The sequence below is a fragment of the Mobula hypostoma genome, chromosome 9 (assembly GCF_963921235.1).
Source record: "Mobula hypostoma chromosome 9, sMobHyp1.1, whole genome shotgun sequence".
NCBI lineage: Eukaryota > Metazoa > Chordata > Chondrichthyes > Myliobatiformes > Myliobatidae > Mobula > Mobula hypostoma.
In genome coordinates, this window is record NC_086105.1 from 17,209,322 (window position 1) to 17,353,500 (window position 144,179).

A 144,179-nucleotide genomic window follows, 5' to 3' on the forward strand; every position below is an offset into this window, starting at 1 on the left:
ACTAGGAATTTCCTCTTTGGAGTGAATGAGGAAGAAAGTGACTTGATAACAGTGCATAAGATGATAAGAGGCATGGACTGAGTGGATAGCCACCATCTTTTCCCCATAGTGGGAATGCTTTATACTTTATTGTCGCCAAACAATTGATACTAGAACGTACAATCATCACAGCGATATTTGATTCTGCGTTTCCCGCTCCCTGGATTACAAATCAATAGTAAATATTAAAAATTTAAATTATAAATCATAAATAGAAAATAGAAAAATGGAAAGTAAGGTAGTGCAAAAAAACCGAGAGGCAGGTCCAGATATTTGGAGGGTATGGCCCAGATCCAGGTCAGGATCCATTCAGCAGTGTTATCACAGTTGGAAAGAAGCTGTTCCCAAATCTGGCCGTACGAGTCTTCAAGCTCCTGAGCCTTCTCCCAGAGGGAAGAGGGACGAAAAGTGCGTTGGCTGGGTGGGTCATGTCCTTGATTATCCTGGCAGCACTGCTCCGACAGCGTGCGGTGTAAAGTGAGTCCAAGGATGGAAGATTGGTTTGTGTGATGGAATGGCTAATTATAATGGCATTCTTTTGAGGTGAGTGGAGGAAGGTGTAGGAGAGATGCCATAGGTTGTTTCTTTTTTACACTGAGAGCGGGTAAGTGTCTGGAATGTGCTGCAGGGGATAGTGGTAAAGGCTGATACATTAGGGACGTATAAGAAACTTTTAGATGGACGCATGGATGGGATAACCCCATGGGGCTCTGTTGGAAAGAATGGCTAGATTGATTGTAGAGTAGGTCAAAAGGTTGGCACAACGTTGTGGGCAGATGGGCTCATACTGTGCTGTACTGTTCTATGCTTTAAAAGGCGAGAAAAACCCTGGATGCTCTTGACCACAAAATCCAGACCAACATCACTTATTTAATGTTAAAAGACAATGAAATTACTCCAGTTTATATCCTCATCCAATTATATTCTAATCCAATAGATCACAAACAAGAGAAAAATCTGCAGAAGCTGGAAAACCGAGCAACACACACAAAATGCTGGAGGAACTCAACAGGCCAGGCAGCAACTATGGAAAAAAGTACAATCAACGTTTCGGCCAGAAATGTCCACTATACTTTTTTCCATAGATGCTGCCTGGCCTGCAGAGTTTCTCCAGTATTTTGTGTTGGGAGAGATTGATAGATTTTAGATATTAAGAGAATTGAGGAATATGGGGTTAGTATGGAAGGTAGTGTGGAGGTAACAGATCGGCCATGATTTTATTGAATGGTGGAGCAAACACTAGGGGGCCAAATAGCCTATTTCTGCTTCAGTTTCTTAGGTTTTTAATTTATCTAGTAAGAATCAGCACTAAGTAGAATCTCATAAATAAATATCACAGAAACATTGACCCATCCAATATATCCAGTGGTAACCAGGTTACTTTGTCCTGCCTAAAAATGATACAGTACCTTTGCAGAGATAGGAAAGCGGACAACTGCATGGGCCAATGAGTTTTAAAGCAATCTGGGAAAATGGTTTCTGAAAATAGACTGCACAAGACTGCACTTTATATGAACTTAAACACTCATGCCTGAATGAAATGTAGACAATGATTATTAGGCAGGATGAATAGCTTAAGCTTGCCTCTCCCCAGTAACCCTGTGTATTCCCCATTTCTGACTGAATCAGAAACTATAAATTTTGTTAAGACACCAATCCTGTTGAATGTTATACATTTTTTTGTGAAACCATATAGTCTCACTCTCAGACTAAAGCATACCTGACTGGGAGCATTTGGTGAACAGAGTTACATTACATGAGCCATCTAAGTGCTAGGTAAAGAACCAATGTTTCCTCTAATTTGTAATGACCAGTGTGCACTAAAATCTAGTGCTATGCAATTTTTTGCCCACTGACAACATGTGCACACTGAATAATTTCTTCAATAAAAGATAAATAAGCCAGCTCCAAAATCTGCAGACAAATCATCGCAAACTCCACATTATCAACACTGTCCGCATCAGTAACCGGAAAAGGAAATGTGAATGTGTACAATCATGAAATATACTTAACATGCCAATGAGGTAGTGGGTGACAACCTTTTTTGTGCCATTTAATAGACAATAGACAATAGGTGCAGGAGTAGGCTATTCGGCCCTTCGAGCCAGCACTGCCATTCACTGTGATCATGGCTGATCATCCACAATCAGTACCCCTTTCCTGCCTTCTCCCCATATCCCTTGACTCCACTATCATTAAGAGCTCTATCTAACTCTTTCTTGAAAGCACCCAGAGAATTGGCCTCCACTGCCTTCTGAGGCAGAGCATTCCACAGATCCACAACTCTCTGGGTGAAAAAGTTTTTCCTCAACTCCGTTCTAAACGGCCTACCCCTTATTCTCAAATTGTGGCCATTGGTTCTGGACTCCCCCAACACTGGAAACATGTTTCCTGCCTCTAGCATGTCCAATCCCTTAATAATCTTATATGTTTCAATCAGATCAGTTTAAATTCCTTTGTGCACTGGTCACAAAAGATGTGTGCCCATGCACTGGGGCACACCTTACAGGGAACATTGAAAACAACTACATTTCATTATCACGCTTTTCCCTTTACATAACTTGAGATGGAGATCCCTAGCCTTTCTTGCTCTGTAAATAGATCAACTTTATCCTTGCTGCATTCAAAATCATAGTGAAAAATATATTTATAATATTTATAAATATGTTAGGTTTAGACTTTGTCTTGTTGGTATAGATTTTAGACCAAGACATAGCCTCTCAGGATGGATAACTAAATATCTGAAATTAAAAAGTTTAGTTGATGATGCTTAATTATTATTTTGGTTGGAGAAATCTATGAAGGGAGCACATCAAAGGAATTCGATAGACCAATATGCAAATATTGCTTTTGATGTTTTTATACTTAGATTTTATACTTTGTAAAGCTAAATCAAAAACACTTCAACACCTTATATAAATGTACAGCTTACATTATTTTTTCTATGATGGGCGTGGTAGCATAGTGTTTAGCCAACGCTTTAAAGTATCAGCGACCTGGGTTCAATTCCTGCTGCTGCCTGCAGGGAGTTTATACATTCGCCCTGTCACTGTGTGAGTTTTCTCCAGGTGCTCCAGTTTCCTCCCACAGTCCAAAGTCCTACCAGTTGGTAGAATAATTGGTCATTTGTAAATTGTCCAGTGATTAGACCAGTATTAAAGTGTGGGCACATGGCCAAGTGGTTAAGGCATTGGACTAGTGACCAGAAGGTCGTGAGTTCGAACCCCAGCCGAGGGAACGTGTTGTGTCCTTGAGCAAGGCACTTAATCACACATTGCTCTGCGACGACACTGGTGCCAAGCTGTATGGGTCCTAATGCCCTTCCCTAGGACAACATTGGTGTCATGGAGAGGGGAGACTTGCAGCATGGGCAACTGCTGGTCTTCCATACAACCTTGCCCAGGCCTGCGCCCTGGAGAGTGAAGACTTTCCAGGCGCAGATCCATGGTCTCGCAAGATGCCTTTATTATTAAATTGGGGGGATTACTAGGTGGCATGGCTTGAAGGGCTGGAAGGACTTATTCTGCACTGTATCTCAATAAATAAAATAAATATATTACTGCTCTCTCAATTGACACATAAACATTTTAGTTACTTTTGTATTTGGATCCCTTTTAGACATCTCCTTGACACATGCCTGAAGGATGTTCATTAATTTGACCAATTCTATACATTTCCAAACTATTACACTGTACAAATTAAAAATGAAGAAATTAGATGTATGATTTTGGAAATGGATTCGGTAATGTTATTACAGATTGAGTACCCCTTATCCAAAATTTTTTGCATGCTGACACAATGTCACAAATGGAAAATTCCACAAGGCGCTGGGAAAGTTTCCAGGCGATGCACAGGTCTCAGTGCATCACAAACATTTCTGGGAAGTGACGTCACATATGTAATGAACAGTAGTTAATGAAAAATGGAAAAACACTGCATAAAGCAAAATATGAAGATCTTGATCATGTATTGAAAGAATGAATTTGTCAGCGTCAGAGTGAACAGATGCTGCTTAATGGTGTACTGATCATGAAACAAGCAAAGATCTATCAAGATGAAGTGAAAATTGAAAGTAATTGTGAATATTCAGCAGGATGGTTGCAGAAATTTAAGAAAGGGCACAGCATTAACATTTTAAAGATTTCAAAAGTTTTAAAGATAAAGCATCTGCTAATCACGAAGCAGCAGATAAATTCATTGCGAGCATCACCGCTGATGAAAATCTAACACCAGAACAAGTCTACAATGCTGATTGTTTTTATACCTTAAGACAAAGATTGCTTGCTGGTAGCACATAAATTCAGAGTCAGAAATGATGGAGATCCCAAACAATCTCATTATATATTCCAAACTTTGAAAAAATCCAAAATAAGAAAAACTTCTGGCCCCAAGCATTTCGGGTAAGGGCCACTCAACCTGTAGTACTACTTGATGGACTGCTTTGTTGATGAGGCTTTAAATAGCAAGGAGAATTGCTCTATAATGGAAAATCTATAGTCAAATTAATTTATTTGTAACTACCATCCTTCTTATCTCCCGATTTGAGTTTACTAACTCTGCAGGATGATTTTTTAACTATTCCACTGCATATTCATTATCCTCAAGGGCTTCAGATGAAATATAATAATTATTATGATGTTAAAACTCACTGCCTTTTTGAAAGTGTTCTTATGTTGCTTTCCAGTTTAATTAAGTAAATGATAATAATCATAGTCAACTAGGTGTCTATGGTTTTCTAACACTGTTATATAGCCTTATTTAAGGCTGATATAGAGCTGATATTGGATACCATCATTGAAAGCAAACAAAGCCTGCTGAGACATTGACAGATATTTCACAAATACCTTGATGAATGCAGGAACCAATTCAAGATTGTTTAATATCATTTCCTGCACCGCAAGTGTAAAGGAGAATGAAATATTGTAACTCCAGATCAGAGACACAATAAATGTAATTACATAGATAGCCTATATACAAAGATTAATTGTATGTCCATAAATTGACGCTGGGCTGTACATCAGGAGACTGGTGGGAGATAATAGAGTTGTTGATCAGCCTTACTGTTCAGGGAAAGCAACTGTTTTGAGCCTGGTGGTCCTGGCATGGATGTTATGTAGCCTCCTCCCTGATGGGAGTGGGGCAAACAGTCCATGAACTGTTTGGGATCCTTTATTATGTTACTGGCCCTTTTCCAGCACTTTCTGTATGTATGTCCTTGATGGTGGGTAGACTGGTGCCAGTGATGCGTTGGGCATTTTCGACTACCAGTCGTAGAGCTTTCCTGCCTGCCGCAGCGCAGTTTCTGCACCAAGCAGTGACGCAGCTTGTCGGGATACTCTCTACCGCACATCTGTAGAATGACGCGAGTATGGATGTGCAAAGATCAGCTCCCTTCAGCTTCCTCAGAAAGGAGAGGCATTGGTGAACTTTCTTGACTGAGTAGAATGTGTGTGACCATGAGAGGTTGTGTGTGATATGCACTCCCAGAAGTTTGAAACTACTATGCTGCCTATGTAAGGTTGGGGTGGGGGGGGGGTGGTGAGTGATGCGAGGTCTCCTGAAGCTGATAACCTTCTCCTTTGTCTGTTCACATTCGGCGAACTTGACTGTGTGATTACTTGGATGTTTGGCGGTGCAAGCATGCGTGAGCAGAGTATACAACAATGGACGCAGCACACAGCCCTGGGCGAGGGACACACCCGTGTTGAGGATGATGGTGAGGAGGAGGAGTAGTTGTATATCCTGACTACCTGAGGTCTGTTCATTAGGAAGTCCAACACTCAGCTGCACAGCGGTGTATTTACACAGAGGAGTCGGAGTTTGTTCATCAAGGTCACCAATAAACAGGCACTAATAGATATTATATTGCAGTACCAATAAGTCATGTGCCTTCATATCGCTGTTAACATTTATGGTCAACAAATAATAAATTATCCCAACAGGAATATTCCACGATCTAAAACACATAGCAAATAGACATTAAGAAATCACACATTTTCAGCTGGGAGCATCAGTCACAAAAAACCACTTTCCACAACGCACAGAACACACATTTGGAAAGGTCTAAAATCTCCCAGTTAAAGAAACGCAGAGAAATCAAATGTTATAACACCAGGCAAAATTCCAAGCTGATTGCTTGTAGAATGAAGAGCAATTGCATCCTCCTAAACCTCATATTGCACGCTTACCTCATTATTCAATTAAATTGATTGACTAAAACCAATGAATTGCAATTAAACGCTGAAATGGAAAACAAGACCCAGATTACTGCAGCAGGCTGTAGCTAAAACAATAATAATGGGCATATTATTGAAGTCTCCAGGAGAAATATATCCAGGCATCTATAGCAACATATTAGAGATTTTATAAATGGGGTACTTTTCATTCTCGTGATCTTACTTCCCGAAAGACTAAGTCTCAAAATTTATAGTAGGAACTGCCAAAATAAAATAGCAAAAATAAAATTCTTGTCAGTTTGTAATCTTAACAGAAATATATAGAGGAACCAGGTGAATAGTTAATTCTCAGCCTATAGTTTAATTTCAATTTGTAGGTGTATGGATGAATCATGCTTGAGTAGGCTCAGTGAGTCATCTCAATTAACCAGTATGAAATGAAATGAAATTAATTTATTATTTCTCCGTTAAGTCACCCCACAGATGCTAAGTGAAAAAAAATACTCTTGTCAAGTCATCAAGAAAGAAGCCAGTGCACACATCATGTACAAAACGTTTTTACTTGTTACAAATCACAAACATTGCTTGCAGGAGCACTTAAGAGATATACATAAACGTAATCAGTGTTACCAAGCATTTGAGTTGCAAATCAATAATGTTTAGTTACTTAACAAAATGAGTAGCAAAGTTAAGACTACCAAGCCAGTAAATCACTGCAAATCAGCACTAACAGCTGCAGGTTATTAACTAGAGCAGTGACTGGAGCCCGATATTATAAACTGGAGAGATTATGTTGACAAATACCTCAGAGACCTAACAAATTAACAGCTTTGAGTGGCTTCAATCAAATAGCTATCTTTACGTATGATTTACAGTGGTTACATGACCTAATCCTTTTGAGTGGTCTGCTTGTACTTTATTTCCTTTCTGTGCCAGCATGTAGCCAAAATGCTGTACTGTTAAGGCAGTGGATTGGGTAGAAAGGTCAAGTCAAGTCAAGCTTTTGTCATTTAACTATATGTAGGTATACCATCAAACAAGTCAACGTTTTTCCAGACCAGGTGTAAAGCACAGTAGTACACATAACACACAATAACTTAGGAAAGAAAGAATTAAATCTAGAAATGATTTACACATAAATAAAATGCATAAATTCAATCTTGTAGGGTGATATTGGGAATAGCTATATTCTTACTTTTCTCCGACTTAGTCTACTCACAATTAAATTTACTCAATTCTGCTTACAAGAGGTCTATGTTTCTACAGTTTTGTTATTAGCCTTTGACATTCTACCCTTAAGAAGGTACATTTTACAGTGGTTGAAGATTATATTTTAGCGCAAACAGCTCCCATTTATGACTGACAATCAGAAGTTTGAAAATAAAAAAAGGATATCAGCAGTGAGAAATGATAAAAAATTACAAATAAAATTTATGACAATGCACAGCAACCACAGATCAGACATAAGACTGATTTGTACCCCAAAGTAAGATCCAAGATAACTTTTGTTCCCCACACCTAATTTCACCAGTCTACTTGTCAAGCCTAACAGCTAGAGAGAAAAATTGCAATGCAAAAAGACCCACTGAAGGGACAAATCTTTGAAATCTGAAAGGACTGCAGTTCTGTAATCCTGAAATTCAATGAGATGGTTTACTTCTGAAATCAGACTTATAAATAAGACCTAGCACAACTAGTAAACAAGAAATCCTCATTTACCCACCTATCAAACCCACTGAACTAGAAGCATAGACTAAAAATTTGTTACACTATCATCATGCAGCTTCCAATTAGCCTGTTTTTCAAGATTTAAGAGATTGTTTAGAAAGGCCTTCAATACATCTAAGAGTATTCCCGAGCACCAGGCTTACCACAACAACTGAAAACAAGTATTAACTATTCACTTGAACCGACGAGCAATCAAGTAACCTTTCACCACACTTTTTAAAAACTAAATGTAACCATTAAATTGAAAACAATACCTTTTTTAACATCCCAATACTTTTGCTTTTATTGGCACAAGCAGCTATGTCCCTGATGCTGTTGGCAAGTAAATATGAAAAGGAAAGATTACGAAGGAAGTGATAAGATGCAGTATAATGGGATTCAAAGAAATAGATTTGGTTCCTGTTGTCCACAAAAAGCTTAGGACCTGCTTACCAATTCCCAGAGAGTTTCATTATTGTCATTCATCTCCAAAGCTTATTACAGCCATTGGCTTTGCAGTGGTTGAAGGAGGTCGTTCATTAGTTCATTACCAATGGTAGCTTGAGACTGCCATAAATGCTGGTAGCAATCCAAAGAAAAAAAGATATGAAGGATGTGATGTGTGTAGGTACCATAACAGTGAGACAAAGTTGAAGACTTTGGGATGACAATGGTGTTAATAGTTAGAAAGTTTAGACATGAGTATGTGATAAATTTGGAGTCAGTGAGATTGAAGGAGATAGATGTAGGTTCAGTGACCGAGATGGAGACAGACAGAGGTGGATTCAATGAGATAGGGATAAAGTATAGTGAGAGAGGGAGATGGGAGGATTCTGTGAAAGACAGGGAGGGATACATTCAGTGAGATGGAGAGAGATAGGAATGGAGTCAGTGAGATGGAGAGATATGGATGGATTCAGTGAGGTGGAAAAACAATTAGATAAAGAGAGATGGGGTGGATTTAGTAAAATGAAGATACAATTACAGAGATAGAGGTGGATGAAGTGAGATGGAGATACGGTGAGATAGAGAGAAATAGGGGTGGAGATGCAGTAAGGTAGGGATGGAGATACGACGATGGATTCTGCGAGATGGGAAAAGGGAGGAATATTTTCGTATTTCTGAATCCAGAGGTCAGCGGGATGGAGCCAGGAATCGGGAGCGCGCCGCGTGGTGACGTCAGGCGGTGACTGCGGCCGGTGGCGGCGCTGACGACAGAAGCTCAAGTGGAGGCGGCCTGAGTGCGACTCGAGTGGCCGCCCCGCACTTCACATCGCGCCGAGCGGCTGCTGGCTCCCCTCCTTCCCATCGGAACCGCCGGTGAGTGACTGACCAGGATGCCGAGCACAGAGAGGGCCAAGCCCCGACCGATGAGCCGGCCGAGCCCGGTGTGCGGGTGGCCGGAGTGGAGTGACCAGGGCGGGGGCGGTGATGATAGGGAGGAGGGAAGCCGGTGACTGCCGCTTCGGGTGTGCGGAGCTGTCGGCGGGTAATGCCCGTAAGATGGCGGAGCGGGGTCCTGGAAGGAGCGGGGGCACCCACCGTGTCCTCGGTCCCGCAGGAGTCAGAGATGCTGGCTATCAGAGCCCATCCCTTCCTCTGGCTGCCCACTGGGCTGCGACTGAGACGGGCGGGGCCAGGATCTGGTTGAAGGTGGGTCTGGCCCGTGGGGGAATATAGGGTGGTCCCGCCGGGCCCCGTGTGTTGGGCCGCGACCTCAGCTCTGGCTACGGCGGGTTGAAGTTAGCGAGACAGAAATTTAAACTTGTACTTTCCATCCGAAAGATGTCTGGACAGCTCCGGAATAGTAGAAATTGAGCGAAAATCGTACATTGCTATTTGTAGTCTTTTTCCCCCCTCGGTACTTTATGTATTCAGCAGTAATTTATATTCTTGCCAGTGACAGGCTTGATGTGAGTGAGGCAAGAACCCCGCCTCAGTATCCCCGGAGGCCGCTCTACAGTCAGGGCGGATGCTGTATTCGGATGCCTGCTTTATGTCGTCTAAAACCTCCTGTTAATCCAGAGTCGATTTGAGCCGAAATAGGGTACCGATAAATGTGATTTCAGCACGTCTCCTTACTTTTACTTTTAGAATTGATTGCATTCATAATATGGCGAATGTGCCACAAGTTTGAATTTCAGTTGGGGAAGTACTTTACTGAAAATCGTATTGTTGTATGCTTTTTTGTGTGCAGTTTGCTTAATGTTGAAGGGTTGCCTGTTTAACATGATTTCATGTACCTACTTGTGTTTTTTTTATCTCGGAGAGTCTGTCACTGAAATTTGTTAGATTCAGTATTGTGGATTGAAGCCTTGATTGTTATCCTGTGGGGGAATGTGGGAACATCAGGGCGAATTCCTGTGCTTCATTAAGTCAAAATGACAGGAAGTGATTTTGGTAATCCTCTCGAGTTTTGGTTTAAATATCATCTGGTGTGTTTTCTTGTGTGAAGAATGTGAAAGCAAGAAGCTGTCTTTTAGATTTATTATTGTAGATTAAACTTTTAAATTAGTATGGTAATCTTGAAAATGAAGCATGTTCAGTAAAATTTAATGTTTTAGCAAGTTGTCCTAAAAAGCACCCCATGATAGAATGTAATATATATATTAATAGATTAGATTGTTGCTTTGGTTATGGTAGAAATTCTCCAGAATGCTCACTTCAGCCCAGAAGAAAAGAGCTAAATTTCAATGCCGCCATTAAGGTAACATCTAACTTGGGGATGATACCAGGGTGCCCCTCCCAAATAAAACTAAAATAAGTGGGAATCAAGAGAAATATACTTCCCTGCTGCAGTTCTATTTTGTACAAAAACGGTTGTGAATTTTGGAGGTTAATTATCTTGCCCAGGCATATCACTTTGTACAATTTCTTCAGAGTAATGTTCTAGCCTAACAATTGTTAATTGTTTTAATAGCTTTCACTGAGTGAGGTCAGAAATGAGGGTGTTTGCTGATTGGACAATATTCAGTTCATTTGCATTTCCATAGAAAATGAAGTCAGCATATCCAGGTCTTGCTGCATGCAGCATGCATGATGAATGGCAAATTCATGCTGTGTACCAAGAAGCGATAATTACCATTATGAGATTAAAGCCATGCATCTCTGTTCAACCACATTGCCATCACAGATATCCCTTCTTCGACACCAGGGGGAGATGGGAATTGGGGTTTAAACTCAAAAACAATAAACCCAGAAATTTAACTGGTCATGCCACAAATCCTGTAAGTTTAAGAGGAAGTCAGAGGCTGGGTATCCTGCTGTACGTGACTCACTTCCTGATTCTGCAAGGTCCCTTTCCACCATCTGCAAGTTGCAAATCGGAAGTGTAATGGAATAACCTTCACTTGCCTGGATGAGTGCAGTTCCTATACTCAAAAGCCACACCATCTGGAAACAAAGTGGCATGCTTGATTGGCACCTCATCCTTCACCCTAAATATTTTCACGTTCCTTAAATGGTTCTCAGTGGTAATTTTTGTCCTAATTTTAGCTGATGGAAGGATATATTTGCATTAAGGTAGAATATTGACAGGCTCTGATTGACTAGTTTGAAGTCAATTTTGACTGGTCATGTGCTAAAGACACCTGCCAGTAGTGTAAAATTGTATGCCTGAGCCACTACTTTCAACAATCCCTGGTTTGCCCTAAAATTAAGCAAATCTAGTCCATGATTTTAGATTGGGTTCTGTAAACTTGCTGGACAAATTGAAACAGTGCAGTTTGTCTTGGTTCAAACTTAAGTAGAAATCTAGTTGGGTCAGTGGTGCAGCTTGTCGAGCTCCTGCTATGCAACTCCACCAATTGAAATTCAGTTGTAATCTGAGCTGTGTGTGGAGTTTGCATATTCTACATTCTCTCCATGATTGCACAGGTTTCCTCCGGGTTTTGCAGCTTTCTCCCCAAAAATTGGGCTGATGGATAGGCTAATTGGTCACTGTAAATTGTTCTTAGTGTATAGGTGAGGGAGAAAACCTGGGGAGAGATTATTAGAATAGTATAAATTGGTGCTTGATCATGAACTGTTTCCATATGAGATTCTGCAGTGAATCCTTAGAAAATTAATAGATGATTATTACTTAGTTTTGACAATATCTTCAACAATTAACTTCAATTTTCAGTCATAGTTTTAAATTGCATTGATTCAAGGTAGTTGGAAATCAGTTTAATAGAAAGGTCATCTTTTTAAAAATATCAAAATATATTTAGATGGTGGGGTAGAAGCACTACCGTTTTATCTCTAGGCATTTAGTTTTAATACATCTGACAGAAATCTTTGGATTAGGGGTATAAGTACACCAGTGTAGAACTGGGTGTTGGACTTCATAACCAGTGGACCTCAGTTAGACAGGATATAAAAGCACTCCTCACTCCCCATCATTGTCAACACAGGTGCCCCCCGCCCCTTCCCATTGCTGTACACTCTACTCACACATGACTGCGTGGCCAAACACCTGACTAATCACATCGTCACATTTGCTGATGACTAAACAGTGTTGGAACTCATCACCAACAATGTTGATATGGCCTATAGAGAAGAGGTGAAAAAGCTTGAGGTGTGGTGCCAGGCGAATAACATCTTCCTCGATGTTAGCAAGACAAAGGAGATGGTTGTCGATTTCAGGAGAACTCTCACCACTCACATCCCATGAGACATAGGAACAGAATTAGGCCATTCAACCCATCAAGTCTGCTCCACCATTCCATTAACTGATCCCAGGTCCCACTGAAACCCATGCACCTCACTCAAACCCATGCACCTGCCTTCTTGCCATATCTTTTGATGCCCTGACCGATCAGGAAACTTTCAACTTCTGCCTTGGCCTCTACCGCAGTCTGTGGCAGAGCATTCCACAGATTTACTACTCTGGCTAAAAAAAATTCCTCCTTACCTCTGTTTTAAAGGGTTGCCCCTCAATTTTGATCTGTGCCCTCTGGTTCTAGATACCACCACCATAGGAGACATCCTCTCCACATCCACCCTATCTAGTCCTTTCAACATTCAGTATGTTTCAATCAGATTCCCCCCCCCCCACATTCTTATAAATTACAGTGAGTCCAGGCCCAAAGCTGAAACGCTCCTCATATGTTAACCTCTTCATTCCCAGAATCATCTTCATGAACAACCTCTGGACTCTGTCCAGTGACAACACATCCTTTCTGAGAGTGGGGCTCAAAACTGTTGACAATTCTCCAAGTGCAGCCTGACTAGTGTCTTATAAAGGCTCAGCATTATCTCCTCATTTTTATATTCTACTGCCCTTGAAATAAATGCCAACATTGCATTTGCCTTCTTTACCACAGACTCAACCTGTAAACTAACCTCTGGGAATCTTACACGAGGACTCCTAAGTCCATCTACACTTCTGATGTTTAAACTTTCTCACCATTTACATAGTCCACACCATTGTTCCTTTTACCAAAATGCATTATCATACATTTCCCAACACTGTATTCCATCTTGCACACGCTTCCAATTTGTCATAAGTCCTGCAATTGAATTTCTTCCTCAGCGCTACCTACCCCTCCACCTATCTTCGTATCATCCGCAAACTTTGCCACAAAGCCATTAATTCCATTGTCTAAATCATTGACAAACAATGTGAAAAATAGCGGTCCCAATACTGACCCTTGCGGAACATCACTAGTCACTGGCAGCCAAACAGAAAAGGCTACTCACAGTTTCCTGCCTGTCAGCCATTCTGCTATCTATGCCAGTATCTTTCCTGTAACTGCATAGGATTTTATCTTGTTAAGCAGCCTTGTGTGGCACCTTATCAAATGCCTTCTGAAAATCCAAGTAAATGATATCCACTGGCTCTTCTTTGTCCACCCTGCTTGTTACTTCCTCGAAGAACTCTAACAGACTTGTCAGGGAAGATTTCCCTTTACAGAAACCATGCTGATTTTGACTTATCGCTAGTCTCCAAGTACCTGGAAACTTCATCCTTAATAATAGACTACAACACTTACCCAACCACTGAGGTTAGGCTAATTGGCCTATAATTTCCTTTCTTTTGCTTTCCTTCCTTAAGAGTGGCGTGACATTTGCAATCTTCCAGTCTTCTGGAACTATGCCAGAATCCATGATCCTTGAAAGATCATGATCAATGCATCCGTTACCTCTTCAGCCACCTCTCTCGGGACTCTGGGATGTAGTCCATCTGACCCAGGTGACTTACCCACCTTAAGACCTTTGAGTTTGCCTCGCACCTTTTCCTTTGTAATAGCAATGGTACTTACTCCTGCTCTCAGACCTCTGATCAAATCTCTCCTCCCTATTACTCTTCATATAACTGAAAGAACTTTTGGTATCCTGCTTTATATTATTGGCTAGTCTGCCCTCATTTAATCTTTTCCCTTTTCGCTTTTTTAGTTACCTTTAAAAGCTTCCCAATGGTCCAATTTCCCACTCACTTTTGCTATCTTGTATGCCCTTTCCTTGGCTTTTTTGTAGTCTGTAACTTCCTTTGTTAGCCTCGGTTGCCTACCCCTGCCATTTGAGAACTTCTTCCTCAGTGGGATGTATCTATCCTGCGCCTTGTGAACTATTCCCAGAAACTAAAGCCATCTCTGCTCTGCCAGTATTCTCCTTCAATCCACCTGGGTAAGCTCCTCTCTCATGCCTTTATTCCACTGTGATACTGATGCATGTGACTTGTGCTTCTCTCCCTTTTCACCAGTGGCACACAGACTCCTGCGAGCGCACATCTTGCACAGCCTCTGGTCCCAGAATACATCCTACACAATCAGGAAAGCTCACCAATGCCTGTACTTTCTGATGAATGAAAGTTGGAGTATGCACATTTATACTCTCATCATTCTACAGATGCACAGTAGAGAGCATCCTAACAAACTGCATCGCTGCATGGTATGGAAACCTCAAAGTGATGGACAGGAAAGCTCTACGAGTAGTTAAAATGACCCAATACTTCATCAACACCAGCCTACCCTCCATTGAGGACATATATACAGCAAGTTGCCAGAAAAGAGCCAGTAATAGAAGGATTGTAGTCACCCTGCTCATGGGTTGTTCCTCCCACTCCCATAGGGAGGAAACTACATAGAATCCCCGCCAAGACCACCAGACTCAAAAACAGTTATTTTTTTCCCTAAGCAATAAGGCTGATCAACATCTCCACCCTCTAACCCACCCCTCGACACCCCCAATCACCACTACTTTATCATTTCTTGTCAGTCACCTTATGTATAGGCACTCCTGTGCCTATCATCTCTTTATGGACATACAATCAATTCATGTATATAAGCTATCTTAGGTATTATGTTTTAAAAGTATTATTGTGGTCTTTATTTTTTTTGCTGTACCAGATCTGGCATAACAACTATGTTGTTCTCTTTTACACTTATTTACTGAAAATGACATTAAACAATTTTGAATCTTGAATCTATCTAAAACTTGTGTTTCAGTTCATTGCCTAAAAGATATAATCTAACTCGTAACTCCCTCCATAGTAGGTGTCAAATATCCTTCAGCGAAACATCATAACAGTTGAAATAGAAAACGTGACTTTTATGTGCAAAGGAGTGTTTTAATGTTACAATCAAATTTTCTTATTTGGCATGTTATTGAAATTTGAAATTCCTTCGGCTCCAATGCTGCTATGATAACACAACATTTGGTATTCAATTTTATTTATATAGCATGAATGACATTGTTATCAGCTGAGTCAATGTGGTTTTGAGAACTTTACATAATGTTTCTATATTTATACAGTGGAAAGGTTTAGTTTGTGAATCATTACATAATGTGCTGGAATTCTTTGAAACCAAACACTAGAACACGAGAATGCTTTGATTAGTGTAAATTATGTGCATTAAGGCACTGTTAATGTTTATCCCAAAACAGACATTCATTGCTACTCCCATTGAAGTAAACATGGCAGCTGCTCATTGAAGAAATCGGAAAATGCATGGTGACATCAATCACAAAAGTTGGTTGCTGTTCACTTGCAGCAGGAGTAATCTCACACCAGTTTTATTTTGCTTTAACTATGATGGCTGGAAACATTAAACAAAATAAATTATATTGTGTAGTGTGATGTGATAGAATTTTTGTAGCCCATCATTTTAGTTTGTTCCTATTATCTTTAGATTAGTTTTAACAAGGAATTATTTTTGAAATTTTCCAATTGGTATTTACTCTGTTACTATGTATTAATGAGTGCAAATCAAAACTAATGTATGCTCAAGCAGAATTTAGTACATGAAACTAGTCAAAATCAACTCAAAGTAAGTAATGGAATGCAACTGTCAAAATGCATTCTACCATGAGAATTTAGAGAAAGTTTCTGTGTTGTCATTGAGTGTGAACAAAAAATCTTCCAAGGTTAAACAGTGTAATGGATCCAAACTGTTTTGTGACTGGAACAGATCATTCTCAGCATAACAGTGGAGTCGACATAATCAGTTGAATAATGGTGTTATCGTCCAGCTTGTTACAATTGACTACTTTGATCTGTCCATGGCCCAAATGACCTGTGACCACTGAAATTGTACATAGAAAAGTAAAGCACGTAAACAGGCCCTTTGGCTCATCTAGTCCATGCTGAAACCACCTAAACTGCCTACTCCCATCGATGTGCACCAGAAACATAGGCCTCCATGCCTGTTATCCATGTACCTATCCAATCTTTTCAATGTTGAAATCAAGCTTGTATGCACCACTTGCACTGGCAGCTTGTTCCACACTGTCATGACCCTCTGAGTGAAGAACTTTCCCCTAGTGCTCCCCTTAAACATTTCACCTTTCACCCTTAACCCATGACCTCTAGTTGTCCCACCCAATCTCAGTGGGAAAAGTCTGCTTGCATTTACCCTATCTGTACCCCTCATAATTTTGTGTACCTCTATCAAATCTCCTCTCAATCTTCTATATTCTAAGGAATAAAGTCCTGACCTATTCAATCTTTCCTTATAACTCAGGTCCTCCAGACTCACAACATCCTTGTAAATTTTCTCTGTACTCTTTCAACCTTATTTATATGTTTTCTGGTCATCCACTCGTAACCAAAGCTGCACACAGTACTCTAAATTAAGCCTCACCAACATTTTATACAACTTAAACATAACATCCCATTTCCTTTGCTTAATACTTTGATTTATGGAGGCCAATGTGCCAAAAGCTTTTCCTTATGACCCCATCTACCTGTGACGCCACTTTCAATGAAGTACGGAACTATACTGTATTCCCAGATCCCATTGTTCTACCACATTCCTCTGTGCCTTAAGAATTCCTACTGTGCTGTTATTAATAAGCTCTCAGGCCAGTTTTTAATTGCAGTAGTTTTAATGACATGGCATCTCAGTGTGAATGCAATTGAGACCAGCATATGAGTGCCAGTGCCAAGGCTGAAGCATTTCCAATCATATTCAGCCAGAAGGTTTGAATGGATGATCCATCTCTGCACATTCGTGAGGATCCCTACCATCACAGAAGACAATCTTTTTATTTGTATGATATCAAAAAATGGTTGATTGTACTTGAGGCTAATGGACCAGGCTGTCCCAGCTGTGGTACTGAATGCCTCTAGTCAAGCTTTTCTAATACAATTGGAGAAATTCACTGGCTGGATTCTTGAGAGCAGCAACTGTAGAACATACTCCAACTCAAAGATTAGTATGTGGAGTGGTACCACCATTGAAAATATGCTTTTTCATATTTAACTGCATTTTTTTCTTCCATTTAAGAGCACAGGAGTTTGTCCTGATTTATTAGGATAATAGCCAGGCCTTCACTGAGTTCATTGCCGTCATACTCACATAATGATTTAATATTCTAAAGGTGTGCCATCTGAAGATTTTGACAGATGTAGCCTTGGAAGTTGGGACTTATTCAAAGGGTATTGCTACAATGTGTCATGTTACTGTTAAAGAGCTGAAAACATATCCTTGTATACTGTGAGGTAACAGCTTAAGGGTTTGTGAACTAGTACAAGTGGGCAGAAAGCATCCAGTAGTCAGAATCGGAATCAGTATCACTGGTTTTTTATCACTGTCATAAGTAATGAAATTTGTTTTGTTGCAGCAGCACAGTGCAAGACATTAAAAAAAATTATTAAAAGTTAAAACAGGAAATAAATAAATAATGCAAAAGAGGAATAGTGTGGAGGTGTTCATGGGTTAATGGACCATTCAGAAATTTGTTGGCAGAGGGAAGAAACAATCTCTAAAACATTTGAGTGTGTATCTTCAGACTCCTGTACCACCTCCCTGATGCAGTAATGGGAAGAAGGCACGTCCCACCATGTGCTGCCTACGTTTGGCCTATATCATTCTATACCTTTCCTATTCATGTAATGTCCAAGCATCAAAAATTTAAGTACGATTAACGTTAGAGTCTATTAAGGATGAGGTTTTGGGTTACTTAGAGGCACATGATAAAATAGAAAAAATGTCAGAATGGTTTTCTTGAGAGAAATTCTTCTCTGACAAATCTGTTGGAATTCTTTAAGGAAATTACAGGCAGGATAGACAAAGGATAGTCCATGAGTCTGCTTAACAAGATAAGAGCTCTTGGTATTACAGGGAAGCTACTAGTATGGATAGTGATTGTCTGGCAGGAGGCAAAGACTGGTAATAAATGGGGCCTTCTCTGGTTGGCTGCCAGTGACTAGTGGTGTACCATAGGGTTTGCATTGGGACTGCTTTTCACGTTATATATGATTTGGGTGAAGGAATTGGTGGCTTTTGTGGCCATGTTTGCGGACGATACGAAGATAGGTGGAGGGCAGTTGATGTAGAGGAAGCAGGAAGTCTGCAGGACTTAGACATATTGGGTGAATGGGCAAAGAAGTGACAGATGGAATATAATGTAGGGACGTGCCTGGTTATGCACTTTGTAGAAGGAATAAAGGCGTAGACTATTTTCTAAATGGGGAGAAAATTTAAAAATCAGAGTTGAAAAGGGACTTTGGGAGGTTCCCTGACGTCATAGCCTCAAAATTGAGGGACAACCATTTGCAACAGAAATGATGAGGAATTTCTTTAGCCATAGGGTGGTGAATCTGTGGAGTTCATTGCCACAAACAGCTGTTCAGGCCAGTTCATTGGGTATATTTAAGGCAGAGGTAAATAGATTCTTGATTAATCAGGGCATCAAAGGTTACAGGGAAAAGGCTGGAAAATGGGTTGAGAGGAATAATAAATCAGCTGTAGTGGAATTTAGAGCAGACTTAATGGGCCAGCTGGCCTAATCCTGCTCCTATATCTTATATATTTTGAGTATAATCCATATTTTGTGTTAACTGCACCTCTGCTGTTGGAATCTAGATTCTCACCGTACCCTCACCTATATACATACTAGCAACTCAACTTGATAATAATGAAGATTTAAGTGCTTGTGGCTGCCTTTTTGGATTTCACTATGTGCACTCAAAAACCTGTACAATGTGATCGTTATAAAGTTAGTTAGATCTTTATTGTATATTGTAACTCACTGTGCACATGACAATAAACAGGAATCAGCTCTCTACGTGACTCCCTTGTCCATTCGTCCCCTCCCATCCCTTCCCACCAATCTCCCTCCCGTTACTTATCCTTGTAAGCGGAACAAGTGCTACACATGCCCTTTCACTTCCTCCCTCACCACCATTCAGGGCCCCAGACAGTCCTTCCAGGTGAGGCAACACTTCACCTGTGAGTCGGCTGGGGGGACTTACTGCGTCCGGTGCTCCCAATGCAGCCTTCTATATATAGGCGAGACCCGACGCAGACTGGGAGACTGTGAACACCTATGCTCTGTCCGCCAGAGAAAGCAGGATCTCCCAGTGGCCACACATTTTAACTCCACATCCCATTCCCATTCTGATATGTCTATCCATGACCTGTTCTACTGTCAAGATGAAGCCACACTCAGGTTGGAGGAACAACACCTTGTATTCCATCTGGGTAGCCTCCAACCTGATGGCATGAACATTGACTTCTCTCACTTCCCTTAATGCCCCACCTCCCCTTTGTACCCCATCCTTTATTTATTTATTATTATTATTATTTTTTTCTTTTTTTTTCCCTCCCTCTGTCCCTCTCACTATAACTCCTTGCCCATCCTCTGGGCTTGCCTCCCCTTTCTTTCTCCCTAGGCCTCCCGTCCCATGATCCTCTCCCTTCTCCAGCCTTGTATCCCTTTTGCCAATCAACTTTCCAGCTCTTAGCTCCCCCTCCAGTCTTCTCCTATCATTTTGGATCTCCCCCTCCCACTTTCAAATCTCTTTCTATCTCTTCTTTCAGTTAGTCCTGACGAAGGATCTCGGCTTGAAACGTTGACTGTACCTCTTCCTATAGATGCTGCCTGGCCTGCTGCGTTCACCAGCATTTTTTATGTGTGTTGCTTGAATTTCCAGCATCTGCAGATTTCCTCATGTTAGAGGAATTAGCTCAACTTGATGTAGTGCTGGGTGGCTATGGGCTCCAGTTGAGGATCACAGACCCTAGTAACTTTCCAGCAGAAATCTATCTGACGAATCTGTTCCAATTTAGGCCTGTCACAGGTTCAGTGACTCTATTCATTAACACGGAGAGGGATCTGTGTGGCATGTCAGTTTGGTAAGTTTGTGGTATGCTCATATTTTGTGTAGTGGAGAGTACATTGACTGGCTGCATCACGACTCTGTATTGAATGGAAAATCCTACAAAAGTTAGTGGATTCAGCCCAGTACATCATGGGTAAAGCCCTCCCAACCATTGAGCACATTTACATGAAACACTGTTGAATGAAAGCAGCATTGATCATTAGAGATCTTTGCCACCCAGGCCATGCTCTTTTTTTCGCCGCTGTCATCAGGGAGAAAGTACAAGAACCTCAGGACTCGCACCACCAGATTCAAGAGCAGTTACTACCAATCTCAACCATCAGGCTCTTAAACAAAAGGGTAACTAGACTCACTTGCCCCTTACATTAAAATGTTCCTACAACGAATGAACTCACTTTAAGGATGCTTTATCTTGTTATCTCATGTTCTTGTTGTTTATTGCTATTTATTTGTATTTGCACAGTTTGTTGTCTTCTGCACTTTACTTGATCTTTCATTGATTGTGTTATAGTTACTATTCTGTAGGTATGTTGAGTATGCCTCAGAAAATGATTCTCAGGAATGTATATGGTGGCATATATGAACTTTGATTAGAATTTACTTTGAACTTGCTTTTTTTTGATTTGAGAAACATTAAACCAATTTTAAATGTTTTCCTGTGACTTACTGTGCTAACTTTTAAAATATTTTTTAAAAATAGTTTAATCTTTAAGAGCTGTGGAATGACAGATTAAAGTCAACAGCTTTGGCTAGTTCAGCATAGGGTTGTGGCTTCAGTGGCTGAGAAAACAATCTGCTGGTTTGGTTGGAAGAGTTGGCTGCTATGACTCTAAAACATGGAGCAAGCATGCGCACTGTCAGTTTGTATGTACTGTGTGTGTTTTCCACACTGATTTCAACCTATTTGTTTGCAAAAAGTTTTCTTTATTCACAGTCTTTTCCTGAAAGTATATTTGAGTAGCAAATCAAAAATAAGTGAACATGGTAGATAGGTACATTAAAATAGTACCTACGTTTTAAAAGTACCTTGTCTGTATAGTCTTAGAAGCACAAGGTCTTGAAAAACACTTTATAGACAGATCTCAATTTAAGTAGTAAAAAAACAATACTATATAGTACGTTTGGTCAGATTGGACCCCATGGTTTACTCACGTTGAGCAAATGCAGAATCATTGGGGGGAGGGGACGAACTGGAAACATAAGGATGGAGATAAAGGGAAAGTGAGAATAAGAAAAGTTAAGAAAGACAACAGAATCAACGGAGCAGAAAGCTCAAGGGATCGTACATAATGGCCAGATGAAATAGGAATTGATATGGGAGGTGAGGGGAGTAACGAATTAAAAGTATTATATGTGAATGCACGGAATATAAGAAATAAAGTGGATGAGCTTGAGGCACAGTTGGAAATTGGTAAGTATGATGTTGTGGGAATAACAGAGACATGGCTCCATGTGGACGGGGCCTGGGAAGTGAATATTCAAGGATATACGTCCTATCGAAAGGACAGACTGATGGGCAGAGGGGGTAGGGTGGCTCTGTTGGTGAGGAATGATATTCAGTCCCTTGTGGGGGGAGGGGGGACATAGAATCAGGAGACGTAGAGTCAGTATGGATAGAACTGAGATAGTCTAAGGGTAGAAAGACCCTAATGGGAGTTATCTACAGGCCCCCAAACAGTAGTCTGGATGTTGGGTGTAAGTTGAATCAAGAGTTAAAATTGGCATGTAGCAAAGGTAATGCTACAGTTGTTATGGGGGATTTCAACATGCAGGTAGACTGGAAGAATCAGGTTGGTACTGGACCCCAAGAAAAGGAGTTTGTGGAGTCCCTCCGAGATGGATTCTTAGAACAGCTTGTACTGGAGCCTACCAGAGAGAAGGCAATTGTAGATTTAGTGTTGTGCAATAAACCGGATTTGATCAGGGACCTCGAGGTAAAGGAGCCATTGGAAGGTAGTGACCATAATATGATAAGTTTTAATCTACAAATTGAGAGGGAGAAGGGAAAATCGGAAGTGTCTGTATTACATTTGATCAAAGGGAACTATGAAGCTATGAGGGAGGAGCTGGCCAAAGTTCAATGGAATGATACCCCAGCAGGGATGTCAGTGGAACAACAATGGCAGGTATTTCTGGGAATAATGCAGAAGGTTCATTAATGCAGAAGATCAGTTCATTCCAAAGAGGAAGAAAGATCCTAAGGGGAGGCCATGGCTGACAAGGGGAGTACAGTAAGAACAATATAAAAATAAAAGAGAAGTATAACATAGCAAAGATGAGTGGGAAGCCGGAGGATTGGGAAACTTTTAAAGAGCAACAGAAGATAACTAAAAAGGCAATACATGGAGAAAAAATGAGGTACGAAGGTAAACTAGCCAAGAATATAAAGGAGGATAGTAAAAGCTGCTTTAGGTATGTGAAAAGGAAAAAAATAGTTAAGACCAAAATTGAGCCCTTGAAGACAGAAACGGGTGAATTTATTATGGAGAACAAGGAAATGGCAGACGAGTTGAACAGGTACTTTGGATCTGTCTTCACTAGGGAAGACACAATCAATCTCCCAGATATAATCGTGGCCAAAGGACCTAGGGTAATGGATGAACTGAAGAAAATTTATATTAGGCAGGAAATGTTGTTGGATAGACTGTTGGGTCTGAAGGCTGATAAGTCCCCGGGACCTGATGGTCTGCATCCCAGGGTACTTAAGGAGGTGGCTTTAGAAATCGTAGACGCAGTGATAATCATTTTCCAATGTTCTATAGATTCAGGATCAGTTTCCTGTGGATTGGAGGGTGGCTAATGTTGTCCCACTTTTCAAGAAAGGAGGGAGAGAGAAAACAGGGAATTATAGACCAGTTAGCCTGACAGCAATGGTGGGAAAGATGCTGGAGTCAATTATAAAAGATGAAATTACAACACATTTAGATGGCAGTAACAGGATAGGTCCAAGTCAGCATGGATTTACGAAGGGGAAATCGTGCTTGACTAATCTTCTGGAATTTTTTCATGATGTAACTATGAAAATGGGCAAGGGAGAGCCAGTGGATGTAGTGTACCTGAACTTTCCGAAAGCCTTTCATAAAGTCCCACATAGGAGATTAGTGGGCAAAATTAGGGCACATGATATTGGAGGCAGAGTACTGACATGGATTGAAAACTGGCTGGCTGACAGGAAACAAAGAGTAGTAATTAACGGGTCCCTTTCGGAATGGCAGGTGGTAACCAGTGGGGTACCGCAACGTTCAGTGCTGGGACCGCAGCTGTTTACAATATACATCAATAATTTAGATGAAGGGATTAAAAGTAACATTAACAAATTTGCAGATGACACAAAGCTGGGTGGCAGTGTGAAATGTGAGGAGGATGTTATGAGAATGCAGGGTGACTTGGACAGGCTGAGTGAGTGGGCAGATGCATGGCAGATGCAGTTTAATGTGGATAAATGTGAGGTTATCCACTTTGGTAAGAACAGGAAGGCAGATTATTATCTAAATGGAGTCAAGTTAGGAAAAGGGGAAGTACAACGAGATCTAGATGTTCTTGTACATCAGTCAACTGAAAGCAAGCATGCAGGTACAGCAGGCAGTGAAGAAAGCTAAATGGCATGCTGGTCTTCATAACAAGGGGAATTGAGTATAAGAGCAAAGAGGTCCTTCTGCAGCTGTACAGGACCCTGATGAGACCACACCTGGAGTATTGTGTGCAGATTTGGTTTCCAAATTTGAGGAAGGACATTCTTGCTATTGAGGGAGTGCAGCATAGGTTCACAAGGTTAATTCTTGGGATGGCTGGGCTTGTATACACTGGAATTTAGAAGGATGAGAGGGGATCTGATTGAAACATATAAGCTTATTAAGGGATTGGACATGCTGGAGGCAGGAAGCATGTTCCCGCTGATGGGTGAGTCCAGAACCAGAGGCCACAGTTTAAGAATAAGGGGTAGGCTATTTAGAACGGAGTTGAGGAAAAACTTTTTCACCCAGAGAGTGGTGGATATGTGGAATGCTCTGCCCCAGAAGGCGGTGGAGGCCAAGTCTTTGGGTGCTTTCAAGAAAGAAATGGATTGTGCTCTTAAAGATAGTGGAATCAAAGGTTATGGGGATAAGGCAGGAACTGGATACTGATTGTGGATGATCAGCCATGATCACAGTGAATGGTGATGCTGGCTCGAAGGGCTGAATGGCCTGCTGCACATATTGTCTTTGGGTTGCGAAGAAAGTGCTTTTCTTGGCAGCTTGTGAAGAATTGAAGAATGGGATGATTTGAAAACATTACACAGGTTACCATTCAGCACATTATCAGTTTTGATGGGAGAAGAATGTAATCCCACTCAACCAATAAGCTCTAATCGTGCAGATTGTGCCTTTTCAAGTAGACATCCAAGTATCTTTTAAATGTAATAATGGTTTCTGCCTCTGCTACCCTGTTAGCCTTGAGTTCCAGAAACATGCCACCCTCTTGAGTGGAAGAATGTTTTTTTTTTAAATCATCTTTCTAATCATTTTATCAATTAGTTTCCATCTATGTTTCCTAATTTTTGAGAGAAATAGAACCCTGTCTCTTCAGTAACTTTACATGGTTTGATTTAATTTACTCTTTTCTAATGGATGGAGACGTACTTTGTTTAGTCTTGTCAAAATATTGAGTTTCTGGAAGCATTCACATAAATCCATTATGTGGTCTCTCAGAGCAGTCACATTTTTCCAATATTCTCACTGGAGCTGTACTTAATACTTGACCTATGTAGCATAGTATACATTAATAGCATAACATCCCTCCTCCTCCTCTTTTAGCTGAAGCATAGAGTGTAAGGAATCTCATGCATCTTTTTAACCACTTTATTGACCTATTCTGCTTTTCGGGATCTGATGTACACGCCAAGGTTTCTGTATCTCTGAAGGTCACTGGAGTTTATAGAATGAATGCAAAGGTAATTTAGTATCTTTTGTCTGACTAGGAAAGGAATGTCACTGTATGTCACAGAGTTTAATGGATGGACTACGTTGTTGTGAGGCAGGCAGGATGAAGCATTGTCATGGGTGATGTCAGAAGGGAAAATAGTCTGTTGTGCAAATTTAGAGCATTGCAGCTGTAAGGGTGTGTCCCTGATACTGTCACCCGCATATCACACCAGCAATATATACACTGCATGATATGTTTTGTAAAGAGAAACTGTAGCATTTTTGTATTTTGGGCATCTGGAATCTGGTTTATTTCAACTTTAGTAAGATGGTTGGTTGGGCTCTGATATTGTAGAAGGAAGAAGTGATCAGGCCAAAAGCAAAAATTGAAATTCTATAATCATGTAATGTATGACTGCTTTGATAACTTTTTTCTTTCAGTGAGAAGGAGCAGGATAAGTTTGAGAGATAAAATATGCATGTATTTCAAATGCATATTGGGTGAATTCTTTGTTGAGAGCCAGAACTTTTCAGAAGGCATGAAATAGTTTCTCAATGCAAAGTCACCGTCACCGCCACTGCCAGTTGGATCTTTCAGCAAGTTGCCAATCTTGATCCTCGCAGCAAGTTGAGTATAAACACACCTTGTACTCAATTGAACTGAAATTTATTTGCCTTGGCAGAAAATATTCCCCTTTTTTTTATATGAAGCTATGCACAATTCTTGTATTATATTAACCTTTAGGACTAAAGAAGTCACTTTTGTGAATGTGGTCATATTGCCATATAGCACCTAGATATTCCTAAATTACATTATTTTGTCAAATATTTTTATAAATGTAATGAAATAGCCCACAAAAGTTAATTTTACTGAGACTATCAAACATGTTGCAGAAATAGGTTATTAGGTCCTGCAAGTGGTAGTTGAGGAAATGTGTACCAAAACACAGTATTCTGACCTTGTAAGCCTTTATCACAATCCAGCCAGTTTACGCTTGATCTGCCTTTACAATTGACAAAAGGCATATTTGAAGAAAATCTCATGTCTAATATTTGAGGTTAGGGTCCAAAGGTGACTTGATATGAATATTTTAAAGGGAAGAATAGAGTTTAAGGATGAAAGGTGAAATATTTAAGGGGAACATGAGTGGGAACTCTCACACCCAGAGTATGGTGAGACTGGAATGAGCTGACAGTGCAAGTGGTGGATTTTGAAATTTAAGAGAAATCTGGATAAGGACACAACTGAGAGGGGTATGGAGAGCTATATTCCATGTGTGGGTTAATGGGACTAGGCAGGATAACAGTTCGGCATGGCGCGTTTCTGTGCTGTGCTGCTCCATGACTTTAAAATCTCTGTCCTCTTTCTCAGTTATGATTTACTTAGTCAAATTGTTTGATGTGTCTTTTAAACATCTATATCATTTTTTCCAAAGGTCAAAGTAAATTTATTGTCAAAGTACATGTGTCACCTCATACAACCTGAGATTCATTTTCTGGTGGGCATTCAGTAAATGCAAGAAACACTATAGAATCAATGAAAGACAGCACCCAATAGGACGTATAATTAATGTGCAAAAGACAACAAACTGCAAATACAAAAGAAAAAAAAAATAATAAGCAATAAATATCGAGAGCATGAGATGGGTTGGGGGAACAGTTAAGTGAAGTCATTCCTTCTGGTTCAAAAGCCTAATGGTTGACAAGGGGTAACAACTCCCTGAACCTGGTGGTTCCCAGTAATTGAAATTTCAAGAGTAGAAATAGTTGTAAGTAAATCCGTATTTTAAAGATACATTTTACAAAATTTACCAAGCAAGTGTTCCCTTTTGTCTTAAAACGTCATTCACTTTTTTTGCTTCCAATCCTTTTACCTGAATAAATGTAACATCCTATAATATGAGAGTTTAGAGCTGCAAGAACATTGAAGTTGAGAATAGGATCATGCAATTTTTCATCCTAATTTGAGATTATTTACTCTAAAAAGACTGAAAGAACAAGGAGAAAAAACACCAGTGTCTGCAGAGATGTTATTCAGTCACCATGTGATATGCCATTCCACATTTTGGATATGGGCTGTTGCTGAGAATTTGCATTATCTCAATTGCTAATCAATTGACCTTGCTCAGTGTTAGGTGTTTTGTTCATACACAACACTCTTGAAGAGTTCAGTCCAAGTTAGTTTTGAGGCAGGGGTTTAGAGTAGATTGGCAAGAGGAGAGTTGATGAGCAGGAGCATGAGTTTGTGGACAGATGAAGTGATGACCAGGATAGAGTTAGCAGAAAGATAAATTGGTGATGTGTGGGTTTGATTTGTTGGGGCGGGTTGAAGTGGCTATTATCCCAAGGAAACTTGTAAATAAACAACTTAAAAGATCTGCCTGAGTTGTGTCCCATCTCAAGGGAGGCTTCCTTTTATATTGCACATCTGCATTACATAAACTAGGTTGTTTTGTGAATAACCAAAAGCACAGGCATTTTGGAGCTATTGAATGTAAGTTCACCAGGTTTTGTTGCAAACAAGGATTAAAGTTGTAATAATGAAGACATGAGGCAGCAGATACTGGAATCTGGAGCAACAAACAAGAAGCTGGAGGAGCTCAGTGGGTCAGGTAGCATTGTAGAGGGAAGTGGCAGCCAATATTTTGTGATGCAAGTTTCCTTTCCAATTAAATGGCTTTTATGCAGAGTATTGACTGTAGAAGGACCACTGTTGGATGTGTTGGTTATTACCCCAAATAACATATTTCATTGTTTTGATGTATGTGATAAATGTGAATCTGGAATCAACATGTACTAATTTGATGCAGTTCTAAGATTCAATCTGAGAGTTAATAATGGCACGTTGCATCAAAATTTTATGAAATTTTATCTTTGTTTCTGAAATAATGCAGTGTATGTTGGAAAAATATACCAAATGTACAGTTTATTGCACAAGTGTCAAGTTCTAATCAATGTCCTTTGTATTGGTACTTAATGAAGCTTGTGAGACTGAAGAATTTGGTTTAATTTTTGCTTTTTGTTCAAACATGCATTGTATTTATTTTATTTGTATTACTACATATTGGAAAAGATTTTTTTATTGTGCCTACCTTATGGAAAAGTGTATATATTGTTAGGTGTGGAAAATAATGACCTTAATTTATCACTGATTTAAATTTATAACTAAACTTTAAGGTTCATTCATTCTACGACTTTGCTAATTTTTTCTTTTGCAGGTGGAAGCTATTGAAAGTATAATCCTACTACTAAAAGGAGCAGTGTACTGAAAAACTGTAAGTAATCAAGATTTGTGATAAATACTGTGATTAACCATTTTTATATTCAAACTTCTGATATTCTCAAAATTTTAATTACACCATGTTTTAGAATTTGTTGACACAATTTGTATATGGAAATGTGCAGCAGTTTGAGCCTTGTAGTTAAAATATTACTGATGATGGAGAATGAGAATTTGGGGATTTAAATAATTCTATCACATAGTTTTGAGCAGTGAGCCAAATAGAACAATTTCTGGTCCTTCACGAGCTGCTAGTGGGAGCAATTGACGGTTCCAGTATTGGTAAGATTGAGGGGGAGGAGAAGTTGGAGTGGGAGTAGAGGCAAGAAGTTTGCTGGGGGTTCATGTTTTCTCAATTTAATGAACGCTGTTGAAAGTGTATTTGAATGTAGTTACATCACCCTGAGGAATCTACAAGTCTGTACCAAAGTAGCAGCGTGGTACTTTGACACCATTTAACTAATCCATGCGAAAGATTCTTTAGGCAGTCTGCACATGTTATGATACTAAAAAATGTTACCAACATGGATTGCTATTAGATTATGAAAGAAAATTGTGAAGCACAGTTAACCTATGGGTCCAGTTATCTTTGTTTGGTAGTGCTGTATATAAAATAAATTATCTAAAATATAAAATTACCAGGTTTATGGTTCAACTTGTTTGTTGTACCTATCCTTGTCAATTTCATCCTGCAGCAGAAAATCTAATTTTGTAAATCTCCTTTTTTAAAGAAAGGGGCTTCTTTTCCTCCACCATCAACTCTGCTCTCAAACACATCTCCCCCATTTCACGCACATCTGCTCTCACTCCATCCTCCCGCCACCCCAATAGGAATAGGGTTCCCCTTGTCCTCACCTACCACCCCACCAGCCTCCGGGTCCAACATATAATTCTCCGTAACTTCTGCCACCTCTAATGGGATCCCACCACTAAGCACATCTTCTCCCCCCCCCCCCCGCTTTCTGCAGGGATACTCCCTACGCGACTCCCTTGTCCATTCGTCCCCCCCCCCCCATCCCTCCCCACCGATCTCCCTCCTGGCACTTATCCTTGTAAGCGGAACAAGTGCTACACATGCCCTTACACTTCCTCCCTCACTACCATTCAGGGCCCCAGACAGTCCTTCCAGGTGAGGTGATGCTTCACCTGTGAGTTGGCTGGGGTGATATACTGCTTCCAGTGCTCCCGATGCGGACTTCTATATATTGGCGAGACCAGACGCAGACTGGGAGATTGTTTCGCTGAACACCTTCGCTCTGTCCGCCACAGAAAGCAGGATCTCCCAGTGGCCACACATTTTAATTCCATGTCCCATTCCCATTCTGGTATGTTATCCACGGCCTCCACTACTGTAAAGATGAGCCACAATCAGGTTGGAGGAACAACACCTTATATTCCATCTGGGTAGCCTCCAACCTGATGGCATAAACATTGACTTCTCTGACTTCCGCTAATGCCCCACCTCCCCCTCGTACCCCATCCGTTATTTATTTTTATACACACATTCTTTCTCTCACTCTCCTTTTTCTCCCTCTGTCCCTCTCACTATACCCCTTGCCCATCCTCTGGGTTTTTTTTTTTAACCCCCCTCCCCCTTTTCTTTCTCCCTGGGCCTCCTGTCCCATAATCCTCTCATATCCCCTTTGCCAATCATCTGTCCAGCTCTTGGCTCCATCCCTCCCCCTCCTGTCTTCTCCTGTCATTTCGGATCTCCCCCTCCCACTTTCAAATCTCTTACTAGCTCTTCCTTCAGTTAGTCCTGACGAATGGTCTCGGCCTGAAACGTGGACTGTACCTCTTCCCAGAGATGCTGCCTGGCCTGCTGCGTTCACCAGCAACCTTTATGTGTGTTGCTAATCTGATTTTGTACTTGGTTTTTTATTATGATAAAACAACATACCCTTCACCTCCATTCAGGGCCTCAAACAGTCCTTCTAGGTGAGGTAACCCATTACCTGCAAATCTGCTGAGATTGTTTATTATGTCTGGTGCTCCTAATGGTGCCTTCTCTACATAGGTGAGACCTGTCATAAATTGGGTGACCACTTCATCGAGTACCTCCTGTCCATCTGCCAAAAGTGGAACTTCCTGGTGGCCAAGCATTTTAATTCCAATACCCATTTTCATTCTGACACATCGGCTATGGCCGCCTCCTGTGTCATGTTGAGGCCACCCTCGGTGGAGGAGCAACACCTTATTCCATCTGGGTAACTTCCAGGCTGATTGCATGAATATTGATTTCTCCTTCCGGTTTTAAAAAAATCCCTCACCCTTCCTTCTTCCATTCCCCACTCTGGCCTCTTCTCACCAGTCTTTCACCTCCCCCTGGGTCCCTTCCTCCTTCCCTCTCCTCTCCTATCAGATTCCTTCTTCTCCAGCCCTTGACTGTTCTGACCCACCTGTCTTCACCTATCACCTTTTGTCCTCCTTCCAATCCCTCCTTCTTTTATTCTGGCATCTTTTCCCCTTCCTTTCCAATCCTGAAGAAGGGTCTCAGCTCAAAACATCTGTTTATTCATTTCCATAGATGCTTCCTGACCTGCTGAGTTCCTCTGGCATTGTGTGTGAGTGTGTGTGTGTGTGTGTGTTGCGTGTTGCTTTGGATTTGCAGCATTGCAGAGTTTCTGGTGTTTATAACATACATGTATATTTATCCTGCTTTGGTGAGCTGGCCTTGCACCACATGAGTTCTCAGAAAATTCACAAGCTTGTTCCAATCAATTTAAACTGGTTTTAAAGAAAATAGCTTTATTTGTCATGTGTACATCGAAAGATACAGTGAAGTGTGTAATTCTGCATCAACGACCATCAGTCTGAGGATTGTATTAGGGGAAACCCACAAGAGTTGCCATGCTTCGAACACCAACTTGGCAAGCCCACAACTCACTATTCTTAACCCAAGTCTTAAAATGTGGAGTACCCAGAAGAACCCTATGCACTCACGGGAAGAACCTGCAAACTCCTTACATACAGCAGCGGGAAGCAAGCCCCAGTCAGTAATGCTGTGCTGTAAAGCAGCCATGCTAACTGCTGAGCTACTGTGTCGCCTAGGTTCTCGTTATCTATGGCTGATCACTAGAAGCAGTGTGAGATTTTTATACAGTCAATTTAGTTCCCCTTCAGTTTATTTCCCATTTGTGGTACAATGAGTGTTATGGGATTGATATTGGAGTAGGTTAGCACACATTGTGGGGGGAAGGGCCTGTATTGTGCTGTACTATTCTATGTTCTATGCTGGAAATCTAAAGTAAAAACTGAAAATGTTGCAAATATTCAACTCATCAGTGCAACTTTTGTAGAAAGTGAACCGAAGTTATCATTTCAAGTCAGACAACAACACTGACCTCGCCCTCCCTGCAATTTAGTTAATTTTAGCATCGTTGACCTGAAACAGGAAGTTTCTCTAATCTTGAGCTTTAACAGCATTTCGCCTACATTTAGAGTTAAACATTTCAATTCCAGTCCCCATCCCCATTCTGGCTTGTTGGTCCATGGTCGCCTCTTCTGCCAAGATGAGGCCACTGTCAGGTTGGAGGAGCAACACCTCATATTCTGTCTTCCAATCTTCCAACCAGATTTCTCCAACTTCTGGTAATTTCCCCCCATTTATCTTCCTCCTTGAATTCCCCATTCTGGCTCCCTTCTTGCCTCTTTTCCTCACTTGTCTGTCAACTATTTCTTGCCCTTTTCCGATGGTCCACCCTCCTCTCCTTTTCCTTTTCCACCTATTCCCTCCCCCTTCCCCCAGGTTCCTACTGCATCCCTGTACTCCTACCCACCCAGCTTCCCCTGTCACCATCTATCTTTGTACTCATTTCCCTCCCCCCCACTTTATTCTCATCCCCCTTCCTTGCAGTGCTGATGAAGGGTCTCAGTCCAAAATCTCAGTGTTTATTCATTTCCATAGATGCCTAACCTGCTGAGTTCCTCCAACATTTTGTGTGTGTTGATTAGTACAGTTATAGTTTATTTATTAGTAAGCAAGTTTCTCATTACTGGTGAAATCATTCCAGACCAACATTAGATTGATCTAGCATTTCGACATGACCCATGGATTAGCTTCCCTCGTTGAACTGATCACATTCATCTAAGCACGAGAATTATTCATCATAAATATTACTAACTTAGTATTCAACTGTTATATTGTAACAGTAAATTGTTAAAAATACCTGGTGTTAATGGGAAGAGCATTATGTAAAGTTATGTCTTTTGACCACTAAAATCAAGATTAAATAATTCGTCATCCAGAATGTCTGTCAAAACAGGAAAGCACTGTCCTGCAGAGCAGCCAATACTGGGGCACTGAAAATAATCATATTGACAAATTACTCTACCAAAATAAAGTTTACAAAAACGTATACAGACTTGTGTAATCAAAAAAACAAAAACTGCAATACTAGACTGAAATAAAATAAAAGTGCTGAAAATACTGGGAAGATCAGGCAACGTATGGAGAGGGAAACCATTGTCATTGCAATGACATTTTTCTGCCTCTATATTCCATTTATAGCATTACTATAATTGGGGAGGTTGTTACCAGTGCTCAGTGCAATGGAGCTTGAAATGCTGCCGCAAACTCGTAGAAAGCATTCAGCCTATCAGGAAGGGAAGTGTTGCTGTCATTGACATGCAGGGTGGACTTGTAATCAGGTATGGTGTATATACCTTGCTGCATGTCCCTGCTGTCACGAAGATTCTGTGGATTTTCTGTGCATACTTGGGCTTTGCTACCTTGATGACATATGAGAGCTCAGCTCTTGCTGTCCTTTGAGTTGTCCTGTCCCCAGATCTAAAGGCAGCCTCCTGATCCCTGAACATTGCACAAGCTTCTGCAGTCAGCCATTGTTCTGATGTGCCCTGGCAGTGTAGTGTTTAATTATCTTAATGTCCTCAATGCACTTTCCTATGTAGCCAGTCACTGATCTCGCATAGTCATCAATATTGATGTGATGATCGTAGCTAGCCATCTCGAAGCAGTCCTGCAGAACTGAGGTGGCACCTTCTGGCCGGGTCCTGATCTTCCTGTGAACTGGTTTGACTTGTTTAACCAGTTGTCTGTATGCAGGAGTTAGCAAAATGGATATGTTATCTGAGTACCCAAGATGCGGACAGTGTTGTAGGTTCCACGAATGTTGATATAAACCAGGTCCAATATATTCTCTCCTGGTTGTGAACTTAACATGCTGGTAGAACTTTGGCAAGACTGTTATTAAGTTGGCATGATTGAAGTCATCAGCCACAATGAAGAAATCATCAGGATGAGTGGCTTCGAGGCTGCAGATTGCACCATAGAGCTCCTGCAGCGATCCCCAAAACAAGTACAAGGAGATGTAAACAGCAATAATTAGAACGGCAGTGAACCATTGGTACAGGCCAAATGGCTGCCTCCTGCTTTTACTTCTCATAGTTATATAACAGCTAATAACTTAAGTACAGCAGTTTGATAGTACTGAATAAATGTTCTTTTTATACCATTTAGTGATTAAAACTTGTTACAAAAAATGTTCTTCCACATTATATAATTGAAAAAAAAATGACAGGCTATTATGGATACATGTTTTGAGGAAAGAGATTAGGAAGAGTCATAAAAAAGCATGAATGCTTGGAAGTCAAATGTAGAATCAAGATGAAAAAGATAAAGAAATTAAACTGTGATGCTGGAGAGTAGTAATGGGGGACAAAGAAATGTTGGATGAACTGTATAAGTACTTTGTGTCAGTCTTCACTGTGGAAGACCCTAGTGAATGCCAGAAATGTGAGGGTGTCAGGAGGCAGAAATGAGTGTCATTGATATTACTAAGCAGAAGGTGCCTGACAAGCTAAAAAGTCTGAAGGTAAGTATAGACCAGGTGGACTATACCCAAGGGTTTTGCAAGAGGTAGGAAAGAGATTGTGGAGGCATTCGTAATGATCTTTCAAGAATCACTGGATTCTGGAGTGCTTCCAGAGGACTGGAAAACTGCAAATGTCCACTATTTAAGGAGGGAGGCAAAAGAAAGGAAGTTATGGGTCAGTTAGCTTGAATTCAGTAGTTGGAAAGATGTTGGAGTCTATTATTAAGGATGAGGTTTCGGGGTCCTTGGAGGTACATGACAAAATAGGCCAAAGTCAGGATGATTTTCTAAAGGGATATTCTTGCCTGGCAAATACGTTGGAATTTGTTGAGGAAATAACAGGCAGGATAGACAAGGGAGAGTCAGTGGGTGTTGTATACTTGGATTTTCAGAAAGCTTTGACGAGGTGCCAAACATGAGGCTACTTAATGAGCCCATGGTATTACAGGAAAGATACTAGCATGGACAGAAGATTGGCTGACTGACAGGAGGCAAAGAGTGGGATAAAGGAGGCCTTTTATGGTTGGCTGCTGGTGAATTGTGGTGTGCCGCAGGTGTCGGTGATAGGATCACTTCTTTTCATGTTGTATGTCAGTGATTTGAATGATGGAACTTGTAGCTTTGTGGCCGAGTTTATCAATGAAAAGAAAATAGGTGGAGTGGCAGGTAGTGTTGAGGAAGCAGGGTGTCTGCAGAAGGACTGAGACAGATTAGAGAATGGGCAAAGAAGTGGCAGGTAGAATATAGTGTAGAGAAATGCATGGTTATATACTTTGGTAGAAGGAATAAAGGTGTGGACTATTTTCTAAATGGAGAGAAAATTCAGAATTCTGAGGTGCAAAGGGATTTGGGAGTCCTTATGCAGGATTCCCTAAAAGTTAACTTGCAGGTTGAGTCAGTGGTAAGGAAGGTAAATGCAATGTTAGCATTCATTTTGAAAGGACTAGAATACAAAAGTAAGAATGTAATACTGAGACTTCATAAGGCATTGGTCAGAGCGCACTTAAGTATTGTCATTGTGTTATGCTCCTTATCCAAGAAAAGATGTCCTGGCATTGGAGAGGGTCCAGAGAAAGTTCATGAGAATGATTCTGGGAATGAAAGGGTTAACGTATGAGGAGTGTTTGAATCTGGATCTGTACTCACTCGAGTTTAGAAGGGGGAAATCTCATTGAAACCAATCGAATATTCAAAGGCCTAGAAGTTGGGATATGGAGAGGATGTTTCTTAAAGTGGTCAAAGGCCTAGAAGATGGGATATGGAGAGGATGTTTCTTAAAGTGGGGGAAGTCTAGGACCAGAGGATCAGAAGTCTAGGATCAGAATTGAGGGCAGTCCATTTAGAACAAAGATTAGGAGGAATTTCTTTTGCCAGAATCTGTGGAACTCATTGCCACAGATGGCTTTATAGGCCAAGTCATTGGGTATCTTCAAGATAGAGGTTGATAGGTTTTGAATAATCAGGGTGTCAAAAGTTACAGGAAGAAGGCAGGAGAATAGGGTTGAGAAGAACAATAAATCAGCCAATTTGGAATGGGCCAAATGGCCTAATTCTGCTCATATGTCTTGTGGTCCTGTATGCCTGTTTATCCAAATATAGCTTGGCTTGGGAATTTGCCAAGATTATGCCCTCTTGCTTGGCTAGCTAGTTTAAGACTTCCACTTCCACTTCCACTTCCACATTAACGATTGGAAACATCTGCAATTCACTGCTAAGTTGACAGATTTTCCCTGGTATTTCTGACTTGGACTGTATTTCTGTCTCCACAGATGGTGCCTGAGCTCCAAAGAATTTCTGGGGGTTTCAGTTCAACTGTAATCGGGGCATCTTTCATGGTTTATTTTTAATGTCCCATGCTTAATTCTGAAATCCCACAAAGTTCTGTCCTTGGCACCGTGCATAATGCACTGTTGCAAAACTATTTGTAGACTTCAGAGACTAGTGTCAGCCACTTCCAACGTGCTTTGTTGCCTTGTTTTGCAAGGTTATCTAGTAATGGAAAAATCTCCAGTTAATTATTATGAAAACTGAGACCACCATCTTTACTCCTATCAGGAATGGTCTCACTGCTCATGATTCTATCTCCTTAATGTCATTATCTTAAACTAAACCAGAATTTTCACAGCTGGGTGCTCTGTTGCTCCTGATCTGAACCACAGTCACAAAAATCATCTATGTTCTCTAACATTATCTGCTCCTGTCTTTGCTTTAGCATATTTCAGAACAATCAAAGTTGTGATCAAGTGGAATAGGCCCTTTGGCCTATCATGTCTGTTGTCGCAATCCCATCTGCCTGCAAGTGATCTACATCCCTCTGTTCAATGCCTGTTAATGTCAGTCTAGATGCCGCTTAAACAAAACATTCAAATCTCCTTTAAACTTGCCCTCTACCATCTTAAACCTATGCCCTCTAGTTGTTTTTGACATTTTAGAAAAATGATTGACACTCTCTACCCTGTTTATGCCTCTTATAGTTTTATGTACTTCTATCAAGTCACACCACAGCCTTCAATCCTCCAGATAAAATATTTCTAAGTTTGTTCAACCTGAAGTTTGTTCTACTTGAATTTAATGCACTCCAGTCAAAGTCTCATCCTTGTGAACCTCTTCTGCGTTGTTCCTTTCCGTGTCTTGTGGCGCATTGGATGGCAACTTTGCCTTTTCTTTAGCATTTTTGTCTGTTTTTTAAAATGGCCAAGTTGCTTGCTCAATGCTCAACCCAGCACAGCTGGAAAACGTGCAAGGAGCTGGCCAGATTCAGTCCGGGGACCACATGCCTCGAAGTCCAGTGCAGGTGTCTTTGACACTCTATCCACTTGTGCTACTGCTTTCAAGGAGCTATTGACTCGCACTCCAAGATCCCTCTTCCATTTACTGTATACTTTTTGCAGTTGACCTCATACTTGTCTGGATTAAACTCCATATGCCATTTCTCCTTCCAAGCCTCCAACTGCTTTATCCTTTGTCAAACTTTCTTTTTATTTACAACTCCACCAATTCTCACGGTATCTGCAAGCTTACTAATCAGACCATCAACATTTTCATCTAAATCATTAATATGACTTCTTGGAACAACAATTATTACAATGAGGTCTGATAAATGCATTTTCAAGATTCAGTGCCTTGAAAATGTATTCAGCCCCCACAGCTATATTTGCATTTTACTGTCTCATTTTCTAAATTGACAGGATTTTTGAGCTAATCTACAAAACATTATGTATCATGTGAAATCAAAAGAAAAATTCCAAAACCTGCCAACAATTTAAGAAAAATTAAAAACCAAAATTGTGAGGCTGAATAAGTATTCATCTCTTTTATGATTACTATGCTAAATTTCCTCAGGTGTAATACTTACCAACTCATCCAATTTGTTGATGTAGAAAATTGGAGGATCACCTGTTTTCACTTAATTCATAAGAGTAAATAATCACTCACTCTGTAAGGTCCAACAGTATGGTAGACTTTTAACAAACCAAACCAAAATTAAGACAAAAGAGCAACCAAGACAAGTCAGAGAAATGATAACAGAGAAGCACAAATCTGGGGAAGGGTACAAGTCCATCTCAAAGGTACTGAACCTACCCCAGAGCTCTGGAAAAAGTGGGGGGAAAAAGATACGAAACCATAACCACACTGCCTAGGTCAGGTCACCCTTCAAAACCCAGTTGGAAGAGACTAATGATGCTTGTAAGAGGCTACTGTGATGCTAACAGTCACTCTAAGTGAGCTGCAGAAGTCAGTGGCTGCATCTGGAGATGATGTTCATGGCTCCACAATCTCTAAGGCCTTGTTCAAAAAGGATATTTATGAAAGTGGCAGAGAAGAAGCCCTGTCTTTTTTTTTTATTTTAAAACAAGCATATCTTTGCCCACAGTAGCTTCTCTTAAGAGCACCATTATTCTCTTCCAGCTAAGTTTAGAAGGATGGCCTGACCTAGGCAATGTGGCTGTGGTTTCATTTTTTTTTCCACTTTTTCAAAGTGTCATTTAGAAGATACAGTAAAGATGTGGAAGAAGGTCTTGTGGTCAGATGAGACGAGTGGAACTTTTTGCCCTCAGTATTAAACAGTGCCTGTGGTATAAATCTAATATTCGGCATCAGCCAGTTAACACCATCCCTGTAAAGTATGGTGAAGCTAAAATTATGCTCTGGGTATGCTTTTCAGCAGCCGGGACTAGAAATCTAGTCAGGATTGATAGGAAGGTGAATGCTGCTAAATACAGACAAATGCTGGATAAGAACCTACTAGCCTCTGCCAGAGGCTGAAACAGGGGAGGAAGTTTGTTTTTCAGCTGGACGACAACCCAAAGCATACTGCCAGAGCCACCACAGAGTAGCTTCAAATCAAAAAAATTGATGTCCTTGAGTGGCCCAGTCAGAGTGCTGACCTTAACCCCATTGAATGTCTCTAGCAAGACCTCAAGATTGCTGTCCGCTGTGCTCCCCAACCAAACTGACACAGCCTGAACACTTTTGCAAGGAGTAATGGGCCAACCTTGCTCCATCACGTTGTGCAAAACTAATACTTAACCAAAAATACTTATGGTTATAAATGGCTGTGACAGGTAGTTGAACTAAGTACTGAGCCAAGGGAGATGAATTTCTTTTGAACTGCTGATTTTTCAATTTTTGTTTTTCATGCTTTACAATTTTCCCAGTTTTGGGGCTTTACTATGGGGGAGGGGAGGGAGCATGTGGTTCACAGATAAAAATTCTCAGTGAAATTGATCAAAATCCCTGGTTGTAATACTTATACTCATTTATATGATCAAAGCATTGGGGGCTGAATACATTTTCAAGGCACTGTATAAAGATTACAGCCCAAAGAGTGAGCAAAACATCCCATTGGTAGAGGGATCAAGAACATAGAATTAATGGTTGTCACTTTTGGTATATGTGCCATGAGAGAAAGCTAGCTTTAAACAGTGAGTGGTTCAGATCTAGATAGAATACACTGCTAGTATTTGTTGTGGAGGCTCATTCAATTTTGTAGCATGCAAAATGGAACTGTATCATTATCTAAATGGAAAGAATTTGCAAGGATGTGGCATAAAATTGCCGTGGACTTGACATCTGAATGGTCTCATTCTATGCTATAGCCATTCTTTTATATTTTAGATTAAATGAAAGATTATATGCAACCCCCTTCTGCATGTTGAATTAATTTCTTTGCTTCAGCCTGGATCAGATCGTACAAGAAAAGAACAGAAATTAAATCTACTGGGTTAATATTTATTTATATACACTATCTGATATTATTGCGAATCTGTATGAACATCTTGAAAGATTTCAAAGTTTACAGCTTGGTGTCTGGAAAGTAATGTATGACCAACATTAAATTTTTCTTGGAGCTTATAAATCAATGGATTAAGATGGCCTTTAAATATTAATTTTTTGAGATCTACCAAAAGCTAATTTTTTTAAAAAGGGGCATAAATGGTATCTTCAGATTCTTGGAGTTTACTGACATAGCTTGATTGAAGAATACATTCTTTTAGGCTGGTATTGTTCAATAAAAATTGCTGTGTTGACACACAGCTGTGCAACTAGTTCATCTGCTGTCTTACCGTTCTAGTAATCCATGTTTAATTCTGACTTCCTGTGCAAAGTTTTTATTTTCACTTTGTGACTACGTGGGTCTTTCCCAGGTGCCTCATTTGAAAGATGAGCAGATTTGTCAATTAATTCCTCCTGTGTATGTGTGTAGTCAAATCTGGAGGTAAATGCGAATATGAGAATAAAATGGAATTAGTATAAATCGTTTCTTGATGTAAGTATGAACTCAGACCTGTAGGACCGGTTTCCAAGCTGTGTAATCCTTTGTAGATTTGGCAACACCATTTTTGCTTTGTGTGTAATTTAATAAGCTTGCTGTGCAGAATTCTTCATGCAGATAGCACCCTACACTGGCTAATTAGGTTTTGCTTTGGTTGATGATCCTCTGAATTGCTGCTCATTTAAAGTGTCAGTTTAATTTAACAATTGCATTCCTTTTAGAGTGTGTATATATATTTACCATTTATATCAACTTTAATCAGTTTGGCTCATTGCTATTTGATGCAGTTTTTGCAAAGCCTACTGATGAAATATAAATTTGTTTATCGAAATAGACATGCCATTTATCTATGTATGAGTACCCAGTGTCAGAAAAGAATTAACACTTTGCCATTCTGCATTTGCTGGATACAGCAGTTTTACAAGATAACAAAGAAAATTGATGGTGGCAAGTATTATCAAGCTTCAAGACCAGAGCCTCTACCTGCGTCTGCAACTGAATGCTCAACTTTTTCATCAGCAGACCTCAATCAATGAGGATTGGTAACAATATCTTCTCTCTGCTGATCATTAACACCCGTGCACCTCAAGACTACAGGCTTAACCCCCTGTTCTGCTCTTCATACACCCATGACTGTGTGGATACGTACAGCACCAATGCCATCTTCAAATGCACCAACAATAATACTGTTGTTGAACGAATCACGGGTGGCAAAAAGTGAGCTTACAAGAGTGAAATAGGGCAGTGGGTTGAGTGGTGTGGCAAGAAAACCTGTAGCTCAACAGCAGCAAAATTAAACATCAGCTCAACTTCAGCTGTTTGATGACTTCAGGAAGGGAAAGGAAGGCGAACTTGCACCAGTCTGTGATGAGGGAGAATCAGTGGTGGAAAAAATCAGCAGCTTTGAATTCTTGGTGTTAACATATGGGATGAACTGTCCTGAGTCCAGCACATAAAGTAGATACGTTTATAAAGGAGATGTGCCAGCATCTTGGGATGAGGAGTGGGTTTGGTTTGTCACCAAACACTCAAACAGACTTCTACAGATGTACTGTTGAAAGTATCCTAACTGGTTGCATCATGCTGTGTTGCAGAAGACATGAAGACATGGCCAGGAACATGAGAAGTTGCAAAGTATAGTTTGTATCTATAGGAGGCACTGCCTCAATAGAACAACATCCATCATTAAAGATCTCTAACATCCAGGACATGCCATATTTGCAGCTACTATTGGGCAGGAGGCTGAAGTCCCAAATCGCCAGGTTCAAAAACAACTAATTCCCTTCAGCCATTCAGTTCTTAAACTGCAAAACCCTAATCACATTGGAGTTTATAAATGCTATGACCATTCTGATCATTTTGCAATCAAATGGATTTTGATTTTGTTTTGTTAAATGTGTGTATTATTTGTTTTTTTAATATGACGCTCTGTACCTGCGATGCTGCTACAAATGTGCTTTATTGCACCTGTGCATACATTTACTTGTGCATATGAAAAATTCAATTTTGAGTTTCATTGGGATACATGAGATCTGGCACACGTTAGCAGACTGGATCAAAATTGGCTCGGCAACAGGAAGCCGTGGGTACTGGTGGATGACTGTTTTTCTGACTGGAGTTCGAGTCTCCATGTTATTAAAAGGATGGGAAGCTATTCCCATCAGAAAACTCGTATCTCTTTGACATGAGAGTAAAATAATAGAAGCTTTCAAGATTAAGAAAGGAATTCATATCCACTTATAAAAGAAACCAAATATGAATCATAAATAAAACCATTAAGGAATTCAGGAAGAAAGGTTTCAGTACAAAGATTATTTTGACCATAGTATTTGTTCTCTCAAACAAGAGTTGAAGATATTATGGATGCACTTAGAAGGAGAGTGAGTGTGTGTGTGCGCGCGTGCACACTCATGCACACAAGGCTGAAATGGGTAATGCTGATTTAGTTAAATTAAACTGATTGTGGACTCTTGTGTGGTATAATTCTGGAATAGGCTTCATGGATGAATAGCGTGTTTTTAAGCTTCTGAATTCTAAGGAATTTTAGTAATTTTGTGAAACCACATTTAATTTTGGAGTAATTTTGCAACTTTTTTTTGGTGCAGCAAGAAGCACTGCTCACTGAATACATTACACAATGCGTGAGTATAAGCTGGTGGTTCTCGGTTCAGGCGGTGTTGGAAAATCAGCTTTGGTGAGTCCTGTTGAATTTGTTCATAACTTCATCTTCCTAGAGTTAACCACACTTATATGGCAGCCTTCATATCTACCTGCAAGTGCAAGTACTTAATGTTAATTCCGTTAATGATGGATGAACATCCCACTGTTCCCTTCTATTTTGAATCTAATTTGGGTATGTGTATACATGTATGTGTTATGAACCCAATTTTTATTTTGTCTGTCTTCCTCTCACTCAGTCTGAAACTAATTGCCACTGAATTACTGCACAACTAGGTATGATTGAAGAACTCCATATGAAGTTGATAGAAAAACAATTCTGGATTTGGGTGCCACAGTACATGGTCTTGTAGTCATAATGACATGGCATTGAACCCAGCCCTTTGGCCCACCACACCCAAGCCTGACATCATGCTTCCTATACTAATCTCATGTGCCTGCTATACCAATCTCATTAATCCCATATTCCTTTATGCCCTGTTCTTCAAGTACCTATCTAAAAGCCACTTAAGTGGTGTTACTATTTGTGTTGTCCTCCTCCTCCCCCTCAGGCAGCTCATTCCAAATACTAACTTCCTCCTTCTCACCTTCAACAAAAAGAAAGGCAGAGCTGGGACCCATGCGGGTGCTTATGGCTACACTTAATGTTTGAAGAAAGAGGGAGGAGCCGAATGAGAAATTGTTGTGTGCGAGGACCAGTTTTGCAAGATAGAGGGTGGTGGTGGAAGGGAACTGGTCAGGTCTGCTGTCTCAAAAGAAGGAGAGAGCTTTAAGGCCTTCTTGAAGTGGATGGAAGTGAAGAGGGACTGGACATTCATGGTGAAAATAAGGCAATCAGGGCCAGGGAAATATCTCAGATGTAGGTGGGAAGGTACTGAATCAAGGAAGATAAAATGGAGTTGAGGAATAACTGACAAGGCTGGAATGTTCAGAGATGTGAAGGGTCTGGTGTGGTTAGGTCAGCCACCTGATCCTCCAGTGAGGACTGGCTCATGGACTTCTGGCTTCCCCCTGAAGTCAATAATTAGCTGCTTGATCTTGCTGACATTGAGTGAGAGGTTGTTGTCATTGTGGCACTGTTCAGCCAGATTTTCAATCACCCTCTTGCATACTGATTCATCGCCACCTTTGATTCAGCCTACGACACTGCTATTGTCTTCAACTTGAATATGGTATTGGAACTATGTTTAGCCATACAGTTGTAATTGCAAAGTGAGTAGAGCATGGGGCTAAGCACACACCCTAGATCATTGAGGAGGTGTTGTTGCCAAACTGAACTGACTGATTTTTAAGTTCCTTCTATTGATCCATGCATTTCACTTTGCTGACCATTTGTTCTGATGTAATATATAAAAAAGTGCTAACTCCACCACCCCCCCCCACCACCCCACCACAATGCTGTAATGGGAGAGCTGTGTCCATATTCTTTTTCTGTAATGCAATTCTGTGGCAGCATATTTTATTCCTTATTTCAAATTTCTGGGTAATGATTTCTGAACTCGATCGACATGAATATCCATAATCTGAATGGCTGTAATGCAGATGTCACTTATATTCAGAGTAGATGTACAAAATTTTTATGTCTCAAATGCTGGTTTTGGATGGGGTTGTTACTGAACACTTTAAAGTTCAACTTGTACAGTGTACTAATTTATTTCCATAACAACAAGTTGTACTGTGTTGCAGACGGTGCAGTTCGTTCAGGGAATATTTGTTGAAAAATATGATCCAACAATAGAGGATTCTTACAGAAAGGTGAGTTTACAATGAAGTCAATCTTGAATGTAACTAAGCTGGGATGTGGCAATACCCTTTGGGGACCAAAGCTGCAAGTCTCGTCTTGATCACTATATAGTAGACAACTGTGTTATTTCTCATGTTCTTACAGGCTTGTTTAGCAATAATGGATATTTTTTGTTCAGGGGTATGAATATTGGATTTCAGCTAGAAATGTCTTGTTAGTAGTGCAAATCTGTTTTACACAGTTCTTTTCATAACGTGATTCACTTTCATAAAGATTGCAATATTCAGTAAAATGTCTGTTTTCTCTTAATATTTGCTGCATTTAGCACTGTAGTATTATCATTACTGTAAAAGTACTTTGAAGTTGATAATTCAGACCTATTTGTGTTAATTCCAGCATTTTTCCTTTCTTACAGCAAGTTGAAGTAGATGGACAACAATGTATGCTTGAAATCTTGGATACAGCTGGAACGGTAAAATACTAGTCAGAGCATTTCATCAAAGAGACAACAATTTCAGCCTAATTAGTCTCTGCTTGTGTTTATATTTCATGTTTGTCTCTGATTCCATTTGCCTTTTAAAATTAGAAATGTGATATTCTAATTTCATTGATTTTTTTTTTGCTGGTTTTGATTTGCCCAGGCTGACGATTCATTTGGATAATCTATCTCAGGGGTCCCCAACCTTTTTTGCACCACGGACCGGTTTAATATTGACAATATTCTTGCGGATTGGAGGGGGGTGTGTTCAAGTAGGGTGAAGCTCACCTCAACATGTCTTTTACAGTTAGGGTTGCCAACTTTCTCACTCCCAAATAAGGGACAAAAGTAGCAGTCAAATCCTGGGACACTTGTGTTTACCCCGAGAAAGACTACAGTGACCATGAAGCCTTGCGCGGGCACCCGTGTCCGCATGCGTGACGTGTGTGTATGTGCCGATTTTTTTTTTTCCCCGCAAATCAGTTTTGGCTTAATCTTCCCAACTATACTGTACGTACATTATTTCTACTTTATATAGGCTGTGTATTTATCGTATCATTCCTGCTTTTACTATATATCAGTGTTATTTTTGATTTTATGTGTTATTTGGTATGATTTGGTAGGTTATTTTTTGGGTCTGGGAATGTTCAAAAATTTTTCCCATATAAGTTAATGGTAATTGCTTCTTCGCTTTACGCCATTTCAGCTCGAAAGGTTTCATAGGAACGCTCTACCTTAGTGGGGGAAATATGGGACAAGGACAGTCCCGTATGGGAAAAACCAATTTAGCCCAATATACGGGATGTCCCGGCAAATACGGGACAGTTGGCAACCCTGTGTTCCATTTCAACAGTGCGTGACAGGGAATGAGGAAAGGTGCAACTTACTCATATCATTTCCTCGGGGCCTGGTAGCACATGCTTTGCGGCCTAGTACTGGTCCGCGGCCCGGTGGTTGGGGGCCGCTGATCTATCTGACCAAGGGCTTTCTGAAACTGTTGGAGAATAGTTGCAGCATTGCAGTTTATTTTATTCCTCTTCCCTAATTTGGTTTCCTTTTGGAAATGTTTTCCTTAACCACAATTTGTGATAAAGTTTTACATTATTACCAATTGTTTGTTAAGTAAGCTGTGGATAGGATGTAGAGAATCTGCAAAGGAATATTGACGGTAAAAAGTGGATATGATGGTGATAGGTGGTATACAGTATAATTTGGGAATATTATGCACTGCTTGAGAGAAGGGATAGAGAAAAGTTTTCAGAGAAAAATGTTGGTGTTTAGAGCGATTTGGATATGTGGTTCACAAGATACAAAAAGTAAATGAGCAAGTATAGCCAGTGTTAGGAAGGTATGTGAATTGGTTTTATTATAAAGGACTTAATCTGCAAAATTAAACAAATTTTTCTGAAATTATGTTAGGCTTTGAGGTTGGACATAATGTGTGCTGATTTGGTCATCTTACCTGCAAAGAGCATATACTTGGACTCAGTGGGGAGTTAATTTGCCACATTGATTCCAGGGTGAGGGGGCTGGGCTAAGGAGATTGGATGAGGACGGCCTATGCTTGCTATAGATCAGAAGAAAGGGCTTGGGATTGACAGACAGGTGCCAAGATAGTTCCAATTGTAAAGTTGGAACAAAGGTGCATTGAAATGTGTTGATATTTTAGAATGGGGGGGGATTGTTTATGGAGGGTTTGTAAATTTTTGGCATTTTTTGTGGGTGCTGCTCATTTGTGAATATGCTGAATGCTGGGGTAAACAGATTCTTAGCAACCAGAGGAATCAAAGGTTATGGCAATCAGACGGAAAAGTAGAACTAAGCGATTGGATCTGCTTCCTCTTACTGAATAGCGAAACAGGCTTGTGGAAGCTTTGTGCCCTGCTCTTCCTAATCTTTATGAATCAAAGTTCTTTTGAATACTTTCACCTCTTTATGCTGTTAGATTTATTTCTAGCTTCACGTCTTTGTGTTGGATTTATTTCTAGCTTCACCTCTTAATGTTTGATTTATTTCTAGCCACCAGTTTTGGATTCTAACAGAAATATTCATATAAATCAGGCTTCAAATCAAATGAACAGGCAATGACATTTTTTTTTAAGTGATCTTGTGCAATCTAGTTATATTTTATGATGATAAGCACTAGGTCTTGTAAGCTGTTCTTCAGGAGACTTCAAAACTTAATGTCACACAAGAAGGTATAAATAAACCACTTAGCTCCTCAAACCTGCCCTGCAATTCAATGTGCTCTATTCCAAGCCTCAATTCTTCATCTGTGTCAGATGCCTATAGCTCTCAATCCCCTAATCTTTCTGTCAAAAATGTATTTACCTCCACTTTAAATACCTATGATGATCTAGTCCATGACTTTCTGGGATTGAAAAAAAACTCTGGATACTCACTACAATCTGCAAAAAATAACTTGTTACATGCCTCAATTTCGTATGTTTGCCTCCGTACCTTGAAATTGTGTCCCCTTGAGACTCTCCCACCAGTGAAAATAACTCAACATTTACCCTGTCATGCCCCATCAAGGTCTTGGATATTTCAATTAAGATCTCCTAAACTCAAAATCACAGACCCAAACTGTTTAAAGTCTCTTAATAAGACAATCCACTCATCCCAATTTCTAAATATATTTTACATTTCTTTGCCAGTTCAAGATTCTTTAATGTTATTTCCAGTACACAAGTATAAAAGGGAATGAAATAATTGTTACTCAGATCTGATGCCGAACAACAAAAGACAGTAAGATATAGAGAACACAATAATAATAATATAAATATGTAAGATTGCTTATATACACAGATTTATTATATATCCATAAAGCGACACGAGCACGGGAGTGTCTGTACGTAATGTGACTGACAGGAAATGATAGAAGTAGGGGGTGGTTGGGGTGTGGAAGGGTGGGTTAGTGGGTGGAGAGGTGTTGATCAGCCTTGCTGTTTGGAAAAAGTAACTGTTTTGGGGTCTGGTGGTCTTGGCTTGGGCGCATTGTTTAATTTTTTTCAGCTTTGTTGGAGATGTGCTCAATGCTTGTTCACTGAGCCCTGCTAAGACTCATTCTGTGTGCATTTTCAATAGCAATCTGCCCAAGTCCTTCTGCACAACCCTGCTTCTTTAACACCATCTGCCCAAGCACCTATCTCTGTATCACCTGCAAACCTGGCCACAAAGCTACCAATTCTTTCATCTAGCTCATTGACATACAACATAAAAAGAAGTGGTTTCAACACAAACCCCCACAGAACACTGATGGCCAACTAGAAGAGGTCCCCTTTATTCCCACTCTTGGCCTCACCTTGTCAAAGGCCTTCTGAAAATCTGAGTAAATAACATTCTCTGACTTTCCTTTGTCTATCTTGGCTGTTGTTTGCTCAAAAAGGATTTCCCCTTTGGAGAACAATGCTAACTTTGGCCTAGTGTGTGCCTCCCAATACCCCAAAACCTCATCATCAGCAATGGACTCCCACATCATCCCAACCACTGAAATCAGGCTAACTGACCTATAATTCCCTTTCTTCTGCCTTCCTCCCCTCTTGAAGAATGGAGTGACATTTGTAACTTTCCAGTCTTCTGGAACCATTCTGGAATCTAGTGATTCTTGAACAATCATTACTAATGCCTCCACAAACTCTTCAGCTACCTTTTTCAGAATGTAATCCATCTGGTTCAGGTGACTTATCTACCTTCAGACTTTTCAGCTGCCCAAGCACCTTCTCCTTAGCAATAGCAACTACACTCATTTCGTACCCTTGTCACTCTCGATTTTCCGACACACTGCTGGTATCTTTATATATCTGAGAAAACTTTTAGTGTCCTCTTGTATATGTTATTGGCTAGATTATCTTGATATTTCATTTTTTTTTATCCTTATTGCTTTTTTTATTTGCCTTCTGGTTTTTAAAAACTTCCTAATCCTTGAATTTCCCACTAATATTTGCTGTATTGTATGCTCTGTCTTGCTTTTATACTCTCTTTGACTTCCCTTGTCACCCACGGTTGTCTCATCCTCCCTTTACAATATTTCTTTCTCGTTGGGACGTTTCTATCCTGCACTTTTCAGATTGCTCCCAGAAACTCCAGCCTTTGCTGTTCTGCTGTCATCCCTGCTAGTGTTTCCTTCCAATCAACATTGGCCAGCTCCCCCCATGCCTCTAATTCCCTATACTACACTGTAATACTGACCATCTGATTTTTAGCTTCTCAAACTACTGGACGAATTCTTGTCATGATCACTGTTCTTTGCCTTAAGCTCCCACATCACCTCTGGTTCATTACACAACACTCAATCCAGAATTCTTTCCCATAGTGGGCTCAACCACAAGCTGCTCTAAAAAACCAATTTGTTGGCATTCTAGAAGTTCCCTCTGGTTCCAGCACCAACCTGATTTTTACTCTACCTGCATATTGAAATCCCCCATGACAATCGTAATATTGCCTTTTCTATCTCCCATTGTAATTTGTACCCCACATCCGGGCTACTGTTCAGGAGCCTGTATATAACTTGCATCAGGATCTTGTTACTCTTATAGTTTCTTAACCCTACCCATAATAATTCTATGTCTTCCGATCCCATATCACCTCTTTGTAAGGATTTGATTTCATTTTTTACCAACAGAACCATCCCATCCCCTCTGCCTTTCGATACAATATGTATCCTTGGATGTTAAGATCTGCCTACAATGTCATACCTGCCAATCTCTAACTACCCTACAAGGTCATCCTGGTTATTTGGTATGCTGTGTGTATTCCAACAGAGCACCTTCAGTCCTATACTCATCATCCATTTCAATTTTGCCCCCATGTTATATTTCAACTCATCCCATTGACTGCAATTTTGCCCTATCATCTGCCTATTCTTCCTCAGTCTTATCACTCCAAATTCCATTCCACTGCCAAATTGGTTTAAGCCCTCCAGTTGGTTTAAATAGCTGTAACACATCTGCCTGCTATGGTATTAGTCTCCTTCGAGTTCAGGTGTAACCTGTCCTTTTTGTGCAGGTTATGCATTCCTCTGAAGAGATCCCATCTATCAAGGAATCTGAAACCCTATCTCCTGCACCAATTCCTCAGCCACACATTTATTTGCCCAATCATCCTACTCTTACCTTCACTGGCATGTGGCACAGGCAGCATTCAAGAGGTTGCTACCTTTGAGGTCCTGTATTTCAGCCTTCTACCTAATTCCCTGTATTCTCTCTTTAGGAGACTTTTTTTTCCTACCTATGTTGTTGGTACAAATATGTACCACAACTTCTGGTAGTTCACCCCCCCCCCCCCCTTTAGAATGCTGTGGACCCAATCCGAGACACCTCTGATGCTGGCATCTGAAAGGCAACATACTATCTAGCCCACAGAATCTGCTGTCTCCTTCTCTAACTATGGAATCCCCTATAGCTAGGTGACTTTAACATTCCACGTATTGACTGGGAATCCAATAATGTAAAAGGACAAAATGAGATGGAGTTTGTAAAATGTGTTCAGGAAAGCTTCCTTCATCAGTACATAGAAGTCCTAATGAGAGAGTGTGTGATACTGGATCTGCTATTAGGGAATGAGACAGGGTAGGTGACAGAAGTTTGTGTAGGAGTACACTTTGCATCCAGTGACCACAATGCCATTGGTTTCAAAGAAAGTATGCAAAGAGAGAGGTCTGGTCTGTGGGTTCTGTTTCTAAATTGGAGAAAGGCCAATTTTGATGATATCAGAAATGATCTGGAAAGTGTGGATTGGGACAGGCTGCCTACTGGCAAAGGAGTACTTAGAAAGTGGTGCACTTCAGAAACAAAATTTGAGAGTATAATGCTCACATGTGCCTCTCAGAATAAAAGGTAAGATAAAAAAATGTAGGGAACCTTGGGTTTCAAGTGATATTCAGGCCCTGGTTAAGGGAAGAAAAAAAAAGGAGGTACATAGCAGTTATTGGCAAGTAGGAACAAATTAGATGCTTATGGAGTACAAGAAATGCAAGAGAACACAAGAAATAAATCAGCAAGGCTAAAAGAAAGCATGAGGTTGCCCTAGCAGACAAGATGAAGGAGAATCCTATGGATTCTACAGGTACTGTATGTTATGAATGAAATAATTGCTAGGGACAAAATTGGTCCTCTGGAAGATCAGAATGGTAATCCATGTGTGGAGTCAAAAGAGGTGGGGTAAATCTTAAATGCATTCTTTGCATCTGCATTTCCTGGAGGGACAGATACAGAATCTATAGAAGTGAGGTGAAGTGTCATCACTTTCATGGACCCTGTACAGATCACAGAGGAGGAGATGTTTATTACCCTGAGGCAAATCAGGGTGGATAAATAACCAGCGCCTGACCAAGTGTTCCCTTGTACCCTACGAGAGGCAAATGTAGAGATTGCCAGGGTCCTAGTTGTGAAATTCAGAACATTCTTAGCGGCAAGAGAGGCACTAGTGGATTATAGAATTGCCATTGTTGTTCCACTGTTTTTTTTTTAAAAAATGCTCTAAACAGAAACCAGGAAATTATAGGCAGGTGAGTTTGACATCGGTTGTGGGAAAGTTATTGGAAGGTATTCTAAGGGACCGGATGTACAAGTACTTGGATAACCATGGACTGATTAAGGAAAGTCAGGATGCCTTTGTGAGTGGTAGGTCATGTCTCACCAATCCTATAGAGTTTTTTGAGGAAGTTACCAGGAATCTGGATGAAGGAAAGGCAGTGGATGTTGTCTACATGGACTTCAGCAAGGCATTTGGCAAGGCCCCACATGGGAGGTTGGTCAAGAAGGTTTAGTTGCTCAACGCTCAGGATGTGACTGTTGGTGTGCTGCAGGTGTTGGGTCCTTCGTTTATTATCTATATCAATTATATGAATGATAATGTGGTTAACTGGATCAGCAGCTTTCTGGATGACACCAAGATTGGGGGTGTAGTGGACAATGAAGAAGGCTGTCATGCCTTGCAGAGGGATGTGCGTCAGCTGGAAAAATGGCAGATGGAACTTGATGTAGACAAGTGTGAGGTTTTGCCCTTTGGTAGGACCAACCAGGGTAGGTCTTGCACAGTGAATGGTAAGGCACTGAAGAGTGTGGTAGAGCAAAGGGATCTGGGAATACAGGTACAAAATTCGTCGAAAGTGGCGTCACAAGTAGGTAGGGTCATAAAGAGGGCTTTTGGCACATTGGCCTTCATAAATCAATATATAGAGTACAGAAGATTGGATGTTATGCATCTTATTCCTCAGAAGATGTTAGTGAGGCCTAATTTGGAGTATTGTGTGCAGTTCTGGACACTTACCTACAGGAAAGATGTAAACAGAATGCAGAGAAAATTTACAAAGATGTTGCCAGATCTGGAGGACCTGAGTTTCAAGGAAGGGTTGAATAGGTTAAGACTGCATTCTTTAGAATGTAGAAGATTGAGAGAAGATTTGATAGAGGGATACAAAATTATAAGGGGTATAGATAGAGTAAATGCAAGCAGGCTTTTTCGCCTGAGGTTGGATGGGACTGCAACTAGAGATCATGGGTTAAGAGTGAAACATGATAAGTTTAAGGGGAACATGAGGGTAAACATCTTCACTCAGAGGGTCATGGGAGTGTGGAATGAACTGCCAGCACAAGTGGTGCATTCGAGCTCGATTTCAATATTTAAGAGAAGTTTGGATAGATACATGGATAATAGGGATATGGAAGGCTGTGGTCTTGCTGCAGGTCAAGGGGACTAGGCAATTTAATTAGTTTTGGCATGGACTAGATGGGCTGAAGGGCCTGTTTCTGTTCTGTACTTCTGCCCTCTTCTGAGCCGCAGACCCAGACTCAGTGCCAAAGACCTGGTCCCGCTAGGTTCAGTATATCATGGACATTCAGGAATGTTACTGTGCTTTCCTTTTTTTATTTTAATTTATCCTATAAATTATAAAACTGACAGGGTCATAAACTGGTGTGTGTTTGTAATCATGCAGTCACTATTACTGTTCATGTGCGAATTGGGTAATATTTTGAACATTAAGCTGGTTCCAAAACCAGTTAATCCAGCATGATTTCATCATTGGGCTGATGTGTGTTACTGTTTTTTTTAAACTAGTGAGATGGACAAAACAGTCCAATCTAAAACTTACTGAAAAGTGTGATTTTTGTTTTCCTCATAAAATGCAGTTTTATATGCAGTCATTTAACTAGTATAAAATTTTACTTTAATACTTGCTAATTTAAGTGATATTTGTTAATTATTTAAAGATACTGAAAACTATAGAATGATAGTCATATTTCATTTACAGGAGCAATTTACTGCAATGAGAGATCTATACATGAAAAATGGACAAGGTTTTGCCTTAGTGTATTCTATAACAGCACAATCGACTTTCAATGACTTGCAAGATCTTAGAGAGCAAATTCTTAGAGTGAAAGATACTGATGATGTAAGTATGTACAACCAGCTTTTTGTTTTGGGAAACCTAATTTAGAATTTTTCAAATTTTTTTTAATCGAGCTTATAATTAAAATGTTTGCTTCAATCGTGGGACAAATTATAAAATGACCATAGGAAAAAGAAGAGATTAATGGCGCAGAGCTTTTAAAATTATACTGAAAGAGTTTAATTTATTCTTGAAACAGCTGAGCTTATGCAGTGTTCTGTAAAACTAATGTACAGCACTACACAATATTCACAATTTACCATCCTGTGATTTTGACAGAATCAAAGTATGTAATCTATTTTAATTTTTTTAAGTTTCTATTTTTGCCCTCAATCAAAATATTGTGTTTGTTTTGATGGGTTCTAAATTGCCCCCAGTCCTAAGCCACTTTTTTTTAGAACAACTTTATTTGACTTTGATGTCTTTTTTAAGCTTCTTTTGTTAGCTGTTGTTCAATAATCTTTTTATTTTGTTTTTGTATCAGAATTAATTGTGCAACTTTGCATGCCTTTCATTGAAGCTCCTTGGTGATCTGTCATAGCTATGTTGCTTCTCGTACATTCATAGTTTCCTTCTGTTTAAATTTAGGTCACTGATTTTTGGGTTGAACTACTTAACTTGCCTTTTCAATTCTATCATGTTATGCCTAAGGTATTCTCACAACAGGATTATTGATTAACCCCTTTCATTGTGTATTACTTGTTCCCTAATTGGCCTCTCAGTGTATATGGCCCTCCTCTGGTCAAGTTCGACCATGAATGTTGCTTCCTAGCTGTCAAGCCAAGACAGTACAATATAGAGGGGGAAGCTGTTGCCTGTGCAGCAGGCTGCGCCTCTCCAGGGAGCTGATGAATCTAAAGAAACAGCAGAGATAGATACAGTTTGGCAGTAGCAGTATGGCAGGAGTGGCCATTCAGCGTAAACAGCCTTAAGGGACTCTAACCCCAAATTTTTTCTCCGGGTTTACTCCCGAAGGTTTCCCCATGAGTGGGTACAGCCACAAGGTAGTGTAAGTTTGAAATCAGAGTTTTCCTTCTCCTAGATAAGCTGCCAACCATGACTGACAAACCCTATCTGCCCAGTTTTTAAGTTACTAGTAACCCGCTTTTGCCACTTCTGTCCGTAGAAAAACTTCCAGGCTTAGTAGCTAAGTCACACGTTGAAGACCAGACCCCTCCATGTATTGATTGAAAAATATCATCCCAAACACTCTCTCAGGAACTTATCCTCTCTGGTTGCAAGAGCCTTAAAATCTAATAAATAAGTGCAGGAACTGGGGCTCCTCTAATACTACCTCCTGATCCCCATCACAAACTTACTCACAGACACATTTTCTGTACAGGGACTAAGCTCTATATACTTGACTGGCTTGTATTGTATCCTACTTTCCTAAGAATTCATCATTTCCAAGGTATTTAATTGAAAACATTCACTCCCTCAAAAGAGAAACCTTTTTCCTCCCTGTATCTCTGACTTAACTCCTCATCTCCTATCAAAGCTAGAATTCCTCAAACTACTGTCATTTATAGAACATGGAATAGTACAGCACAGTACAGGCCCTTCGGCCCACAATGTTGTGCCGACCCTCAAACCCTGCCTCCCATATAAGCCCCCCCCCTTAAATTCCTCCATATACCTGTCTAGTAGTCTCTTAAACTTCACTAGTGTATCTGCCTCCACCACTGACTCAGGCAGTGCATTCCACGCACCAACCACTCTCTGAGTGGAAAAACCTTCCTCTAATATACCCCTTGAACTTCCCACCCCTTACCTTAAAGCCATGTCCTCTTGTATTGAGCAGTGGTGCCCTGTGGAAGAGGCGCTGATCTATTCCTCTTATTATCTTGTACACCTCTATCATGTCTCCTCTCATCCAAAGCAATTATTACAATATAGCTGATTTGGGTAAACATGTCCACAATCTCTGAGATATTTCAGTAATAATGTTTTCTGTCCTTGTACCTGTTTATTTAGTATGAATCATGTTTACCTCTGTTTACTATATTTAATTAAATGCTATAGGTTAATTTATACTTCAAGTTAAATTGTCATTCAGTGATACATGAATACCAATTTGCTTCACGTGTGGCTTGGAGACTAGGCCTGGCGGGGCTGTTTCTACTGACAAGAGAAGGGGCAAAGATGGACCACTGGCGCTTCATAACCAGTTGCTCCGGGCAGCTGGGGCCCATCAGCCTTGGACGGCAGCCTGCGTAGAAGGAAAACTGATTTTAAACCTCTGCTCCTTTGTGGCCATACCCACTCATGGGAGAGGCTTCAGGAGTAGACCTTGAGGAAGAAATCTGGAGTGGGCTCCCTAAGGCAGTTTGATGTTGTTTACAACTTCACTCTGGCAACTTCTGCAACGACACTGGTGCCAAGATGTATCGGCGCTTGCCCTTCAGGACTACATCAGTGACGTGGAGAGGGGGAGCCCGCTGAATGGGCAACAACCGGCTCTTCAAATCTTCCCACCCAGGATTGCACCCTGGAGAGGACTCTTCACTCAGTGTTGACACAACATGGAAGCAGCAGTTACCGGTGATAAGCCACTGCGCTCGATTGGCGGAGAGGTGAGGCGCCAGAGGCTGCTTCTAATGGTGGGAGAGGTCCGAGGACCTCAATAGGTAGCTCCTGCCCGCCTTAAGCTGGGTAGTCCCCAGTCAAAAAGTGCTGCCTTGTCACGGTCCACGTGCTCCACTGGATGTGTGGGGCACAGGGAACCCCCGACAGGTGGATCGATAACCTTACACCCGGCAAAAAAAAAGCAAACGTCAAAAGTATTTCGCCCTCAAGATAGGTACTTGGAACATATGGACCATGACACCAGGCCTTACAGCAGACCTGCAAGATTTGAGCAACGCCTGCAAGACCACAGTGATCAACAGCGGACTGAGCAGACTGCAGATGGACATGATTGCTCTTCAAGAAACGAGGCTCTCTTCCTCTGTAGGCTTATGCGCCTACATTAACATCTGCCGGACGATGCTGAGGATGTTCTGCGAGTCTGTGGTGGCCAGTCCTATCATGTTTGCTGTTGTATGCTGGGGCAGCAGGCTGAGGGTAGCAGACACCAACAGAATCAACAAACTCATTCATAAGGCCAGTGATGTTGTGGGGATGGAACTGGACTCTCTCACGGTGGTGTCTGAAAAGAGGATGCTGTCCAAGTTGCATGCCATCGTGATCAATGTCTCCCATCCACGACATAATGTACTGGGTGGGCACAGGAGTGCATTCAGCCAGAGACTGATTCCACCGAGATGCAACACGGAGCGTCATAGGAAGTCATTCCTGCCTGTGGCCATCAAACTTTACAACTCCTTCCTTGGAGGGTCAGACACCCTGAGCCAATAGGCTGGTCCTGGACTTATTTCATAATTTACTGGTATAATTTACATATTTCTATTTAACTATTTATGGTTCTATTACTATTTATTATTTATGGTGCAACTGTAACGAAAACCAATTTCCCCCAGGATCAATAAAGTATGACTATGACTATTAACCTCTACCCAGGAAGCTAAAGACAAGTTCTATGATGAACTCAGTGCTGCCACCATTCATTCACAGTGACTTTAATGCAGGAGTTGGCAGTGACCGCCACGGCTTGCCCTCCCTGTTTGGGACTGTTCAGAACTGGAAAGATGAAGGAAAACGGCCAGTGCCTCCCTGAACTCTGCTGCCTACATGACCTCTGTATCACTAACACCTTCTTCAGCAGCGAGCCTCAGCACAATGTGTCATGGAGACATCCAAGGTCCAAACATTGGCACCAACCTGATCTCATCTTCGCAAGACACAGCAGTCTTCAGATTGTCAAGGTGACATGCAGTTACCAGAGTGCAGATTGTGACACTGACCACTCCCTTGTGTGCAGCAAGGTAAAATTTCAGAAGGGATGGGAGGCCACACGTTGTCACCAGCAATACTGGTGACTCTGTAAAGATAGCAGAGTTTCTGCAAGCCTTGCAGGAAGCTCTGCCTGGCTGTCCTGACACCAATGTCAGCAAGAGACAGGAAACCCTGCGGGACACCATCTACAGCACTGGTGGGGGAAGACAGTTAAGTTTGCTGTCTGGTTTGAGGCCCACTCTGAAGTGCTGTTGCCTCTGATTGAGGAGAAAGAGAAAAGCACTGACCACATACAAGTCCTCTGCTAGCGAGAAGAACCTACAAGTACTCGGTCTACCTGGAACAAAGTTCAACAGGCGGTGTGCTAATGATTACTGGCTCCAGCTCTGCTCCAACATCCAGGAGGCTGCTGACACTGGCAACATCAGAGGAATGTACAATGGAATCAAGCTAGCCATTGGTCCATTACAGAGCAAGACTGCCCCACTAAAGTCATCAACGGGAGAGGTCATCAAGGACAGAACACAATAGATGGAACGCTGAGTTGAACATTACTCGGAGCTGTATGCCAGAGAGACTATCATTTTAAAAAAAAAAGCTCTGAACACCATTGAACCTCTGCTCACCATGATCAAACTTGATGAAGACCCCACATGGAGGAACTCAGCGAGGCACTAGAAGCACTTCCTTCTGGGAAAGCACCAGGAAAAATTGACATCCCTCCTAAGGTTCTCAAATGTGCCAAGGACACCCTCATCCCAGAGCTGCACCAAATCCTCTGCCAGTGTTGGAGAGAAGGCAGTGTACCCCAAGACATGAGGGATGCAAACATCATCACTCTCTACAAGAACAAGGGCGACAGGAGCAACTATAACAACTATCATGGCATCTCTCTTAGAGTTGTGGGGAAGCTTTTTGCTCAAGTTGCCCTGAAGTGTCTCCAACTGCTTGAAGAAAGGGTCTGTCTTGAGTCTCAGTGTGGGTTCAGGGCTGAGCAGTCCACCATCGACATGATCTTCTCCCTCATGTAACTGCTAGAGAAGTGCAGAAAACAGCAGAAACCACTCTACGTTGCCTTCATCAATCTTACTAAGGCAGTCGACCTTGTGCGCAGAAAGTGCCTCTTTGAGATCCTTGCCAAGATTGGCTGCCTCCCAATCCTACTCATCGGGTCGTTTCATGACAACATGAAGGGGACCATAGTGTTTGCCGGCTCTACATCAGAGTCCTTTAACATCCTCAGTGGGGTAAAATGGGTGTGTCCTTGCTCCAATGCCGTCCGGCATCTTCTTTGCTGTCCTGCTCAAGTCCGCCTTTGGGGAGGCCACTGAGGGCACTTAAACTCCATTCAAGATCAGACAGAAACTTCTTCAGGCTGTCAAGACTCAGAGCGAGGACCAAAATGTAGATAAGGCTCCTCAGAGACTTCCTGTTTGCTGATGACGCAGCTGTCGCAACTCACTTACAGCAGGAGCTACAAGATCTCATGACTCGCCTTGCGGAAACCTGCCAGGAGTTCGGCCTGAAGAGGACACAGGAGAGGGACAAGACATTGACGACAAGCCATCCATTAACATTGTCAACTATGAGCTGGAAGTCGTCCACAAATTCACATATCTGGGCTCCACGATGTTGGATAACCAGTCACTCAAAAGCAATATCAGCAAGCGCATCGGAAAAGTAGCCGCAGCTTTTTCAAGGTTGACTAAGGGAGTCTGGGCCAACGACAGACTCGCCATGAACACCAAAGTCCAGGTGTACACAACCTGTGTGCTGAGCACTTTGCTCTACGCTGGCAAAACTTGGACCCTGTGCACAAAACAAGAGCAGCGACTCAACGCTCTCCATATGCGCTGCCTCAGACGCGTACGTGGTATCACCTGGGAAGACAAGGTTACCAACAAGAGTGCTCAAAAGAACAGGTGCCACCTCCTTGTTCACCTTCCTCAAACGGGCGTATGTGCTGGCTAGGCCCATCTTGCCCATGGCAAATGGGCGTATACCAAAGGACATTCTCTTTGGGGAGCTGGACTCTGGAAAGAGACCAACAGGAAGACCCAGCTGCACTACAAGGGCACCTGCAAGCGTGACCTCAAGGCCCTTGGTATTAGCGCCAACCCGTGACAGTCACTTAATGCTTTATAGACATTAAGAAAGAGGATGTGCTGGAGCTTTTGGAAAGCATCAAGTTGGGTAAGTCACTGGGACCGGACGAGATATATACTTCAGGCTACTGTGGGAGGTGAGGGAGGAGATTGCTGATCCTCTAGCAATAATCTTTGCATCATCAATGGGGATGGGAGAGGTTCCGGAAGATTGGCGGGTTGCAGGTGTTGTTCCCTTATTCAAGAAAGGGAGTAGAGCTAGCCCAGGAAATTATAGACCAGTGAGTCTTACTTCAGTGGTTGGTTAGTTGATGGAAAAGATCCTGAGAGGCAGGATTTATGAACATTTGGAGAGGCATAATATGATCAAGAATAGTCAGCATGGCTTTGTCAAAGGCAGGTTGTGCCTTACAAGCCTGATTGAATTTTTTTGGGGATGTGATTAAACACATTGATGAAGGTAGAGTAGTAGATGTAGTGTATATGGATTTCAGCATTTGATAAGGTACCCCATGCAAGGCTTATTGAGAAAGTAAGGAGGCATAGGATCCACATATGGCTTGCCCAAAGAGTGGTTGTGGACAGGTCATATTCGGCATGGATGTTGGTGGCCAGTGGTGTGCCTCAAGGATCTGTTCTGGGGCCCCTCCTCTTCGTGATTTTTATAAATGACCTGGATGAGGAAGTTGGAGGGAAGGGTTAGTAAATTTGCTGATGACACAAAGGTTGGGGGCGTTGTGGATAATGTGGAGGGCTGTCAGAGGTTACAGCGGGACATCGATAGGATGCAAAATTGGGTTGAGAAGTAGCAGATGGAGTTCAACCCAGATAAGTGTGAGGTAGTTCATTTTGGTAGGTCAAATATAGTGGCAGAATATTGTATTAATGGTAAGACTCTTGGCATCGTGGAGGATCAGAGGGATCTTGGGGTCCGCGTCTATAGGACACTCAAAGCTGCTGCACAGGTTGACTCTGTGGTTAAGAAGACATGCGTTGTATTGGCCTTCATCAACCATGGGATTGAGTTTAAGAGCCAAGAGGTAATGGTACAGCTATATAGGACCCTGGTCAGACACCACATGGAGTACTGTGCTCAGTTCTGGTCACCTCATTACAAGAAGGATGTGGAAACTATAGAAAGGGTGCAGAGGAGATTTACAAGGACATTGCCTGGATTGGGGAGCATGCCTTATAAGAATAGGTTGAGTGAACTTGCCCTTTTCTCCTTGGAGCGATGGAGGACGAGAGGTGACCTGATACAGGTGTATAAGATGATGAGAGGCATTGATCGTGTGGATAGTCAGAGGCTTTTCCCCAGGGCTGAAATGGCTAACACGAGAGGGCACAGTTTTAAGGTGCTTGGAAGTAGGTACAGAGGAGATGTCGGGGGCAGGTTTTTTACGCAGAGGGTTGTGAGGGCGTGGAATGGGCTGCCGGCGATGGTGGTGGAGGTGGAAACGATAGGGTCTTTTAAGAGACTCCTGGATAGGTACATGGAGCTTAGAGAAATAGAGGGCTATGGGTAACCCTAGGTAATTACTAAAATAAGTACATGTTCGGCACGGCATTGTGGGCTGAAGGGCCTGTATTGTGCTGTAGGTTTTCTGTGTTCTATGTACTGATATCCAATAGGGTCTTCTGATCACAAGAAAAGCAACTAAGACAATCACTTGCTGTTAGACTGCACACAGTCTTTGCATACCTTTGCACACCTCTAATTAGCAGGCAACAACACAGTCGGCACCAAGTCCAACTCCTTCAATTTCTCCACCAACAAGCAACAATGCTAATGGGGTAGAACTGCAGTATTTCGAGTTCTTAATGTCCAGCAGGGTCTTGCGATAGTAAAAAAAAAATTAAAGACAATAACATATTTATTATTATTACCGTAGAACCCACTGTGTATGAGCATGCCACCATCTTAACCAGTTAGTTCATAGCTATCGATGAGTTATCTGCCGTTTCCACTTGAGCAGGCTCCTTACTCTATGCTTTAACTACCATCAACTCGTTCAGGATTAGATTCCCTTTTTATCCAAGTCTTTGACAAAACCTTGGTAATTTTTATTGGAGGATATGCTGATAATGCTCTGTGGATACCTTGAGCAAGTGAATGTTCATATTTAAGTTCTAGAGTTTATCTTCAGTTTTTAAGTCTTATCAATCATTTGTTCTTTAATAGTACTTAATAGAAACCAAGCCCCAGGGTAATTTGGTGCAAAACACTAAAGCTATGCTTATGATCTAACAATTACAATTTTTAAAAAGCCGGTGGTCTTGAGGACTACTGGGATAATTCGGCAAGTTTCCATCAAAAAGGGCCTCTGTTGTGCATTATCATTAAAAAAAACTTCTCCATGTTGACCAGTAGTAAAACGCCGAAGGCTGAATTGACTATCAACCTTTTGTTTTCAACTGCAAGATCAGTACTTGAAGCAATAAGTAGCTGATCTGCTAACAGATGCTGTGGAAGATTTCTATTTAGAATATCAATTTTCAGGCCATTTGCAGCTAATCAACTGGCAACAGCATGGAGAGCGAGTACAACATTGAAATGCTACCTGATATTTTCATCTTTTTGTGATAGTATTGTACATTAGATTTCAGACTCAAAATAAAAACCTGTATTTAAAACATGTCTTAATTTACTTCCCACCTTGTATGTCCATTGCTCATTTAATTTTTGGATTTTTGTATGGGAGAAGGTTGTTTTGTGCTTTTTCTGGAAAGGATTGGCCTTGTGTTAATTTCTTGTGCTTTTTGTCATTCTGTCAATATTAAATGGAAACTGGTTGTTGTGGCTTTATTTGTTAGAACATTTAAACTTCCATCCTGCTTCATCTATGTGGGAGAATATAACTTATATTGGCAACACTTCACTGTTTAATTCTATCATGTCATGGATGTTCTTGCCAAGTAGTATAGCTCTTGTATTATTTCTACATGGGAAATAGATTAGGTTATGAGGGCACTCGGTCCCCGTTTATTGTCATTTAGTAATGCATGCATTAAGAAATGATACAATGCTCCTCCAGTAGGATATCACAGAAACACGTCAGACCAAGACGAAACTGACGAAAACCACATAATTATAACATATAGTTACAACAGTGCAAAGCAATACCGTAATTTGATAAAGAGCAGACCATGGGCACGGTTAAAAAAAAGTCTCAAAGTCCCTATAGCCTCATCATCTCACGTAGACAGTAGAAGGAAGAAACTCTCTCTGCCATGAACCTCCAGCGCAGCAAACTTTCCGATGTGGCACCCTGGAAGCACCCAACCACAGCCGACTGAGTCCGTCCGAAAGCTTCGAGCCTCCGACACCGAGCACCATCTCTGCCGAGCGCTTCGACCCCTGCCCCGACTGCCAAGCAACAGGCAAAGCCGAGGATTCGGGGCCTTCTCCTCCGGAGATTCTGGATCGCACAGTAGCAGCGGCAGCGAAATAGGCATTTCAGAAGTTTCACCAGATGTTCCTCTGTGCTTCTCATGTCTGTCTCCATCAAATCAGGATTGTGCACGGCATCCTACTTGACAGATTACAGATATTCATTCCGGAGTGGCCGCTGCGTGCTGTGTCGCGCCGCCATCTTCTCTTCGAAAGATCCTTCGATTAGTAATTACGCTGCTTTGGTTATTTTTTCTGGAGTAAGAGGCCGAGGGGAGTTCTGATGGTTTATAAGATTATTAGAGGATTTGGTAGAGTGGACAGTTGGTATCGTTTTCCCATGCTTGAACTGCCTAAAACCATAGGGCATACATTTAAGGTCAGCGGGGGAGTTGAGTTTAAAGGAGGTTTCATCATTTTCTGGTGAACCTCCAGCTTCTGCACCCTCTTCAAAGCTTCCATAACCATCCTATAGTGTGATGACCAGAACTGCACACAATACTCCAAATATGATCGAACTAAAGTTTCGTACAGTTGTAGCATGACTTTCTACTTCTCATACTCGGCCCCCGGCTCATGAAGGCAAGTGTGCCATAAGCTACCTAACCACCGCGTTGCTAGTTTCAGACAGCTATATACTTGCATCCCTAGATTCCTTTGTCCATGAGTATTTCTAAGGGTCCATATATTTACAATATACTTCTCTTGCATTTAACTTTCCAAATACCTAATTGAGCTATATCCTGCTGTATCCTTTCGCAACCTTTCTTAGTACCGGTATCTACAATGAGATTTTCGGAATTGAAGTAAGTTATGGTGACTGGCATATGGTCTGTGAAAGTTCGCCATGAGCCCAGGAATAAAACAGAGGAGACAGTCTTGGATTCATGTTTCATTGTTTGTTTTTTTTTTCTTGTTGTTAGGGTAGAATAGCAACTAAGGCTTGAATTTGCTTTGTACTGGTATTTAAAGTATCCTATCTAGTTACCCAGTTGAAGGCTGCCAAGTCTTGTTGGGAGAGTACACTTCATGTTTTGGTTGCAAGGGTTATTGATGAGGCAACATGGTGATCCTGTTACAATTGTTTTGTAAAATAACTTTTGGATGCAGATTTTTTTTTTGTTATCAAATATTAATTCCTGCCTACTGGATGTTTTCTCAGCAGATTCACATTGTAACATTGTCACCACTGCACTTTTAGATTTTAAGCCTAGATTGTCTGTCAATGCTTTCTTGAACAGAACATTTCAAGCGGTAAATTACTAATAAAATATTAGTTATTGCAGGTAAATGTTTGGGATCCATTCCAAGATATTAAGTCAGATGGACATTGTATGCTGCTCATGTTTACAGCTGCCATCCACTTCAAGGTTCAACATGTGCATTTAGAGATTCTCTTCTGCACACTACTGTTATAACATGCGGTTATTTGAGTTACCGTTGCCTTCCTGTCAGCTTGAACTAGTCTGGCTATTCTCTTCTGACCTCGCTCATTAACAAGAGATTTTCGCCCACAGAATTGCCACTCACTGGATTATTTTGTTGTTGTTTTTCCACACCTTTCTCTGTAAACTCCAGAGACCTGTGCATGAAAATCACAGGAGATCAGCTGTTTCTGAGATATTCAAACTACCCCATCTGACCAACAATCATTCCACAGTCAAAGTCACCTAGATCACATTGCTTCCCTCACAACACGCTGGAGGAACTCAGCAGGTCGGGCAGCATCCATGGAAAAGATTGGTCGACGTTTCGGGCCGGAACCCTTCATCAGGACTCACGTCAGGACAGTCCTGACGAAGGGTTCCAGTCCAAAACGTCGACCGATCTTTTCCATGGATGCTGCCCGACCTGCTGAGTTCCTCCAGCGTGTTGTGAGTGTTGCTTTGACCCCAGCATCTGCAGATTATTTTGTGTTCACATTGCTTCCCCATTCTGATGTTTGTTCTGAACAACAACTGAACCTCTTGACCATACCTGCATGCTTTTATGTATTGAGATGCTGCTGCATGATTGGCTGATCGGATATAGTGAGCAGGTATACTTAATAAAGCGGCCACTGATTGTATATTAAATATACCCAGTGGCAATGGCATCGTTTTCTTTGGTCACAACCATAAATATAATTTATATATTACTATTTGGTACATTTTAATAAAATAAAAGAAGAAAGTAAAGCATGTGTTTTTCTAATTGTATAAATGTTTTGTATTCATTAACAACTGAAATTTTTACTTGTAGGTGCCAATGATTTTGGTTGGTAATAAGTGTGATTTGGAGGAAGAGCGAGTGGTTGGAAAGGAACAAGGACAGAATCTAGCAAGACAGTGGTGTAACTGTGCCTTTCTTGAATCCTCTGCAAAGTCAAAGATTAATGTTAATGAGGTGAGCTTCGTTCTTTTCTGCAAATTAACTTTCAGAACAATCTTCAGTCTTGTGTTGTATTAAACAGATTTACCTGCTGGGAAAATCTCCACTCATTTGTTGATTAAACTTCAAACAAATTGCACAAGTCTGATCCTTTCTTCAATGGCATTCAGGTCGCAGGCCTTCAATGAAAAACTAAACATGTGTGGAATGTGTTGAAATTAAGTTTGAGATGCATTATTGAATGCAGATAAATCTTATCCATGCTTGAGAATGGCTTAACTGAGCATATGATATTATATTTATTGATCTACACTGAGAGCGTGTTAATGGACCACTTCCTCGAATGTTCATGTTCTTGTGATGTGATGTATGGCAGAATGATGTGCAGTTTGTAGGCATTGGTATTACCTCCTCTTGTCCTTATGGCCAGTACATATAGGTAATGTAACATCCTGGTTCACATTTTTATTGATATGTTGTAAGTATTTCATTTAGCATTTCTGTAAGAGCAGTCTGCTCTGCTTTCAGTCTGTTTGGGTTATTGTTGAAGATGAGGAATGTGTGCCATCCAATTAGGATGGTGGAACTGGGAGGTTTTTGGTGAGGGGCACTAAGGTTGGTCTTGGGGCTTTGTTCGGTGGGAGATGAAGAAAGAAGGCATTGGGGAGAAATGGTTGTAGGATTTGACCCAGTGCGGACTGTGGTTTGGTGGATCCACGTGCTGAGAACAACTGAGGATCAGTAAATATCGATGAAGTGCTGAGCTCCAACTTGTGCACATTTGACTGTTTAATTAAAATGGGCCCTTATATATTTGTTTTTCTTTACTAACCCTTTAGTTATAATTCCTTTAATCATATGCAGTGTACTGTCTGTTATGACGTGGCACTAATTTGTAACAGGGTTGCCGATTACACAGCATCCACACAAACCGGGGTTTGGGGTGGGAGAGCCATCTCAATTTCACGGGTTTGGTGGGACTGGAGTGCGTCTTTCCTACACTTGCACAGCCAAGGAAACCAGGGGGTTTCAGTACCAAAAAACAATCCAAAAGTTATCAAATTCCAACTCCTTCCTGCTGGACAATTTCTCAGCAGGTTCACATTGGCACTTCGGTAGGTTAAGTTGCATCACTGCAATTTTAGATGTTAAACCTAGATTGTCTGTCAATGTACAAATGAAATTTAGTTATTGCAGTTAAATGTTTGGGATTCATTCTAAGATATTGGGTTTAAAGGACATTGTATATTACCTGTGTGTTACTACTGCCTTGATATTGTAAAAGTCTTCTGGTATGTTAATAGATCAGCCAAATTACTATAGAACCAGCTTTGATCCCTGACTTTAAGTGTCCCAAGTAACAGTCACTGAATGAGACTGTTTTGTAGTCCTTTCGTTTCCAGCTTCAAATACCATGAAGCAATTAAACACAAAAAGCATGAGGTGGCTTCAAGAACAGTCCCTGTTTCTCGATCATAGAGCCCAGCAAGTGAATAACCAGATGAAGCTGAAGCTAGGAATACTGAGCAGATGAGTTCCCTCAACTGCTTCGTAAAATCAGGCATCGCAGAAGCTGGTCAATGACCATTTGATTCATTCCATGTGTTATCTAAAACTGGCAAAGAGTACTTATTACAGCAGAAAATGTGGGAGCAGAGGAATTTTATTCAGGATCTACCTACTCCTTGGTCAGGTTACTCTATTGCATTTGCAGCACTGGTATCTACCACATTAGCATTAACAACTTCATAGACACATACTGTTCTCAAAATGATGGAAGGTGTCATTGCAATTGCCGTCAAGTGACACTTTATTTCCACTAATATCCACCATCTTTTCCAGGTGGAATAAAGTGGTTCAAGGAGATGGTTCTCTGTATTACTTTTGAGAGCTGTTACTAATGGTGGCATTAGAAAACAAAGGAGATGAAAATTTCTTGTTTCTTTTTGGAAGTAGATTATAGAACATTGGGTATTCTGAAGAATATTCAGTGTTTGTTTTTACTGTCAATATCTCATTGTTTTTACATTCAATGTAATTGGATTTGTTTAATGCACTTAAAATCAAACAGCATAGGAGGCACCCATACACCCTACTGCTGTATGGTGAGGGACACTAAGGTTGGCCTTGGGCCTTTTTGATCGGCGGGAGATAAAAGAGAGTGATCTAATTCCTTCAGTTTTAATTTCTCTTTCCCTGCAAAGTTCTTTCATGGATGTATCCTAATTAGAAGTTGATATCAAATTCATTTTCCGATTTCTGCCAACTTTACGAACATAACAGCACGGTACAGGCCCTTTGTCCCACAATGTTGTGCTGACCTTTTAACCTACTAAGGTCAATCTAACTCTTCCCTCCTAATTTTGACTATCCTTACTAAATACCTTTTTCAATATTTTCTCTATTGAGAATTAATCTAGCTTTTCTAGTCTCTGCCATGTGGTGATGAAATGAGGTGGCATCAACCTGAATCTTTGACTTTGTTTCTGTCTGCAAAATGCTGCCTGACCCACATTAATTCCAGCATTTTCTGTTTTTGCATCTGATGTCAAACCTAAGCGGTATTTCTCCTTTTTTGCGCAGAGATTAACTCTGCATCTTCTATAGGACCTTAAGAAATTTGCTAAGGTGCTGTGCTAGAATTGACAGTTTTCTAGTTAAAAGCTGGTTTTACACTAAGCTTCTTATTTACAAAGACAATGATATTTAAATATCCTTGATAGTTTATCCCACTGCTTCAATTCAGTTTGAGCCACCTAATTGTGAGCAACATTGCAGGCAGAAAAGATTAAATGTGGATGTAAAATGCTACCAGTGGCAAAGATGATTATGCAAGGCTTGGATTGATAGCATTCGAGTGAATTTCATTATACTTGTTGCTAAAGTATTTAATTTAAAATATCACGTATTGCAATAACATCTTTTATTTAGATATTATGAAATATTTTAGTTGATTTTCTAAAAAAAAAAGAGAAATTTAATTGAGCAATATATACCATAAATTCAGTTGTTTGTGTGAAAGAATTTTGGGGTTGGGTGATGTAACCAGTGCCACTTATTCAAATGCACCAATGCAAAAAAATAGTCCGGCTTCTTACCTCTTCTCACCTGTCTATCGCCTCCCCCTTTGCCCCCTCCTCCATCCCTTTCTCCTGTGGTGTACTCTCCTCCCCTATCAATTTCCCTCCTCTCAAAATATGAAATTTTTATTTATTCCCATAGATGCTGTCTGACCTGCTGAATTCCTCCAGCATTTTTTTGAAAATCTTGTTTCTGAACAGTCTGAAAGTATTTTTAAGGACGTTGTGAAAATTAGGTATTTGCTTAAATTTTACTGTTGAAATATTTTTGTTCACAGATTTTTTATGATCTGGTCCGACAAATCAACAGAAAATCACCGGTTTATGGAAGGCCTCCAAAGCCAGCAAAATGCCAGCTGCTTTAATAATCCTATTTTAACTTTGAGCCAGGTAAAAACAAAGTTGCATTCAACCTCATGTTGATAACTATATGCAAAGGATGGCTGGGTGGGGATTCTATGAAGAATGGTAGTGCTATATGTATTTTAAGCAAATGCCCCTTTTTATCAGCAAACATTTCTCTTGGAAATTGTGCATGCATCCCTTTGTGACGAGAGTCAATTTGTCAGTATTCTAAAGTCTTCTATTATATTTACAAAACCTGGTGGCTGCAGGATAAGCCTGCAGAGTCAGTTCAGGCCAAAGTGCCTGGTAAATAGTAAAAGCACGTAAACATGGATCATGAACTGCAGGGTACCCAAAAGTCAGTCCCTTGGCGCGGTGCGTGTTCATCACTGAGGCGAGTGAAGCCCATACAGTAGCCTGATGGCTGCAGGGCAACAACTGCTCCTGAATCTGGTGGCAAGGGAACAAAGACTCCTACACCTTCCACCAGCAGCAGCAAGGAGGAGACTGGTGAAATGCAGACAGACAGCGCTGAGCACCTCTTTATTTTCCCCTCTCATCCTCAACTCTGGTTTATTTCTCTTACTTCCCTTTGTTTTTTCCCCTTTCTTTCCACCCCATTTTGTAGCATTCTCCGCATAACCTTTGATACCCTTACTATTAAAGAATCAATCTATCAACCTTCACTTTAAATATACCCAATGACTTGGCCTCCACATCTCTCTGTAGCAATAAATTCTACAGATTCATCACTGTCTGGCGAAAGAAATTCCTCCTCATCTCAGTTATAAAGGAACATCCTTCTATTTTGAGGCTGTGCCTTCTGGTCCTAGACTCTCCCACTGTTGGAAACATTCTCTCCATGCCCAGTCTGTTTAGGCCTTTCAATTTACTTCTTCTCCCCTTCCTCTCCCCCCCCCCCAATGCTAGCAGATTCTTTATTAGATAAGATGCCCAAGAATGTAGTCTGACCAGTGCCTTAAAGCCCCAGCATTGCATCCTTGCTTTTCTGTTGTCATCCTCTCAAAGTGAATGCTAATATTGCATTTGCCTTCCTATAGCACAAAGTAAGGATCCAATATGGCACTTTCGATTTCTTGCTCAATACCACATCAGCATTTGTTCTCTAAACAAATGGAAGTTTAATACTGTATTTTGAGCAGTGTTTTTGAAAACAAATTGAAGAGTCTGATCCAGCCTATCAGACTTATTCAATAGAAAACAAAAGAATGTTTTTAAAAATCAGGTGTTAATATAAATGCTGGTTATAATAGTAAAGTAGATGTTAATTTGTTAATTATTATATTGTTTTAGTAGAACTTGAACTTTTTAGAAATGCTACAGATATATATTGGTAATATTGAAAAGTACTGCTATGTGCATGTGATGCTACTGCAAGTAAGCTTGAGACAAGTTTTAAGTAGGTTTGTATTGATGTAAACCTAAGGAACATATTCACATAGGATATAATTTGTACTGAAGATTTAAAATGTGGAATAAGTAGTCAGGAAGCAATAATGAAAATTGATTTGGATAAGCCTATGTTGAGAAGTTTGATGGGTTTTGGGTCAGACAACAATTGGATTGGCTTTTGTCTGTCAATGACAAGCTGTATAGTACAGTGGATTCTGGTTAATTGGCCCAAATCGGAACCAGTATATTTTGGTCAAATTACGCGGCTGCCCCCAATTAACTGAAGTTTCATGGAAATAGTTTTCTTAGTATGAAAAATACAGACTGCCATTTAATTGAGTTACAAATTATGTATTTAAATGAAATGCAGAAATTAGAAACTACCAGTACTACTGCTGACTGTCCATTATGTCTGACGATGACTGGAAACTTGTGCAAGAGAGTTTCTAAAGTGGAAAAGCCATTGCACTGGGGCAGTTACATTCTCAACCTCAGAAGTCTGGGTCAATGATATGAATATTGTCACAACTGGTGTCTTCCTTGGCTTGCTGAACTCTATGACTTATGTGCCTCGTCATGTTCTTCGCTCTCCACGGAGCTTTGCAGAACCACCTTCCTAGCTGTTGGATCTCACTGTAGATCTCATCTGCCCGGTGTGCCAGAGTAGGCTTCGCATGCTAGGATAGGTATGTCCCCATCTCACTCAAGGTATGACACCCGCTGGGTAACCTCACCTGGTTTAGCCCACCTGTCAAAGTGGCATGCTGAGGTGTGGTCACTGTCACATGCAAACAGCTACTTGGAGCCACAGTTGAGAGCTGAGTGTCCAGTGGGGATCAAAGGTAACATTCAAGATGATTATTAATACCTTCAAATTCTTTGGAGTTCCTAACATGTTTAAGTGGTGAAATAATTTCATTTTCACTCCTAGCTGTTTCTGGCATTTACAAGCCTGAATGCTTAAAACCGCAATGAGCAAAACAGTTCTGAATTGGCTTTCTGCTTATTTCTCGCTGACTATCAGTGACAAAAATCACTGCATTTTGAACACAAACACACACAACTAACATTATTTAAAATCTGTTCGCTCTGAGTAAGGTGTATTGTCTAAAGGCCACACAAGCACACATGACTGATACTAGTTAGAAACTATACGGCAACAGTCTTCTGTCCCAATTAAGCAGCATAGAGTCCCAAATAAATGAAGTGAATACTGGCTATTTTTTAAAATTAATTTTGTTCTTCAAGAGTTGTACCAAATGTGCCGCTGTCCTGATTAATCGATTGTCCAATCAACTGTATTTGATTAGATTGTTCATTTTAAATTCAAGCTGTATTAACTTACTAAAGTTTAACTTTTTTTTATATACTTCTAGATATGATGAACTATTTCTCATTTTGACAGTGCCAGCATTCCACTTTACTGAACTCATTGACAATTGAAAAATGGACTTTCCTGTGGTGGTATCTTTCAACAAGCAGATGAAAGCTCCCAAGTCATTTTGCACAAAAAAAACAAAGCTATTTTTTAACTTCAGAAACATTCTATTAGTAGGTAACTGTTAATCCGCATCCTACTTTCAGTGTTATTGTTGATCATATTGGAGGAAGTATTCCTTTTACCAGTGTTGTATTGAACTTATAATGAGTAGTAAGTCCGGTTTTGTCAAATAAAAGCTGTAATTTACTGGAAGCACCACTATTTTAGCATCATTTAGATGGAAGTCCAAAGATATCTTTAGATGATTTCTCACAGCTGACTCTGCTTCTTTGATATTTGTAGCTTCTTTAAAATGGAGATGCAAGATAATAGTTCCAGTGATTAACTGTGCTCTGATAATTGCAACAGCTATTAAAATAATTTTTTTAAATTTTAGAACAACCTGTGGAAATTATGATTATTATGTACAGAAAATGTATGTTTCTGTCTCATTTATATTTTGTCTTTGGTCTATAATGCTTTTAAATAGCTGTTAACATTTTCAGAAAAATGTCTTTCCTTGTGAGTTTCTTCTGTTTACATGAGGAATAATGTTTATATGAATTGTACAGTGCGGGTCTACATCCGGAAGTATATATTTTAACATATTTTAAGATTTTGCAAGTTTGCTTGGAGGTCTAAATGCTCCTGCAGCTGTAGGTTCTCACTGTAATTCTGCTTGCTTATGCATATTTGTAATTATGAGTACCAAATATACATTAAATTAGACATTGCCTGTTAGTGGTTACGTTATGCGTGTGCTGTTTTGTTGAAATGTTTCTTGGTGGAAGAGTATTGTGGGTATTGATGGTGAATGTGAGAAATAATTATCTGAGTGTACTTGGTTACATGGCCTAAATTCTGCTAATTTTATTTAACAATGCCTTTATGCTTTGTATGCATTAACTTTTGGATAGAAGTTTATCTGAGGAATTGAGGCACAGTAATTTGAAATTGAAAATTAATGCTACATGTGCTTTAAGGTGGCCAAATGCAAACTTAAAAAGCCTTAATTTTCATAGTGGTGCAATTTTTTTTTTTGCATAACCTATTCAGTTCCATAAATTTAGATTGCCGTGCAAGGGCTTGCATTATGATTATCTACCACTTGAATGTTTTGTCATGTTTTAATTGCAAGTAAATAAAGTATCTGTTTAACTTTTGTAAATGTAACATTTGAATGATGTGTGTGAAGTTGGTGGTTTCATTTTTGAAGTTTTATTAGCAATTCAAAAACATCATCTTGGAGTAGGCTACGTATTTTTTGCTTAGTATTATTGGGAGTAGCTATGTATATCTATTCATTTTTTTAGTCTGCTATTGTATTGGTAAAGTTCAAAGTAAATTTATTATCGAAGTACATACGTCACTAGAACAACTATTTTCTTGCAGGTGTACTCAATAAATCCATAATAGAATCAATAATAACCATAACAGAATCAATGTAAGTCTGCGCCAACATGGGCATTCAACCAGTGTGCAAAAACAACAAACTCTGCAAATGCAAAAAGAAGTAGTAATAATAAAAAAAAATATCGAACATGAGATGGTGTTCTTGAAAGTGAGTCCATTGATTTTGGAAACATTTCATTGATGGGGCAAGTGAAGTTGGGTGAAGGTATCCCCTTTGGTTCAAAAGCCTGATGGTTGAGGGGTAGTAACTGTTCCTAAACCTGGTGGTAATCACTGCACCAAAGTAATTGATTAATATAGAAATGTGCTAAGGAAACTAATTTCTTAGTGACTGGAAATACTCTTCTGCATCAGTAAATCCTTTAATTATAAGCCAACATTTGATTTATAACATTCGAAAATACCTTTTAGCCCATTTCGTAATTTAGAAAATAAGTTTTTACTCATGTTTTCTACTTGCAGGGTTAACATTCGTGTTTTTATCTCTACAACTTAAAAACTAGTATCTGTAAATTCCCTCAATAAGCAAGTGATTACTTGTGAAACCCATGCAGTGCTCTACCATTAGTGTCAGTTCAGAAATTCACTGGCCACTAAAATTGAATCTCAGTTCTTGAGTGGAATGTCAAGAAAGAAAGACAGTGCACTTTGTTCAAATTGTATTAAGTTGATTATATTATAATATTCTGTTAGTTTCATTAAATGCCTGAGGATGCTAATCAGAAAGGTTATGTCTCTTTTTGCATCTGTCCAGCATAGGTATTCTCGCTAAGTCTGCCCTCATTTACAACAGGTGAGAATTGAGTTACAACTCTGTATAATAGTCCAAACTTGAAATTTAATAAATGATGAGAAAGCAGAATTTCTTAGATTTATTTTTAACCAATGGGGTTACAATAACTATGTCCAATACCTTTTCATTATGAGCTTAACCCCATTTGCTGTGAGCCATTCTAATGGCCCAAAAGTGCGCACAATACTCCAAATGCTGACTGAACAATGCCTTATAAAGCCTCAGCATTATATCCTTGTTTTTATATTCTAGTCATCTTGAAATAAATGCTAACATTGTATTTGCCTTCCTTACTACTAACTTAAACTGCGAGTTAACCTTTAGAGAATTGTGCACTCGGGCTCGAGTCCTATTGCACCTCCAATTTCTGAATTTGCTCTCTATTTAGAAAATAGTCTACATCTTTACTCCTACCAACGTTCATGACCAACACTTCCCTACATTGTATTCTACCTCTGACTTCTTTGCCCATTCTCCTAATCTGTCCAAATCCTCCTGCAGACTCCCTGCTTCCTCAGTAATGCTTGACCCTTCACCTATGTTTGTAGTGTCCACAAATCTGGCGACAAAGCCATCAATTTTATCAAACAGATCATTAACATATAACTTGAAAAGCAGCGAACCTAAAGCCAACCCCTGCAGAACACCACTAATCTCCAGCAGCCAATCAAAAAAGGCCCCCCCTTTTTTTTGTTTTAACCCACTCTTTGCTCCTTGCCAGTCAACTGGTTTTCTGACCAGGCTAGTATCCTTCCTGTAAAGCTGTGGGCTCTTATCTTGTTTAACAGTGGCAGCTTGTCAAAGGCCTTCTGAAAATCCAAGTAAACAATATCCACAGGCCTCCTTTATCTATCCCGCCTGTAACTTCCTCAAAGGATTCCAAGAATTCATCAAGCAAGATTTCCCCTTAAGGAAACCATGCTGACTTTGGCCTATCCTTATCATGTGCCTCCAAGTACCCTGAAACCTCGTGCTTAATAATGGACTCCAACATCATCTCAACCACTGAAGTCTGGCTAGGTGACCCATAATTTTCTTTCTTTTGCCTCCTTCCCTTCATAAAGAGTGGTATTTGCAATTTTCCACCTCTGGAACCATTTCAGAATCTGGTGATTCTTGAAAGATCATTACTAATGCCTCTTCAATCTCTTCAACTACCACTTTCAGAACCTGGTCCATCTGATCCAGGTGAGTTATCTACCTTCAGACCTTTCATCTTCCCAAGCACTACCTCCTTAATAACGGCAACCACACTCACTTCATTGGAATTTCTGGTATGCTGCTGGTACCTTCCACAGTGAAGACTGACACAAATACTTATTCCCCCATCAATGTATCAATTCCCTTCAGGTTCTATCATTCGCCTACACCCTATGGGGAAGTTTGCTGTTGCCAATTAACCTGCATATGTTTGGGTTATGGAATGAAAATTAGAGCACCTAGAGGAAGTCCATGAGGTCACAAAGAAAGTCAAGTCCAGACATATAGCACTAGGGTCACTGCATCTGAGTTGTGGGAATTGGAGGAAGTGTTAGGCTTCAAATTGTTGTGATACCTCTGCAGTGAAAGCTCATAATGTATAGATGTTCGAGTTTCCAATTGATCTTAAAAGCTGCATCACTAACCATAGCAAACAATGAGGAAATGCCCTCATTCTGAAAGTTAGGTTGGTTCATTTTGGCAAGGACGTTATGTGTCTGACACATGAGATAGTGAGGATAGGGTACGTAGATTTCACTCATTTTTCTTTTTAACTTGACAAAAACAGGAACTGTTCTCCAAACTTGACAAGTGATTTCATTGAAGTTTTTCAAAGTTCAAGGTAAATTTATTATCAAAGTACATGTACATTATTTACAACTGTGATTCACTTTCTTACAGATATACTCAGTAAATGCAAGAAACATTTTAGAATAAATGTAAGACTGCACCCAACAGGAGGGACAAACAGCCAATGAGTGCAAAAAAGCACCAAACTCTGCAAATACAAGAGAAAGAAATGATAAATAAATAAGCAATAAATGTCTAAATCATCTAGCCCCATTAACCTACTTCCACCACATCAAGTGCTTCACTATATTTCACGTATACTCAGCAAGGAAGAGCACTAATATATCATTGAAGGGAGGATGGGATGTTTCATGGGATTTTTTTTTTATAATATATCTAAAGTCAGTGTTGAATATTTCCATGACCACACCAATGGGCAGCTCTATCCTGGTCCAATAAGCAATATTTTCCATGGAAAGTACATGACAATATGTAGAAATGTAGTTAATATGATTACAACCAAGGCATTACAACTTGTTTGGAATGGCTTTCTCTATCCTTGGGATATATCAGAGGGAGGACTAAAGAATGGTGGAATTTTTGATTGATCTGATGTATATTATAAACTAAATTTCCTTTGATATTTCTATTATGTTGAGGTAGATACATTTAAGAGAAATGACCAGGATTAATGTTGATGCAGACATTCTAAAAGCATACCACATAAATTTTCAGTTTATTGATGAGTTGAAATCAGGAGTTATCAACTGTACTATCTCGTCTATGAACTAGTGATGTTAAATTTGTCCTGGCACATTAATTTGGCACCAGTTTTTTTTTTGAGGTTATTCCAGTAGGTCACTTGAAGAACACGGTTGTTATGGGTTCTGAGTAAGTGAATGGAAACATGGGGAATTGTAGGTGCAGAAACTTGGAGGAAAACACAAACTGCTGGGAAAAGGGGGGACACTTAGTATCTGTGGAGGCAAAAGGGATGTGTTGATAGTTCAGATCTGATGCAAGGTCTTTTTTTTTCTTTGCTGAGTGAATTAATTGTTAGAAAAGTTGAAATTTTTTATCATCTTTAGAATCATACTATGTATTACTTAGATATCCAATATGCAAATAATTACTAGCAAATATGCAAATAATTACTAGCTTTGAATGAAATAAGTTTACAAATAGTGACAATTTATTTTAAATTCCAATTGAAGTCTGTATGTAAGGTTATTTTAAATACACACCAGACTAAGATTTGTCCTCTCTCAGACTCAAAAAGTAAATATGAAATGGCCTGTATGCTGCAACAATTAAAATATGTCTCTTAGCAATATTCAGGAACTTGTTTGACCTATTTTCTTTAGTAACCTCCCTGTGGTGCTGGCCTTCTAAAATTAGCCATTTGCAGAAGTGTTACTTAATTCTGTGACTTGCATTATCTGCTGTTTACTGTGTTTTCTTAGGCTGTCTGGTGATGTAGTGGCAACTGCATCAGACTTTGAGTCGAGTGGCCCCGGATTCGAATCTGGCCAGCTCCTTGCACACTTTCCATCTGTGCTGGGTTGAGCATCCAGCTTGCAACTCGGCCTCATATAAAAAAAAAAGCAGACAAAATGCTAAAGAAATGGCAAAGGTTGCTGCCCGATGTGCCACAAGCTTCTACATCACCTGACACAACAAGTAAATGAAATCAAGATAAAAATCAGCTGTGATCTGATAAAATTGGCTTAAGGGGTGAATGACCTACGGCTCTTGTTTCAATAAAATTAAAGTGAACTGCTGATTTAAGTGATTACTTTTTTCCCAGTATTCAATTTAAATCCGAAGGAATGAAAATTAAACAATATTTGTAAATTCTTCCCTTCGAATAGCTACAGTTCTTAAATTTCTTGATGCAACGAAATGTGACTGCTGGAAATCTGATCTGGCAATAGAAGACATCAGAATATTCATTTCTGTAGGAGAGAAACTCAACATTTCAGGTCATTGACTTGACGCAGAGCTTAATGGAAATGACTATTGACTTTAAAAAGTACCATAGAGCGTGACCCATTTCAATGATAGCTGGTAAGCTGAAGTACATGACATGAGATTGCCTTTGAAAAGTATGGTTAAGTAATGTTCAATATTTTATAATGTTAATGACACATAAAACTAGATTACATTCAACTGTCAAAGCTTAAAGATTTGAAATTGTCTAGAAATGTAATCTTCAAACTTTCACCAGGCTTTTTTGGAGTGAGAATTATTCTTCCTAGCAGAATTTGTGTAGGCAGGTGGATAAACTATAAATAGAGCCTCTGCCATTTTCTTAATTATAGATGAGCTTTGATTTTCTGCATTGATTCCATTTACTTAAATCTAATATCTGTGCCACATGTTGCTCTGGTATTGTTAGATTCTGTTCTCATATAGTCTACTGTGGGAATAATAGTCACAAGCTTCCTTTATACCCTTAATCACCTTATAGATCGGTGCTACTGCCTTCAGCGATGCTTGGCAATGTATGCCGAAATAACTATGTTTGTCAGTGTTTTTTTGGGGTTCTACCATTCATTCTGCACATATTAGCCTTATGAGGCCTCCCAAAATGTATTACCTCGCATATTTGAGGATTTAATTTCTCTGCACATCTTACCAACTGATCAGTATCAAACCGCAGCCTAAGAGTGCCCTTCACAGAGATAATGAATTTTCATCTCATCTGTGAACTTGGTTCACCTTCAGGTCGTTAATGTATATAACAGATATCAAAGTTAGCATGGATCATTATGAAATACCACTGTTCACAGTTATCCCTGCCATAAATATGTTCTACCTACCATGCAATCAAACAGTGTTAAAATTATAAATCCATCTTAATAGACTATTGTTGCAGTGAAAGAAAAAATTAGATGTTACATGTTCTTGCAGATATCTTTAGGGAAAGGAAGCAGTAATTCTTTAAATATTACTTTGATGTAGATATGGTGGCCACATTTTGGGCACACCTTAATGCAAATATTTAATCAGCTAATCATGTGGCAGCAAATCAATACATAAAAGTATGCAAACATAGAAAATCTACAGCACAGTACAGGCCCTTCAGCCCACAATGCTGTGCTGAATATGTACTTTAGAAATTACCTAGGTTTACCCATGGCCCTCTATTTTTCTAAGCTCCATGTACCTATTCAGGACTTTCTTAAAAGACCCTATTGTATCTGCCTCCACCACCATCCCTGGCAGCCTATTCCACACACTCACCACTCTCTGCGTTTATTTAAAAAAAACCTTACCCCTGACATCTCTGTACTTACTTCCAAGCACCTTAAAACTATGCCCTCTCATGTTAGCCATTTCAGCCCTGGGGAAAAAAGCCTCTGACTATCCACATGATCAATGCTTCTCATCAGCTTATACACCTCTATCAGGTCACCTCTCATCCTCCATCGCTCCAAGGAGAAAAGGCCAAGTTCACACAACCTATTCTCATAAGGAATGCTTCCCAATCCAGGCAACATCCTTGTAAATCTCCTCTGCCCCCTTTCTATAGTTTACACATCCTTCCTTTAGTGAGGTGACCAGAACTGAGCACAGTACTACAAGTGGGATCTGACCAGGGTCCTATAACATTACCTCTTGGCTCTTAAACTCAATCCCACAGTTGATGGAGGCCAATGCATCGTATGCTGTCTTAACCACAATGTCAACCTGCGCAGCAGCTTTGAGTGTCCTATAGGCTCGGACCCCAAGATCCCTCTGATCCTTCACAATGGCAAGAGTCTTACCATTAATACTATATTCTGCCATCATATTTGACCTACCAAAATGAATCACCTCATGCCTGTCTGGGTTGAACTCAGTTTGCCATTTCTCAAACCAGTTTTGCATCCTATCGATGCCCCACTGTAACCTCTGACAGTCCTCCACATTATTTAAAACACCCCCAACCTTGTATCCAATTTCCCCCGGGGTCAATAAAGTATGACTGTGACTATCATTAGCAAATTTACGAACCCATCCCTCCACTTCCCCATCCAGGTCATTTATAAAAATCACAAAGAGAAGGAGTCCCAGAACACATCCTTGAGGCACACCACTAGTCACCAACCCCCGTGCAGAATATGACCCATTTACAACCACATTTTGCCTTTTGTGGGCAAGCCAATACTGGATCCACAAAGCAAGGGCCCTATGGGTCCCATGCCTCCTTACTTTCTCAATAAGCCTTGCATGGGGTATCTTATTAAATGCTGAAATTCATATACACTACATCTACTGTTCTACCTTCAACAATGTGTTTAGTCACATCCTCAAAAAAATTCAATCAGGCTCATTAGGTACAAACTGCCTTTGACAAAGCCATGCTGACTTCCTAATCATATTATGCCTCAAGATCATTGCCAGAGGCTCAGCAATGTTCCCCTTGCCTCCCACAGTAGCCTGGGGTACATCTCGTCTGGTCCCGGAGACTTATCCAACTTGATGCTTTCTAAAAGCTCCAACACATCTTTCTTAATGTCTATATGCTCAAGCTTTTAAATCCGCTGTATTTCATCCCTACCATCACCAAGATCCTTTTCCATAGGGAATACTGAAGCAAAGTATTCATTAAGTACCTCTACTATCTCCTCTGGTTCCGTATACACTTTTCCCGTGTCACACTTGATTGGTCCTATTCTCTCATGTCTAACCCTCTTGCTCTTCACATACTTATAGAATGCCTTGGAGTTTTCTTTAATCCTGCTCACCAAGACCTTGTCATGGCCCCTTCTGGCTCTCCTAATTTCATTCTTAAACTCCTTCCTGCAAGCCTTATAATCTTCTAGATCTCTTATCATTACCTAGTTTTTTGAACCTTTCGTAAGCTTTTCTTCTTGACTAGATTTTCAACTGCCTTTGTACACCACGATTCTTGTACGCTACCATCTTTTCCCTGTCTCATTGGAACGTACCTATCCAGAATGCCACTCAAATATCACATGAACATTTGCCACATTTCTGCCGTACATTTCCCTGAGAACATCTGTTCCCAATGTATGCTTCTATGTTCCTGCCTGATAGCTTCATATTTCCCTTCACTCCAATTAAGTGCTTTCCTAACTTATCTGTTCCTATCCCTCTCCAATGCTATGATAAAGGAGATAAAATTGTGATCTCTAGGTGGGTAACGTAGCAGGATCCTCTTTTGAGTCAGTATGGGTAGAAGTCAGGAACAGGAAGGGAGCAGTTACTCTATTGGGAGTATTCTATAGGCCCCCTGGTAGCAGCAGAGATACTGAGGAGCAGATAGGGAGGCAGATTTTGGAAAGGTGTAAAAATAACAAGGTTGTTACCATGGGTGACTTTAACTTCCCTAATATTGATTGGCACCTGATTAGTTCCAAGGGTTTAGATGGGCCAGAGTTTGTTAAATGTGTCCAGGATGGATTCCTGTCACAGTATGTTGACAGGCCAACTAGGGGGAATACCATACTAGATCTAGTATTAGGTAAAGAACCAGGTCAGGTCACAGATCTCTCAGTGGGTGAGCATCTGGGGGACAGTGACCACCACTCCCTGGCCTTTAGCATTATCATGGAAAAGGATAGAATCAGAGAGGACAGGAAAATTTTTAATTGGGGAAGGGCAAATTATGAAGCTATAAGGCTAGAACTTGCGGGTGTGAATTGGGATGATGTTTTCGCAGGGAAATGTACTATGGACATGTGATCGATGCTTAGGGATCTCTTGCAGGATGTTAGGGATAAATTTGTCCCGGTGAGGAAGATAAAGAATGGCAGGGTGAAGGAACCATGGGTGACAAGTGAGGTGGAAAATCTAGTCAGGTGGAAGAAGGCCACATACATGAGGTTTAGGAAGCAAGGATCAGATGGGTCTATTGAGGAATATGGGGTAGCAAGAAAGGAGCTTAAGAAGGGGGCATGAGAATGCCTTGGTGAGAAAGGTAAAGGAAAACCCCAAGGCATTCTTCAATTATGTGAAGAACAAAAGGATGACAGGAGTGAAGGTAGGACCGATTAGAGATAAAGGTGGAAAGATGTGCCTGGAGGCTGTGGAAGTGAGCGAGGTCCTCAATGAATACTTTTCTTCGGTATTCACCAATGAGAGGGAACTTGATGACGGTGAGGACAATATGAGTGAGATTGATGTCCTGGAGCATGTAGATATTAAGGGAGAGGAGGTGTTGCAGTTGTTAAAATATGTTAGGATAGATAAGTCCCCGGGGCCTGACGGAATATTCCCCAGGCAGCTCCACGAGGCGAGGGAAGAGATTGCTGAGCCTCTGGCTACGATCTTTATGTCCTTGTTGTCCACAGAAATGGTACCGGAGGATTGGAGGGAGGTGAACGTTGCCCTCTTGTTCAAAAAAGCTAGTAGGGATAGTCCGGGTAATTATAGACCAGTGAACCTTACGTCTGTGGTGGGAAAGCTGTTGGAAAAGATTCTTAGAGATAGGATCTATGGGCATTTAGAGAATCATGGTCTGATCAGGGACAGTCAGCATGGCTTTTGAAGGGCAGATCGTGTCTAACAAGCCGAATAGAATTCTTTGAGGAGGTGACCAGGTATATCGATGAGGGTAGTGCAGTGGATGTGATCTATATGGATATTGGTAAGGCATTTGACAAGGTTCCACACAGTAGGCTTATTCAGAAAGTCAGAAGGCATGGGATCCAGGGATGTTTGGCCAGGTGGATTCAGAATTGGCTTGCCTGCAGAAGGCAGAGGGTCGTGGTGGAGGGAGTACATTCAGATTGGAGGGTTGTGACTAGTGGTGTCCCACAAGGATCTGTTCTGGGACCTCTACTCTTCGTGATTTTTGCTAATGACCTGGATGTTGGGGTAGAAGGGTGGGTTGGCAAGTTTGCAGACAACACAAAGGTTGGTGGTGTTGTAGATAGTGTAGAGGATTGTCAAAGATTGCAGAGAGACATTGATAGGATGCAGAAGTGGGCTGAGAAGTGGCAGATGGAGTTCAACCTGGAGAAATGTGAGGTGGTACACTTTGGAAGGACAAACTCCAAGGCAGAGTACAAAGTAAATGGCAGGATACTTGGTAGTGGGGAGGAGCAGAGGGATCTTGGGGTACATGTCCACAGATCCCTGAAAGTTGCCTCACAGGTAGATAGGGTAATTAAGAAAGCTTATGGGGTGTTAGTTTTCATAAGTCAAGGGATAGAGTTTAAGAGTCGCAATGTAATGATACAGCTCTATAAAACTCTGGTTAGGCCACACTTCGAGTACTGTGTCCAGTTCTGGTCGCCTCACTCTAGGAAGGATGTGGAAGCATTGGAAAGGGTACAGAGGAGATTTACCAGGATGCAGCCTGGTTTAGAGGGTATGCTTTATGATCAGAGATTAAGGGAGCTAGGGCTTTACTCTTTGGAGAGAAGCAGGATGAGAGGAGACATGATAGAGGTGTACAAGATAATAAGAGGAATAGATAGAGTGGATAGCCAGCACCTCTTCCCCAGCGCATCATTACTCAATACAAGAGGACATGGCTTTAAAATAAGGGGTGGGAAGTTCAAGGGGGATATTAGAGGAAGGTTTTTCACTCAGAGAGTGGTTGGTGCGTGGAATGCACTGCCTGTGTCAGTGATAGAGGCAGATACACTAGTGAAGTTTAAGAGACTACTAGACAGGTATATGGAGGAATTTAAGGGGGGGGTTATATGGGAGGCAGGGTTTGAGGGTCGGCACAACATTGTGGGCCGAAGGGCCTGTAATGTGCTGTACTATTCTATTTTCTATGTTCTAAAATGTATACTGCATTTTAATTGTTATATGTTTTTACTTTCCTTTCTTGCAATGGCAAAACCTACCACAGGATTGATGAACACAAATTCCCCCCATTCGTTGTCTGCTACTGTACTCCCGACTAGGAACTGTCAGCAAGTTTTAGACTGTTAGAACTGCAGCGCAGTTCTGTTGACTGCAATTGCCAGCTTTGAAAGATTCTGTCATTGTTGAATTTTTAGTCCACTAGAGGGAACCAATAGCAACGGTAAATAAATTAGGCTTCAGATCAGTTGCTTTCAAAATAAATCTAAACAAGGCAAGGATTAAAGTAGTAATAAATTTTAATATAGATTGCAATAATGTGTTTTTAAATCTCCATTATAATCTAAAGTCATCTCTCTGATAGTTCCTTTTCCAATATTTTTATTAGTTTCTACAAAGAAGAATACAGAGTACAAAAAAGTATATATGAGGTCAAAAAAGATTTTTTTAAAACTACCAGTTACATTATGTCTATTCATAATAACAATCTCATTACCCCGTATTCATGTAAGTTAATCAATAGTTATATTGAAATATACTAATTTATTACAAAAAAGAGTCTAACCCCTACCAAGACCGAAGCTGTTTATTAAGGAGAAAAAAGGGTAAACTACCTTCTCATATAACAAAAATTAATAATAGCCAACATTTGAATTTAAATAATGAATTGAAGGTTTTGAAAGTTTTGAAAATAATTCAGAAAAGATCCCCACAATGTTTGAAAGTCTTGACAGGATTCAGAAATTGAATAACGAATCTTCTCTAAATCTAAGCATGACATAATGTTGCATAACCATTGAGCATGAGTAGAAGGAAAAACATCTTTCCATTTAAACAGAAGTGCCCTCCTAGCTATAAGAGAGCTAACGGCCAAAATATGTAAATCAGATGTCTTCAGCTTGATATCTTGTCCTGCAACAATACCGAATAGTGCCGTCAGAGGATTAGGCTTAAAGTTGACTTTGAAAAGTAAAGAGAAAGTTTGAAAAACTTCCTTCCAATATTTTTCAAGACTTGGACAAGTCTAAAACATATGAATTAATGAAACTTCTCCACTATTACATCTGTCACTGTAGGGAGATATATCCGAATAAAATCGATAAAGCTTATCTTTAGTCATATGGGCTCTATGTACCACCTTAAATCGTATGAAGGAATGGCGAGCACATAGCGATGAAGTATTAACCAGTTTAAAATTTTCATTCCAAGTTTCCTCAGATATTGATGTCTGTAAATCTTGTTCCCAGAGATTCTTAATTTTGTCTAAAGGAACATTCCTCGTCTCCAGTAACATACCATAAATATTAGATATTGAACCATTATGAAAAGGTGTCAAATTAAAAATTACGTCTAGTAAGTTCTTAATCTGTTTATAGGAAATGTGCATAATTGAGATCTTAGAAAGTCTCTGATTAATAAGATTATGTCTAAATTGAAAAAAGAGAGGGCACATATAGCTTTCCTCCAGGAAACACATATGAGCCAATCTGAACATGGAAAATTATAAAGAATGGGCTTTAAGCATGTATTTTATTCATCATATAAATTGAGTCACAAAAGAGGAGTAGCTACTTTAATATCAAGTACTCTTAATTACGAACATATTTCAGAGACTAAAGACAAAGAAGGACGGATTGTAAAAATTACAGGAAGAATAGAAGGTACAGAAATAACATTGCTGAATGTTTATGCTCCTCCAGGTTGTGAATGGTCATCTTATAGACACATTTTTGACCTAATGGTCAGTTCTCAAGGGGTAGTAATTTATGGAGGGGATTTTAATATTAGGTTAAATCCTGTATTAGATTCTTCAAGAATAGTTACTCAGAATAAACCTCTGACTCGGAAAATGAATTTATTGATGGAGGAGTTGGGAATTATAGATGTGTGGAGGGAATTACACCCCACTAGTAAAGATTATACACATTACTCTTTCCCTCATTCAGCCTATTCAAGGATAGACTATTTCTTTATCTTTAATACAGATAGACTCAGGGTAAAAAACTGTAATATTGCAACAATTGATCTGTCGGATCATAGCCCAGTCTCTATGTCTCTAATCCTGGAAAGGAAAATGAGGAAAACACTATGGAGGCTAAACTCACATATACTCAATAACCCAAAAGTAATGGAGAGATTAAGGGGAGAAATCAAAGAATACCGAGACCTTAATGACACGGGAGAAACATCACCAGTGATCTTATGGGATACATTGAAGGCTGTACTGAGAGGGAAAATTATTTCCATTACCACTCACATGAAAAAAATCAATGCACAAAAATTAGCAGACCTTCAAGGAAAATTAAAACAACTTCAAGTTGTGGATAGCAACAAAAGTAATTCAAATCGAAAACCGGAAATTAGGAAATTGCAAAGTGAAATTAACGATATTTATACATTGGAAACTCAAAGAAATTTTCTTTACCTGAGACAAAAGAATTATGAAGTAGGAGGTAAATCAGCTAGATTATTAGCATATAAATTACGAAAACAACAAGCAGACAATACAATTCATAAAATAAAGAATCCAAAGACAAAGCTTGTGGAGAGTACAATAGGGAAAATTCAAGAGAGTTTTGAAACATATTATCGAGAGCTGTACTCCCAACCCTGGGCCCCCAATGAGCCCTATATAGACAGTTTATTGAATTCTTTAGATCTACCTAAACTTACAGATTTACAAAATGAAAGTTTATTAGAACCAAAGAACTGAACGTGGCCATCTCTAGGTTAAAGGCTGGAAAGTCCCTGGGTTCTGATGGGTTTACCTCAGAGTGGTACAAATCGCTGAAGTCACAGTTAGCCCCATTACTACTTAACACCTTTAATTGGATCTTGCAGAGAGGAGAAACTCCACCTTCCTGGAGAGAAGCGATTATTTCAGTTATTCCTAAAGAGGGTAAAGATAAACTAGAATGTGGCAATTATCGGCCAATTAGTGTTCTTAATTTAGATTACAAACTATTTACATCTATATTAGCGCGCAGATTGGAAAAGCTTTTACCTGGCCTAATCCATTTAGACCAGACTGGATTTATTCAACAAAGACAAACACAGGACAACATAAGGAGAACTCTACACATACTAGAACAGGTTACTAAGAACGAGACAGAGACAATGATAGTAGGATTGGACGCTGAGAAAGCTTTTGATTCGGTTAGTTGGGCATTCCTATACAGAGTGTTAGGAAGATTCGGCTTTCAAGAAAAGTTTATTAAAGTAATTCAGACTCTATATGACAGCCCTACAGCCCAAATTAAGATAAATGGGGACCTCTCTGACTCCGTCATCTTATAGAGAGGCACTAGACAGGGGTGCCCAATTTCTCCTCGCCTTTTTGCGCTATATATTGAACCGCTTGCCCAACTAATAAGACAGAGCGAAATCGTAAAAGGTATCAAGGTGGCAGGGATTGAACAGAAAGTGGCGTTATTTGCAGATGATGTTTTGGTCTATCTGAGTGAACCAGAAAAATCATTTATAGGTTTGTTTACACTATTGGATGACTTTGGGAAAATATCAGGTTATAAAATAAATGTAAAGAAAACGCAGGTTATGTCCCTAAATTATACACCATCCAAAAAATTGCAGGATACATATGATCTTAAGTGGGAAGCTAAATCATTAAAATATTTAGGAATAACCCTACCGAAGGATCTTTCAACGCTGTCACAGGTAAATTATGGGTCATTAATCTCAGAGATAAAAGCAGATATGCATAGATGGAATCTTATCCTCTTTTTAAGTTTAAATTCAAGGATAAATACTATAAAAATGAATATTCTTCCTCAGTTACTGTATCTTTTCCGTACTTTACCTGTGGAGGTGGATGATAATCAATTCAGGGAATGGGACAAATGGATTTCCCGCTTTATTTGGCAAGGAAAGAAACCTAGAATTCGATATAACACCTTACAGTTAGGGAAGGAAGGAGGAGGTATGGTTCTTCCTTGCCTGAGAAATTATTTTTATGCCTCACAGATAACCCCTCTGTTATATTGGTGTAATAGGGAATATAAGGCTAGATGGAAGGAAATAGAATTTGGATTAGTTGACAGTTTTCCTCTACAGGCCTCAATAGCTGACAAAGAATTGATAGCCCAATTGGAAAAATTTAAGAACAGTTGGATAAAGCTTACATTAAAAGTATGGCAGAAGGTGGTTAATTCGTGTGGAGTTAATAACATGTTAAAACTCTTCAGATGGTGTGCATATGATACCGAATTCCTTCCCAACAGAGGAGATAAAAGATTTGAGCTATGGATAAAGAAAGGTCTTACAACCTACCTCTCATTTATAGATAAAAGAGTATTACAAAGTTTCCAAATCCTGCAGGACAAACATGGCCTAGAACACAATGACTTTTTTACGTACCTTCAAGTACGAAACTATGTTAACCAGAGTTGGAGAGATACAGATCTATCAACAGTAGAATTAGAATTTTTCAAGATTCTGAATTCGGCTTGCAGTTCAATACCTAGTAAATCAGTTTCTCGATTATATAATGCACTCTCCCATGCAAAAAATGTAAACACATTGTATATTAAAGAGAAGTGGGAGAAAGAAGCGGGGTTGGTACTTTCAGAGGAGGCTTGGGGGAAAATCTGCAGCTTTCAATGGTCCTCGACTAATTCTTTGACTTGGAGAGAACATTGTTGGAAAAATATTATAAGATACTTCAAGACCCCTTATCAGGAAAAATATAAAGATACAAACGTGACGTGTTGGAGAAGGTGCGGCTCCAAGGAGGCAAATCATTTTCATATTTTCTGGGATTGCCCTAAATTAAGTATATATTGGGAAGGTATTCATAGAACATTAGTTAAGGTACTTAGGTCCCAGATACCTCTGAACTTTGAGACTCTCTATTTGGGGCATGTATTGTTTCTTGAACAGAAGGAAGATATAAAGTTGCTGCAGGCCCTCTTAGCGGCAAGTAAGAAATTAATCACTAGAAAGTGGCTAAATCCAATACCACCTACATTAGAAGATTGGCACGAAATTATCTTGGAAATATTTAAAATGGAAAAGTTGACTTACTCCCTGAGAATTCAAAAAGAAAAATTTTATCAAATCTGGAATAAATGGATTGAATATATAACCCCAATGCGAGCAGACTTTAGATGACTCTCCTAATGATTTATACTGCTCTTCTCATCAACACAGTAATATTGCTAACGTAAGCACCCCTAGTCTAAATGTCTACTGTTTTTTGTTTTCTTTTGGAAGATAGAGAATTAACACAAGTAAAGGAAAAGATTTGGGAAAGGAATAAAAAATGATAAAATTAAGTAAATGAGTACATAGGGATTGGATAATTATGTCTGGGGGCAGGAGCAAGCATGAACAAATTAGGATATAAACACCTACAATGGTTGTTACATAGGCTTACATACAACATTTTGGACCAGTAGAAATGGTCCAGAAGAGATATATGGAAACTATTATTACTATTTTTCTTAACAACTAATACCATTACTTAGCCTAATAGATTAGAATTACCACAGTACATAATTATCTATTTAAGTGTCTAATTTTCTTTTATATCATCTCAATGTGTACTTAAGAATGTGTAAATAATTATAGTTTTATACATATAAAAAAATGGAAAAGGTTATAGGTGTGAAAAAAAAGTACATGATACTTGTGAATTCCTTATCCAAATAAAAATAAAATTAAAAAAAAAAGAAAGTCTCTGATTTGTAGATATCTGAAAAAGTGAGTTTTGGGTAAGCTGTATTTAGCTGACAATTGCTCAGATGAAAAAAGATTTCCTCCAACAAACAGATTCCAAAAACATTTAGTACCCAACCTGTCCCATTCTTTAAAAACTAAATCAGTCATGGAGGGTTTAGAAAAAAATAAGAATAAGTGGGACTTGAAAGGGGAAAATCTCAATAAACCAAAATGTTTTCTAAATTGTATCCAGATCCTCAGAGTATGTTTAACTATTAAATTATCAGTTAGTTTACTTACAAATAAAGGAAGTGAGGGTCTAAGAAGAGAAATAATAGAAAATTTATTAACAGAGTTAGCTTCTAAAGAAACCCATACCGGACAGTCTACACGATTAATATAATATAGCCAAAACGTAAGATATTGTATATTAACTGCCCAGTAATAAAACCTAAAATTAAGTAAGGCTAAACCTCCAGACTTTTTAGATTTTTGAAGATGAACTTTATTTAAACGAGGACATTTATTTTTCCATATATAGGAGGATAAAATAGATTCAAGAGAGTCAAAAAAGGATTTAGGAATAAAAATGGGTAACACCTGATAAAGATATATAAATTTAGGTAGAATATTCATTTTAATAGAATTAATTCGTCCAATCAACCATATTGAAAGAGGTGACTAATTTAATAATATCTTTTTTTACGTGGTTCAATAAGGTAAGAAAGTTTTCTTTATTAACAGGTGTTTGTAATTTTTAGTGACTGTTACACACAAATAAGTAAATTGATTCCTTATAATTTTAAAATGGAGATTAGTATTAATTGATAGCAAAATATTTAAAGAAAATAATTCACTCTTAAGTAGGTTCAATTTATATCCCAAAAACTGGCTAAAACGGGAGAGTAAAGAAAGTACGCAAGGTAGCGAGGTCTCAACATTAGAGATAAAAAGCAATATATCATCAGCGTAAAGTGAGATTTTGTGGGTGATACCTCTCCTTAAAATACCACAGATATCATTAGATTCTCGAAAAGCAATGGCAAAGGGGTTCTAAAGCTAGATCAAAAAGCAGAGGACTCAACGGACAGCCTGATAGTTCAAAATGTAGTATTAAAGTACATATGTTACCATATACTGTACTTTTAGGCATTTACAGGAAAAATGAAATATATTGGAACTTTATGGAAAAACTATAAATAAATAAAGAAAGAATTGCAAAGCACCATCGTGAAAAAGAAGACATCTGTGTAAAAGCAGTTCAGAGTAGTGGTGATTGAAGTTATCCATGCCGTTCCAGGAGTCTGATGGCTGTAGGATAATAACTGTTCCTGAACCTGATGGTGTGGGACATAAGGCTTCTCTGCCTGATGGTAATAGCGAGGAGGGGGCATGGGGTCTTTGATGTCAGATGTTGCTTTCTTGTGCAGTGCTCCGTGGAAAAGTACTCAGTCGTGTAGAGGACTTTGTTGTGATCGACTGGGCTGTATTCACCACTTTCTGCAGCCTTTCCGTTCCTGGACTCTGGCGTTTCCATACCAGGCTATGATGTAACCAGTTAGAATACTCTTCACTGTGCATCTATAGAAGTTTGTCGTAAGTAGTATTAAGATACAAGCCATTCAAAACCCCAATAGGTTTATTATCAAAGTACATAGATGTCACCATATACAACACTGAGATTCATTTTCCTGGGGGCATACTCAGTAAATCTACAGAATAATAACCATAACAGAATCAATGAAAGACCACCCAACTTGTATGTTCAACCTGAATGCAAATACAAAAAAGAAAGAAATGATAATAAGCAATAAATATTGAGAACATGAGATGAAAAGTCCTTGAAAGTAAATCCATAGATTGTGGGAACATTTCAATGACAGGGCAAATGAAGTTGAGTGAAGTTATGCCTTCTGATTCAAGAGCCTGATGGCTGAGAGGCAATAACCATTCCTGAGCTTGCTGGTGTGAGTCCTAAGGCTCCTCCTGTACCTTCCTCCTGTTGGCAGCAGTGAGAAGAGAGCATGTCCTAGGTGGTAGGTGGTGTGAGGGGGTGTCCCTGATGATGGAAGCTGCTTTCCTGCGACAGTGCTTTATGATGGAGGGGAGAGATTTACCAGTGATGGATTGGGCTGTCTCCATATAATCATATAACAATTACAGCACGGAAACAGGCCATCTCAGCCCTTCTAGTCCATGCCGAACTCTTACTCTCACCTAGTCCCACCGACCTGCACTTAGCCCATAACCCTCCATTCCTTTCCTGTCCATATAGCTGTCCAATTTAACTTTAAATGACAACATCGAACCTGCCTCAACCACTTCTGCTGGAAGCTCGTTCCACACAACTACCACTCTCTGAGTAAAGAAGTTCCCCCTCATGTTACCCCTAAACTTTTGCCCTTTAACTCTCAACTCATGTCCTCTTGTTTGAATCTACCCTACTCTCAATGGAAAAAGCCTATCCATGTAAACTCTATCTATCCCCCTCATAATTTTAAATACCTCTATCAAGTCCCCCGTCAACCTTCTATGCTCCAAAGAATAAAGACCCAACTTGTTCAACCTTTCCCTGTAACTTAGGAGATGAAACCCAGGCAACATTTTAGTAAATCTCCTCTGTACCCTCTCAATTTTATTGACATCTTTCCTATAATTCGGTGACCAGAATGGTACACAATACTCCAAATTTGGCCTTACCAATGCCTTATACAATTTCAACATTACATCCCAACTCCTATAATGCTCTGATTAATAAAGGTCAGTATACCAAAAGCTTTCTTCACCACCCTATCCACATGAAATTCCACCTTCAGGGAATTATGCACCATTATTCCTAGATCCCTTTGTTCTACTGCATTCTTGAATGCCCTACCATTTACCATGTATGTCCTATTTTGATTCGTCCTACCAAAATGTAGCACCTCACATTTTTCAGCATTAAACTGCATCTGCCATCTTTCAGCCCACTCTTCTAACTGGCCTAAATCTCTCTGCAAGCTTTCAAAACCTACTTTGTTATCCACAACGCCACCTATCTTAATATCATCTGCATACTTACCACCGCATCATCCAGATCATTAATATATATGACAAACAATCTCCATTACTTCTGGCAGACTTCTCTGTTCAAGAGAATTGTTGTTTCTATACCAATATTTTATATATTTTGGTGAGTAAATAGAAATCTATTTAGCATTCATTTACAGTTGTAAAAATGTATTAAATGTTATATTGAGTCTGGGTTGCCTCCAACCTAATGGTATGAATAGAGATTTCTCCTTCTGGTAAAAAAAAACAAGTCCCCCCCTCCACTTCCTGTATTCCCCACTCTGGCCTCTTTTCACTTCCCACCTACCTATTACCTGCCCCTGGGTCCCATGCTCCTTCCCTTTCTCTAGTGGCCTACTCTCCTCTCCTATCAGATTCCTTCCTCTCCAGCCCTTTACCTTTCCCGCCCACCATGCTTCACCATCACTTTCTAGCTTGTGCTTCTTCTGCTCCCCCCACCTTTTTATCCTGGCATCTCCCCCCCCCGCCCCTTCCTTCTCAATCCTGAAGAAGGGCCTTGGCCCCAAATGTTAACTGTTTATTCATTTCCATAGAAGCTGCCTGACCTGCTGAGTTTCTCCAGCGTTTTGTGTGTGTTGCTCTAGATTTCCAGCATCTGCAGACTTTCTCATGTTTATTAAGTAGGTTGACAGTAAGAAATTTTTTCAATTAAAATGCCTTTTTATACTTTTCATATAAAACACATGTAAAATCTTGTCATTACAAAATGTAAATAACTGTAAAACAACACAACAAATAAATTATAGTCAATTTCAATTTCCCTCCACAGATGCTACTTGCCCACTGAGTTCCACCAGCAGTTTATGTTTAGCTCGGGATTCCAGCATCTGCAGTCTCTTATGTTATGTACCCCTAGGGGTCATTTTTTTATGGACTATACCTTCAAAAAGAGAGAGCGTGAGTTGTTCAACACAAGCACCTTGTTATTAAGAGAGAGAGAGGCAAAGACTGCTTTGAGATGGTATTATGGTTTCTCTGCAGCGTGTTTACACTTTTGCAAGGACATTGCCAGCGTCTGTGTTCCTACAGAGAGAGAAGGGAGAAGCTACTTGATGGACAGCTGGTATTCAGCATGGTGAGATAAATAGAAGGTCAGCTGTTAGATGCGCAGACACATGATTTTGGACACTGGATGAGCTTTGTTGTGCCCACAGAAAGGTGGGTTTTTGAGGATCGATCAGAAGAATCGATCAGTAGCTCTTGCACTGTGGAAAAGGTGTTCCTGTTGGGAAGTTATTAGTGTGTCCAACCCTCGCCTGGGTTGATAACTCCAGCACAGAAGACGGTCTCCTTTTTGTGGTCACATTCTGTGACTTTAAAGGAAGAGAAGAGAGGAGGGAGAGGTTTGAAACAGAAGAAACCTAGTGACAAAGAGGTCTCTGTTTGGTCTCTTTCTCTAAGTAGCCCGTAAGGGTGAGTTTGAGTTCCATTCGAATACAAAGGTGTGACTGTCACATAGTTAATCCACAGGTGTGGGTTCTCTGGTGAGGGGTGTACCTTTGTGAATACCACTTGTGTGTTACCCTTGTGTGACAATAGACAACAGATGATAGGTGCAGGAGTAGGCCATTCGGCCCTTCGAGCCAGCACCACCATTCACTGTGATCATGGCTGATCATCCACAATCAGTATCCAGTTCCTGCCTTATCCCCATAACCTTTGATTCCGCTATCTTTAAGAGCTCTATCCATCTCTTTTTTGAAAGCATCCAGAGACTTGGCCTCCACGGCCTTCTGAGGCACAGCATTCCAAATATCCACCACTCTCTGGGTGAAAAAGTTTTTCCTCAACTCCATTCTAAATGGCCTACCCCTTATTCTTAAACTGTGGCCTCTGGTTCTGGACTCACCCATCAGCGGGAACATGCTTCCTGCCTCCAGAGTGTCCAATCCCTTAATAATCTTACATGTTTCCATAAGATCCCCTCTCAGCCTTCTCAATTCCAGAGTATACAAGCCCAGTCACTCCAATCTTTTGACATATGACAGTCCCGCCATCCTGGGAACTAACCTTGTGAACCTACGCTGCACTCCCTCAATAGCAGGAATGTCCTTCCTCAAAATTGGAGTCCAAAACTGCACGCAGTACTCCAGGTGTGGTCTCACTAGGGCCCTGTACAACTGCAGAAGGACCTCTTTGCTCTTATACTCAATTCCCCTTGTTATGAAGGCCAGCATGCCATTAGCTTTCTTCACTGCCTGCTGTACTTGCATGCTTGCTTTCAGTGACTGATGTACAAGAACACCTAGATCTCGTTGTGCTTCCCCTTCTCCTAACTTGACTCCATTTAGATAATAATCTGCCTTCCCGTTCTTACCACCAAAGTGGATAACCTCACACTTATCCACATTAAACTGCATCTGTCATGCACCTGCCCACTCACCCAGCCTGTCTAAGTCACCCTGCATTCTCATAACATCCTCCTCATATTTCACACTGCCACCCAGCTTTGTGTCATCTGCAAATTTGCTAATGTTACTTTTAATTCCCTCATCTAAACCATTAATATATATTGTAAACAGCTGTGGCCCCAGCACTGAACCCTGCGGTACCCCATTGGTTACCGCCTGCCATTCCGAAAGGGACCTGTTAATCGCTACTCCTTGTTTTCTGTCAGTCAGCCAATTTTCAATCCATGTCAGTACTCTGTCCCCAATACCAAGTGCCCTAATTTTGCCCACTAATCTCCTATGTGGGACTTTATCAAAGGCTTTCTGAAAGTCCAGGTACACTACATCCACTGGCTCTCCCTTGTCCATTTTCATAGTTACATCCTCAAAAAATTCCAGAAGATTAGTCAAGCACGATTTCCCCTTCGTAAATCCATGCTGACTCGGACCGATCCTGTTTCTGCTATACAGATGTGTCATAATTTCATCTTTTATAATTGACTCCAGCATCCTTCCCACCACCGATGTCAGGCTAACCGGTCTATAATTCCCTGTTTTCTCTCTTATCCCTTCTTGAAGAGAGGGACATTAGCCACCCTCCAATCCACAGGGACTGATCCTGAATCTATAGAACATTGGAAAATGATTACCAATGCGTCCACGATTTCTAAAGCCACCTCCTTAAGTACCCTGGGATGCAGACCATCAGGTCCTGGGGACTTATCAGCCTTCAGACCCAACAGTCTATCTAACACCATTTCCTGCCTAATATAAATTTCCTTCAGCTCATCCATTACCCTAGGTCCTTTGGCCACTATTATACCTGGGAGATTGTTTGTGTCTTCCCTAGTGAAGACAGATCCAAAGTACCTGTTCAACTTATCTGCCATTTCCTTGTTCCCCATAATAAATTCACCCGTTTCTGTCTTCAAAGGCCCATTTTTGGTCTTAACTATTTTTTTCCTTTTCACATACCTAAAGAAGCTTTTACTATCCTCCTTTATATTCTTGGCTAGTTTACCTTCGTACCTCATTTTTTCTCCACGTATTGCCTTTTTGGTTATCTTCTGTTGCTCTTTAAAAGTTTCCCTATCCTCCGGCTTCCCACTCGTCTTTGCTATGTTATACTTCTTCTCTTTTATTTTTATACTGTCCATTACTTCCCTTGTCAGCCACGGCCTCCCCTTACTCCCCTTCGGATCTTTCTTCCTCTTTGGAATGAACTGATCCTGCACCTTCTGCATTATTCCCAGAAACACTTGCCATTGCTGTTCCACTGTCATCCCTGCTAGGGTATTGCTCCGTTGAACTTTGGCCAGCTCCTCCCTCATAGCACCATAGTTCCCTTTGTTCAACTGTAATACTGACACTTCCGAGTTTCCCTTCTCCCTCTCAAATTGTAGATTAAGACTTATCATATTATGGTCACTACCTTCCAATGGCTCCTTTACCTCGAGGTCCCTGATCAAATCCGGTTCATTGCACCACACTGAATCTAGAATTGCGTTCTCTCTGGTAGGCTCCAGTACAAGCTGTTCTAAGAATCCATCTCGGAGGGACTTCACAATCTCCCTTTCTTGGAGTCCAGTACCAACCTGATTCCTCCAGTATACCTGCATGTTGAAATCTCCCATAACAACTGTAGCATTACCTTTGCGACATGCCAATTTTAACTCTTGATTCAACTTACACCATACATCCAGACTACTGTTTGGGGGCCTGTAGATAACTCCCATTAGGGTCTACCCTTAGAATTTCTCAGTTCTATCCATACTGACTCTACGTCTCCTGATTCTATGTCCCCCCTCATAAGGTGTGGGTGTGGTAGTTCACTGAAGAAAGGCACCCCGTGGCAAATCATTGTTGGAGTTATTTCGTATGTCATGGAACTGGATAAGTGGCTATCACATTGTGTGTTTGGGGAGGGTCCCCTTAGTGATAAGCTACTGTTGGTGATAATCCATACGTGGATTCTGTTGGAGTATCCTGTGGCCACCACTTTGGAATGACCCGTAGCTGAATCCGGGTGTGGTACCACTTGTGTTGAAAGGATATTCGTAGAAGATCACTGTCGGTGATACTTCGTGTGTGGAGTGGAACAACTTTGGAGATAAAACCTACTACTATTTTTATTTTGTATTGCTGTTATGGAATCTGTGGAATTGCCTTCTCACGACATTTACCCTGGATTACAAATATCTCTCTCTCTCCATCACTGCTCAACTAAATACCATGAACTGAACTGAACTTTACTCATCACTGTAAGACTGTATCCATTTACCCCTAGGCTTGAAGAAGCTTGGTTTTTATATTTCCACACTTATATACATACAATCTTTGCTAAACTGTTTGATATATCTGAATTTATATGACTGTATTGCGTAGTTACTAATAAATGGTATTAGTGAATAGCAATACCAGACTCCAAAGTGTTTTCCATTTCTGCTGGTTCTTTAATCCGTCACGGGGTACGTGACACTTATGACTGCAAGGACTGTAATGCTAACACTACCCTGAACCTTACAGTCACCACTAGCAACCAGTTACTACCGCACAATTAGTCTATCTGAGGAGGGTCTCACTTGCATCGTGGATTCTACCAATATGCCATGAATAACACTGAATAAATTATTTAAATACATGTAGCACAAAAGCCCTGCCTTGAAATGCCCCTGGAAGTTTTGCAGCTCGCAAAACCTTACTCCAAAGTTTAACTTACCTCTATTATGTATTTCTAGATTTTGTTTTTCCTTTTTTTGGCTGTTTTTGAGCGGTTCAATACAGACTGGGGAGCTTCAGCAAAGAATGGCTCTGTGTGCAGCCTGCAGTGGGTGAACTGAACAAAAGTGAGAATTACTGGACTCCTGGTTTGATGTTCGATGTGCTGTTCACTTGCTTTTTGCCATTTATGCAATTCGTTCTTAATTTTACGTGTTTGGTGTTTGATGTTTTCTTGAACGGGTTCAATTATGTTTCTTTGTTTTGAGGCTGTCTGCGAGAGGAAGCATCTCAAAGTCGTATTCTGTGTACGTAGATAATAAGTATAGTTTTGAATCTTAAATACTTGTATAAAACTTGTGAGGCTTTTTATACTTGGCAATCAAAAACAATTCAAAGGTTCAAAGTATGTTCATTATCAAAGAATGTGTAAGTTATGCAGCCTTTAGATTTGTCTGCTTACAGGCAGCCACAAAGCAAGAAATCTGAAAGAAGCCAATTTAAAAAGAAAGACCAACACCCAATGTGCAGAGAAAGAGAAAGAAACACAAATCATGCAAACAATAGAAACAAGTAACAGCATTCCGAACCGAATGGAGTCCTTCAACCCTGAATCCCCAGAGCAGCCTGAATAGGAACAAAGCCTGCAGTTTATCCTACAGTGGGGCAAATCGCCCAGAAGCTCACAGACATGAAGCACATAACAGTGGGAGCAGTCTCAGTAAAAGCTTTTGAAAAATAAAATTGATTGTTTAAACATATTTGCATTCCCTTCTGCTATTTCAACAACTTAACATTTAGATCCTTCACCTGATCTAACCTGGCACAGAAATAAGAGACAATTCACATGAGTCAGTGCTGGGGAATCTCAGTGAAATGAACCCCTGTCATAGATTCATTCATTGTACCATCCACGTCTTCTGTTTGGAAACACCAGTATTTCAAAGCAAGATCCAATTCATATTTGTAGAAAGCGAAAGGAAACTAAATCACTAATAAAAATGTTATAATATGTTCAAATCTTGTTCTGTGGAGAAAATTTTTTTCCCTATTTATTTCAGGGTAAAATCGTAGTGTATATTTATGGTTTACAAAGAGCTTTTACTTGTTGAGATATGAAGAAGAGTCTTTAAGAAGGAACAGTGCTGAAGGGAGCCTAATGTCTTTTGTCAGTCTCATGGGAAACAAGTCCTGGCTGTGATTGTCTGAGTTGTAGTTATGCATCTTGACATTTACAAAACCTGCAGGAATCTGTGTTTTAACTCAGCACATGTAATGTTCCTCAGTTATTTTTACTGTTGATAACTATCATATTCATCAAAATAAATCCAGACAGTCTTGACCTTACAGGTGTTAGTTTAAATCATTAACACTCGTAAGATCAAATCCTATACAACAGATAACAATAAAATCTCTTGTATCAACCTTGTTACATTGTGTTTAATCAAATAGGTCACTTCTAAAGGGAACTGTGGATATTAAGGTAACTAAATGTTTAAAACAATGATTTTAATGTGAATTAGTTTGAGTTGTGCAACTGGTTCCATGCATCGCTGGTCTATTTTACAGCATATTAAATTTACAAATCCAGTCAATTGAGTGAAATTCCTTACACTATATTTACAAAGAACAGCCCCTCATGGAATTATGATGATGCACCTTTCAGAACAGAGACAACTAGGCAAGCCGTTAGCCACTCACAAGAAAGTGTAGGTGGCTGTCTTATGCCAACCATGTCTTCCTTTTATAAATTACAAGTATTTTACAAGTCAGGTAAGTACCTTAGAAAACTTACTGCTGTCATAGTGGGCACCCATGAGCTGATTCTTGAAAAAAAGGAGGCAGACATGAAAAGATCTGTGGTATCATATCATTCCAACACCTTCACAGGTACACAGAGTGTTATCAGTTCTGTCAGCACACTATCTAAAGGACTATGTAAAATCTTTGTTGAGCCACAACATCAGTATGGGATCTGTTCAATAATATGTGTTTGATATCTAACCTCCCTCAATTCTGAGGCCATTCAAAGTCACATTTATTATCATATGTACAAGTATGCACAGGTGTAATGAAAACCTTTATTGCAGCAGTGACACCAGCTCATTGCAGCAAAAATTTTAAGGTTCAAAGTAAATTTATTATCGAAGTATATTTATGTCACCATATACTACCCTGAGATTCATTTTCTTGCAAACATTCACAGTGAGTACAAAGAATCTCAGTGGAATCAATGGAAAACCACACACGACAAAGACAGACAACCAATGTGTAAAAGATAACAATGTGCAAATACAGAAAACAAACAAAATTATAATAGTAAAGAAATAAACAATAAATATCAAGAACATGAGATGAAGAATCCTTGAAAAAGGGTCCATTCATTGAAGGAAGTTATTCCCTCTGGTTCAATAACTGTTCCTGAACCTGGTGGTGCAGGACCGAAGGCTCCTTCCTGATGGTAGAAGCAAGAAGAGAGCATGGCTTGGATGGCGGGGATCTTGATGATGGATGCTGCTCTTCTATAACAATGTTTCATGTAGATATGCTCAATGATTAGGTGGGTTTTACCAGTGTTGATGGAGACCGTGGAGGAGATGCCTTTGCCAATCTGGACTGACTGGGATCTACAAATGAGGAGATCCAGGATCCAATTGCACAAGGGAGTATTGAGGCCCAGGTCTTGGTGTTTACTGATTAGTTTTGAGGGGATGGTTGTGTTAAATGCCGAGCTGTAGTCGATAAAGGGCATCCTGATGTATGAGTCTTTGCTGTCCAGATGTTCCAGGGTTGCGTGAAGAGCCAACGAGAAAGCATCTTCTGTAATAGGGGAAATGGAGCCGGTCCAAGTTGCCACTCAGAGAGGAGCTGATATGCTTTAACACCAGCCTGCCAAAACACTTCATTACTGTGGATGTAAGTCATTTAGAAAGATTACCACGCTCTTCTTGGGCACCAGTACGATTGAAGTCTGCTTGAAGCAGGTGGGTTCCACACTCTGCCGGAGCGAGAGGTTGAAGATATCCGTGAATACACCAGCCAGCTGGTCAGCACAAGTCTTCCGTACTCGGCCAGGTACCCCGTCCGGAGCGGATGCTCGCCTTCGATTCACTCTCTTGAAGACAGCCCACACGTCACCTTCAGACACTGAGACCAAAGGATCATCAGGATATCTGGAGGTGTGCAATGGTTCCTCGCTGTTCCGCTGATCAAAGCGAGCACAGAAGGCATTGGGCTCACCTGGAAGCGAAGCTCTGCTGTCCCCTATGTCGCAAGATTTAACTTAGCAGGAGGTTATGGCATCCAAACCCTGCCACAGCTGTTGAGCATCCCGTGTTGGTTCCAGTACAGCCCGGAATCTCCACTTCGCCCGTGAGATAGCTTTCAGGAGATCGTACCTTTAACTCGCTTTGCAGTGGTGGCGATCACCAATAGAGGTTCAATTCCTGCGGCTGTCTGTAACGAGCTTGTACTTTCTCCCGGTGACCGTCGGTTTCAATCAGATGCTCCAATTTCCCCCCACGTCCCAAAGACATACATGTTAGGGTTGGTATACTCTGGTTTCTCTTCAGATTGTATAAATCTTTCGCCTTTTACATGTTAGGGTTAGTGAGCTGTGGCCTCCTCTGGCGTTGGAATAGTGGGAACACCTGCGAGCTGTCCCCAGCACAACCCTCAGATGCAAAACGACAAATTTCACTCTGTTTCAATATACATGTAACGAATAAAGATAACCTTTCGTCTGAAACAGCAGTGGAGACATAAAATTCACAATGCCATCAACCTAAAATGTTAATACCGTTTATTTCTCCACCAATGCTTCTTAACCTGGTTGAAACCTCCAGCACTTTCCGTTTTATTCTCCCTTGCTTTTCAGCATTTGTGTTTTATTTTTTGGTGGTGCTCTCCGAAGTCTTATAGAGAACTATTTTCACCCTTCAAGCAGGCGAGGTTCACGACATTCTGAGCAGCTTGCTGCCCATCCGGCAGAGGGCGCCCCGCCTGGCGCCGTGTCACCTCTTGCCCGGCCCCGCGTTGTTTGGCGGTTGCTTTGAGGGGTCGGCTGGCGGCCGCTCACTGGTGGTGTCCCGGTGGTGACCATGTCGGGAGCGTGGGCCGAGTCCACGCCGAGGTAGGAGCCCAGTGGATTTCCACTCGTCCGGGGTGTTGGGGAGTCAGGCCGGGGCCGGGAGAGAGGCGAGGAGCAGCCGGGGATGAGGGGAGCTGGGGGCCGGGGACCAGCCGCAGGGGGAGAGGTGGATGTGGCAGACGGAGTGTGAGTGGGGCGTGAGGAAGATGCCGGGCAGTGTGTACTGGGCAGGGTTTGAGAAGGAGAGGGATGTCGGGGTGGGGGAGCAGTCATAGAGTCGGATAGCATGGAAACAGGCCCTTCTGCCGAATTGATCCATGCCGACCAAGGTTCCCATCTAAACTAGTCACATTCCCCTGCGTTTGGCCATTTCCCTCTAAAGTTTAGACTCGCGGGGAAGAGTATGAACATTTCCTATCCATGTGTCCTTTCAATGCTGTTATTGTATCTACCTCAATCATTTCCTCTGGCAACTCATTCCATGTACTGACCGCCCTCAGGTTCCTATAAAACTTACGGTAAACTTTTAGTTCTTGATTCCCGAAAACTCTGCATTCACTCTATCTATGTCCCTATTGATGTTATACATCTCTGTAAGATCATCCCAATCCCAACCTGATCAACTTCACGTGTCCTGGAAACAAAGTATGGGAACTGATCCTTCGGCCACAATGTTGTGCCGAACTAATTAAGCTAAAAACACATCGTTTCTCTCTGCACACGATTCATATCCTGTTATTCCCTGCGTATCTATGTGCTAATCCAAGAGCTTCTTAAATTCCTCTGTTGGATCTGCTCCTACCACCAATTCTGGGAGTGCATTCCAGGCACCCATTCAGTTTTTGTGTGTAAAAAAAAATTGCCCTGTACATCTTATTTGACCTCCCGCCCCACCCCCCCAACTTTTATGCATGCTCTCTGGAAAGAGAGATATCCTCAATTTAGCAATTATGATAAATTGTTATCATAATTTTATAAACCTATGAATTTCTGTCAGCTTCTGCCACTCCAGAGGGGAGAGAAAGCCTTGTTTATGCAACTTCCCCTTATTCCAGGCAGCTGCCTGGTTAGAAAAACACTCTTCTGCACCCTCTCCACATCTTTCCTATTTAATATATCCGGTAAAAGCGAGGCCTCAGTCAGACAGGATCAACCATGGACGTTGTGTCCTAGCTGTGTGTTTAGATACGCAAGCCTGGGCAGTACGATATGGAGAGCAAGCAGTTGCCCGTGTAGCAGGCTTCCCCTCTGCACGCATCTGATGAACCGCAAGGAACTGCAGAGACCGATACAGTTTGGTATCAGGAGTGTCGCAGGAGCTGCCAGTCAGCATTGAACTCAATGTAGGGGGTGTCTTAGGGGCTCCAGATTTTTCTTTCTGGGTTTACTCCCAAATCCTTCCCCATGAGTGGGTGTAGCTGCAGGGATTTGAGATCAGAGTTTTCTTTCTCTGAGATGAGCTGCCAACCGTGGCTGACAACCCCCAACTGCCCAAAGTGACTGGTTTCAAGGTGCCTTTGCCCCTTCTCCTATCAGTAGAAATGGTTCCGACAGGCTTAGTAGCTCAGTGGATCTCAACTTGGTTCTCAGAGGCTATTAGGCTCATGCCGTTGGGAGCATTTAATAAGTAGTGGGAGCCAATCCCCACTACCACACCCCGGCTATAACAAACTTAAGGAAGGTTATCAATAAACTTTCAAAAACTGTCATAGATTCTTCTTCCTATATAATTTGTTGCTATAGGTATATTTAAAGCAGAGCTTAATAGGTTCTTGATTAGTAAAGGCATCAAAGGTTATTGGGAGAAGGCAGTAGACTGAGGTTGAGAGGGATAATAAATCAGACACCTGATTGAATGGCAGAGCAGACTTGATGGGCTTCATGGCTTAATTCTACTCGTATGTCTTATGATCTTAGAATTGAAGGCCAACCTCCAGAGGCAACCAGATCTGAATTTTATAAAGCTCTTCCTGACTCTTGAACTCAATGGTCCGACTAATAAAACATGGCACGTGTCTGTCTTCTTTACCATCCTATCGATTTGTGCAGCCCACTTCAGGAAGCTGTTAACTCGGACCCACCCTGTCCTCTGCTCTCCCCCATTCCATCTTCTACTCTCTCCCTCTCTACCCCGCCCTCTACTCTCCCTCTGTACATCAACACAATTAAGCATCCTCTATGGACAGTTCACTTCCCCTTTACATTTGATCTGTCTTCACAGTGCCCAGATTAAACTCCATCTGCCATTTGTCCATCTATAGATGCAGGTGACCTATATCCTATCATATCCTTTGGCAAGCTTCTACACTGTCAATAACGCCACTATTCTGTGTGTCAATATTCTCAAAAATCTTTTCTGCACTCTTTTCAGATTAGTGGCATCGTTCATACAGCAGGGTGACCAAAACTGACCACTATTCCAAATAGGGCCTGACCTGCATCTTGTATGGCTGCAACATTACACCACAACTTCTATCCTTAGTATGCTAAATGATGAAAGTTCTGTTTTAACTTCATCAGTCTGCAGGATTTGTTTCTAAAATGCATCAGGCTTGTCTAGATGTTCCTTTGAACCTTTTGAGTGGAACTTTTTGGTTGCAAGGAGCAAAGGTATGTTTGGAGAAAAAAGGGTGCAGAATTTCATGAAAAGAACCCCTCTCCAACTGCACAGGGGTGGATCGATCATGCTTTGGGCTTGTGTTGTAGCCAGTGGCACGGGGAACATTTACTGGTAGAAGGAAGAATGAATTCAATTAAATACCAGCAAATTCTGGAAGCAAACATCATACCGTCTGTAAAAAAGCTGAAGATGAAAAGAGGATGGCTTCTACAACAGGATAATGATCCTAAACACACCTCAAAATCCACAATGGACTACCTCAAGAGGTGCAAGGTGAAGGTTTTGCCATGGCCCTCACAGTCCCCTAACCTAAACATCATCGAGAATCTGTGGATAGACCTCAAAAGAGCAGTGCATGCAAGACGGCCCAAGAGTCTCACAGAACTAGAAGCCTTTTGCAAGGAAGAATGGGCGAAAATCCCCCAAACAAGAATTGAAAGACTCTTAGCTGGCTACAGAAAGCGTTTACAAGCTGTGATACTTGCCAAAGCAGGTGTTACTATGTTCTGACCATGCAGGGCGCCCAAACTTTTGCTTCAGGCCCTTTTCCTTTTTTGTTATTTTGAAACTGTAAAAGATGGAAATAAAAAAAAGTTTTCTTGCTTAAAATATTAAAGAAATGTGTCATCTTTAACTTTATGCCTTTTGGAAATCAGTTCATCTTTTACTCGCTTAGCTATTCACAGTAACAGAAATTTTGACCAGGGGTGCCCAAACTTTTGCATGCCACTGTATGTCAGATAGTAGTAAATATTGGACCCAAGGAGAGGAGTCTTAGTCTGCCTAGAGTCTTTGACTTGAAAAATTCTCTCTTTTCCCATAGATGTTGCCTGACTTGCTGAGTGTTTCCAGCATTCCTTTTATTTTAGTTTTTCTGCATCTGCCGGTTTATTTTTGAATTGTCACTGTCCAGTTTAATGTCAATCGAAGAGAGTATCCTACTGAATCAGTGTTACAAAATATACCCATATATCACAGTGATGTATGGTCACCACTTCCTTCAACTTTAGAGAAAAGGTTTTCTCAGATTTGAAATTAATATTCTTCCCCACAAGCTTTAAGCCAATAATGAAGGCAAAAGACATTTCCAATTTTGAAATATATTTATTAAAATTGATAATCCACTTACATTTATCAAGTTTATTGCTTGAAGTGAAATTTAATATTACAAACATTTGAAGACACATCAAGAAGAAGTTTTTTTAAAAAAAGAACCATTGAATTGTACAGAAGTAAATTTTTGGTGATGTGTTCAATTCACCTTCCCATTTTTAACCCCTTCCAAAAGTACAATATGCACCAGTTTTTATGGTGGATACAGTATTTATAACACCTGTTGTAAAATAGTAAAGTTTTGTTCATTATTTTTAAGACACGAAAATTATTTTCTAAATCTGATAAATCTTCTATTCCAGTCATGAATCTGATGAAATGGCATCTCCTCTCATTCGGAAATCTGAAGTTAGCAGAGCAGCTCGGCGGTACAGCACTGTAGAGATGCGTATCCTTTTTCTCAGATTGCTGATTTCGGACAAAGGGTCTTCACATATGTGCCTTTGGATCGGTGGTATATTGGTCGAATTTCCAGTACTTACGCTTTTTCTTTTCTACTTTAAAGTAGGTGTTGCGTTGATTCTGTATAAGTTTATCGTTATAATTTGTGGTATCATGGGTATCGTTTAGAAGGAGTTGCATGAGAATTGTATTTATTTAGAAATTTTAGGACAAGGAATTAATGGAACTTTTAGAATGTAAAGCCTGGAAGAAAAATTACCAAGAAGAATTAGGTCAGGGAACATCCTTTCAGCATTAAATTGACCAACAAGTCAGTAGAATGTCCAAATCAACAAAAATACGTGAGAAAAGATAAAGGGCAGTTCTGTCTCCTCTATGCAGTGAATTAAGGGGAATAAATAACAGTTTTCCAGGGAATTGAAATGGGGAAATGCTGGCAGTTCTGCGTGGTATTTTTTTGATGGCTTAGATGCCATTGAGTCCAGGATTCCTGTTACATCACTGGCGTTTAGGGCAGTAGTGAAAGTCCTCCATCTCTGGTGGTGTTCAGGGCTTCCTTCATCATGGCAGTAGCTTCTCCTCTGTTTGCACTACTGTCAGTCATGCAAGTCCCGAAGATTGGTCCCACAGTGCTGTTGTGTGAAGACTTTAAGATTTAAACTTGGGAATGATGAACAAATGGCAGTGTGATGAGGTGGATGTTTCCATCAACGGGACAGAGTTATATAGTAAGGAGACAGTCCATAAAAAAAATAAGTTGCCTAAGATTTTGATGCCTCCACATGACCATGTCCAGCAAATACTTATTATGAGTGCTTGAGGTGCAGGAATTTGTTAAGCAATAAATACTGGACTGAGAGTGTTGTAATTGAATGCACGCAGCATAAGAAATAAAATGGACGATCTTGAAATTCAGCTACAGATTGGCAAGTATGATGTTGTGGTCATCTCTGAAACTATGCTAAAGGATGGCTGCCATTGGGAGCTGAATGGTCAAGGATATATGGAAGATAGGTTAGTAGGCAGAGGGGGTGGTGTGGCCTTGTGTATAAGAAATAATATTAAATCATTAGAAAGGGATGACATAGGATCGGAAGGTGTAGAGTCTGTATGGATTGAGTTAAGAAATGACAAGTGTAAAAGAACCTTCATGGCAGTTGTATACAGGCCTCCAAACAGCAGCCAGGATGTGGATTACAAATTACAGCAGGAAATAGAAAAGGGCAATGTCATGGTAATCGTTGGGGATTTTAACATGAAAGTGGATTGGGAAAACCAGGCCAATACTGGACCTCGAGAGAGAATTTGTAGAATGTCTAAGGGATGGCTTTTTAGAACGGCTTGTTGTTGAGCCCACTTGGCTGTGTTGGATTGGGTGTTGTGCAATGATCCGGAGGTGATAAGAGAGCCTAAGGTTAAAGAACCCTTAGGGAACAGTGACTACAATATGATCAAGTTCACTTTGAAATTTGAGAAGGGGAAACTAAATTCCAGTGTGTCAGTATTTCAGTGGAATAAAGGAAATTACAATGGCATGAGAGGGGAACTGGCCAAGGTTAACTGGAAGGAGGCATTAGCAGGAAGGACAGAGCAGCAATGGCTGGAGTTTCTGCGAAAAATGAGGGAAGTGCAAGACAGATATATTCCAAATAAGAAATTTTTGAATAGAAGAAGGATACTACTGTGGCTGACAGGTGAAGTCAGAGCCGAAGTAAAAGAAGAGAGGGCATACAAAGAAGCCAAAGCCAATGGGAAGGTAGAGGATTGGGAAGCTTTTAAAAACTTGCAGAAGGAAACTAAGAAGGTCATTAGGAAGGAAAAGATGAATTATGAAAGGAAGCTGGTGACCACTATCAAAGAAGATACTAAAAGCTTTTTTAAGTATATAAAGGGTAAAAGAGAGTTGAGGGTAGATATAGGACCAATAGAAAATGACACTGGAGTTTTTGTAATGAGAGATGCAGAGATGGAAAAGGTACTGAATGCATATTTTGCATCAGTCTTCACAGTGGAAGACATCTGCAGTATACCAGACATTCAAGAGTGTCAGGGAAGTGAAGTATGTGCAGTGAAAATTATGACTGAGAAAGTGCTCAGGAAGCTAAATGGTCTGAGGGTGGATAAATCTCCCTGATGGAATGCACCCTCGGGTTCTGAAGGAAGTAGCTGGAGAGATTGCAGGGGCATTAATGGTCTTTCACAAGTTGATAGATTCTGGCATTGTACTGGATGCCTGGAAAATTGCAAATGTTCCTCCGCTATTTAAGAAGAGTGAGAGGCAACAGAAAGGAAACTTTAGACCTGTTAGCCGAACATCAGTGGTTGGGAAGTTGGAATCGATTGTTCGGGATGAGATTACAGAATACTTGGAGGCACATGACAAGAAAGGCCAAAGCCAGCATGGTTTCCTGAAAAAAAAATCCTGCCTTATTAACCTACTGCAATTTTTTGAGGAAATTACAAGCAGGGTAGACAGAGGAGATGCAGTAGATGTGGTGTAGTTGGATTTTCAGAAGGCCTTTGACAAGGTGCCGCACATGAGACTGCTTAGCAAGATAAGAGCCCATGGAATTACAGGGGAGTTACTAGCATGGGTGGAGCATTGACTGATCGGCAGAAAACAGAGAGTGGGAATAAAGGGATCCTATTCTGGTTAGCTGCTGGTTACCAGTGGAATTCCACAGGGGTCGGTGTTGGGAAAGCTGCTTTTTACAATGTATATCAATGATTTGGACTATGGGATTAATGGATTTGTGGCTAAATTTGCTGATGTTACAAAGATAAGGTGGAAGAGCGGTTAATGTTGAGGAAACAGAGCCTGCAGAGAGACTTAGATAGTTTAGGGGAATGGGCAAAGAAGTGGCAAATGAAATACAATGTTGGAAAGTGTATGGTCATGCACTTTGGTGGAAGAAATAAATGGGCAGACTATTTAAATGAGGAGAGAATTCAAAATGCAGAGAAACAAAGGGACTTGGGAGTCCTTATGCAGGATGCCCTAAAAGTTAACCTCCAGGTTGAGTCAGTGGTGAAGGAGGCAAATGCAATGTTGGCATTCATTTCTAGAGATATAGAATATAAGAGCAGGGATGTGATGTTGAGGCTCTATAACACACTCATGAGACCACACTTGTAGCATTGTGTGCTCCTTATTTTAGAAAGGATATACTGACATTGGAGAGGGTTCAGAGAAAATTCACGGGAATGATTCCAGGAATGAAAGGGTTACTGTATGAGGAACGTCTGGCAGCTCTTGGACTGTATTCCCTGGAGGTCAGCAGAATAAGGGGGAGATCTCATAGAAACACTTCGAATGTTAAAAGGCCTGAACAGATTAGATATGGCAAAGTTATTTCCTGTGGTCGGGGAGTTCAGGACAAGAGGGCACAACTTCGGGATTGAAGGACGCCCATGTAGAACAGAAATGCGGTGAAATTACTTTAGTTAGAGGGTGGTAAATCTGTGGAATTTGTTTCCACAAGCAGCTGTGGAGACCAAGTCATTGGGTGCATTTAAGGCAGAGATGGGTAGGTTCTTGATTAGCTAGGGCATCAAAGGGTATGAGGAGAAGGCAGGGGGGTGAGGATGATTAGAAGAATTGGATCAGCCCATGATTGAATGGCGGAGCAGATTCAATGGGCCAAATGGCCTACTTCTGCTCCTATATCTTATGGACCACCGTGTGAATCTGCATTGAGGAACAATGGTCCCCCTGCATCCCTCCTCCCAAATTGGCAAGTTCCAGGATCGGAGATCTGTGCAGGCAGAAGGCAGGAGAAAGGACAGCCGGTGACTCCTGAAGTTGATGAGTCCCAGTGTGAGAGGTTCGTGTGAGCACGGAGTTCGAAGTTCCATCGTGAACGAGTCTTGGGGTCCTGACTGAATGTCAAAGCCCAAAACCTGAAGTCGGCAAGCCCAAATGGTCAAGGCTGTTGTTTGAAGCTCCTGGGACACTGTGTTGGAAGTCATTGTCTGTGAGTCCAGGCCTGGGGCTGGAGACTGAAAGCCCAGAGGCAGCTTGTCATGGGGTTTGAGGCCTATCTGTGTGTGTGGGTGGGAGGGAGGAATGGGTATTTTTTTTTCGTGGCTGTTATTTTAATTTGTTACTTTTGTTATAGTTGTAGCTTCTGTTGTTCTGCTGAACATTGCAAACATGCTATATTGGCGCCAGATTGTGTGGCAACACTTCTGGGTTGCTCCCAGCACATGCTTAGGTTGTGTTGGTTGTTAACACAAAGGTTGTATGTTTTGATGTACATGTGAGAAATAAACAAATCTGAATTTCTTATATGACTTGTGCTAGTATGGCCAGAGGCAGGGCAGGAATATGAGCTGGGTGAGCTGCTCAGTACATAATGTTTATTATTCACAAATGCAAAATTGCAGTCAGAGCTGAGGCCAGGATTGGGGTTAGAAACAGTTAGGGTCAAGAACGTGGCTAAGTTTGCAGCCAGAAGTGGGATTGGGAACGTGGCTTGACATCACTAAAACAAAGGAGTTGGAGGTGGACTTCAGCAAGGTGAAAACACCTTGCGTTCCCATTTCCATTAAGGGAACAGATGTGGACATCATCCAGGACTACAAATACCTGGGAACTCAACTGGATAATAAACTGGACTGGAATAAAAATACAGGGGCTCTGTACAAGAAGGGGCAGAGCTGACTATATTTCCTGAGGAGGCTCTGGTCATTCAACGTTTGCAATATTATGTTGCAGATGTTCTATGACTCAGTGGTGGCCAGCATCCTGTTCTACGCTGTAGTCTGCTAGGGCAGCAGGATGAGAGCAGCTGACACCAAGAAGATCGATAAGCTCTTCAGGAAGACTGGTTCTGTTCTGGGGGTGGAACTGGATTCCCTAGTGGTTATGTCTGAGAGGAGGATGCGGCAGAAGCTATGGAGCTTTATGGACAATCCCTCTCACCTTCTCCATGGCATACTGCAGTAGTCCCGAACCACTGGGCCGCAAGGAAACTATATGATTTGGCGATATGAAACAATATGAGTCAGCTGCACCTTTCCTCACTCCCTGTCACACACTGTTGAACTTGAACACTCCCCCCCCCACCCCTGTCGGCCGGTCCGCAAGAATCCATGGAGAGGTGGTACGAGTCCTGAGGCTCTTGTACCTTCTACCTGATGGTGGCAGCAAGAAAAGAGCATGGCCTAATTGGTGAGGATCTTTTCTATGGCAACATCTCATGTAGATGTGCCCAATGGTTGGGAGGACTTTAATTGTGATGTACTGGTCCGAATCCACTACCTTTTGTAGGATTTTCCATTCAAAGGCATTGGTGTTTCCATACCAGCCCATGACGCGGCCAGTCAATACACTGTCCATTACATATCTATAGAAATTTGTCAAAGCTTTAGGTGTCATGCCAAATCTCCGCAGACTCCTGAGCATGGTGGTTGCTGACTCTAGGTTATTCTGACACCTTTTAAACTTTCTTCCCTGGTGAGGCTTCAGTCAGATGGGCTCTCCACCAGCTCCAGTTTCCCCTCGATGTCGTGTACTAATCAGATTTGGAAATCGTTCACTGGTCTTTCATTGTCATTGGGTCTGAACCTGGAACTCCTCAACAGCACGGTGGGAGTATCATCATGGCAAAGGCTACAAATAGTCATTGCCTTCTCAAGGACATTGGGGATGACAAATAAATTCTGGCTTTTCAAGTGACATCCACATCATGAAAAGTCAACAAATACAGCGGAAATTCTTTCTCAATGATGAAGGAAAAGAACTTCTACGCCTACAGTGCTTTTCATAGCTTTGGGTCACCTCTCAATGCCTTACAGACAAATAAGTATATCGAAGTATGACATTAGGGACGCGGCAGGCAATTCACCTCCAAAATCAGCAAGGGGATAATTCAGAAAAATTATGAGTAATTTGTCTTTGTACTATCAGTGTCAACCTTAACACATTCTCTAGAACCACTGAAGGCAGCTGCGTCAACTATTTCAAACCTGCCTGCAGTTGACCGAGCTGAAGCTCATATCTTCCATGAATTCTGTAAGTATTAATTAAAATTAATCCTTTTAGTGAACTAGATTAATTCCATGTTTTAGATTATAAATTAAAAAGCAATAGCTGAAGTACTTAATAGGTCATGTAGCTTCTGTTAAAAACATGGCTAATACTTCCGATGCATGAACTTTCAAAGATGCAAGCTAGGTATAATGAATGGGGTGCCAGAAAAAGGGGTGAAGTGCAGGATCTGCAGCTCTTCAGAGAATGTGTTAAGGAGCTAGAGCTGGAGCTGCAGCGTGATGATCTTTGGCTCATATGGGAAACTGAGGAGATGATAGGAGCAAGGAGGTAGTCACCCCTAAGTTGCAGGAGGCAGGAAAATGGGTGACTGTCAGGAGTGGGAAGGGAAATGGTCAGCCGGTACAGAGTACCCCTGTGGCTTTTCCCCTTAATGATAAGCATACTGTTTTGGGTCAAACCTATCTTGGGATCTGCAGCAACTGGGTCATTGGCACTGTGGCTCAGAAGGAAAGGGGTAGGGAAGGACTGCAGTAGTGATAGGGATTCCGTAGTTAGAGAAGTAACATGAGATCCTGTGGACACGATAGAGACACCCAGATAATATGTTGCCTCACAGGTGCCAGGGCCAGGGACATCTCAGATCAGGTCCACAACATTCTAACAGGGTAGGCCAGAAGTGCAGCTAGAAGTTTCGTACGTATTGGCATCAATAGTGTAAGAAGGAAAAGAGAGGAGGTTTTAAAGAGAGAATTTAGAGTGCTGAGTAGAAAGCTGAAAAGCAGGACCTCCAGTGTAGCAATCTCTAGACTGCTGCATGTGCCGTAATCTACCTTGTTATGACCCTGCACTACCTGCAGTGCATATTCACTGAAGTGTAACACTTTATTCTGCACTCTGTTATTGTTTTACTTTGTACTACCTCAGTGCATTGGTGTCTTGGTATGGCTGGTTTACAAGTTAGGGCTTTTTAAATATAACTTGGTACATGTGACAATAATAAACCAATTTAGCAAATCTATTTTGTCACCCAGTCCTCTTTCATTCACATCCACATAAATACAACGGTTAATTTTGCTTTCAAAATATGCGTGTATGGTACAACTCTGATATTGGTCTTCTCCAGATAGCCACGAAATACAGAAAAAGTCATGGGAGTAGTTGAAAGAGAAACATCAAGCCCCTCCCCCACTTGAAAAGGAAAAAGAAACAAAATTTCCAAACCCCACCCCCCCAACCTCTCCCTCAGACAAAAGCTAACAGATCGCCCACACGGAAAATGGCGGCTAGAGCATCAAACTCCAAACCCCCAAACCCTTCCCTTGCAAAAAAGAACAGCAACAATAGCATCAAACCCCCAAGCCCCTCTCTCATACACCAAAACTAATGGTGCGTCTGCACAGAAAAACCAACAAGAACTTCAAACCCCAAATCCCCAACCCTTCCCTCACACAAAAACTAACATATCGCCCACTCAGAACCCCAACCTGCAGAGAAAGAAAACATAGTACACTGAAGGAGAGCAATATAAACTATAGTCCAATAATGACATAAATCTTAGAATTTTGAAAACGAGTGACCTCTGCACCGCTGACCTGTTGACCCATGGCCTCTGGAGAGTGACCGCTGACCACCTCCACGTTTGCCTCGATGCGTCAATCTTCATCGACGCTTCGAAATGGAGTCCCCATCTCTGGTCTTCTCCACAAGGCAACTCACGGCCTTCTCCGGGGACAGCAGAGCGCTGGAACATTAAATCAAACTGCACGTCACATGCTGCAACATTTTCCAAAACACAATCAAGACAAAAACCACATAATGGCCACCTTTATCTCAACTCTTCCACTGAAGCCATCGTCTATGTATTAATAGCCTCTCGACCTGGCAGATGAGTTGAACAGGTACTTTGGATCTGTCTTCACTAGGGAAGACACAAACAATCTCCCAGATATAATAGTGGCCAAAGGACCTAGGGTAATGGATGAACTGAAGGAAATTTATATTAGGCAGGAAATGATGTTGGATAGACTGTTGGGTCTGAAGGCTGATAAGTCCCCAGGACCTGATACTGCATCCCAGGGTACTTTAAAGCCCAAGTGGCTTTAGAAATCGTGGACGCATTGGTAATCATTTTCCAATGCTCTATAGATTCGGGATCAGTTCCTGTGGATTGGAGGGTGGCTAATGTTGTCCCTCTCTTCAAGAAGCGAGGAAGAAAGAAAACAGGGAATTATTGACCGGTTAGCCTGACGTCGGTGGTGGGTAAGATGCTGGAGTCAATTATAAAAGATGAAATTACGACTCATCTGGATAGCAGAAACAGGATCGGTCCGAGTCAGCATGGATTTACGAAGGGGAAATCGTGCTTGACTAATCTTCTGGAATTTTTTGAGGATGTAACTATGAAAATGGACAAGGGTGAGCCAGTGGATGTAGTGTACCTGGACTTTCAGAAAGCCTTTGATAAAGTCCCACATAGGAGATTAGTGGGCAAAATTAGGGCACATGGTATTGGGGGCAGAGTACCGACATGGATTGAAAATTGGTTGGCTGACAGAAAACAAAGAGTAGCGATTAACGGGTCCCTTTCGGAATGGCAGACCAGTGGGGTACCGCAGGGTTCAGTGCTGGGACCGCAGCTGTTTACAATATATATTAATGATTTAGATGAGGGAATTAGAAGTAACATTAGCAAATTTGCTGATGACACAAAGCTGGGTGGCAGTGTGAAATGTGAGGAGGATGTTATGAGAATGCAGGGTGACTTGGACAGGCTGGGTGAGTGGGCAGGTGCATGACAGATGCAGTTTAATGTGGATAAATGTGAGGTTATCCACTTTGGTGGTAAGAACAGGAAGGGAGATTATTATCTAAATGGAGTCAAGTTAGGAAAAGGGGAAGTACAACAAGATCTAGGTGTTCTTGTACATCAGTCACTGAAAGCAAGCATGCAAGTACAGCAGGCAGTGAAGAAAGCTAATGGCATGCTGGCCTTCATAACAAGGGGAGTTGAGTATAAGAGCAAAGAGGTCCTTCTGCAGCTGTACAGGGCCCTGGTGGGACCACACCTGGAGTACTGTGTGCAGTTTTGGTCTCCAAATTTGAGGAAGGACATTCTTGCTATTGAGGGAGCGCAGCGGATGTTCACGAGGTTAATTCCTGGGATGGCGGGACTGTCATATGTTGAAAGATTGGAGCGACTGGACTTGTATACTCTGGAATTTAGAAGGGTGAGTGGGGATCTGATTGAAACATATAAGATTATTAAGGGATTGGACACGCTAGAGGCAGGAAGCATGTTCCCGACGTTGGGGGAGTCCAGAACCAGAGGCCACAGTTTAAGAATAAGGGGTAGGCCATTTAGAACGGAGTTGAGGAAAACGTTTTTACCCAGAGAGTTGTGGATCTGTGGAACGCTTTGCCCCAGAAGGCAGTGGAGGCCAATTCTCTAGATGCTTTCAAGAAAGGGTTAGATAGAGCTCAAAGGTAGTGGAGTCAAAGGACTTGGGGAGGAGGCAGGAACAGGGTACTGATTGTGGATGATCAGCCATGATCACAGTGAATGGCGGTGCTGGCTCGAAGGACCGAATGGCCTACTCCTGCACCTATTGTCTATTGTCTATTGAATAGCTGGTGCAGAATGATGGCTTGAACAGTTTCTCTCTGTACCTTAAACTTCATGAAAATTTTGCTGTGCTCAATTGAAGATATTTTATTACTCTTGCTGGCATTTACCAGTTTCTAACAGAATGAAAACCTGGCAAACTAGCGAAGGTAAATTAGTTTCTCTTTCATGTCTTTGGATGTCAAGCTGAAAAGAGGCAGTAAAACTCCAAAAATCTGGCATCTGACTCAGACATTGGTCTGGAATGTGTAGGGGTCCAGAGTGCTAGTAAATCAAGCAACAGGGCCAGTGTCTGGACTGCGGGCCAGGTGTGCAGTCAAAGCAGAGGCTGTGGCGTGGAACACGAGGGCCAGGAACATGGATAGTTTTGTGGCCAGAGCTAAGGGCCAGTGTGCTTATATAATTCTCATTCCCTTTGAATTCATCAGGTTCACTGGAAAACTTATTATATCACTGTGTAATGTTAAGACAAAGGGAAGTAAGGGTTTGTGTAATGTAAGAGTAGCAATGTTCAATAATCTCGAAAATCTGCCTGTCTGGCACCAACAAAGTCTGAAGGGTTCAATGCTTCTATTTAATATCAGAGAATATGTATAATATACAACTTGAAATTCTCACTTTCCGCAGACATCCTCGAAACAGAAGAAAAAACACTCAAACAATGAACGACAGAAAGATAATAAGAACTCTAAAGCCACCTACCCTCTTGCCATGCACAAGCAGCATCAACCCTCTCTCTCTCCCATTCCCCCTACTTAATCTAGCATAAAGCATCAGCATTCCCACCATTCATTGTGCAAGCAGCATCAAAGCCCCCAGTACATCAAAAACTAATTTCACTCCAACTTTTCTACATCCCACAGGCTCTCTCCCTCAGTAACAAGGGAGACAGATATCACTCTTTTCACTGTGAGAGGGAAGACAACAGTCGCTATTTCAACATTACAGTCAGTCTGATGTGTTGCTTTTTATTTCAAATTCCCCAATTCGAGAATTGGCAGCAAACTCTCCCTCACCATTGGGAGAGACAGAGCAATCGAGCACTGAGTGCAGAGCCCTTGGACAGCTGCTCTCGCTAATTTTGATGATCTGGCTCCCACTGCGCTTCAGTTCGTGACAGCTGCGTGAATTTGTGTCCACAGGGCCATGCAAGGCCGCACCCCTGAAGGCGCCAGTCTTGGAGGTGGTCGGTTGGCGACCCCGCAAGAACAGGAACATGGCGCTGTGCAGAATGGCATTTCAAATGCCGCTGTAGATCAAAGATCCTGACAGGATTCCAGCCACCCTGTAAAGGAATATAGAGACATTAGGGTTTCAAGTGGTCAGACTTTTACCATACTTTGTCTAAAAGGAGAAGCCTCCAACTTGGGTCAGAGACACCAAAAGGATATACTTAATATTTTTTGTGAGTATCATCAAGCTACATTAGAATTACTGTCTTTCCCCATTTTCAAAATTCTGAAACAAGATGGATCTGTTGAAATGCCCATGTCTGGCTCTTGGTGTTAAGTTTTCTTTCTGTTATGTCCTATATTGTGATAGAGAATGTTCTCACTAAAATTGAGCTGTGCAGCTCTGACTTTTTTGTGTTTTATTCAGTGTGGCACTTTCTACAAAAGTGTCAGTTTCTGATTGACTAGAGTAACCAAGTTTAATGGAAATTATGTAAATTCTAGAATATTATAAAAATAATGTTCAAAAATCAGTGTATGTTAATGATATGTGGTATTGTATTACAGACACTCCACAGACTAGAGTTTGCCCTGTAAAGAAAAGTGAAATATTTAATATCTTATCATCACTTCGACTTCCCATAATGGTAACAACTCCAGAAGCATCAATGGTAAGAACCAACCATTACCTCTAATATTTAAGTACAGTGGATTCCGGTTGATTGGGTTATCAGTTGATCGGGGCAGCCGCTTATTTGGGACCACTCTTAAAGAACACAAACTAGTCAGAGGCTTTTTCCCAGGGCTGAAAGGCTAGTACGAGAGGGCATAGTTTTAAGGTGCTTGGAAGAAGGTATAGAGGAGATGTCAGGGGTAAGTTTTTTTCGCAGAGAGTGGTGAGTGCATGGAATGGGCTGCCGGTGACGGTGTTGGAGGCAGAAACGATAGGGTCTTTTAAGAGACTCCTGGATAAGTGCATGGAGCTTAGAAAAATAGAAGACTATGGGTAAGCCTAGGTAGTTCTAAGGTAAGGACATGTTCAGCACAGCTTTGTGGGCCGAAAGGCCTGTATTGTGCTGTAGGTTTTCTATGTTTCTAATTGGGAAAATAGCCAGGATTGTTTTGTTATGTTTCCCCTCTCACTGTGAAACGGGGACACCTCTTTTTCCCTTACAGATAGACTGAAGGGTCTGTTTCTGAGCTGTAGAGGTCTATGGTTCAAATGGTGATAATTGTCGATCAGGTTGAAGAAGATTTAGATTATCGTAAAGTTAAAACCTAACTGTAATACATAGGAAATAAAAAATTTGGATGATGTGGGGAGACCAAAATGAAGATTGGAAAGTTCAGGTAAAATTGAGTGGGATAAAATCAAGTGGGGGAAAATCGACATTTCTTTAATCCCCAGCACTGCACACATCTAAGAGAATGAGATTTCGCATTTAAAATTACTTGTTGAAAGGCATTTATCTGGTGAATGAAACCACTTGCTCTTCAATACGAGTCCTATTTTCAGCTGTTTCGTCATGAAAACAGCTAAATCATGCTTTGGAAATTATTTAAGTAATGTGTTTAAAGGCAAATCCTTCTACAATCTACACTTCTCTCCCTAAGCAGCCCAATACATTTTATTCATCATTAGTGACTTTGTAATATTTCGTCAATTGATTTTTGTTCTTTTATTATCTGTTATCTCCCATTTGGTGCCAGCAGTTTAATGTTCTTGATAGTTCAATGAGAATAATTGCTTTAAAACTTGGCTTTCTGCTTAATTAAATCTTTTTTTTTGCTTATAGTACCAAATTTCATCTGAGTTAGATGAAATTGAAACAGATCAATTCACTAAGCAGAGGATTGATTTCAAGACTATTGGTTCACCAGGAAACTTTACTGAGGATCTAACTCTTAGTGCAGCCATGCTGAATGAGGATGATCCAGGAGTAACTGGTGAGAATTGGGTCTGTCTTTTAACTTATAGAAGCACTGATAGATCAAAAAGTCTGTTACTAAAGAGGTTGGAATGTTCAGTTCTGTTTTATTGAAATTGCTTTTAGTAGTCTACCTTATTTACATGGAGTTGTGGAGCTTTGACCTCTCTAGTTGGTGAAATTAGAAGATAAATAATTCTCTGTTTACAGTACTTCATTTTTGGTTTGTAACCATAGTTGTCCTGTGTCTGCAGAATACATGATGTACGGCTATGACAGTGCATTATACATGGCAGGTGCTGTGGTTGTAATAACCAAAATTTAGTAGGGATGCTCACCTCATTGATACACAAGCAGTTAAGAGTCCAAGTCACTACACCATAAATTTTGAACTTACAGAATAACTGAGTTCCAGTCCAGATGAAGGGCCTCAATCTGAAACATCAATTCTCCATTCCCTTCCATATATATTGCCTGACATGCTGAGTTTTTCCAGCGTCTTGTTTGTTGCTTAAAGCAGTATTAGCTTTCTTTTCAGCACAAAGAATGAACTTTGGCAAGTTTTGCATAGTTTATGTATTTTAATTACTTATTTGCATGAAGTTACTGGTTTTTGCATTAAAGACATGTAAAACTTGTGGATCCACTGAATGTTCAAATACATACTTGTGTTTCAGTGAAATGCAATAGTATAGAGTTTGCAGTAAAAAAAAGTGAATTATTTTTGAGTGAATCTGATGAACTTAAGCAGGAAAACGATCCAGCTTCTATTTTTTATTTTGTTGTGCTTCCTTTTATTGACCATGTGAAACACACTATATTATGTTACTAAAGTAATGAATGCGGTATATTTGCAAAACTTAAGTCAGCAATTAGCCTTTGTAACAGCATGCGTTTTTGAAATTTAAAAAAATACACTTTCAACATCTAAAGATATTTTAGTGACTGTAATCCAAAATATTTAGCTATAATGGAGTAACACTCCAAGATTGTAATTTTTTTTGTTGACAGCATCAGTCCACTTGTTCCCAGAGTTCTTGCATTCTTTCTTGAGTCATTCGTCTAGACCTATCTTTGAACTCATTGAATCTTATGAAGCCATTTGTAATGAACAGGTAAGAACTTACATTCCAGATTCTGCAGCTTATTTTGTATTGAGTAGTGCAGTTCTATATTGTAAATGATGTTCATTTTGGTTTTATGCCTGAGGATCCTTCACTTCTGTCTAATCCAGGCAACGTCCTGGTAATTATCCTCTGCACCCTCTCTAAAGCTTCCACATTCTTGCCAGCCCAGCAATGCGTCGTATCAATGTTTTCTTGTAATCTGCTGTATGACCACTTTCTGCACTAACCAGAATACCACTTTGTTTCTAACTGCTAATCACAGAGTCAGAGATATTCCCTTTACCCTTGCACATCCTTGCTCCACCAACTCTGTTACCAAATATTAATTTGTTTTTCTTTCGAATTCTGGCGAATGTTCTGGGACTTGAAGCATTAACTAAATCTATCCCTTTCCATTGATGCTTCTTGACCTGCTAAGTATTCCAGCATTTGCAGTTCTTAATTCAGATTTCTTAACATTTGGATTTTTTATTAAATTTTATTCTATGGTCTTGGACATTGGCAGTTTTGGAAACGTAAAGCCTGCTTGTTTTCTTTTGGCAGCATGCAGAAACATTGGAAATTTGGAAATTTTGACAAAATGGAAAAAGAGAAATTTGTTCTGAAAAATTGCTTCCTTACCAATTTAGACCATAATATATAGGAGCAGAATTAGGCCATTTGAGCCATCGTGTCTGCTCCACCATTTCATCATGACTGATTCAATTTTCCTCTCAGCCCCAATCTCCTGGCTTCTCCCCATATCCTTTCATGCCCTGACCAATAAAGAATCTATCAACCTCTGCCTTAAACATAAAGACTGCCACCACAGATGACTGTGGCAAAGAATTCCACAGATTCACCACTCTCTAGTTAAAGACATTTCCCCTCCTCCTCTCCGTTCTAAAAGGACGCCGCTCTATTCTGAAGTGTTGTCCTCCAGTTTTAGACTCTCCCATCGTAGGAAACATCCTCTCCACAACCACTCTATTAAGGCCTTTCACCATTCGATAGGTTTCAATTAGGTCGCCCCTCATTCTTCTGAGTTCTAACGAATACAGATCCAGAGCCACCAAATGCTGTTCGTATGGCAAGCCGTTCAATCCTGGAATCATTTTTGTGAATCTCCTTTGAACCTCTCCAGTTTTAGCTACCCTTTCTAAGAAGAGGGGCCCAAACTTGCTCACAATACTCCGAGTGAGGCCTCACCAGTGCTTTATGAAGTTTCAACATGACATCCTTGCTTTTATTTTCCAGTCCTTTTGAAATGAGTGCTAACATTGCATTTGCCTTCCTCACCACAGACTCAACCTACAAATTAACCTTTAGGGAATCCTGCACAAGGGCTCCCAATTGCCTTTGCAGCTCAGTTCTTTCCATTTAGAAAATAGTCAACCCTTTCATTTCTTCTACCAAAGTGCATGAATTATAAAAGGATATGATTTATTCTTTGATTGGGTAGATTAAAATAATAGATGGGTTAACTGTTCTTGTAAGTATTTGTTTAAACACTAAGTAGGCAGTTCTAAATGCTCAATTGTTTTAGGTTAAAATGCTTCAGAAGATTGTGAATCGTGCAACCCCTGGACAGCAGAAGTTTTCAAAAACAGCCAGTGTTCTTTGGTTCCTTCAGCAAGAGATGATCACTTGGCGTTTAATTGGCTCTCTTTACAGGTAATGCATGTAATTTTATTGTGGGAACAAGATCATTTATGAGACTTATTTAATGATAACCTCAGATTTCTCATTGTGCAAGCTTTGGTCAGCATTTTGTGTGACTGTATTTTGCCATAATTGATGCTATTTTGCCATATTATATCTTGCATTACTAATAATTCATAAGCCATGATGCAATGGCTTTAAATGTCTTTGTATCTGCATTACCTTGTATAGATTACTTGCAACTATCTTTAGCCTCTTGTAAATAGTTTCGTTCAGTGAAACTAAAATTTTTTACTGTTTGTTAGCACTATTTTTCAGTAGAATTAATTGTTTTACCTGCTTCGTTTACAATAGTTTATCTTTTGTTTGTAGTTTATTGCAGTTCAACTTTCAATATTTAAAACATTTGTTAATGAATCCGCAGTAATTGTGATTGGCTTCAGTGATGTAACTCTTGTTTTAAGATATTTTTGTAAAAGTAAGCTTATTTTACTGAAGCAGATATTCAAAGGTTGATGAGATACTGCATATTGTGCTTCTACTGTTGCATATCATTTCTTCCTAATTTTGCTAACCGAACTTTTGCACATACTTGGACATTTCCATAACATGCAAATGCTTGAAATTTGGGTGTAATGACTAGGGTCTTGTCTGTGCTTTTTTGCTTCTTGCATCTGAGCAGGACAGTAGTCAATAATGTACTATTCCATTTAAAGTATCAGAAATATATTAATTTATTGCAATATTTAAATAGACTACAGTTTTTTTTAACTCATACTTGAATGTCCATGTGACTATTGCCAATGATTCATTCTCTGTCTTTCTAACAATGAATTCCTATTCAAGTTCAAGTTAAATTGTCATTCAACCCTACATGAATACCCACAAATGCAGTCAAATGAAACAGCATTGCTCTGGGGGCCAAGATGCAAAACACAGTGAACACAGCATAAGGCACATATAGAACATATAAGACAGCAGTAAAATACAGTCACACAAAAAATATATATAGTCCGAGTTACTGCATCCCGGAATGTTACAGGAATCTTCAGTCGAGCACAATACAGTTTGTCTTCTGCTGAGCGAACATTGGACACTGCACCTCACTGCCTCCAACACACCAGTGGAGCGCTGAACTCCGATGCCTCCCACAGGGTGGCTGCAAACGAGTGACACTGCGGATTAAGGCATAGTCCTCGCTAATACCGAGGTCACGCAGCTCCACCGCCGTCCACCCCACCATTCGCCAATAAACAAATGAATTGGACTTGCAACATTCCACACCACCAATGTTCAGCAGGGTCTTACAATCACAAGAAAAGCGATAAAGACAATCACTTACTGTTAGGCTGCACATCTCCTTTGTCGTTGGCAGCATCATGGTCCACACCAAGTCCAGCTTCTTTAGTTTCTCTGCTGACAAGCAACTTGCTGAGGGGGTAGACCTGCAGTATTTTACGTTCTTAATGTCCAACAGTGTCCTGCAATCATAAAAAAAAGCTTGAAAAAGACAATAACACCTTTGGTTGACCCAGCAGAAGCTGCTGTGTCGAAGTTTGCAGCCATCTTACCAGAAGGAAGATGTAGCAAGAACACTGAATAATAAAATTGTATACATCAGACCTTTTAAATGACTAAAATAGCATTTTTCAAATTATGCAATAGTGCTGAAATTCATAGATGTATATTATGAAGTTTATTTGATATTTGAACATGCTTAAATATAAATAAGGCTTTCTCAACTTGCAATTACAATTACTGGAAAATGTTATTATACAATTTTGTTACCTTATGAATCTCCTTGGGGTATATTGCTAAATTAAGTGTGCAGCATTAATACTGTCCATTTCATTACTGTCGTTAGGAAAAGAGCTAAACATCTTTCCAACCAAATCTTCTCAATTTTCACTGACTCTAGAAATGTATTTTATTGCATTTGGAAATAATTTACGTTTATGTAGGTTCAGGATATTTCAATCTGCATCAATCTAACAAATACTTTAAATATATTCAAATCATTCACTACAATGAATATAAAACACTACCTAATTGTTGCTATTTGCTGCTACCAGCAAATCCCGTGTCCCATGTTAACAGCTAAATTGAGTTTTATCTATATTTAATTTTTCTGTTCTCCTTGTAAGGAGTGAGTGTACAAAAGAGATGAAAATCCTATTGAAAACAAAATGAGAATAAGCAGACACAAGCACCTACTTTTAGTATTAATAGTTGTGGCCTTGTTAAGTGAATCAATATTGCCTAGGAATATTTTTGGTCTGTATTTAATGACAGTATAAGAAATCATAAAATAGCTTTATTTTATTCAATCTGTGTTTACTTTCTTTGTTTTGATGTAGGGATAGAGTTGAATCTGTTGGGGAAGAGGGGTTGATGTTTGATGTATCTGTAAGTACTTTACTGTTTACTAATCTAGAAATTTTGAAGTTAAAAACTATCAAAGTTACAAATTAGATATAGGATTAAGCTATTTGACCCTTCAGATCTGCTCTGTCATTTAATAAGGTTTTGGCTGACTTAATTGTATTTCAACTTTGTGTTTTGTCAACCCACAAACCTTATATTTAAGCTTTGTCAAACATTTTATCAACTATTGCCTTAAAGATATTCATAGTTTCTGGTTCCACCATTCTTTGAGGAAGAGAGTTTCAAATACTCATATTTGCCCCTTACTGTGTTAGACTTTGTTTATAAACACAGGCTGACCTCCAAGCACTGATGACTTGCAATACTGTACTTGGTCCTCCTAAGTGATTGACAAGGAATCTTTGGAAACATCTTTTAGTGATTTTCTATTTTTTTTTAAGGCAATAGGGTCTACTTGCCCATCTGGTCCAAACTAAGGGCATAAATGAGATATCTCAATTTTGTTTTCCTATGTTATTCACCTGTGACGATGAGTATGTTATTGTAATGTTGAATCAGGTCCGCGGGTCTGGCAAGTGAGACAGGAAATGTACTGACTTCAAATTGGTATATCAATCATTTATTTACAAACAGTAAAACTTTGACCAAACATTCATGTTCCCCAAGTTACAGACACTTCAAAGCTGAATATTCAACAAACCTACTTAGTTAAAAGTGCGCGCAGAGCATACCTTCCCAATAGTCTTACCTTAAACAAGGAAGAAGAGAGCAAGCCCCTCCCACATGCTATTTTATATACCCAGGATATTTAACCCTGGACACTTGGCAGTTATCTGATGTGAAAAGCAACTGCATCTTCTAAACTAACCAATCACAACAGAAGTGACTTTTGACAATCAGAATAAGGCACAAGCCAACAAGACAGTTATATATAAATAAATTTCATCTTAGAGTTGGATTTATTCTCCTTAAAATAACTGTTCTCTGTCTCCTTCCCATAGAGACAAGCAGGATCCTTAACAGCATTGATCTCAGGGTTCAAGTCAATAATTACCTTAAATCAGCAATGCAAGTAGGCAGGGTGGTAAAGAAGACATGTTGCAAACTGCCTTCATTGGTTGGGGCATCGAGTGAGAAAGTCAAATGTCATTACAGCTGCATAAGTCTTCAGTTATGCTGCATTTGGAGTTTTGTGTGCAGTTCTTGGGTACTGCATAACAGGAAAGATGTGGAAGCTTTGGTGAGGATACAGAAAAGGTTCACTAAGATTATCAACACAAGAAAATCTGCAAATACTGGAAATCCAGGCAACACACACAAAATGTTGGAGGAACTCTGCAGGCCAGACAGCATCTATGGAAAAGAGTAATTAGTCGACGTTTTGACCCTTCCTGATGAAGGGTCTTGGCCTGAAATATCAACCGTTTACTCTTTTCCATAGATGGTGCCTGACCTGCTGAATTCCGCCAGCATTTTGTTTGTGTTCACTAGGATTATGCCTGGATTAGAGAATATTAGCTATAAGGAGAAGTTGAATAAACTGGGGCTGTTTTCTCTGAAGTGTCAAAGTCCGAAAGCTGAGTTCATAAAAATTATGAGAGGCGCTGATAGGGTAGGTGGTAGGGTCATTTTTCCTGAGAAGAAATGTCAAATATTAGAGGGCATTGCTTCAAAGTGAGAGGGTGAAAGTTTAAAGATGTGTAGGGTAAGTTTGTTTACACAGAGTGGTATGCACCTTGAACGTGATGGCAGGGATGGTGATGGAAGCAGATATGGTAGTGGGGTTAAAGAACCATTTGGACAGGGACATGAACATGAAGGATGTGAATTATATGCAGCTGACTAGGTTTAGTTACATTTAGCATCATGGAGTGAAGCCTGTTCTTGTGCTACAGTGTACTATGTTCTACAAAATCAAAGCTTATCACTACATTACTTGACATCTCCCTACACCTGCCTTCCTCCCTTCACCTCATAGATGGACAGCACATATTAAGAATTTTTAATTATTAAAAAATACGTTACATATGAACCATCTTTTTCCAGGCACCAAATATAACTGAGAGGACCATTGTAGAAATGCTTTTCCAGCGAGATTCACTGATCCGACAGAGCCAGGTACTCTACTATTACAGAAAAACTTGAAAAAAAATGTATGGTACATGCAAATTTGTAATGCTTAGCTGATAATTTTGCAGATTGTTACAACTTAATGGGAAAAATATAAAGCTGTTTTAACAAGAACAGAGTTCATCAGTTGTTTTCATTGACTTGTAGCGAGTATTTAAGCTATTAATTAAGAGTTGCCTGCTTAAAATCTTATTCCCTTTAACTGTATATGCTGAACATCAAAATTTCTCCTTATTTTAATGAACCATGCATACATTTGATACACCATTAAATTGTTTAGCACTTGTCAATTATTAGAATAAGTACAGTAAAATCCAAGTCCAAACTTAGCATAATTTAATTTTAATTATCTTGAATATTTTTAGTTTAAATAAACAAGTAAGGCTGTTCCATTGTTTTCCCTTCTCTAGAGTGAGTTACATTGCTAATGGTATCAGCACATGGCCTGTGATTATGTTGCTCCAAGCTTATCACAATTCATTACACAGTGGCATGTTATAATCAGTTGCCAATGCATTTGCGGTTTCTGTAGGTGATTGTGAAGTGTAGGGATCTAACTTTTAGTGTTTGTGTTGTATAGCTATTGTATTGTGTTTATATAGCTGTCGTATTGCATGGAAAGGAAGAATATATAAGGAAGTAAATGTTCAGCGTGCATTCAGTATCATCTTGCATATTACAATTATCTCAGTTTTCAATGATTATGGTTAATAATTATACTTTTTTTAAAATTTGAACTCTTAGCTCGTAGTTGGCTTCATTTCCTTACTAGATGTTTTGTATAAATATAAGGAATTTAAGGATACAATTGATCTCTTTTAAGAATAATAACGTATTTTTAATTTCATAGATCGTTGTAGACTGGTTGGAAAGTATTGCTCGAGATGAGGCTGGAAATTTTGCAGAGAACATTGAATTTTATGCAAAATCTGTATATTGGTAAGCACCACTGTTTCCTCTGAGGTGTGTGGGTGAATCAAGTTGACGGATTAGTCAAGATCTTTGTACCATCTCTGATCATTAGTTGAATTTTTGTAGCCATTTACTTTCATTAATACTATGACTTTTGATTTTAATATTTTTAAAGAAGTTTTATTTTATGTCATTCACCTGTGGGGAGAGTCATGGGATAGAAATGGGTCATTTAAAGGGAAAGGTCAATACCAGTGCTTTTGCACCAGTTTAGGAATGTGCTCAGGAACTTAAATTAACTGGCATTTGCACAGATCCTTCACGTGGGTGCTTGTTTGTAACCTTACTTTTTTGTTTAAGATGCTACCGTCATTTCCTGTGCCTTTCGTTCCGAAATCCGCAAACCTCTGCAATACAAGCCAAAACGAATAGTATGGAGTGGAATACTTATAGTACGTTAACCTCTTCCATAAGCCGGCCGGTGGTGTGATGGTATCCACACCAGACTTAGAGTCGAGTTGTCCCAGGTTTCAATCAGCTGGCACCTTGCACACTTTCTATCCGTGCTGGGTTCAGCATCGGGCGAGCAACTCGGCATTGTAAAAAAAAAACACACAAACATGCTAAAGAAATGGCAAAGTTGTCGCCCAATACACCACAAGACGTGGAAAGGCTATCCTAAAAGATACAAATAGCAACTGATGTGCCAGCATTGTATTAGCTTCAGTTTTGCACAATTTCTGATGTATTTTGTTTTCAGGACACACCATTCATTGTTCAAGATAAAGTCAAGCACCTATTGCTTGAGCTAATAAAATAGTAGATCAAGCATTCAACTGAAGACTAATGCTGGGGAGGGTTGTTGGTGGCAGGTGATGCCAATCATCTTGGAGCTCATTAACCCATGTTACTTGCTGGGAAATAATATGTTGGAAATAGGAAGTAATGAAGATATAAATAGACAAAGTTAATAAATGTCGAGTAATCTGCTAAGAAACATTATATGTTAATTCTATTTTGTGAACATTATTTTCATCTTGTAGGGAAAATACACTGCATGTGTTGAAGCAACAAAGATCTGGGAGCTCTGGATTTTCAAGGCCACTTGTGACTGAGCTGGTAATATTTTGTTAGGTGGTTTTCCTCATTTGATTCATAGGGATCTGAGTATTTTCCTGTTTTAAGTAGAAGTGCTGCAGACTACCATGCATGAATGCATGCAGAAGTTCTGAACTTTATGAAATACTGAAACTAGACCTTGTGAATTTTACCAGCGTTTCCAGTTGCAAGAGCACAACTGTAACAATTAACATATTGTAACATATTGTAACAATTAACTGTAACATAACATATAACAATTACAGCACGGAAACAGGCCATCTTGGCCCTTCTAGTCCATGCTAACTGTACTGAATACTGAATCCATTATCCTAGGCCTATGGATAATGAAGCTAACTTCCATTTAAATTATTTTCAGCTTAACATTTTTAATGATTTTGTGTATATTTTAGACAATTTCATTTCTCTAATAATGACTACAATTTATTTGTAATAAATATTAAATAGCACAATGATAGAGATGTTTAAAAACTCAGCTTTTGCAGGTTTGTCTGTAGGGCTTTTTGCCAGCTCTGTGACTTAAGATACTGGAGTTCCAAACCGACAGGTTGGAGCTCCAGCTGCCACTCAAAACACAGACCCAGACAGGCAAGGTAGGCTTTCTCTGTTTGGAACAGGTAGTACAAGCTTCCGCCTACAAGACTTGGCCTGTTTAGTGCCTTTTCCCCCATCCTTATTTTTTTCCATATTCAGTTAAACAGAAATTTATTTGCTGAGCTGATCAAGACTTTCCAGTAACTTAAGGTTTTCATTGGGTCAGTGAATTGAGCAATATGTTAAAGTATACCATCTCTTTTTCAACTAAAATAAAGCAAAAATTGCTTTTTACATTCAGCAGGTCAGCCAATGTATGCAGAAGGATAAAAAAATAAATTAAATTTCCAGGTTTGATGGCTTCTCAACAGAACATTTTAGCTCACCATTGTGGAGCATCGACTGTTTCTCTTTTCACACTCTGGCTGACCTGCTGTGTATTTCTGAAGGCTACGCTCGGGGTGGAGAAGCAACAAATCATATTCCATCTGGGTATCCTCCAACCTGGGCATGAATGTTGATTGTTCTAACTTGCTGACATTTCTGCTATATCCCCTTCTCTCTTTTCCCTTTTCCCCCATTCTTGTTCCCCTCTCGCCTCTACTTCTCATCCACTCATCACCTCCATCTAGTGCCTTTACTCCTCTTTCTTCCATGGTCCATTGTACTCTCCTATCAGATTCCTTCTTCTTCAACCCTTTACCTCTTCCACCTATCCCCTCGCAGCTTCTTACTTCATCCCCTCTTCCCCCACACCCCACACATCAGTTTCAGCTATCACATGCCAGCTTGTACTCATTCCCCACCCTCTTCCCCCCCCCACACCTTTCTATTCTGACTTCTTCACCCTTCCTTTCCAGCACTGATGAAAGGTGTTGGCCCAAAACTTTGACTGTTTATTCCCCTCCATAGATGCTTCTTGACTGGCTGCGTTCCTCCACAACTTTGTGTTGCTCAAGATTTCCAGCATCCGCAGAATCTCCTGTGCTTGGAAATTTCAAATTAGTTTATATTTCTAGCACCAATAATATTTTGTTTTTTTAAATTAAGCTGACCAGGTTTGGAACTTGATGACAACGCAAAAACAAAATTCTGATCAAATGTTTTAATTTTTTCCAAGGATCCAGATGCTCCTATAAGACAGAAAATGCCTCTTGCTGATTTGGATCGGGAGGATGATGCCAGATTCATGAAATACCTTTTTGCTCTTATACGAGCTGGTATGACTGATAAGGTAGAAGTGCTTTTATTTTATTTAGGCATTAATAATATAAACAGTCTTAAATTGGTTATCAGAAAAAAACACAATTTATAATTTAACACCATCAGGCTCAGCGACTCTGTGAACGTTGTGGTCAGGCTTGGAGAGCAGCAACACTGGAAGGCTGGAAACTGTACCATGATCCAAACCTTAATGGTGGTGAGGATTATTCTATAATTGTTACATTCCTGTTAGCTGATCTCATGGCCTTGTTTGAATTACTGTTTGCTCTGATTTCAGGAGCAAAGCTTGAAACTGTAGAAGGAAACCCATACAGAAGTGTTTGGAAGGCTTGTTGTTGGAGGATGGCAGAAGATGTAAGCTACATAAGCATAATTTAAAACATTGTCAACTTAATGAATATGTGGATAATCTTGATTCCAAGGTATTCTAGAAATATTTAAGAAATTAAAGTATAATGGGCTTTATTTATAATTTAGAATGATGGAATTATGAGGAAATATTCTCCATGAGCCATTTTAGAAAATAGATTTTTATACGGGTTTCTATATATTGAAGCCATTGCATTAAGTGAGTCTTTGTTTAAAGAAAAGAACATTTAAAGAAGCCAGAACTGATGCAGAGTCTCAACTAGAAGAACCAAAATGAGCATTGTACCATCACAGGTACTGCTTGACCAGCAGTGTTATTCCAGAGTTTTGTTAAATGTCTCAGACTCCATCATCTACAGTCTAACCAGCCTTCAGAACTTTGCAAGTGTTTGTAATGTCCAATAACCATGAACTATTTGGATTTCTAGGAACACTTTAACCGTTATGAACGAGCAATCTATGCTGCTCTAAGTGGAAACCTCAAACAGGTAAGAAATTCAAGACTGACTATCAGGTATTTTACAAAATTCATACTAAAAAAACACAAATGCTGAAATGCTTTTGCTCCTACAGTATTACATTAAATGTTGTCATATATTGCAGCTCCTTTCAGTTTGTGATACTTGGGAAGACTGTGTTTGGGCATACTTCAGAGTTATGGTAGACAGCCTTGTGGAACAGGAAATCCGTTCACTGAGTACTATGAGTGAATTGGAAGAATTACCTAAAGAGTACATGGAAGCAAAGTAAGTATGAACTTCAAAGCTATTACTAAACTTAAAAAGTAGAATAACTATTTCAACATTCATGCAGTTTTCTTGAACAAGTCAGTACATACCAGTTCTTGTGCGTTTTCAGTTGGACACCAGAGGCAATATTTGAAGAACTGCAAGCAATAGACAAAAGGGTAAGAGAAAACAGAAAATAGCATGTACTTTTCCTAAATTATACTATATATTTTTCTAATTTGTTAATTTTTGGGCAGTTGAATAAGAAATTGTTTCCATGATGTCTTTAATTTAAAACAAGGTCCCAAAACACCAAATGATTAGAGCAAAAATAACATTGATAACATTGGCCTTGGAAAGGAATGAATTTAGTTGCAACATAGCTATCAAAAGATCTGATGGGGTCAGACTCCGAGCAGAAGGAATGGTTCCTTGATATTTGTTAAATTGAGAGGGTTAAAAAAATTGCGGTTGTATTACCTAGAATTTTCAAGATATTAAGGGGAACAAATGGAATATATAGTAACTACTTCTGATTTAGAAGTTAGGTCTGTGAAGTACCATCCAAAATATTGGAGGCATGTCTTTCAGAAATTAAGTTTGGAACATTTCTTTGCACAAAGGGAAATGGAAGTTTTGGACTCTTCTTGGAAAAATCAGTGATGATAGATCAGTTGTTAATTTTAATACTGACGTAGAGTTTTGTTAACCAAAGTTATCTTGTGTCATGGGTGGAAGGGTGGAGATACATCTGTACCAAAGGAGGTCTAAGGCTCTCCTTCCCTCCACTAGCCTTCAGGTCATCCTTGGGCAAGGTGTAGCAACCACTTAGCCCCCCACCCACCCACTCGATCAGGGTCACGTGAAGCCATGGGAGCAGGTGGTGCATATCACAAGTTCTGGCTATGTGACAACTGATACCAAGCAGACAATCTCTAAAGACTATTGATAATGGCTAAGGTCACCAGTCTTGTAAAGACACCGCTCAGAAGAAAGCAATGGCAAACCAGTTCTATAGAAAAAATTGCGAAGAACAATCATGGTTGTGTAAAGACAGTGACCATTACATCATACAGTTTGTCATTGCACATAATGATGTTTGTATGATATTAATTTGGGATACAGATAAGGCATGGTTTATTTAAATGCTAGAACAAGCTCAAGGGGCTGAATAGCCCAATGTTGTTCCAATTTTCCAGGGATTGTGCCACTTGGGGATTATCAAAATATCTGAATTGCAAATTGTGTAATCCAGAGAACATATGCAACTAGACGTTCCAAAAATAGGATGGAACATGTTTAAAAGAGAAGCATGAAGTTTGAGTTTATGAAGCAAGTTTGATTTGATCTGTTGGGACTGTATTAACTTGTGCATCGAGTAATGAATTTGAAATTGGTGCTGTTGTAGTTGTATTATAATAGGAATATAGTAACTACAGGAAATGGAAAATTGGTCATCCATGTGTCCTCGTAATGGAATATAGGTAAAACTTCACAGAAATTGAAGAAAATAGTTTATTTGGGCATGAATTTCTTTTAGGGAGACTTGAAGAAGTCAATACAGGCCTGTAAACCAGGAATTTGTCAAATCCTGAGAGTCATTAAAATGTTTTTTCAGTCCAGTTTTGTAACCTTCATTCAGTCAGGCACCAACTCCAAGGCCCCTGGGAATATATGTCTGACAAAGATGTAGTTTTGTTTGGGTGTAGTTTATTAATGCCACCTCAACCAGAGGAATGGAGGTCAGTGAAGAGGAAACACTTAAAAGAATTGGAGTAAATTTTAAAAGTAAAAATAAAGATATTTGCAATAGGTTAAGCATGGAGCATAATGAATGGAACCTTGGTGGCTCAGAATACAGTGCAGTCCCAATAGGTACTGCCAAAGCTGGTATATTCTTGTTAAATCAAAAAAGGAAACAAGTCAGTATACACATTTCAGAATGCTTGCTCTTCGATTAAAAAGCTTAAAACCTTAGGTGAAATTGAAGTAGTTGCTAATATTGCAGTCTGTAATCCTAGATACAGAACAGTGAACCACTTGGCCATTTGTAGCCTATATTGGTACATTGCAAATAAATTTCCAAGATTCGGAAGAACACATTTAAAATAAAAATTGATCTTTTGATTCTTCAGTTCTCTAAATAGTTTAAAGGGTTCTAAAGTACAAAATGTAAGTGCCTGATCTCAAGGTATGCATACATTATTTCTTTTGTTTAAGAGTTACATTGTCTTTAATGTGTATTAAGTATTGGTATGAAATGCTTTGGTCACATTTCGAACTAATTTCTTTATTTGTAGCAAGTATTGGAGGAGAATAAAGCTCATTATCACATCATTCAGAAATACATCATCTTGGGAGATATCGATGGTGAGTTTTTAGATGTAAATTCAGTAGAAATAAAGTATCTGCAGATAAATTTTGACATGTCTCCTAAACACTTGTTAAAAATCACCTTTTGTTTGATACTGGTAGGTCTGTTGGATGAATTTCAGGATTGGCTTACAAAGTGTAGATTAGTTCTTCCTCCTCACCTCCTTCGATTCATGACACATCTAGTGCTGTTCTTCTGGAATTTGGGCATGCCAACAAAGGTAAATTGGATCTTCATAATTCTGTGTGGGGGAAAATTTTCTTTCCCCAGTGCAACACTGACATTCACAAATTGAAATTTTCTAACTGTAAATTGCAAACCAGATGAAATTGGAATTAATATATGATAGTTTTCACTTGATGGTTAATTATTAAACTAAGTGAATATTGTTTTCCTTTGCGAACAAGATAAATGTACTTTTTATGAGTTATCAGCTTCTTGAAATATTCATATCTGTTACTTGAGATTGGAAAGAACTAAAAGCAACCATAGAATCATGCATCAGTCTTTGTCATTTCTCCCTCTGGACTGACATACTTACTGCCCATTACGCCACTGGCTTTTGGGGCAGCAGTGAAGGTCCTCCATCTCTGGCCGTGTTTAGGGCTTCCTTCATCATATCAGTAGCTCAGTTTTCACCACTATCAGACGTGCAAGTTCCAGGTGGAGACTCAGGAATACCATCACACTCAGATGTAGAAGGATTCTTCATTGCTGTTTCCATAACAATTTTGTGTTACCAGTCAGGGTTGTTAGCCCAGAGCTGAACCCCCAAAGCTGGAGGACTAGTAGACCACTCTTAGTCTGGCCTCTATTCTTTGACCTGTTTGGCATAGGTGAATCTAGCAAGAGCTGAAGCACAAAGTTCTGACTGCAGCTAACATAGCTCTCTGGGTCATTGAGACACATAAGGCTCCAAACCATGACAAGGTCATGGTCCTCTTGAGGCTGTCTCTGGAGTTAGTTTAGAAATGCAAAGGTTTATTTTATCCCGTAATATATATGGCCCAGTGTTGGAAGAGATCTCTTTTCCTTCATTTATTTCTTTCCTTTGATATCTGTCCAAATTTTTATACAACTGATTAAATTAACTTAGCTGATAAAGTTAAAATCTTATACAGATGCTTTTAGATAAATTATCTTATTATTTTCAGGAGGAGATTTGTATGGACATTATAAAAAGTTATATCGAGGTGAGATAATTAATTTCTTTCCAATTACCCCTTTGATTATGCTGTACATAAATATATGACTATTCATGTGTTTATTATATATAATGTAACAAATTTGAGCTTGAACCTCATTGTAATTTTATGGTGTTTAATTTTAAACTAAAACTAAATAAGTGATAAGTACCATCACTTGTTTTGTAAGTCAAACACAAAAACTGTCTACTAGATAATAGCAAAATTGTTTATCTTGAAAACTCACTTCTGAATAATCTTCTGCAGTTTCTAATCAAAATGAAGCACACAGATTTGATAGCATTTTATGTAAGACACTTGCCACATCAGATGGGTATTGCTCAATATTCAACATTCTTGGAGACTGTCACAGAGACTGAACAAAGGAAACGTTGTCTAGATCTTGCAAGAGAGGCTGGTAAGGAGAAGTTTTTCATTTCAATTAAGTCTTTTATTTGCAATATTAAGTTTTTGATTGATCCACAATAAAAGTTGCTCTGATCAGTCTTCTATTAAACTGATAACTTGAAGCTCAAAGTATATTTATTATCAAAATATGTACACTATATACAACCTTGAGATTTATCTCTTAAAGGCAGCCACAAAACAAAGAAACTCATTAGAACCCATTAATACAATAAGACCATCAAACACCCAATGTGCAGAACAAAAAAAACAAATTGTGTAATAAAAGTAAGCAAATAACATTCAGAACTGAAGTTCATGAAAGTGAACAAACTGTCACCGTTGTCAGCAATCTCATTTAAATAGCTATGTTTTCAATCTGGTTGCTCAAATTTCTCAAATGACTTTGATAAAAGCTCTGAAGAAACCTGTGTGTGAGAACTTTCATTGAATCAGAAGGATGTTGCCCTGTCCCTGAAGACAACAGTATGTATTTTAGATGTAAAACATACTTGTATATAAAAAAAATCTTGCCATCTCTCACTTTTGTCCTCTATGCCCTCTAGTATTTGACATGTCTACCCTGGGAAAAGGTCTCTGACATCTACCCTATCCATGTCTCTCATAATTTTATAAACCTCTGACAGGTCTCCCCTCAGAGTTTGATGCTCCAGAGATAACAATCGAGGTTTATCCAACCATTGTTTGTAGTTAATACTCTCCAATCACTGCAGCATCTTGGTGAATTTCTTCAGCACACTCTGGGAAGCCATTACATCCTTTCTGTAAAGCAGTAGCCAGAAGCGCTCACAATTCTCCAAATGTGGTATAACCAAAGACTTATAGCTCTGTAATATAACTTCATTACTCTTATACTCAGTGTTCTGACTGATAAAGGCTAGCATGGCATACACTACCTTTATCACCCAATCAACTTGTTACTTTCAGGCAAATGTAAAATTGGACTCCAGGATTTTATTGTACATCAGTGGTTGTAAGGATCCTGCCATTTACTTTTTCCTTCACCATTCATTTGACCCCCCTGCACAACCAACATCATGGACTACAAAAAAAGATCTGGCTTCAATCAGGACGGCGATTGAGATTTTAAAGGCAGAGTTTCACAGCAGTTTCTCTGAGTTGAGGAGTGACCAATCAACAAGAGCGATTATTAGAAAGGGCCAGTGAAAATAGCACTGGTGCAAGTGGAGTGGTCATTCTTTTGAGTGTGCCAGTGTTTAGGGTGGCTTTGGCCGTCAGGCTTGGGTGAGGTAAAGTGTCTTGTAAGTACACTCTTTCTGTTCTTATTTGTTCATTCCATGTCTGTTAGGGCATAGTAGTTAAGTGAGAATGGCTTCAGGGGGTGGTACTTTTACTCTGTGTGGGATGTGGGAAGTGTGGGAGACCTCCAATCTCCCAGATAAAGCTGCAGCTCCCGAGAGAACATATTAAGGAACTAGAGCTGCACCTGAATGAGGAGGTCATAGACAGGAGCTTACAGGGAGGTAGTCACCCTAGGTTGCAGGAGACTGTCAGGAGAGGGAGAGGAAAAGCATAGCCAGTGCAGAGCGCAATTGTGGCCAATTCCCCTCAATAATAAGTATACAACTTTAGATACTAATGAGGGGGATGACCTACCAGGGTAGCCACAGTGACTAGGTCTCTGGCACTGAATATGTGGCTCAGAAGGTGAAGAGGATTGCTGTGTTAATAGGAGATTCTGTGGCACCCAGACGCCAGGTTGCCTCCCTGGTTCCAGGGTCAGGGATGTCTCGAATCGGGTCCATGGCAATCTCAAGGGCAAGATGAGCAGCTAATTGGCACCAGTGACATAGGTAGAGCTGAAATCTGAGAAACAGGACCTCCAGGGTGGTAATCTCTGGATTGCTGCCTGTGCCATGTGCCATTGAGGGTAAGAACAGGATGGTTTGGCAGGTGAATGCTTGGCTGAGGAACTGGTGCAGGGGACAAAGGTTCAGATTTATGGATCATTGGGATCTATTCTGGGGAAAGTATGACATATTCAAAAGGGACTGGTTACGCCTGAGTCAGAGGAGGTCCAATATCCTTTCTGGCAGATTGGCTAGAGTTGTTCGGAAGGGTTGAAACTAATTTGGTAGAAGGATGGGAACTGGAGTGATAAAGCTGAAGCTATGGTAGTTGGTTTACAAGCAGAGGCAATGAATAGTGAGGAGAGGCTGATGATAGAGCAAAATTGCAGTCGACAGGATGAGTTGCAGTGTAAAAGGCAGACAAAATCAAAAACAGTAAATACAGGACTGAAGGTGTTGTATCTTACTACACACAGTATACGGAATAAGGTCGCTAAACTTCTGGCACACTTACAGATTGGGATGTATAATGTTGCAGACATCACTGAACCATGGCTGAAAGAAGATCATAGCTGGGAGCTTAATGTCCAAGAATACACATTATATCGAAGAACAAGCAGGAAGGCAGAGGAGGCGGTGTTGCTCTGTTGGTAAAAAACCAAATTGAATCATTAGAAAAGGGTGACATGGGATTGGAAGGTGTTGAACTATTGTGGATAGAGCTAAGCAATAGCAAGTGTAAAAAGACCCTGATGGGAGTTGTTTACAGAGCCCAAAAAAGAAGTAAGGATGTGGTCCACAAATTACAACGTGAGGTAGAAAATGCATGCCAAAAGAGTAATCTTATAATAGTCATGGGGGATTTCAATATGCAGGTAGATTGGGAAAAGAAGGAAGATGATGGATTCCAAGAGGGGAAATTTTCTAGAATGTTTACAAGATAGCTTTTTAGAGCAGCTCGTGATTGAGCCCACTAGGGAATCAGCTATTCTGGATTGGGTGTTGTGCAGTGAACCAGAATTGATTAGAGAGCTTAAAGTAAAAGAACCCTTGAGGGCAAGTGATCATCATATGATCAAATTCAACTGGAAATTTGAGAGGAGAAGCTAAAGTCAGATGCATCAGTGTTACAGTGGAGTCAAGAGAGTTAACAGAGGCATGAGAGAGGAGTTGGCCAGAATTGACTGGAAAAGAACACTTGCAGTGATGACGATAGATCATCAATAGCTGGAATTTTTGGAAGACACAGGATATATACATTCCAAAACGGAAGAAGTTTTCTAAATACAAGATGACACAACTATAACTGACAAGGGAAGTCGAAGCCAATGTAAAAGCCAAAAAGAGAGTATATAATAGAGCAAAAATTAGTGGGAAGTTAGAGGATTGGGAATCAAAAAAAACAACAGAAGGCAACTAAAAAAGTAATTAAGATGGTAAAGATGGAATACGAAAGTAAGCATTGTAGGGGATACCAAAAGTTCCCTCAGATACATAAAGTGTAAAAAAAAACACACTGAGGTTGGATATTGGACTGCTGGAAAATGATGCTGGAGAGGTAGCAATGTGGGACAAGGAAATGGCAGATGAACTGAATCAGTATTTTGTATTAGCAGTGTGGTGGAAATTCAGGTGTTGGGGGCATGAAGTGTGAAGATACCATAACTAGAGGGAAGGTTCTTGGGAAACTGAAAGGTCTGAAGATGGCTAAGTCACCTGAAGCAGATGGTATACACCTCGGTTCTAAAAGAGGTGGCTGAAGAGATTGTGGAGGCATTAGTAGCGATCTTTCAAGAATCACTAGGTTCTGGAATGGTTCCGGAAGACTGAAAAATTGCAAATGCCACTTCACTTTTCAAGTAGGGAGAAAGGCAGAAGAAAGGAAACTATAGGCCAGTTAGTTTGACCTCAGTAGTTGGGAAGATGATGGAGTTGATTATAAGGCTGAGGTCTCAGGGTAATTGGAGACACATGATAAAATAGGCCAAAGTCAGTGTGGGTTTCTCAGGGTAAAATTTTGCCTGACCATTCTTGGAATTCTTTGAGGAATTGTCAAGCAGGATAGACAAAAGATAATTGGTTGATGTTGTGTACTTGGATTTTTCAAAAGGTCTTTGACAAGATACCACACATGAGGCTGCTTAACAAGCTATGAGCCTATGGTATTACAGGAAAGACCCTAGCATGGATAAAGCAGTGGCTGATTGACAGGAGGCAAAGAATGAGAATAAAAGAAGCCTTTTCTGGTTGGCTGCTAGTGATTAGCGATGTTCCACAGGGGTCTGTATTGGGACCGATTCTTTTTTATGTTATATGTCAAATATTTGGGTGATAGAATTGATGGCTTTGTTGAAAAGTATACTGACGATATGAATATAGGTGGAGGGGCAGGCAGTTTTGAGGAAGTAAAGAGACTACAGGACTTAGACAGAATAGGAGAATTAGCAAAGAAGTGGCAGATGGAATAGTGTGTCAGGAAGAGTATGGTCATGTAGTTTTCGTTGGCAGACAGGAAGCAAAGAGTGGGAATAAACGGGACCTTTTCAGAATTGCAGGCAGTGACTAGTGGGGTACCGCAAGGCTCAGTGCTGGGACCCCAGTTGTTTACAATATATATTAATGACTTAGACGAGGGAATTAAATGCAGCATCTCCAAGTTTGCGGATGACACGAAGCTGGGCAGCAGTGTTAGCTGTGAGGAAGATGCTAAGAGGATGCAGGGTGACTTGGATAGGTTAGGTGAGTGGGCAAATTCATGGCAGATGCAATTTAATGTGGATAAATGTGAGGTTATTCACTTTGGTGGCAAGAACAGGAAAATAGATTATTATCTGAATGGTGGCCGATTAGGAAAAGGGGAGGTGCAACGAGACCTGGGTGTCATTGTACACTAGTCATTGAAAGTGGGCATGCAGGTACAGCAGGCGGTGAAAAAGGCGAATGGTATGCTGGCATTCATAGCAAGAGGATTCAAGTATAGGAGCAGGGAGGTACTACTGCAGTTGTACAAGGCCTTGGTGAGACCACACCTGGAGTATTGTGTGCAGTTTTGGTCCCCTAATCTGAGGAAAGATATTCTTGCCATAGAGGGAGTACGAAGAAGGTTCACCAGATTGATTCCTGGGATGGCAGGACTTTTATATGATGAAAGACTGGATCGACTAGGCTTATACTCTCTGGAATTTAGAAGATTAAGGGGGGATCTGATTGAAATGTATAAAATTCTAAAGGGATTGGACAGGCTAGATGCAGGAAGATTATTCCCGATGTTGGGGAAGTCTAGAACGAGGGGTCACAGTTTGAGGATAAAGGGGAAGCCTTTTAGGACCGAGATGAGGAAAAACTTCTTCACACAGAGAGTGGTGAATCTGTGGAATTCTCTGCCACAGGAAACAGTTGAGGGCAGTTCGTTGGCTGTATTTAAGAGGGAGTTAGATATGGCCTTTGTGGCTAAAGGGATCAGGGGGTATGGAGAGAAGGCAGGTACGGGGTTCTGGGTTGGATGATCAGCCATGATCGTACTGAATGGCGGTGCAGGCTCGAAGGGCCGAATGGCCTACTCCTGCACCTATTTTCTATGTTTCTATGTTTTCTAGAAGAAATAAAAGCATAGACTGTTTTCTAAATGGAGAGAAAATACAAAAATCTGAGGTGCAGAGGGACTTGGGTGTCCTCGTGCAAGATTCCCTAAAGGTTAATTTTCGGGTTGAACTGATGGTAAAGAAGCCAAATGCAATGTTAGCATTCATTACAGGAGGACTGGAATATACAAGCAAGGATGAAATGTTGAGAAAGCACTGGTGAGGCCTCACTTGGAGTAGTCTGAGCAGTTTTGGGTCCCCTATTTTAGAAAGGATGGGTCGATTGATGAAAGGCCTTGTTAGAGTGGACGTGGAAAGGGTGTTTCCTATGGAGGGAGATGATAAGACCAGAGATCACAGCCTCAGAATCGAGGGACATTCTTTTAAAATGGAGACGAGGAGGAATTTCTTTAGCCAGAGAGAGGTGAATCTGTGGAATTCTTTAACACAGGCAGCTGTGGAGGCCAAGTCTTTATGTATATTTAAGGCAGAGGTTGATAGATTCTTGATTGGTCAGGGCATGAAGGGATACGGGGGAAGGCCAGAGACTGGGGCTGAGGGGAAAATTGGATCAGCCATGATGAAATGGCAGAGCAGTCTCGATGGGCCAAATGGCCTAATTGTGCTCCTATATACAATGCCTTACATTTGTCTAGATTAAACTCCATATCTGCAACAGATGTATATTCTGGTGTATCTTTTGACAACCTTCTTCACTATCCACAACTCCACCAGTTTTTGTGTCATGCACAGATGTAGTAATCAGCCTATTTACATTTTCATTCATCGCTTACATCACAAAGAACAGAAGTTTCAGCACTGATCTCTGCAGAACACCTCTGGTCACAGATCTCCAGTCCAAATAACATTCCTCCATCCCTACTCACTGCCTTCTGCATCCAAGCCTATTGTAAATCCAAAATTGTAATGTTTTTTCGAAATTGTTGCACAGGTTTACATGTAGCAGCTGTGACAAAGTCTGTGGTGGAAAGCATCAGGAAGAAAGATGCCAAGGACTTTACTCACCATGACCAATCACCATCTCTGGACACTGCCACCACAAAAGTGAGTGTTGTTTTCTGTCTGCTTGTGACCTTAAATGGCAATTAGTAAGCAAAGGTACTTTTCATCATTCCATAATATGGTTTTCAAATTCATTCAATCTAATTTTAGCAAAATACCTGAAGTAAGAATAAATCAGTATTTTGTGCTGTGTTCACATAACTTTCCAGAGTAATTAACTAAAGGAATTATGTCCCCCAATCTAATCTATTTTATTAGATTCTGTTTTAATTAGATGAATATTCTAAACTATTGTTGATCAGATGTCGATTTCTAAAATACTTTCAAACACAGTTCAAACCTGTTGAATTAAAGCTATTACAACTGAATATGAGGAGAGAAGGTTTTAGAACAGTAAAGTCACTACACTTTAAATGTTATCATCTGAGTCAGCTAATAACAAATGACTTTTACAGGAAGATCGCTTGAAGATCAATGTTATTGAATGGTTGATGTTCGATCCTGCACAAAGGGCAGAAGCACTAATCCAAAGCAATGCAATAATGAGGAAATTCTTGGGTATGTTCTGCTTTCTACATGCAGGTTTTTAAAACACAATTAACCAACTTGCAAATAATATAACTTTATTTAAAAATACAAATATGAATCAAAAGTGAATGGAGAAATCTCAGTAATAATTGATTTATGTTGTGTGATTTTGTCTTTGCCTTGAAATTAAGTTGCGCAGTGCCATTTCCCAAAAATGGCTGCCTAAAAATGTTTGGCAACCTCCTACTCTGCAGCTATCCACACAGGAGGAAAGTGTTTTGATGCTAGTGAAAGAAAGTAATCAGAATATTACTTTAGCTACCATGTTTATTTTCTTATATTAGTGTGATCAAACGCATTATTTTTGTGCTACAGTTGCACACCATCATGTTGACAGAGGCATCCCCTCATGCTTAACTGAGTAATAGTTTGGGGAAAACATTTTTTTCTACTTCCATGTTGAAAGTCTATCTCTCATGCTTTATTTGTATAGCAGTCATTGCAAATCTACAATTAACCAAATTTCCAGACATGGTTGTGACCATCAATGTGCAAGTTACAGATTATTGATATGAAGTTGGAAGCTCTGAGGGTTTTCACAGTTGTGAAATCCTCCTCGACTCTGCTGGTTTGAGCATGGTTATAATGCAGATAAATAAAATACAGATGTAATATTTCTGTGAATACATTGTAGCTTTCCAGACATCTTCGATAATACCAGAAGTTGAGCATGATTGCACAAGCCCAGCTCTGCTTTTGCAAGTTCTTTGTTGGTTTGTTATGGATACAAATTGCTGTAAGTTATTTTCTATATGTACAGCATCTTCAAGATTATGTGGTTACAATTCTGTGAGAATGTATTTAGTTTCTTTAAGTGCTCAGTCAAGCTTGTTTCTATATACAAGTAACATACATCAAAGTTGCTGGTGAACGCAGCAGGCCAGGCAGCATCTCTAGGAAGAGGTACAGTCGACGTTTCAGGCCGAGACCCTTCGTCAGGACCTATATATTTGCTATATATGTGTAGTTTTGGCAACTGAGAGCTTTTCCTCACAGTAGTAGCATTTTAATGTTTGAGATTTAAAAACTGCAAAAGGTAGAAAAACTCAGCTTCTGTGGAAAGAGAAACAATTATCTTCTCAGTTCTGATGAGGGATCCCAGATCAGAAACATTCACTGTTTCTCTGCACAGATGCTATATAGTTTTTCCAGTGTTTCCACCATTTTGGTTTTTATTTCAGATTTCCAGCAGGTATCATATATGATTTTTTTTTCACTTGAGGGTTTGCAACCAAAAGTTGATAGAGAAATTTATAATAAAACTTAACCATGTAATAGACCATAAGATATAGGAGCAGAATTAGGACATTTGTCCCACTGAATATTCTCAACCAGTATATCATGGCTTATTGAATTTTCCTCTCATCCCCAATCTCCTGCCTTCTCCCTGTATCCCTTCATGCCCTGACAATCACATTCACCACTCTCTGGCTAAAGAAATTCCTCTTCATCTCCATTCTAAAAGGTAAATAGTCAAACCTTTCATTTCTTCTACCAAAATGCATGACTATACACTTCCCAACACTGTTTTCCATCTGCCCTTTCTTCACCCATTCTCCTAATCTAGCTAAGTCCTTTTGTAGCCTCTCTACTTCCTCAAAACCAGCTGCCCCTCCACCTATCTTCATATTGTCTGCAAACTTTGCAGCAAAGCCATCAGTTCCATCATCCAAATCACTGACATATAATGTAAAAAGAATTGGTCCCAACACAGACCCCTGTAGAATACCACTAGTCACTGGCAGCCAGCCAGCAAAAGCTCCCTTTATTCCCACTCTTTGCCTCCTGCCAATCAGCCACAGCTTTATCCATGCTAGAATCTTCCTTGTAATACCATGGGCTTGTAGCTTATTAAGCTGTCTCATGTGTGGCACCTTGTCAAAGACCTCCTGAAAATCCAAGAACACAACATCAACCAATTCTCCTTTGTCTATCCTGCTTGTTATTTGCTTACAGAATCCCAACAGATTTGTCAGGCAAAGTTTTCCCTTGAGAAAACCATGATGACTATGGCCTATTTTATCATGTCTCCAAGTACCCTGAGACCTCATTCTTATAATCTACTCCATCATCTTCCCAACCACTGAGGCCAGACTAACTGGACGATAGTTTCCTTTCTTCTGCCTCTCTCCCTTCTTGAAGAGTGGAATGACTTTTGCAATTTTCCATTCATCTGGAACCATTCCAGAACTTAGTGATTTTTGAAATATCACTACTAATGCCTCCACAATCTCTTCAGCCACCTCTTTTTGAACTCTGGGGTGTATACCATCTGCTCCAGGTGACTTATCCACCTTCGGACCTTTCAGTTTCCAAAGAGCCTTCTCTCTAGTTATGGTAACTTTACACACTTCAAGCCCCCTAACACCTGGAGCTTCCACCACACTGCCAGTGTCGTCCACAGTGAAGACTGATGCAAAATACTTACATAATTTGTCAGCAATTTCCATGCACCTATTACTGTCTCTCCAGCATTGTTTTCCAGTGGTCCGATATCCACTTTTGCCTCTCATTTACACTTCAGATATCTGAAGAAGCTTTTGGTAACCTTTTTAATATTATTGGCTAGCTTACTTTCGCATTCCATGTTAACCTTCTGAATGACTATTTTAGTTGCCTTCTGTTGGTTTTTAAAAACTTCCCACTAATTTTTGCTCTTATTTATGCCCTTGTTTTGGTTTTTATGTTGGCTTTGACTTTTCTTCTTAGCCACGGTTGTGTCGTCTTTCCTTTAGAATACTTCTTCCTCTTTGGGATGTATATATCCTGTACCTTCTGAATTGCTTCCAGAAATTCCAGTCATTGCTGCTCTGCCATCATCCCTGCCAGTGTTCTTTTCCAATCAATTCTGACCAACTCCTCTCTCATGCTTCTGTAATTCCCTTTACTGTAATACTGATACATCTGACTTTAACTTCTCCTTCTCAAATTTCAGGATGAATTCTATCATTTTGTAATCAGTTGCCCTTAAGAGTTCTTTTACCTTAGGCTCTCTAATCTATTCTGGTTCACTGCACAATACTCAATCCAGAATAGCTATTGTAACATTGCCCTTTTGGCATGCATTTCTATCTCCCGTTGTAATTCGTGGGCCACATCCTTACTACTGTTTGGGGGTCTGTATACAATTCCCATCAGAGTCTTTTAACCCTTGCAGTTGCTTAGCTCTATCCACAATGATTCAACACCTTCCGACCCTATGTCACCTCTTTCTAATGATTTAATTTCATTTTTTACCAACAGAGGAACACTGCCCCCTCTGCCTTCCTACCTATCCTTTTAATTCAATGTGTATCCTTGGACCATCAACCACCCGGCTATAATCTTTCAGCCATGATTCAGTGATGTCTACACATTATACCTGCCAATCTGCAACTGTGCTGCA

General features: G+C 40.2%; 2 protein-coding genes across 3 annotated transcripts in view; both read left to right on the forward strand.

Annotated features, from left to right (window-relative positions):
• Positions 1-9,108: 9,108 nt before the first annotated feature.
• Positions 9,109-73,354, forward strand: LOC134351531 (ras-related protein Rap-1b). 2 transcript variants are annotated; one of them, XM_063057804.1, is made up of 9 exons: positions 9,109-9,242; positions 28,592-28,648; positions 42,369-42,457; positions 44,128-44,196; positions 44,601-44,657; positions 52,918-53,058; positions 64,648-64,791; positions 68,135-68,246; positions 71,020-73,354. In XM_063057804.1, the coding sequence occupies exons 3-8, from the start codon at positions 42,401-42,403 to the stop codon at positions 68,219-68,221; spliced, it is 555 nt and encodes a 184-aa protein (XP_062913874.1). In that variant the 5' UTR covers positions 9,109-9,242; positions 28,592-28,648; positions 42,369-42,400; the 3' UTR covers positions 68,222-68,246; positions 71,020-73,354. The 2 variants fall into 2 exon arrangements, with proteins under 2 accessions (XP_062913874.1, XP_062913872.1); XM_063057802.1 differs by having other exon boundaries at positions 70,991-73,349.
• Positions 73,355-100,707: 27,353 nt separating this feature from the next.
• Positions 100,708-144,179, forward strand: part of nup107 (nucleoporin 107) — a 52,896-nt gene continuing 9,424 nt past the window's right edge. Inside the window, exons 1-23 of the mRNA XM_063057805.1 lie at positions 100,708-100,828; positions 104,822-104,907; positions 110,857-110,937; positions 116,278-116,381; positions 117,507-117,657; positions 118,650-118,753; positions 120,291-120,418; positions 122,764-122,812; positions 124,838-124,909; positions 125,772-125,860; positions 126,877-126,952; positions 128,607-128,720; positions 128,816-128,906; positions 128,988-129,064; positions 129,508-129,567; positions 129,683-129,825; positions 129,938-129,986; positions 132,108-132,177; positions 132,283-132,401; positions 133,336-133,374; positions 133,633-133,783; positions 140,136-140,248; positions 140,662-140,764. Of these exons, the coding sequence (XP_062913875.1) occupies positions 100,797-100,828; positions 104,822-104,907; positions 110,857-110,937; positions 116,278-116,381; positions 117,507-117,657; positions 118,650-118,753; positions 120,291-120,418; positions 122,764-122,812; positions 124,838-124,909; positions 125,772-125,860; positions 126,877-126,952; positions 128,607-128,720; positions 128,816-128,906; positions 128,988-129,064; positions 129,508-129,567; positions 129,683-129,825; positions 129,938-129,986; positions 132,108-132,177; positions 132,283-132,401; positions 133,336-133,374; positions 133,633-133,783; positions 140,136-140,248; positions 140,662-140,764 (2,101 nt within the window). The 5' untranslated portion in view covers positions 100,708-100,796. The remainder of the gene's footprint in view (positions 100,829-104,821; positions 104,908-110,856; positions 110,938-116,277; positions 116,382-117,506; positions 117,658-118,649; positions 118,754-120,290; positions 120,419-122,763; positions 122,813-124,837; positions 124,910-125,771; positions 125,861-126,876; positions 126,953-128,606; positions 128,721-128,815; positions 128,907-128,987; positions 129,065-129,507; positions 129,568-129,682; positions 129,826-129,937; positions 129,987-132,107; positions 132,178-132,282; positions 132,402-133,335; positions 133,375-133,632; positions 133,784-140,135; positions 140,249-140,661; positions 140,765-144,179) is intronic.

Excerpts from the sequence above, each read along its gene's own strand:
- LOC134351531 (XM_063057804.1), top strand. The coding sequence starts at position 42,401 with ATGCGTGAGTATAAGCTGGTGGTTCTCGGTTCAGGCGGTGTTGGAAAA. Across the intron at positions 44,197-44,600 it reads TAGAGGATTCTTACAGAAAG|CAAGTTGAAGTAGATGGACA; the intron begins GTGAGTTTACAA and ends CCTTTCTTACAG. Across the intron at positions 44,658-52,917 it reads TCTTGGATACAGCTGGAACG|GAGCAATTTACTGCAATGAG; the intron begins GTAAAATACTAG and ends TTTCATTTACAG.